Source organism: Rhinolophus hipposideros, assembly GCF_964194185.1.
Source record: "Rhinolophus hipposideros genome assembly, chromosome: 19".
Classification (NCBI taxonomy): Eukaryota; Metazoa; Chordata; class Mammalia; order Chiroptera; family Rhinolophidae; genus Rhinolophus; species Rhinolophus hipposideros.
In genome coordinates, this window is record NC_138065.1 from 20,666,341 (window position 1) to 20,810,519 (window position 144,179).

Below are 144,179 nucleotides of genomic sequence, written 5' to 3' on the forward strand. Positions count from 1 at the left end.
TTGCTTACATAAAGATCTTTGCTTCAAGGAACACAATCTAAGACAAGTGGCAAAACAAGTCAGCATTCTGACCTCCCACTACTTATGGTCTAGTGGAGAAGGACATTAATCAGATAATTACATAATAATTATAAAATTGCGATTGTGGCAGTACTGCAAAGAAGGCACATTAAGGCACTTTGAGTATGTGTGCGTGTGTATATGTATGTGTGTGTGTGTCTGTGTGTGTATTGGAGTCAGGAACAGATTCCCCTTGAAGAAGGGATGTTTTATCTGAAAAGTGAAAAAAGAGGAAGAGGGGTAGAGAGATGGTTCTGCATGAAAGAATAACATGTGCAAACGCTCTGTGGTAGGAAGGAGCATGGGATGCAGAGAAACTAAAGAAAGTCAAGGATGAAGGGGAGCTCGGTAGAAGGTGAGACCGGGAACGTAGGTAGGAGCCAGAAGGCGCAGGGCTTTCTACTGTTCCACTGTACTTATGTACAGAGCTGTGGGAGGCCATTGGAGGGTGCAATCAAGGGGATCATATTAGACTTACATCATACAAAGATCACTTTATCTGCTCCATGAGAAAGAGGGAGTCAGTGGAAGTATATTTGGGTTTTGTTGATACAGGAGTCTAAGTGAAGGCTTGTTCTACTACCATTACTTGGATTTGATTGCACCCCGGGTTTATATCATGGTTCGGTCACTTACTCACTGAATGATCTTGGGCCAGTTAACCATCCCATGCTATAGTTTCCTCATGTGTAAAATAATCATAACTATACATTATAATAATGATTAGAATAGTGTGAAATTATAGTAAACACAATCCAAGTATTATCTATTATTAACATTATCTTTCAACATGTAATAGGTGAAAACATTGCGGGTGTTTTTTTTTAAAACCTGGGGATTGTTGGGGAACTGTGTTTTTCCAGGATGTTAATCTAGTTGCAGGGGCAGGGAGGAGCAGCTCAGCTCCAGGCTCAAGCCATTGTTTTCAATCTAATTGTGGAGGGCACTGTTCACTGGCCCATGTGTTAACCTTGGCAACCTTGTTGTTAAGAGCTCGCGCTCTGAAAAAACTGAGCAGTCCGGCAGCCGCCCCCATTGCTTTTTAAGATGCATTAGTGTCCAGAGCCTTTTATTTTGTTGTGGTATATACAGCTTCTGCTTTCCTAGTAGTGCAGTGGAAGGCAGCGTGGCAGAAGGCCTGGGATCCAGTATAGCCATCACTGCTCACCAACTGAATAACCTGAAACTGTTGAGCAAGTTACTTCACTCCTGTTTCCTCTTCTCTGTTATGAGGAGGGGACTAGTGATTGTCCCTACTTCATTGGGTTATTGTAGAAAGAAATTGACTACTGTCCATTAAATACTGGTAGATAGGTGACACACAGTAAGCTTTGTATCCGTTGCAACTATCGTGATAAGCATTAATAATTATTTTTCCTAGTCATCTTCCTTGATGGCTTATTCTTCCATTTTGATTCTGTGGTAACACTTAAATAAGGATCTAATATAACGCTTTGCTATAGGAAAAGCCCTTGGGGTAGAAAATCATAGCTACCTTTACTACTAGTGCCAATTTTATATTTTATACTGCTTTTATGTCTTTAGATTATGAACCTTCACACTGCTATTTTTGTATTATTACTGCAATAAAGTTCTCATCAAAATGACTCTCACTCTATATCTCTAAGTGTGAAATAATCACTCTGAAATGAATGTTGCCAAATTACTAAGAACCTTCCAGGTATTTTATGTTTTTCTCTTTGGTGTCAATGATTTCGTCATAATTATTATAGCAAAATACCACATATTTTGTTCATAAGCATGAAATCCTGTGTTCTTACACAATTATTTTTAAGGTCAAATTCCAATGTTTCATGAGATAGAAGAAAAACGTGTTTTTTTCACTTGCAGCCTATGTGTAAAAAAAGAATTATGAGTACTCCTATAAAATTTTTATTGAAACACATTAATTTTTTTGCAAACATTGTCTATTTATTAAGAGTGGCCTTTTTTCCTTTAAACTCTAGCATGATATTGAGATACAGAGAAATAATCTCCTTTCCTGGAGAGAATTAGGTCAGTAATGCTTTTAGTGCATTTCTCTGTGTATATACTTACACTTTCTACCTAGGCTTTTTAAGTTTCTTTAAAGATGCGTTAAAGCTTCTCACATTTAGATAAATGATACATGAAGTTGAAGATTTCTTCCCAATTATCTTTACTAAGCAACTGGGAATATATAATAGGTATAAGATTATAAAATTTAGTCTGTCTATTAATACACATTATTAATATATTTTAACATATTTCCTTCATGTTACAACAATATTCCTAATATATTTTGATTAAGAAATTTTATTATTTTTGATTCAAATTTCCAGCTTCAAAAGGAGATTTTTAAAACCAGTTGATTCTGCTTTTGATGTTTTGACACTTTCTGTAACCTCTTTTGGCTTTATTACCTATCTATGATACTTTACTGAAAATACTTTGAAAAAAACATTGTTCATTGTTTTTTATAACAGATGTGCATAATGCTTATTTTAATGTTCTTGCCTTGTATCTGACATGTTACCCCAAATCTTCAATGGCTTGATTATTGTATAATGTGTAGAAACAACTCTTGGAAGCACCTAAACACTTCTTTGGCTTTATGTTTTATCTTGAGTGGGCAGGAGCTGTAGAAAGGCTCACTGTGGGTACTATCACACACTGTGGGTAGTCACATACTGTGGGTAATCACTCACACACTGCAGGTACTGTCACACACGGTGGGTACTGTCAGTCACTGTGGGTACTGGCACACACTGTGGGTACTCTCAGTCACTGTGGGTATTGTCACACACCTTGGCACTATCACACACTGTTGGTGCTGTCACACACTGTGGGTACTGTCATACTCATAGATTCATCTTGAGGATCTATAAGTGCAGAAACAGTGCTCTTTTTTTTTTTTAAATTAATTTTATTGGGGTGACAATTGTTAGTAAATTTACATAGATTTCAGGTGTACAATTCTGTATTACATCGTCTATAAATCCCATTGTGTGTTCACCACCCAGAGTCAGTTCTCCTTCCATCACCATATATTTGATCCCCTTTACCCTCATCACCCACCCCCCACCCCCTTACCCTCTGGTAACCACTAAATTATTGTCTGTGTCTATGAGTTTTTGTTTCTCATTTGTTTGTCTTGTTCTTTTTGGTTTATATACCACATATCAGTGAAATCATAGGGTTCTCTGCTTTTTCTGTCTGACTTGTTTCACTTAGCATTATTCTCTCGAGATCCATCCATGTTGTCACAAATGTTCCTATATCATCTTTCCTTAACGCCGAATAGTATTCCATTGTGTATATGTACCACAACTTCTTTATCCATTCATCTATCGAAGGACATTTTGGTTGTTTCCATGTCTTGGCCACCGTAAACAAAGCTGCAATGAACATTGGAGTACACGTGTCTTTATGTATAAATGATTTCAAATTCTTTGGGTAGATACCCAGGAGAGGGATTGCTGGGTCATATGGTAATTCTATTCGTAATTTCTTGAGGAACCTCCACACTGCCTTCCATAGCGGCTGCACCAGTCTGCATTCCCACCAACAGTGTATGAGAGTTCCTTTTTCTCCACAGCCTCTCCAACACTTGTTACTATTTGTTTTGTTGATGAAAGCCATTCTGACTGGGGTGAGGTGATATCTCATTGCGGTTTTCATTTGCATTTCTCTGATGATTAGCGATGTTGAGCATTTTTTCATATGTCTATTTGCCATTTGTATATCCTCTTTGGAGAAATGTCTCTTCAGGTCCTCTGTCCATTTTTCAATTGGGTTGTTTGTTTTTTTGTTGTTGAGTTTCATGAGTTCCTTGTATATTTTGGATATTAGCCCCTTATCAGAGGAACTGTTTGCGAAAATCTTCTCCCATTCAGTTGGTTGCCTCATTATTTTGTCAATAGTTTCTTTTGCTGTGCAGAAGCTTTTCAGTTTCATATAATCCCATTTGTTTATTTTAGTTTTTACTTCCATTGCCTTTGGAGTCAAATTCATAAAATGCTCTTTGAACCCAAGGTCCATAAGTTTAGTACCTATGTTTTCTTCAATGCAGTTTATTGTGTCAGGTCTTATGCTTAAGTCTTTGATCCATTTTGAATTAATTTTGGTACATGGTGACAGATAGCAGTCCAGTTTCATTCTTTTGCACGTAGCTATCCAATTCTGCCAGCACCATTTATTGAAGAGGCTGTCTTTCGTCCATTGTATGTTTTTAGCTTCTTTGTCAAAAATTATCTGTCCATATTTATGTGGTTTTATTTCTGGGTTCTCAATTCTATTCCATTGGTCTATGTGTCTGTTTTTCCGCCAATACCAAGCTGTTTTGATTATTGTAGCCCTGTAGTACAAGGAAAAATCAGGGAGTGTGATTCCTCCAGTATTGTTCTTTTTTTTTTAATATTGCTTTGGCTATTCGGGGTCTTTTGTGGTTCCAAACAAATCTGATGATTTTTTGTTCTATTTCTTTAAAAAATGCCATTGGGATTTTAATGGGGATTGCATTAAATCTGTATATGGCTTTGGGTAATATGGCCATTTTAACTATGTTGATTCTTCCAATCCATGAGCACGGAATGTCTTTCCATTTCTTTGTGTCTTCTTCAATTTCTTTCAAAAATGTCTTATAGTTTTCAGCATATAAATCCTTCACATCCTTGGTTAAGTTTATTCCTAGGTATTTTATTCTTTTTGCTGCAATTGCAAAAGGAATTGTTTTTTCTATCTCTTTTTCTGAGATTTCATTGTTGGTATATAGGAAAGCAATGGACTTTTGTACGTTGATTTTGTAGCCAGCAACTTTACTATATTCATTGATTGTTTCTAATAGCTTTTTGGTGGAGTCTTTAGGGTTTTCTATGTATAGCATCATGTCATCTGCAAAGAGTGACAATTTAACTTCTTCATTCCCAATTTGGATGCCTTTTATTTCTTTCTCTTGCCTGATAGCTCTGGCGAGGACTTCCAACACTATGTTGAAAAGCAGAGGTGATAGGGGACAACCTTGTCGTGTTCCTGAACGTAGAGCAAAGGGCTTCAGCTTTTCACCATTAATTATGAGGTTAGCTGAGGGCTTGTCGTATATGGCCTTTATTATGTTGAGGTATTTTCCTTCTATACCAATTTTAGTAAGTGTTTTAATCATAAATGGATGTTGTATCTTATCAAATGCTTTTTCTGCATCAATTGATAGAATCATATGATTTTTGTCCTTTATTTTGTTTATGTGATGTATCACATTGATGGATTTGCGAATGTTGAACCATCCTTGTGCCCCGGGGATGAACCCCACTTGGTCGTGATGAATAATCTTTTTAATGCATTGTTGTATTCGATTTGCTAGAATTTTGTTTAGGATTTTAGCATCTGTATTCATCAGAGATATAGGTCTGTAGTTTTCTTTTTTTGTGTTGTCCTTACCAGGTTTTGGTATCAGGGTAATGTTGGCCTCATAAAATGAGTTAGGGAGTACTGACTCTTCTTCAATTTTTTGGAAGAGTTTGAGCAGGATTGGTATTAGATCCTCTTTGAAGGTTTGGTAGAATTCACTGGTGAAGCCATCTGGTCCAGGACTTTTGATTTTGGGAAGGTTTTTGATGACTGATTCAATTTCCTTACTGGTGATCGGCCTGTTAAGATTTTCCAGTTCTTCATGATTCAGCCTTGGAAGGCTATATGTTTCTAAGAACTTGTCCATTTCTTCTAAGTTATTAAATTTGGTGGCATATAGTCCTTCATAGTATTCTTGGATAATCCTTTGTATTTCTGTGGTGTCCGTGATAACTTCCCCTTTTTCATTTCTGATTTTGTTAATTAGTGTCTTCTCTCTTTTTATCTTAGTGAGTCTAGCCAAGGGTTTGTCGATTTTGTTAATGTTTTCAAAGAACCAGCTTTTTGTCACATTAATTTTTTCTATTGTCTTTTTGTTCTCTATTTCATTTAATTCTGCTCTGATTTTTGTTATTTCCTTTCTTCTGCTGACCTTGGGTTTCGCTTGTTCTTCTTTTTCTAGTTTTTTAAGGTGTAACATGAGGTTATTTATTTGGGATTTTTCTTGTTTCTTGAGATAGGCCTGTAATGATATAAATTTCCCTCTTAAAACTGCTTTCGCGGCATCCCAAAAATTTTCGTAGGATGTATTTTCATTGTCATTTGTTTCTATGTATCTTTTGAGCTCTCCTCTAATTTCTTCTTTGACCCAGTTGTTCTTTAAAAGTATGTTGTTTAATCTCCATGTATTTGTGTTTTTTCCTGCTTTCTTTTTGCAGTTGATATCCAATTTCAAAGCTTTGTGATCAGAGAATATGCTTGGTATGATTTCAATCTTCTTAAATTTGCTGAGGCTGATTTTGTGTCCCAATATATGGTCTATCTTTGAGAATGTTCCATGTACACTAGAAAAGAATGTATAGTCTGATGTTTTAGGATGAAGTGCTCTATATATGTCAATTATGTCCAATTCATCTAATGTGTCATTTAGGGCTGCGATTTCGTTATTTATCTTCTGTTTGGATGATCTATCCATAGCTGTCAATGATGTATTTAAGTCCCCTAGTATAATTGTGTTTTGGTCAAATTCTCCCTTTAGTTCTGTTAGTAGTTGCTTGGTATATTTCGGTGCTCCCTGATTGGGGGCATAAATATTGATGACTGTTATGTCTTCTTGTTGTATAGTCCTCTTTACCATTATGAAGTGTCCATCTTTGTCTCTTGTTATCTTTTTCACCCTGAAGTCTGTTTCATCGGAAATCATTATGGCTACACCTGATTTTTTCTGGGTACCATTTGCTTGAAGTGTCAATTTCCACCCTTTCACTTTGAGTCTATGCTTGTCCTTGTAGCTGAGATGTGTCTCTTGTAGGCAGCATATGGTTGGGTTTAGTTTTTTGATCCAATCTGCTACTCTGTGTCTCTTTATTGGTGAGTTCAGTCCATTTACATTTAGGGTGATTATTGATATGTGAGGATTTCCTGTCATTCTGTCTTTAGTTTTCTGGTAAGGCTGTGTCTCCATTGTTTCTTTGCCTTTTTGTTGTTGTCTGTTATTTCTGTGTGGTAGTATTCTATGATGTTTCCCTCTGTTTCTTCTTTTATTACAGTATATATTTCAGATTTGGATGTTTTTTGAGTGGTTACCCTTGAGTTTATGTAAAAGAAAGTTTGATATTTAGAGTATTCCAGTTTCTTCAGTACGCTTTCTTTCTCTATTCCCATATTCCAGTTCAGGCCTTTACGCTCCCCCTTTTTATGTTTCGGTTGCCACAAGTTGTCCCTGTTGATGGTGGTCTAATAGCCTCCTTTAGTATTTCTTGTAGTGCAGGTCGTGTATTAGAAAATTCCCTCAGCTTCTGGATGTCTGGAAAGATCTTTATTCCTCCTTCATATCTAAAGGAGATCTTTGCTGGATATATTATTCTTGGCTCATGATTTCTCTCTTTCAATAGTTTGAATATTTGGTTCCATTTCCTCCTAGCTTGTAGAGTTTCTGCTGAAAAATCTGATGATAATCTAATGGGCTTTCCTTTGTAAGTTACCGTCTTCTTTTCCCTGGCTGCCTTGAGGATTCTTTCTTTATCATTGATTTTAGACAGCTTCAATACAATGTGCCTTGGTGAAGGCCTGTTGGGATTGAGGTAATTAGGTGTTCTATTTGCTTCTTGGATTCGAGGATCCAGTTCTGTCCACAAGTTTGGGAAGTTCTCATCAACGATTTGTTTGAATATATTCTCTGTTCCCTTCCCTCTTTCTTCTCCTTCTGGTATGCCCATTATTCTTATATTGCTCTTTCTGATGGAGTCAGAAAGTTCTTGTAGAGTTCTTTCATTTCTTTTAAGTCTCAAGTCTCTTTCTTCTTCCATCTGTGTAAATTCCAGGTTCCTATCTTCGATGTCACTGATTCTTTCCTCCATCTGGTCAACTCTACTACCTAAGCTGGATATTTTATTGTTAATTTCTTCTATTGAGTTCTTAATCTCCAGAAATTCTATTTGGTTCTTTTTCAAGATTTCAATCTCTTTTGTAAAATGCTCATGGTGTTCTTTGATTGTGTTTCTGAGTTCATTAAACTGCCTTTCTGTGTTTTCTTGCATCTCGTTCAGTTTTTTCAGAATTGCGATCTTGAATTCTCTGTCATTTAAATCACAAAGGTCCATATCTCTAAGTTCCTTTTCTGGAGACTTTTCACTTTCTTTCTGAGCTATCTTGTTGCCTTGGTTATTCATGGCAATCACTGATTTACTATTTCTCTTCCTAGACATCTACAGGAGTGTCTTCTGCAACAGGTTGATAGATATGCGAAGAGCTTTTGGAGTTCCAAAGCTCTTTCTGCACCAGATTCAGAGCCCGTTTGTTTCAGCAGTTCTGTTTACTCCTGCAGGGATCCGCCCAGATAGGTGGGGCCAGGGGCGGGGTGAGTTGTGAGAGGTGGCCCAGAGCAATGGCGGCGACCACCACCACAGCCAGTCCTGCTTCCACAGCTCCCTCCCCTTTGCCGGAACTAGTTGAGCTGCAAATCTTTGTCTGCGGTCCACAGTTCTCAGAGCAGCAAATATTCTGTCCTTTGATCCGACACTGCTACTTTATCGCTTCTAGCACCGAGCAGGTGGGGGCGGGGCGAGCTCTGGAAGGGTAGGGAGGGGGCGGCTAGTCTCCGTGCCTAGGGCTTCCGTTCTCCGCTCGGCAGTGAGGGCTTAAACCACCGATTTCAGCCCGCTTCCCTCAGTCTTTGCTCCGAGGTCTGCCGTGAGCGAGCGTTGGGTTCAGCGGTTTTGTATGCTGCCCCCTCAGCCCTGTGGGCCGTAAGCGGAGCCCTAGCAGTCCGAGTCCTTCCCTCTCCCGCAGTTGCGGAAGATCCGGGCGCAGCGGGCTCCGAGCACTGAGCTAGGTCTGTGTCCTGCGCCCGCGCGGCTCCGTCTCCGCACTTCTCCTCTCCCTCCTCCCCCGCTCGCGCGATTCACCCACCTGGAGGTGAATTCAGTAGTCGGCCTCTTCGTCTTGCCTGTCTGCTGTGCAAGGAGTCCTTTGTGGAGTTATTGTTGTCCGATTCGTTGTAAATTCCAGGGGAGCGTTACAGAGGCTCACCTCACGCCGCCATTTTTTTTCGTCTCTAGAAACAGTGCTCTTTACTGTGATGTTTCTCTGATCTGTCTATTGAATATAATGACTGAATATGAAAAGATGAAAACTCTGTGGGTCCCTCAAATAAGACTTTAAGCATTAATATATGTGCATTCATTGGGTAGTCATTTCAGTATCAATTTTTGTGAAAAGAAATGTTGAAAGATGAAACATATAAAATTCCCTTTCAGATCAGCATTAACAAATAAACATTTGCAATCAGTTTTGATGGTATAGAAATCTGACTTGAATACCAATTAGAAAAATGTTACCCCAGCTAAAAAATAATTACTTCCTTTTCATTAGAATACTTGTATGATGAGAAAATTGTGTTTGATTATTATTATACTTGTCTGTCAGTAAAATTTTGTGAAAATTAGTCTTTTTTGTTATAAAAGTATCCTTGATTTTGCTTCTTGTCCTACAAAACTTAAAATATTTCCTATCTGACGTTTTATCAAAAAAAAGTGTGCTGACCTCTGCTTTAAGGAAATCGTCCTAGTTGTAGAAGGATGCGAGGGATTGGTTTAGGGTGCTATTGCAGCAGTCCAGGTGAGAGAAGATGGTGTTTAGAAATGAGCAGAAGTGTCAGAGTGGTCCTCTTCACAAAAGGATAGTGCTGAGCCTTTTACACGTCCCCTTGGCAAGAGTGGGGAGGGTTGGGTTCATATTACCCTGAACCCCAAAAGAGTTTTTAAAACAACTAGTAATAGAAATTGGGGTTGATACTGTACATCACACTTTGATTGCTACTTTTTACTAGGTACTATTTTAAGAATATTACATGTATTAACTTATTCGATGTTCATAATAACCCTATTATGTAGAAGGAGCTATTCTGTCTTCATTTTATAGATGAGGTATTGAGGTGCAGAGAAATTTTAAAAACTTGCCCAGTGCCACAAGAGCAGTAGATAGGTACATAGAATTTGAAATCAAGCAGTCTGGCCCAAGTGCTCTATCTCAGCTACTACGACACTGTCTCTTCTACAAAGGCATTATGTACTCAGACAATGTGAATCAGTTTTACTGTGGACTATTGCCAATAAGTAGACCTGATTATACAGAGATGCTGCAAAAGCATTTCATAAAACAAGTTGGGGCAGAACATGTTTTGTAGTAGTATTGACTATATGTCATGTCACATAAATTCTCTTTGCAAATAAATTTACCATGATTTTAAAAACTCTTCAACGAACATTGGTGGCTCTACTCACTGTATAGAATGTCATCTCGCATCCCCACCCTCAATTTCAATCTGTGATAAGCCCAAAGTCATGTAGACACAAGTAACATCAAATGAAACAGACTGACCCATGATAGAGCTGTTCATCTTAGAATTTGAGAGAGCTGTCTGTGTCTTCAATTCTTAAGACTTGAAGAATTTATTATCATTACTATTATTATGCCATTTATTTGCTAAAGCAATAATACTATCAGTAAAACTGAGAAAATTGGATGTGTCCTCTTAATATTAAAAGAGTTCAACTTTCTCATTCTCAAGTATCATCCATACAAGCAATATAAAAAGTTATTTATCCATCCATCCATCCATCCATCCACCCACCCACCCATCCATCCACACACCCATCCATTATCCATTCATTCATCCCAAATTATTTATTATGTATCATGTCCCAGGCACTTTGAATAAGTGCTGGAAGAGTTTACAAAAGTGTTCATGATGTAGGGTGAGAAACGAGCTGATAGTATTAATTAGGGATTATGTTTTAGAGAATTAATTTGGTGCTAACTATACTACTTTTAAAAAGTCTGAAAATCTCATTTGATATCAGAATAAAAATACAAGGACCTTTTGAAAAGTGGGATAATATACCTTGTTATATTATAGTGTGCAGAAAAGGTTTGGTTTAATGGTAAAGGTGAATAGCCAGGACAGGCTTGTATAGAAAATTTCAGTGTAAGTATTGTAGAAAAAGAACGTAAATGGAAAATAAGAGGAGTTAGCTGTTGAAATATCCTTTAAATACTATTAATAGTAAAAAGAAGTTTTAATTATTGAAATATTAAATAAATGCTTTCTCATAAACATTTTAAAAATTCACATCAAATAATAGTTCCATTTGTCTATCCCTAATCCCAGATACTTCCTAAGGAGTATCCACAATTAGTAATTTATTTTTCCATATATTTATTACACATGTGTACATAAAGAATATATAGTTTTATATTTATATGTATAATTAATTTACAAAATAAATGGTACTATAATGTGAGTATTGGTCTACAACTTGCATTTTTACCTTGTAGTACACCTTGGAGATCTTTCCACATTGTGTAAATATTGATATATCTTATTCTTTCAAGAACTACATTGTGTGACCTTACATAATCATCCTTTTGTTGATGGGGATTTAGATTGTTTTCACTTTTCAGTGTCACAATGTCACAAAGAATTTGATTGTATATGTCTTCTTTTACACCCAGATAGGTATTGCTTTAGAGAAGGCATTGAAGAATACGTTTGCTGTAAGATAGGATAGTCGTATTTTAACTTCTTATGGTACAGACAAATTATTTCCTAAAAGGAGTGTGTCAATTTACACTTCTACCAGAAGTGTAATATCAAATATCTCACAAACCCACCAACATGTAATAGTACCAAACTTTATGGTGTTTTTATAATTTTCTATGATTTTTAAATTGATTTGTATGAGTTCTGTATTTTTGGAAATAATATTTTTCCTATTATAAAGATTGAAAATACATTCTCATCTGTAACTTATCTATTTGGGATATTGATTTCTGCTCTGTCATGTAGGATGACAATACATTTTACCAACCTGTAGCTTTGTTTTCTAATTTAAAAAAATTAAAATTTTGGTGTAGTCAAAATTGTGAAGTTTTTTATGGCTTCCCTGTGTTATACATTATTTTTAAAAGCCTATTCTATCCCCAAGTTCTAAGCATAGTTCAATATTTTTCTAATAGTGTATTGCATGTTTTGATTTTCACATTTATCTTTAATCCATGTGGAATTTACTTTTTTGCAAATAGAGCAAAAGAGAGATTCAACTTAATTTTTCTCAGCTTATTGAGAAAATATTCAATACATGTTTATCCCATCCCCACTGAGTTATTTTACTGCCATTATCAATTATTGCATATTTATCCATACCTGCGTTAATTTCTGGACTGTATTCTGTTATAATAATCCACTTGTTTCTTCCTGCATCAATACAATAATGGTTTAATTCCTACTTCCTTCTGCTTTACAGTGCCTGCCACTTGGATATTAATATCAGCAAGCTAAATACCATGTTTCCCAGAAAGGATCCTGGCATAGAGTAGGAGTTAAATTAACATTTATTGAAAAATTTTAAAAACTCTGAATTGCCTTTGGCAGATGAAAAAAGTAATGTATTTGATGATAAAATAAATTGGCTTCTTTATTTATTTCTCTTCTCCAGCTTCTCATTTTGTGATTGAATTAAACCCTCCTAGGGGAGAAGTTTGCATGGCCTTCTGACTACTGCATTTATAAATAGCTATATTTACAGAAAGATGTAGTGGCCTGGAACCTCCAATAGCCCTCATGATTAAGAGTTTAAAGAAACTGCAGTTCTTTTTTCAATCATTGCCATGCATCTTTAAAGAAAATGAAATGATTTTGGCATGTTAACTAATTGAGAAAAATGTATTCCACAAGCATTACTTTAAAAATATTTTGATGATTTAAAATTGAAGTAAATACCAACAAAACAGCAGAATACACAGCATAAAATTTTGATTACTTTAATCAAAATTAAAGTAATTTAAAACTTTGCTTTTTACTGAAAGAATCAATTATGTTAATAAGTATATTGTGAAAAGAAGTCCTGAACATGGTAGAAAGGAAAGTAAACCTAAGGAAGGTAGGGCTGAAATAACATCCTATTAGGATATTAAGTCATTTCTCATTGCCATATAAAAAGTAATTTTATTTTTATTTTTATTAACCGTGATCCCTTTTCAAAGTCATCTACATCTAGATCAGAATAAAGAGCAATATACTTTTAAGTGTTTCTAAAAACACATTAGAATAACTTACTGCTTAAATGAACTAATGCACAATAACACTTCCCCTCTTGCAATCTTATAAACTTTTCCTCTTATTCATCATGGGACTGTTTTGCCTTCATGTCCTCTATCCTTTCTGAATGTTCGTGCTAAAGGAGTAAATTTAATATATTTGATATTGCTACCATGAGAAACTGTGCCTACAAATAAATATATTATTGGTCATGATAACTCATCAGACATTATAGATAGTAGGAGTTAGAATATGATTAAGTGCCCAAATGTGGTTTACTAGAGAACTGAGGGAGGCCAAGGTCCCTGGTGCGGTGGGATTTGGGGAAAAGGAAAAGCAGATCTTGCTTTTTTTGTCTTTTGCTAAATTCTTTAGATTATTGATTCTTAATAATGTGCTAGGCTTAACTAAAGAGAAGCATTTTGCAACACCTGAAGTCTAAATGTGAATATGTATGAATTGATAAAGCACACTTTCTTTGATACTGCTTGGCTGTCACTGTCATATTCTGTAAGATGTCATCTAGCTATTGTTGGATATTTATAAAAATGGAGAAAATTTTAATTAAAATTTCATGCCTAGTAATAAAAATTGCTTCTTAAATATCAAATTGTTTTAAAATATGTTCCTATCTAAAATTGATCCTATCTAGTGCTTGGGAGTGGGGGGAAATCTTATTTTTTATATGCTTAGGTTGATGTATGCTACTGCAATTTTAATAATTTTAACCCATAGTGCTTAGCATTACTGCTAGATATATTGAAACATTAAAAAAAATTCTAAATTAAAGTTTATTGGGGTGACAATGGTTAGTAAAGTTACATAGGTTTCAAGTGTACAATTTTGTAATATATCATTTCATTTCAAATAGCTATTAAAGGTAGAATATGAAAAGAATATGCCTTTTTAGTCCTAGGAACAAATCCTTTTTCTTATCTGAGTTTTTGTATAGATTTGGCAACATTAATGACTCATCAAAGACTTTCCAAGAAATTAGAACTTAATTATAAGGGGAAAAATATTCTTAGACTTGAAATATTAAATATATAAGGGATTCAAGCATATCATCTAATAATTGGAATTAAACAGAGTCCAGTACAGGAGGAAATAGTAGACAAATAATCTCTTTCATTTTCTAAATGTGAGAAATGTGAAAAATTTTCGATCTTTCTTATCTGATAGATCAGGCTTATATTAAAATGGTAGCAGAGAGTTCTGGTCAAGATGGCAGAGTAGGTAAACACTGTGCTGGCCTCCTCCCAGGACCACATCAAAATTATAACTAAACTACAGAACAACCATCACTGAGAATCACCTGAAGTCTAGTTGAGCAGAAGTCCTACAACAAAGGACATACAGAAAAAGCCACGTGGAGACTGGTAGGAGGGGCAGAGACATGAATGAGTTGGTCTCACACCCACGTGTGGTGGTTAAAAATCAGGAGGGATATCTAAGCTGTTTGGAGGTCCCACCTGAAGAGTGAAGAGTCCCAGCTCCACACCAGGTTCCCCAGCCCAGGGTTCCACTGCCAGGGAGAGATTTCTGGCTTTGATAACTAGCAGAGATTGTGGCTGAGTGAGATAGAGAGCAGCTGGAGTCCCAGGTGTTCCTCTTAAAGAGACCATGCATAGACTTACTCACTCGCTTTAAGCTCCAGCGCTGGGGCAGCAGCTCGAAAGGCACCAGGGAGATACGAGGAGGTACTGAATTGTCTGGCTTCAAGGAGATGGCTGGAGGGACTATTTTCTCCAGACAGAAGTGCTGACAGAAGCCATTATTCCTTTGTTGAGCCCTTCACTCACCCACCTGCACAGGCAGGTCATCACCATTTCTGAGTCTCCATCAACCTAGCTAACACCATTTATTTGCTTGGCCCTGGTGATTCCCTCATATCCCACCCCAGCCAGCTAGTGGGTCCACCAAGCCACTTCCATACAAATGACCTGTCTTGGCCCATGCTGTGGTGTCACTCAGGGGACCCTGCTCGCTGCGCCATTTGTCGTGCGGGGTGTCCGGCGGGGTGGCCTGCAGGGTCTCTGTTCCCGCTCCCCACATAAGAACGCAGGACACAGTAAGGCCAAAAAGGAACACCCACGGAGCCATAGATAGGGAAGTCAAACCAATATATTCTTGCTGGCGGCTGGGCTGGAGACACAGGAAGCAAGATCTACATAATCTGCCTAACAGCAGTCCGCGCTTGCCAGCCACCATCTTCTTGCTAGCCCCCATTCCTTTTCTGCTAGCGTAGCCACAGCCGTTATATTAGTGGCCAATGGCCTACGGGTTACAGCTGACGGCCAACTAGCCACAGCTGCTGGCCATCTGATCACAGTTGATGGCCATTTACTACCCGAGCCAGCACCTTTCTATGTGAGGCCGAGAGCCTGGAAACTGTTTTTTGGGGTTTTGTCCCCACATGTGGATATTTCTAAAATCTCTCAAAGGTTCACAAATCCCAAACAAGCAGAATCTAGCCCCAGTGTGCCCTGTACATCTTGCTGAGCAACCTAAAACATGGCACTAGTGTCAGCCAACCTCAGTTCACAGCTTAGCCTCTTCCAGGCACCTCCAAGCCAAGCACAAGTGGCAGGTATCTTCAGATCACTTTGTAGCTCATACCAAGTGGCTTTGTACAGAGAAAAGTCAGTGGCTGACCATGGTCTCCACCAGAGACCCTCCCAAGAGGCCCCAGAACCAACATACCCAGTGTCTAGCTTCAGACCATACCTCTAAAAAAACACACCCAAAGGGCCCACTGGGCAGGCACCAAAGCAAGTCCTGCTCCATAGTACTAGCCCCTGCATAAGAGCTCCTTCATCATAGTAATGACTAGTTCTCACAACTAATTAGCCTGAGGGTCAATCCCTCCTACTGATGTCTCAAAAGTGATCAACTCTCAACTACAACAGGAGGGCACACAAACACCCACAGAAGAGACACACCTGGAGCACCCGGCTTAGGTGACCAGGGAGACTGTGCCACTGGACCCCATAGGACAACTACTATGTAAGGCCACTCTAGCAAGACCAGGAGATGTAGTTCTACCTAATACATAGAAACATACATGCAGCTAAAATGAGGAGACAAAGAAACATGTCCCAAATGAAAGAACAGAAAAAAGCTCCAGCAAAAGACTAAACAAAATGGAGACAAGCAATCTACTAGATGCAGAATTCAAAACACTGGTTATACAGATGTTCAATGATCTCAGAAAACTTCAACAAAGAGATAGAAAACACAAAAAATGGAAAAGAAAACATGAAAAAGTCAGAAATGAAGAATACAATGACTGAAACAAAGAATACATTAGAGGGAATCAACAATAGATTAGCTGAAGCAGAGGATCAAATCAGCGATTTGGAAGATAAGGTAGCAGAAAACAGCCAATCAGAACAGCAAAGAGAAAAAAGAATACAAAAAAATGAGGATAGCTTAAAGGGCCTTTAGGTCAACATCAAGTCTACCAACATTCACATTATAGTGGTACCAGAAGGAGAAGAGAGAGAGCAAAGAATTGAAAACTTATTAGAAGAAATAATGATGAGAAACTTCCCTAACCTGGCAAAGGAAATAGACATACAAGCTCAGGAAGCACAGAGTCCCAAATAAGATGAACCCAAACAAGTCCATACCAAGACACATCATAATAAAATACTAAAGGGTAAAGGCAAAAAGAGAATTTAAAAAATAGTGAGAAAAGCAGTTAGTTACCTACAAGGTAGCTCCCATAAGACTTTCAGCTGATTTTTCAACAGAAACTTTGCAGACCAGAAGGGATTGGCAAGAAATACTCAAAGTGATGAAAAGCAAGGGCCTGTAAACAAGATAACTCTACCCAGCTGAGCTATCATTTAGAATCGAAGTCAGAAAGAGAAAGACAAGTACCATATGATCTCACTTATATGCGGAATCTAAAGAAAAGAATAGGTGAATGAACTAATCAGAGACAGCTTTGAGGACACAAAGAAAAAACCGAGAGTTGTTAGATGGGCGGGGGCGGAGGGTGGAGGGTTGGGGATAAGGGGAAAGGTGAAGGGATTGGGAGGCGGCTGGTGGCCGCAAAATGGCCTCAGGGTTTTCTGGAAATTAATTTAGGGAACTTATTCAATAATGTTGTAGGGGTTTTGTTGGGTATCCGATGGGCATGCGTCCTATTTGGGAGACCACCTCAGGGATGGTGTGGATGCCTGATCGTGGCGTTGTGCACCAGAGGCTAAACATTAATGAATGCCAACTATAATTCTATGTGTGTGATGTGATGGCTGGGTGTGAGGTCGGAGGGATGGTGGGTGGGGGGAGGGGGGTTCACAGTGTGAGGGATGTAGATGGTGGGCGTCTAAGTATTACCTTGTCTTGTACACCTGAAACTAATTAAAAAAAAAAAAAAGAGCCAATACCAGAATGCGTAAGAAAAAAAAAAAAGAATTTCCCAGACAAGAAAAAGCTAAAGGAGTTCATCACCAGCAAACCAGAATTACAATGAATCTTAGAGGGACTTCTTTAAGATGAAAAAATAAAAATAAAAAAGAATAAAAAATATGAATAATAAAATAGCAACAACTGTTAGGTTGGTGCAAAAGTAATTACTGTTTAAAAGGTTAAAAATGATTGCAAAAACCGCAATTACTTTTGCACTAACCTAATACACACCTATCAATGATTGCTTTCAATGAAATGCTCCAATCAAAAGATAGGGTAGATGAATGGATAAGAAAACAAGTTCTTTATATATGCTCCTACAAGAGACTCACTGCAAATTGAAAGACACACACAGACTAAAAGTAAAGGGATGGGAGAAAGATATTTAATGAAAATGGAAACAAAGAACCAAAAAAGTTGGGGTAGCAATACTCAGACAAAATAGATTTTAAAACAAAGGCTGTAACAATTGACAAAGAAGGACCCAGTAATCCATATCTGGGTATTTATTAAAAAAAAACAACAACCCCAGAACACTAATATACATTCATATGTTCATTGTAGCACTGTTTACAATAGACAAGACTTGGAAGTAACCTAAGTTGCTTCCAATCAATTGATGAATGGATAAAGAAAAGTGACACATATATACAATGGAATATTACTCAGCCATAAAAAGAATGAAATCTTGCCATATGCAGCAACATAGATGGACTTAGTAGGTATTGTGCTAAATGAAATAAGTCAGATAGAAAAAGACAAATGCCATATGATTTCACTTATATGTGGAATCTAAGGATCTTGAGAGTATAATGCTAAGTGAAATAAGTCAGACAGAAAAAGCCGAGAACCATATGATTTCACTCATATGTGGGATATAAAACTGAAAGCAGCAAAGGAACAAGATAAACAAAGAAACAAAAACTCATAGATGCAGACAATAGCTTAGTGGTTACCAGAGGGTAAGAGGGGAGAGGGGTGATTGGAGAGGGTAAAGGGGGTCAAATATATGGTGATGGAAGGAGAACTGATTCTGAGTGGTGAGCACACAGTGTGATATACAGATGATGTATTATTAAAATGTACACTAGAAACCTATGTAATTTTACTATTCATTGTCACCCCCAATAAATTTAATTTAAAAAGAAACAAAATAAATAAACAAACAATACAGAAACAAACTCATAGATACAGAGAATATTTTGATAGATGGAAGGTATAATGTGTGGATGGGTAAAAAGGGGAAAGGATTAAGAAGTACAAATTGGTACTGACAAAATAGTCATGGAGATGTGGAATATAGGATAAGGAATATAAGATATGGAATAAGCCAATACTATTATAATAATTATGGCATCAGATGGGTGGGTGCTGAATTTATCAAGGTTTCACTTCCTAAGTTGTATAAATGTCTAATCCCTATGTTGTACACCTGAAACTAATATAATATTGTACGGCAACTGTAAATGAAACAACAACAACAAAAAAAAAAAAAAACTTCGGCAATAGCTTAAATAACTTTCAAACACTACTATAAAGAGAAATATAAAAAATATGTATAAATATCTTAGAGGTGTATACATTTATTTTTGGAAATTCCTACCCCCATGTCCAATTTGTTAGAAATAGTATCATCTCAGGACTTGATGCCTTTAATCACTTAATAATATAATCCATTAGGAGATAACTCATAGCTTTTGATGTTTAATGTAACTATATGAACAAATGATTGTGAAATGCAGTTGTTTATAAATTAGCCTAAGCATCTGTAGAAATAAGTTCAATGTATTGTGTAAAGACTTTCTTCAGCAACACATTCACTCAAATGTTTGAGTTCAAGTGTTTTTGGTATTCACTTACCCATTGGAGAAATCCACATTTTCAAAAAAAGAAACATTTATCTATGAGCATTCCAGAGTAAGGGGTAAAAAAGCTTTTCTTTTCTTTGACAAACTTTGGCTGACTAAGAACTAATTGGATAACTGAATGAGCAGCACTGAAGATAGAATCTTAAACTGTAAAAGACTGTTTGACTTTGAAAAGCACCCCCAAATAACTCTGTAGCTGGCTTAAACTGGCAAGTCATTGCAATTTGGGGATAATTGAGTTGATCTAGACTCATTCCTGGAATCTATTCATTAGAAAAAACAAATCCCAGTGCCCACATAGTGGAAGCCCTGTATTGTAAGTTATGAATTTATAACTGTAGTTTATCAATCAGTCACTTGTAAAATTTAGTTTGTGTCAATTCCTTTAATCCCGATCACCTTTATTTTTATTTACTTATTTTTAATGAAATTATTAGGATAACATTGGTTAATAACGTGGAATAAATTTCAGGTGTACAACTTTATAATATGACATGTACGCTCTGTTGTGTGATCACCATTCAACATCTAGTCTCCTTCCATCACAGTATGTTTGATCTCCTTTACCCTTGTCATCCTCCATTCTGTTGTCTGTATTCATGAGTTTGTTTTTCTGTTTTATTTGTTCTTTTATTGCTTTTTGTCCCACATATGAGTAAAATCATACAGTTTTGGTACTTTTCTGTCAGGCTTATTTCACTTAGCATAATATTCTCAAGCTTTAGCCATGTAGTTGCAACTGGAAACATCTCATCTTTTTTTATGGCAGGGTAGTATTATGTTGTATATACGTACCACATCTTTATCCAATCATCCATCAGAGGACACCTGGGTTGTTTCCACATCTTGGCTATTGTAAAAAATGCTGCAATGAATATAGAGGTACATAAATCTTTATGAATAAGTGTTTTCAAATTTTGGGGGTAGATATCCAGAAGAGGGATTGCTGGGTCATATGGTAGCTTTATTGTTAATTTGTTCATACTGTTTTTTATAGTGGCTGTACCAATTACATTCCCACCAGCAGTGCATGAGGGTCCCTTTTTTTCCACATTCTCATCAATACTTATTTCTTTTCTTATTGATAATAGCCATTCTGATGGATGTGAGGTGATATCTCAGCTTTGAATGAATGGATTAAATCAAGTTTCTGAATTTTCAACGTGGTGGGCTCTTTCCTGGACTGCACTACTCCTTGGAGAGGCCTTCCTTGAGTAGTAAACCATCTGATTTCTCATGTTTACTGAATGTGCCCTTTCTTAACCTGAAATGAGATATTATTTATTTATTAAGTATCTTTTAGCAAATGCTCTTCTAAGCACTGAGGAAATAACAATGAACAAAATCAACAAAGTCCTTGTTTATGGAGTGTATGTTCTAGTGTGATAATAACATAATATTAGATCTAAAAGAGTCCTTGAAAATCTTTTGGTTCAGTTTCCTCATTTCAATAATCAGAAAATTAATGTAAAAGTAAAATCTCATGTTCTAGGTCAGACAGCTAGTTAAGACTATAGCTGGGACGTAAAGCTCAGGTTTTCTTACTGGTGTCAGGAAAAGCAGGAAGGTGATTAAAGGAAAAAGCCAAATTGCTGTTTCCACTGACTGCTGAGTAGTTCTGGTAAAGAGGAATGAGGGTCACTTAACTTAGGTTTCCAAAGGAGATGGCAGACCGGGATAGAGACGTATAGTTCCCTCATTACTCTGTTTTGGAGCAAAAAGATGGCTACACTATTTAGAAGAGAACAACAGGGCTATATTTTAAACCATGCAAAGACAAAATACAATCAAATAATGAAGAGAAACAAAAGTGAGAGGGAATCATTAGCAGATTAAATAGACATTTTAGTCAATGCCAAAGATATTGTTTAGCTTTGCTATTGGCATTGTTGCTTAAATAACAAAACAACAATTTAGTCATGAGAAGAGTCCAAAATGTAGATTCAACTAATTCCATTATTGTGACACTAAGAAAATTAATCTCATGACTATTTGACTTAAGAAACAATTCAATAAATCATGTGTTCACAGGCTGTAAACCTAACACAGTATCTTCTGTGTTTTCTTACTAGTCCCTGGCAAAGTAGCAAAACACATGACTTTAAAGTCCATGCCCCTGGATTTATCTGCTTCTTGTGCCTACTGCTTAGTCCCGGGGTGACTTTGGATAAGATATGGAGACTTTCTAAGCCTGTTTTCTCTTCCTAAAAAAGTGGCAAGTATTACCTTCCTTGCAGACCTGTTGAGAGGATCAAATAGATCTGTGTGTTAAAGAATGTCCGTAACTTAGGGATTTATATATTAAACTAGTTAAACTAATATTAGGTATTCATTACGCATAAGTGTCTAAAGTCCGTGCAGACGTTCACCTAGTTCGAAGTGTCTTGTGATCTATACTAACATTCCACTTGCTTCTTAGTGGACTCCTACTAAAGACCTCCCTATAATTACAGTACAACTAGGTAACCTCTGGTTACAACTGTGATGTCAGAGAAGTTTGTCTCCATATTCCTCCTTCAGATCATTTTCCAGGTCATTTCCCTTTTCAGATCCTGGAAGATGGACATTAGGATATAGGACTTCCTATAAAATTCTTGTAAGGATGTTATGAGAAATGTGAAACTCTTTTTAAAAAGTTCTTCAGGTATGGCAAGAGATGTTATTATTTTTTATTTCAAATTCTCTTACTCGTGCAAGTGAAAATCTCTTGAATACCCATACTCAAGAAGAGCTGCACAGTAATTTAGAATTATCTCATACCAAATACCTAACGAGGGTTGGATTCAGATTTGTCTTATATTGTTTGCTTGTTTGTGAATCTCTTACCCCGTAGGCTTTTCATATTTTCCTTGGATTGTAATTTGAACTGTTTTTAGATTCTCCTGTAGCTTTTACAAATTATTATTACTGGAGCTTCTGATGCAGGCAGTTTCTGATTTTCCATATATATATAATTCATCTCAGTGCTCCCAGAGGCTTACATTATATGCACAGTCAGATTAAATAGTAGCTCAAAATTAAGTAAAATCAGTTACAATTTTAGATTATAAGTGTATAGAAAAAGTTTGCATTAAAGTTCTGTTTCTCTCATGTAATCTAAAAATAATTTATCCCAAATTCTTCTCAGTATGTGAATCATGCCCCAATCTCAAATTTCAGTCCTCGTGTATAAGGTAGTCATACTTAAAACAAACAAACAAACAAACAAACAAACACAGGCTCTGTTCACTTCTCCCCGTTCCCCTCTTTGATCCTTCAAACATACATAGATTGGATTTCAGAATGCTGTGAAGAAACACAAGTTTTGAAAAGTCAGCTTCTTGAGGGCAGGGACCAGGCTGTACACTTCTTGTATTAAGCACATTCTGGATACATAGTAGTTGTTCAGTATATTCTTTTTGATTTTAAGTGAATAGAAAGAATAGAAAAAGACCCTAACTACAGACAGTGGGTAAGTGAGAATGCGGTGTGAGTATTGTAATAGAATAAATAGAGCAGAGCAGGAGGAAACATGATGGCAAATTGTATGTATCAGAGTGAAGAGTGGAAACTGACCTTGTAGGCTCTCTCTTATATTGCCCAATTGGACATCTAAAAGGTCAAAGGCATCTGTATTGTTCTAGGATGGACTCTGATGCCAAAGATGGGGATGCTGTGCTATAGGGAAACAATACTGGAGTAGGGTTCAGAGGCTAGCACTGCCAAACATATCTTGAAAGGAAAGTTTTGCCTTAGGGCAGACACAAATAAGATAAGGCATAGAAAAGCTACTTAAGAAAGATGTCTTAAGCTTTCCAAGACTTCTAAGCCTTATCAGAGGCATTAGATAAAACATATTAGGGCATATATTTTTAAAGAGAATTCCCAAAATAAATAATGTACTTCTATACCTATAAGAATACTGTTATTTTCATCGATAACTTAATATTTCCATATTCTAAAACTCTCAGAGAGAAAAAGGGTTGGATTATATACGAAGGAGAGTGTGTCTGCCTTTAAAAGAAGTACAAGTAATTCAATTATGGAAAGGCTATTCCTACTGGCATTGCACAAACCAGGAGCGGGCCATGGCCAAACAGAAAGTGAACTGGAGAGAAAGCAAATGGGATGCTTTTGCTCTACCTAGAACTTGACAACACTACAAATATGGCGATAACATTTGCATAACTAGAGCACTGGGAAATCATCTAATTTACAATAGTGACATGTCTTATGATACCTAGTTTCTAAAACTAGCCATTCCTCACAGATATGATCATTTATTCAAACAAAATATCATTGGCATGGATATAGATGGAATCAGTTCTGCTCTGGATACCACTTGTCTGAACAGGTCAGGAAATGGAAGGCATTTCTGAAATTTGATTTTTTTTTCACAAGAAAAATTGTTGGTTTTATTGGTATCACAGTGGTTTTAACACAAACTAAATACAAACACAATTGTTAGATATTCAGTCACTTATCCTGTGAAACAATATGACAAGATCAACCCTGAAGCCTTTATAAAACAGAAAATGTACAAAATATCTTCCTTAATTAACTCCAATGACTCCATACGTAAATGCAAATGTTTGAATTTGTCAATCTCAACATCAAATGTTGAACTGCTTGACTAAGCAGTAAAAAACAATTTCTGATTGTAAAATTCAACAGCTACAGGTAAAAGCATGCAATGTCCCGTGCCTGCTATCTGTATTCTGCACAGAGTTCCAAGGCAAAGATTGCTTCTGGCTTTATGAATTACCAGAGACTACGATGGCCTGTGAGGCTGACTTATCACAAGCCTTTTAGTCTTTTTTCCTGTTAGAGCCTTAGCTTCTTTGGGAGGAGGCATATGAATTGGTTTCCAGGGAATTGGATTTTAAAAGGCTGGTTCCTTAATCAGAAACAGTTTTGGGGACACAAAGAAAAAACCGAGAGTTGTTAGATGGGTGTGGGGGGGGGCGGGTTGGGGATAAGGGAGGGGAAAGGTGAAGGGATTTGGAAGCAGCTGGTAACCACAAGATGGCCTCAGGGTTTTTTTGAAAATTAATTTGGGGAAGGTATTCAATAATGTTGTAAAGATTTTGTTGGGTATCTGATGGACATGCGTCCTATTTGGGAGACCACCTCAGGGATACTGTGGATACCTGATCATGTCATTGTACACCAGAAGCTAAACATTAATGAATGCCAACTATAATTTTATATATATAATGTGATGGTTCAGTGTGAGGTCGGAGGGATAGTGGATGGGGGGAGGGGGGTTCACAGTGTGAGGGATATAAATGATGAACGTCTAAGTATTTATTACCTTGTCTTGTACACCTGAAACTAATAAATAAATAAATAAATAAATAAATAATAAAAGGCTGGTTCTTGATAAGAATTTCCACTGTAAAAACCTGTAAGTTTTCCATTGGCATAACCATAGCTCTTTGAAGCTGGATGAGGTTTATTTTTTGCATATTCCAAACATTCCCTAAACTTTTTTTCTGCTATTTCTTTTTTTCCCCCTGTAATTCAGCTTGCCGTTGTTTTTCTTTTTCCTTTTCTTTCTTTTTCTTCTCACATTCTTCGGCATTTTTTTTCTTTAACCATTCTTGATATTTTCCTTTTGCTTTTTCTTGAAAATGTTCTTTCGCCAGTTCTTTTGCTGCTTTTTCCTCCATTTCTTTATTAATTTTTTGTTCCCTCTCTTTTCTTTGCTGTTCATTTTTTTTTCTGAACCCATTCCTTGTGCTTTTCTTCAGCAATTATCTTTCTTTTTTCCCCGTTCTTCGATTTCTTTTCTTTTTTCCAGCTGCCGATTTAATTCCTCCAGAGCTTTCTGTTGCAGACGGCCACGTTCTTTTTCTTTGCCAACAAACCACCTTTCCCACGGTATCAGGCTGCTTTCTGGTAAACAGACCTGTTTCTGTTCTTCTTGGTTATATTTGGATTCAACCACACTGCAGCACCCCTGGAACTAACTCCATTCCCCTCAGGCTCGCCCCCTTGGCCTCTGAATCACAGGCCTTTTCGTCCTTCTTCCTCAACTTCCCAGTTACCATCGTCGTCATCAAACGGGAAGCTCTGGTGGAGGAGGGGAGACAACAGCGACATGGAGGAATTGCTGCAGCTCAGCGGCGGAGATGGCGAGCACGCCGCCATGGTCTCCAGCCCCTGCCCTTGGGTGTCCGCTATGAGGACGGAGAAGGAACCCGAGGAGGGCCAGACCTGGCCCTGCAGTCGGGCGGGAACCGGGTGTCCGAAGAGGGGGAAGCAGTCCTCCACCGCCCCACCGCCCACATCTGGCCCACCAAGTTCAAACCGGCAGAGGGGCGGCAGGGACGTGCTCTCTGAAATTTGATTTTTGATGCTATGTTTTCTTTCCCATACTTATAACAATTACATATTTTAAAAGCATGGTTTATTGTAGGCATGCCAAATATAACTTTGAAAAAATGGCTGGGTTTCTTTAGCATCAGAAATAGGTATTTAATCACAAGCTACTAAACATTAGAAATAAAAACTTCATGATGTAATTGAATTTCATTTTTGTTATAATGGTAGACAAGGTACAATTACTTCACTTATTAGGCATCTGATAAGGTCAAATTATGCTTTTAAATATAAAGCAACTGCAATGACTAATAGACATTAAATGTTGTACATACATTTCATTATACAGTCTCCCCTGAAATAAATGCAAAAAAAATGCATCCATTAATGGAACATTGTACTGAATGCAATAAAACCAAGTTATTTTCTTGCAACTTATTTATGGTATTACAATAATCCTCCAAAGCAGTGATTAAGGTGAAGGTGAGCTGTCAGGAGTAATTTATATTTGTCTATGCTAACAAGCATTTCCTAGATTAAAAGAGCACAAACAATGCAATTTATTGATTTGTGTCATGAATCTACCCAGAAAGTATAATGCTAATGATAGTTACAATCAAATTCCAGAAGAAAAGAAAAACTTGGCCAGTATTCAGATGATATTAGTATGTTTTTTCAAACATTTTTTCTAGAAAAATAGATTTTTGAACATAGTCATCTTTGATCTTTTAGTTCCCTTCCTTATTTGTAAGACACCTATAGGTAGCTCTCTTATTCTGATTAAAGTGAAAAAATCCCCTTTTTCAGTTGAATGCACCATCATCTGGTATGTAAAAAGTATTTAGGAGTAAGACCAAATGTGGTATAAAAACACAATTCTTTCAAAACAGTAAAATTTCATAGGCTTCAGTCAAACTATAGACTTTCTTTGATGACTAAAAGTTATTAAGGTAATAAGGATTGATTGATTCAACAACACTGAATGAATCCCCTGGATGAATCTGGGGACCTAAAGTGAATAGGTACATGCACAGAATTTGAGAAGCTCATAACCCAGTGGTGATTACATCACGTGAAAATTTATAATATATTTTAAATCTAAGAAAAGTTTAAGTTCACAATTATGAAAAAGAATGATAATATGTTACTTACTTTGTACAATTACAGTCCCCACTTTCTCTCTAAATATTCACTGGGGCAGGTAAACACAGACTCATATAACTTATGTATATGTACTCTTCTTTCTTCCTGATATTTTGGTACTTTCGATTATTCTCAAAAGTGTACAAAAACTTAAGAACTATAAAAAATAGTTTATAAGATTTATAAGATATATGGGTAGCAAATGAAAGGATATCTTAATATGACTTCAATATATACCAGGGGTGACAAAGAATGTATACACATGACTAGTATTGATCTTTTTTTTGAAAAATAATTTTATAGACTTTTTTTAAAAAAGATTTTATTGGGGAAGGGGAACAGGACTTTTATTGGGGAACAGTGTGTACTTCCAGGACTTTTTTCCAAGGCAAGCTGTTGTTGTTTCAATCTTAGTTGTGGAGGGCACAGCTCAACTCCAGGTCCAGTTGCTATTGCTAGTTGCAGGGGGCGCAGCCCACCATCCCTTGTGGGAGTCAAGGAGTTGAACCAGCAAACTTGTGGTTGAGAGCCCACTGGCCCATGTGGGAGTCAAGCCTTCGGAGTTAGGAGCACGGAGCTCCAACTGCCTGAGCTGCCGGGCCGGCCCTAGTATTCATCTTTTGTTATCTGTATATATTGAGTATTACAATTTTCATAGTTTTTTCCTTTCTTAAAATGTGTATACATTTCTCTCTCTCTCTCTCTCCATATATATATATATATATATACATATATATATATATATGTATATATATATACACATATATATATATGTATATATAATGAAAAGAATTAATATGAAAATGCAGTTAGGTGATGAAATGCAAGATAAACATGCTAGTATTAGTATGTGGATGGAAAAGAAGCCACATATAAAACCTGACAAGCTCAGGAAACTGAAAATAACCACATAGGATGAAAATAAAAATTTCTAAGTAACGTGGGCCATGGCAGGAAGTCACATCCTTGGCTGGTAGCTTCCTTGACAAAGGTCAATATTTACCTAAAGTGAGCCTGTCTGTTGTCTTTTTGCATCTAAGATAACGTACCCTTGGAATGTCAAGAGTAATGCTTTTTCCCGGACCCCCCAGGGGCACAAACCACTACACCAGAATAGGAAACTACAAAATCCCTCATTGCTCCCCAAATACCATCTCTATGTGTTGTAAAATGCTATTACCTATCCTGGACCCACCAATGTAAAAGAAGTGTGTGTCTCTCCATTTTGCTTTTTATACAGTCCCAGAGATATCTGCGCTTTGCTTTCTCCCACCCCCTTAATCTACAACCAATGGATTTCATGCAACTTTCCTCCTTTGATTCTAATGTATAAAATAAGTTGCAAAACGGCCATTTTCCGGAGCACCTTCTCAATCTCTTGAGACTTTACTTCTCAGCAACTGTCGTCAGTTTGTCTCAAATAAACTCTTACAAGCTTTCTCCTAGCCAGGATGTTTTTTCGTGGACAAGTAGCATTAATAGCAACAGCCAAATAAAAAAATAACTTGGGGGGGATGTCATTCAAATGGCGGCGTGAGGTGAGCCTCTGTAAAGCTCCCCTGGAATTTACAACTAATAGAACAACAATAACTCCACAAAGGACTCCCTGCATAGCAGACAGGCAAGACAAAGAGGCCCACTACTGAATTCACCTAACGGTGGGAGAATCTCGCGAGCTGGGGAGGAGGGAAGGGAGAAGTGCGGAGACGGAGCAGCATGGGCGAATGATGCAGACCTAGCTCAGTGTTCCGTGCTCACTGCATCCCGGAACTACCCCAGCTGCGGGAGAGAGAAGGACTCGGACTGCTAGGGATCCGCTTATGGCCCACAGGACTGAGGGGGCAGCATATAACACGGCTGAACCCAATGTTCACAGCAGAGACGTTGGAGAAAAGACTGAGGGAAGAAGGCTGAAAACGGTGGTTTAAGCCCTCATTGCCAAGCAGAGAAGGAAGCCTTAGGCACTGAGGGTAACCGCCCCCTCCCTACCCTCCCAGAGCTCGCCCCTCCCCCAACTGCCCAGTGCTAGAAGCGGAACAGTAGCAGTGTCAGATCAAAAGAACAGAATATTTGCTGTTCTGAGAACTGTGGACTGCAGACACAGATTCGCAGCCCAACTAGTTCCAGCAAAGGGGAGGGAGATGTGGAAGCGGGACCGGCTGTGGTGGTGGTCACCGCCATTGCTCTGGGCCACCTCTCACAACTCACCCCGCCCCTGGCCCCACCTATCTGGGCGGATCCCTGCAGGAATAAACAGAACTCAAACATAGGGGTTCTGAATCTGGTGCAGGAAGAGCTTTGGAACTTCAAAAGCTCTTCACATCCCCACAAGGACGTGGCACCCTATGACCCAGGTGAACTGTTAACAGAGGAAAAGCCCATTTCCCACGGAATCTCCCCATTGTGTGAGAAGCTGGAATAGTGCAGAGAAAACATAACACTACTGTGTGAGATAGGAAAAAAAAGGCTGCAGTGGAGAGAAAATAAAACATTCTACCAACAAGTACTGGAAAACAAAAGAAAGACCTCTTCCTATCAACCTATTGCAGAAGCCACTCCTGTAGATGTCTAGGAAGAGAAATAATAAATCAGTAATTGCCATCAATAACCAAGGCAACAAGACAGCTCAGAAAGAAAGTGAAAAGTCTCCAGAAAAGGAACTTAAAGATGTGGAAATATGTGACTTAAATGATAGAGAACTCAAGATTTCAGTTCTGAAAAACCGCAAAGAGATGCAAGAAAACACAGAAAGGCAATTTACTGAACTCAGAAACGCAATCAAAGAACAACATGAGCATTTTACGAAAGAGATTGAAATTTTAAAAAAGAACCAAATGGAATTTCTGGAGATTAAGAACTCAATAGAAGAAATTAAGAATGAAATAGCCAGCTTAGGTAGTAGAGTTGACCAGATGGAGGAAAGAATCAGTGACATTGAAGATAGAAACCTGGAAATTACACAGATGGAAGAAGAAAGAGACTTGAGACTTAAAAGAAATGATAGAACTCTACAAGAACTTTCTCACTATCAGAAAAAGCAATATAAGAATAATGGGCATACCAGAAGGAGAAGAAAGAGGGAAGGGAACAGAGAATATATTCAAACAAATCGTTGATGAGAACTTCCCAAACTTGTGGACAGAACTGGATCCTCGAATCCAAGAAGCAAATAGAACACCTAATTACCTCAATTGCAACAGGCCTTCTCCAAGGCACATTGTATTGAAGCTGTCTAAAATTAACACCAAAGAAAGAATCCTCAAGGCAGCCAGGGAAAAGAAGACGGTAACCTACAAAAGAAAACCCATTAGATTATCATCAGATTTTTCAGCAGAAACTCTACAAGCCAGGAGGGAGTGGAACCAAATATTCAAACTATTGAAAGAGAGAAATTATGAGCAAAGAATAATATATCCAGCAAAGATCTCCTTTAGATATGAAGGAGGAATAAAGACATTTCCAGACATCTAGAAGCTGAGGGAATTTTCTAATACATAACCTGCACTACAAGAAATACTAAAGGAGGCTATTTGACCACAATCAACAGGGACAATTAGTGGCAACATAAAAAGGGGGAGAGTAAAGGCCTGAACTGGAATATGGGAATGGAGAAAGTAAGCATGCTGAAAAAAATGGAATACTCTAAGTATCAAACTTTCTTTCACATCAACTTAAGGGTAACCACTCAAAAAAAATCCAGAACTGAAATATATACTGTAATAAAAAAAGAAACAGAGGGAAACATCATAGAATACCACCACACAGAAATAATAGACTATAACAAAAAGGCAAAGAAACAATGGAGACACAGCCTTACTGGAAAACTAAAGATAAAATGACAGGAAATCCTCATGAATCAATAATCACCCTAAGTGTAAATGGACTGAACTCACCAATAAAAAGGCACAGAGGAGCAGATTGAATCAAAAAACTAAACCCAACCATATGCTATCTCCAAGAGACACATCTCAGCTACAAGGACAAGCATAGACTCAAAGTGAAAGGGTGGAAATTGACACTCCAAGCAAATGATACCCAGAGAAAATCAGGTGTAGCCATAATGATATCAGATGAAACAGACTTCAGGGTGAAAAAAGGTAACAAGAGACAAAGATGGACATTTCATAATAGTAAAGGGGACTATACAACAAGAAGACATAACAGACATCAATATTTATGCCCCCAATCAAGGAGCACCAAAATATACCAAGCAACTACTAACAGAACTAAAGGGAGAAATTGACCAAAACACAATTATAGTAGGGGACTTAAATACATCATTGACAGCTATGGATAGATCATCCAAACAGAAAATAAATAATGAAATGACACATTAGATGAAATGGACATCATTGACATATATAGAGCACTTCATCCTAAAACATCAGACTATACATTCTTTTCGAGTGTACATGGAACATTCTCAAGGATAGACATATATTGGGACACAAAATTAGCATCAGCAAATTTAAGAAGATTGAAATCATACCAAGCATATTCTCTGATCACAAGGCTTTTCAATTGGATATCAACTGCATAAAGAAAGCAGGAAAAACACAAATACATGGAGATTAAACAACATACTTTTAAAGAACAACTGGGTCAAAGAAGAAATTAGAGGAGAGATCAAAAGAGACATAGAAACAAATGACAATGGAAATACATCCTAACAAAATTTTTGGGATGCAGCGAAAGCAGTTTTAAGAAGGAAATTTATATCATTACAGGCCTATCTCAAGAAACAAGAAAAATCCCAAATAAATAACCTCAGGTTACACCTTAAAGAAATAGAAAAAGAAGAATAAGTGAAACCCAACGTCAGCAGAAGAAAGGAAATAACAAAAATCAGAGCAGAACTAAATGAAATAGAGAATAAAAAGACAATAGAAAAAATTAATGTGACAAAGCGCTGGTTCTTTGAAAACATTAACAAAATCGACAAACCCTTGGCTAGACTCACTAAGATAAAAAGAGAGAAGACACTAATTAACAAAATCAGAAATGAAAAAGGGGAAGTTATCACGGACACCACAGAAAAACAAAGTATCATGAAAGCATACTATGAAGGACTATATGTCACCAAATTCAATAACCTGTAAGAAATGGCCAAGTTGTTAGAAACATATAGCCTTCCAAGGCTGAACCATGAAGAACTGGAAATCTAAACAGACCAATCACCGGTAACGAAATTGAATCAGTCATCCAAAACCTTCACAAAAGCAAAAGTCTGGGACCAGATGGCTTCACTAGTGAATTCTACCAAACCTTCAAAGAGTATCTAATACCAATCCTGCTCAAACTCTTGCAAAAAATTGAAGAGACAGTACTCCCTAACTCATTTTATGAGGCCAACATTACCCTGATACCAAAACTTGGTAAGGACAACACAAAAAACGAAAACTACCGACCAATATCTCTGTTGTGCGGGGCGGCGTGCCGGGTCTCTGGTCCCGCTCCACACATAAGAATGCAGGATATTGTGAGGCCAAAAAGGAACACCCACGGAGTTATAGATAGGGGATTCATACTACTATATTCTCGCTGGCGACTGTGTTGGAGACACAGGAAGCAGGAGCCACATGATCTACAACCTGCTGTCCTCTTGCAGGCTGAGCCACCATCTTCTTGCTAGCCCCCACTTTTTTCTGCTAGCGTAGCCACGGCAGTTATATTAGTGGCCGATGGCTCAATGGTTAGAGCTGACGGCCAACTAGCCACAGCTGATGGCCATCCAATCACAGTTGATGGCCATTTACTACCTGAGCCAGCACCTTTTTATGTGAGGCTGAGAGTCTGGAAACTGCTTTCTGGGGCTCTGTCCCCACAATCTCTGATGAATACTGATGCAAAAATCCTAAACAAAATTCTAGCAAATTGAATGCAACAATGCATTAAAAAGATTATTCATCACGACCAACTGGGGTTCATCCCCGGGGCACAAGGATGGTTCAACATCCGCAAATCCATCAATGTGATACATCACATAAACAAAATAAAAGACAAAAATCAAATGATTATATCAACTGATGCAGAAAAAGCATTTGACAAGATACAACATCCATTGATGATTAAAACACTTAATAAAATAGGTACAGAAGGAAAATACCTTAACATAATAAAGGCCATATATGACAAGCCCTCAGCTAATCTCATAATTAATGGTGAAAAACTGAAGCCCTTTGCTCTACGTTCAGGAACATGATAGGGCTGTCCCGTATCACCTCTGCTTTTCAACATAGTGTTGGAAGTCCTTGCCAGAGCAATCAGGCAAGAGAAAGAAATAAAAGACATCCAAATTGGGAATGAAGAAGTTAAATTATCACTCTTTGCAGATGACATGATGCTATATATAGAAAACCCTAAGACTGCACCAAAAAGCTGTTAAAAACAATCAACGAATACAGTAAAGTTGCTGTCTACAAAAATCAATGTACAAAAGTCCATTGCATTCCTATATACTAACAATGAAATCTCAGAAAAAGAAATACAAAAGAGGTGACGTCATAGGAATGGCGGCAGTGGGGCACATTTTCTGAGTTCTCCTCCGGATCTTATTACAAACGTGACATATAACCCATTAAACAACTCTTTGCTCATCATGCAGAACAGCTAAGAGACTCCTAAGAGACTTGTGGAAGGATTACTTGAAGGTGCGCAAATTGGGCGAGCAGGGGAAGAAGGAAGGGAGCGAAGTGGAAACGCGTGGTCTCATGGTGGAATCAGGCCGGCGGGGGCTGCGGCAGCGGCGGTAAACCGCAGCTCTAAAGACACAGGGAGATATAGAACACCGAGGAGTCCTTTGCTCATCACGCAGAACAGCGGGAAGACTCGTGGAGGAATTACCTGAAGTTGAGCGCTGATTGCGAGCAGGGGAGGAGGCAGGACAGTGAAGTGGAAGTGCGCCCCCCCCCACGGCGGAGCAGAGGCCAGACAGCAACCGCTGCACTGCGTGGCTCCCAGGACGAAGCGGAGACTCGTGGAAGGTTTGCTTTGGGGTGCGCTAGTTGGGCGAGTGGGGGAGGAGCGAGGAGGGCAAGAGGAAACGCGCAGCGCTCTCCCCACGGTAGAGCCGCGGCCCTGCAGCGTGCCCACAGCAGCAGCGGCAGGCAGCACCCGGGGCTCTAGAGTCCCACGGGAGCCCAGGGTGCAGTGGAGAGCGCAGGGTCCAGGAGGTGGGCTCATTCCCTGCGTCCCACAGCTTATCACTCCCGCCAGGGCGGGCAGCTTGTGGGCCCTAGGGCAGACAAAGAACTCAGACGCCACACCTGGGCCCTGTACCCCACTTTTTGAATCCTCCCCCTGCCCTTCCAGAGACTTAAACTGACCCCTGAACTGAGGAGTAGTGTCAGATTACAGAGGGGCGTCTGTGCTCAGGTGCTGGGAAGATTGGCAGCCAGCTCTGACCTTTGGAAGAGGCTGGGAGGAGGGGATTTTCGCTGGACAAGGAGAGAGGAGACTCCCACACCCCCAGCCACCACCTTTTCAGGCCTGCGGGAGGAGTGTGACGTGGCTGGTCTGGGAGAGAGAAGACCCCTCCATCCCCAGCCCCCACCCTTTCTGGCTGGCCTGGGGCGGGGCAAGTGCAACTGCGGAAGCACTCCCTGAGTTCAGCAGTAAGCGGCAGACGCATCTCCGGGCTTTCAGCAGCTTAGAGATCTCCCGCCCACCCCCTCCCACACACCCATGGAAGGAGGGCCCTAAGACTCAGGAGTACTGGGCACAGGGCTGGTGGAGCTACTCTCAGCGTGCATTTGTGCAGGAAAGGACAGAAACTGCACGGTTTCTCTGAAAACTGTCATCCAGACCCCTCAGCCCTTCGCATTTAAATCTACACTCCCAAATTCACTCTGGGCACCAGGTGACCAGCGCTGCCTGCGCAGCAGGCAGGGAACTCTTTGGCACAGCGGAGGACAACCTGGAGATTACTTGGTGGGCTTAAGCCAAGACTGGTGCTGCTTTCTGTTTTGCTTTTCTTGGTTTTTTTTTTTTTGCTTTGTTAGGGTCCGGAGTCAACCCCTCCTCAAGCGAACAGAAGTCACACGATAATGCAAGTCACACAGCGAGGTTTATTTCCAGCTAGCTGGGGTCCGAGTATCTGCCCGACACAGCGGGTTTCAACAAGGACCCCAAACACACAAAGCTAGGGGTTTTTATAGCATAACATTTTAAGGCTCTCAGTAACTTTCCATGCAGGCAATATATTTACAAGACTTTTGGTCCTGTGTCCTTGCTTAAATTTTTGCTGCAAGATAAGACTCTTCTCAACATAGCTTCCTGACCTTGCAATACGTGGTGTTTATGATTAATGACTAGGTTATTTTGGTCTGGGGGCTGTTCAGAAAAGGGCTTCTTGACCCTTGAGGAGGCAGTTCTGGTGCTACAGTAAAGGGTTTCTTAACCCTTGAGGAGGCAGTTCTGGTACTACAGTAAAGGGTTTCTTAACCCTTGAGGAGGCAGTTCTGGTGCTACAGTATTCTACAGCTTGTTGTGATTTGCTTTGTTCTGTCTTTATTGCTTTGATAACTTTGCCTATGTTGAGTGGGGATTGTCGGTTGTATTTTACATGTGAATGTACTTGATTTGTTTTCTTTGTTGTTGTTGTTGTACTTGGTAACTTGATTTGTGCTGAAACTGCCCTAACAGGGCCCAGCTTAAGAGGCACAAGATTCAACATATCCAGAAGCCAACTCTGGACCAAACCAGACTACTACCAAGTTTGACATACAAGTCACACACCCAGAGGGAATTCTCTGAAGGCACAAGAGCCCATAGAGGCCAAACCTCATTTAAGTGGCCAACCCTCACCCAGCAGAACACCCTGCGCTGCGGAGAGCCAAGTTTCACAAATAGACGGCCTAGGAGTTAAACCCACCTACTCACAAGCAAAAAGCAATTAAAGTTCTTCTTCAACATGACAATATACTAAACACACGAACCACCTGTGGAGCACATGCAGAGGAGAAGAACGAAGTAGTCCAAGTCAAATGTAAAGGACACATAATACATAAGATAACCCAGCAAGAAGTAAGACCTCTAGGGGATCTTCCTAATACATCAAAACAAACACAGAGAGTCAGTCAGAATGGGGAGACAAAGAAACATGTCCCAAATAAAAGAACAGAAGAAACCTCCACAACTGGAACCAAATGAAGCAGAGGTAACCAACCTGTCAGAGACAGAGTTCAAAACACTGGTGATAAGAATGTTTAAGGAGCTTAGAGAAGACATAAAGAAGGATGTAGAAATCATAAAGAACAACCAGTTAGAACTAAAAAAGGATAGTAGAAATCAACGAACAACCAGCTAGAACTAAAGAACACAATTACCGAAATTAAGAACTCACTTGAAGGAATGACCAGCAGGTTAGATGAAGCAGAGGATCGAATCAGCGACTTAGAAGACAAGTTAGCAGAGATCACTCAAACTGAACAACAGAAAGAAAAAAGAATAAAAAGCAATGAAGATGGGTTAAGAGACCTCTGGGATAACATCAAGCGCAACAACATGCACATCATAGAAATACCAGAAGGCGAAGAGAGGAAGCAAAGGATTGAGAACATATTTGAGGTAATAATGTCCGAAAACTTCCCTAACCTGATGAAGGAAACCAACATACAAGCCCAGGAAGTGCAGAGAGTTCCAAGCAGGATAAACCCAAACAGGCCCACACCAGGACACATTATAGTTAAAATGGCAAAGCTTAAAGACAAAGAGAGAATCTTAAAAGCAGCAAGAGACAGGCAGAAGGTTACGTACAAGGGAACTCCCATAAAACTACAAATGACTTTTCTACAGAAACATTGAAGGCCAGGAGGGAGTGGCAGGAGATACTCAAAGTGATGGAACACAAAGGCCTACAACCTAGATTGCTTTATCCAGCAAGGCTATCGTTTAAAGTTGATGGAGAGATAAAGAGGTTCCCAGAAAAGAACAAACTGAAAGAATTTATTAAAACCAAGCCAGCATTGCAAGAAATACTAAAAGGACTTCTGTAAATAGAAGAAAGATGAAAACAATTTACTACAAATTTAAAAATGGCAATAACTATGTACCTATCAATAATCACTTTAAATGTAAACGGATTAAATGCTCCAATCAAGAGACGTAGGGTGGCCGAGTGGATAAGGAAGCAAGACCCTTGTATATGCTGTATACAAGAGACTCATCTCAGATCAAAAGACACACACAGGCTGAAAGTGAAAGGTTGGAGTAAGATATTTCGTGCAAATGAAAGCGAGAAAAAAGCTGGAGTTGCAATACTTATATCTGACAAAATAGACTTTAAAATGAAGAACGTATTAAAAGACAAAGATGGGCACTATATAATAATAAAGGGATCAATCTGTCAAGAGGACATAACTCTAGTAAACATCTATGCACCTAACATAGGAGCACCTAAATATATAAAACAGGTACTGATGGACATAAAGACAGATCAACAGCAACACTATCATAGTAGGGGACTTCAACACACCTCTGACAACAAGGGACAGGTCCTCCATTCAGAAAATCAATATGGAAACAACAGCCTTAAATGATACTTTGGAGCAGTTGGATTTAATTGATATTTTCAGAGCATTTCACCCCAATGCTGCAGAATACACGTTCTTCTCAAGTGCACATGGAACATTTTCCAAGATAGATCATATGTTAGGACACAAAACAAGCCTTGATAAATTTAAGAAAATTGAAATCATACAAATTGTCTTCTCTGACCACAGTGCTATGAAATTAGAAATGAACTACAAGGAAAAAAAACCAGGAAGACACACCAATTCATGGAAGCTGAATAACATGTTACTAAATAATGAATGGGTCAAGCAGCAGATCAAAAAAGAAATCAAAAGATATCTCGAGACAAATGAGAATGAGAACACGACGACCCAAAATCTATGGGATGCTGCGAAAGCAGTTCTAAGAGAGAAGTTCATAGCACTGCAGGCCTACCTAAAGAAACAAGAAACATCACCAGTCAACAGTTTATCTTCACACTTAAGGGATCTGGAAAAAGAACAGCAAAATAAACCCAAAGGGAGCACAAGGAAGGAGATAATAAGGATCAGAGCAGAAATAAATGAAATAGAAACCAGAAAAACAATACAAAATATCAATGAATCCAAGAGTTGGTTCTTAGAGAAGATAAACAAATTGAGAAACCTTTAGCCAGACTCATTAAAAAAAGGAGAGAGAGGACCCAAATTAATAAAATCAGAAATGAAAGAGGAGAAGTGACAACAGACACCACAGAAATACAAAAAATTTAAAGAAATTACTATGAGCAACTATATGTCAACAAATTTGATAATCTGGAAGAAATGGAAAATTTTCTAGAGGCGCACAACCTTCCGAGGCTAACTCAAGAAGAAACAGAAAGCCTGAACAGTCTGATTACCACCAGGGTAATTGAATCAGTTATCAATAATCTCCCAACAAACAAAAGCCCTGGACCAGATGGCTTTACAGGTGAATTTTTCAAAACGTTCAAAAAAGAACTATCACCTGTTCTCCTCAAGCTCTTCCAAAAAATCCAGAAGGAAAGAAGACTCTCAAACACTTTTTACGAAGCCACTGTCACCCTGATCCAAAAAGCAGACAAAGACACCACAAAAAAAGAAAACTACAGGCCGATATCTCTAAAGAACATAGATACAAAAATTCTCAACAAAATATTAGCGAACAGAATTCAGCAATACATTAAAAAGATCATACACCATGATCAAGTGGGATTCATCCCTGGTATGCAGGGGTGGTTCAACATCTGCAAATCAATTAATGTGATACACCACATTAACAAAATGAAAAATAAAAATCACATGATCCTATCAATAGATGCAGAAAAAGCATTTGATAAAATACAGCAACCTTTTATGATAAAAACCCTTAAGAAAGTGGGAATAGAGGGATCATATCTTAACATAATAAAGGCCATATATGACAAACCCACATCTAACATCGTACTCAATGGGGAAAAGCTTAAACCATTCCCCCTAAGATCAGGAACAAGACAAGGTTGCCCACTATCTCCACTTCTATTCAACATAGTGCTGGAAGTTCTAGCCACAGCAATCAGACAAGAGAAAGAAATAAAAGGAATCCAAATTGGTAAGGAGGAAGTAAAATTATCACTATATGCAGATGATATGATACTATATATAGAGAACCCTAAAGACTCCACCAAGAAACTATTAGAACTGATAGATGAATTTAGTAAAGTAGCAGGATATAAAATTAATATTCGGAAATCAGTTGTATTTGTATATACCAATGATAAAATATCAGAAGGAGAAATTAAAAAAACAATTCCATTTACAATTGCTCCAAAGACTGTAAAATATCTGGGAATAAATCTAACCAAAGATATAAAAGATCTGTACTCAGAAAATCATACGACACTGAAGAAAGAAATGAAAGAAGACATAAATAGATGGAAACACATTCCATGTTCATGGATAGGAAGAATTAATATAGTTAAAATGTCCATACTGCCTAAGGCAACATACATATTCAACGCAATTCCTATCAAACTACCAACGACGTTTTTCACAGAAATAGAACATATAATCCTGAAATTTATATGGGACCATAAAAGACCCCGGATAGCCTCAGCAATCTTGAGAAATAAAAACAAAGTGGGAGGCATAACGATACCTGACTTCAAACTATACTACAAGGCTACAGTAATCAAAACAGCATGGTACTGGCATAAAAATAGACACATAGATCAATGGAACAGAATAGAGAGTCCAGAAGTAAATCCATGCCTATATGCCCATCTAATCTATGACAATGGAAGCAAGAATGTACAATGGGGTAAAGACAGTCTGTTCAATAAGTGCTGTTGGGAAACCTGGACAGACACATGCAAGAAAATGATGCTGGACCATCTCCTTACACCATATACAAAAATAAATTCAAAATGGCTTAAAGACCTAAATGTAAGATCTGAAAACATAAAATATCTAGAAGAAAATATAGGAAGAAACTTCATGGACATTACCCAGAGTAAGATTTTCACTGATATATCCCCTCGCGCGAGGGAAGTAAGAGAAAAAATAAACATGTGGGATTACATCAAACGAAAAAGTTTTTTCACAGCAAAGGAAACCATCAATAAAACAAAAAGGGATCCTACTGAATGGGAAAAGATATTTGCCAATGATATATCTGATAAGGGATTAATATCACAAATCTATATAAAACTTACTAAACTCAAAAAAACAAACAACCCAATTAAAAAATGGGCAGAGGACTTGAGGAGACATTTTTCTAAAAAGGACATACAGAAGGCAAGAAGACATATGAAGAAATGCTCAGCCTCACTAACCATCAGAGAAATGCAAATAAAAACCACAGTGAGATACCACCTCACCCCAGTCAAAATGGCTATCATCAATAAATCAACAAACAACAAATGCTGGCGCGGATGTGGAGAAAAGGGAACGCTAGTGCACTGTTGGTGGGATTGCAGATTAGTGCAGCCACTATGGAAAACAACATGGAGGAATCTGAAAATGGAACTACCCTATGATCCAGTAATTCCACTCCTAGGCATCTACCCGGAGAAATCCAAAACTCCAATTTAAAAATCAGTATGCACTCCTATGTTTATTGCAGCACTTTACACAGTAGCCAAGATATGGAAACAACCGAAATGCCCATCGGTAGATGACTGGATTAAGAGGCTGTGGTACATTTATACAATGGAGTATTACGCAGCCATAAAGAAGAAAGAAATCTTATCATTTGCAACAACATGGATGGATCTAGAGAACATTATGTTAAGTGAAATAAGTCAGAAAGAGAAAGACAAGTACCATATGATCTCACTTATATGCGGAATCTAAAGAAAAGAATATGTGAATGAACTAATCAGAAACAGTTTTGAGGAGATAGAAAAAAATGAGAGTTGTTAGATGGGCGGGGAAGGTTGGGGATAAGGGGAAAGGTGAAGGGATTTGGAAGCAGCTGGTAACCACAAGATGGCCTCAGGGTTTTTTTGAAAATTACTTTGGGGAACGTATTCAATAATGTTGTAAAGATTTTGTTGGGTATCCGATGGACTTGCGTCCTATTTGAGAGACCACCTCAGGGATACTGTGGATGCCTGACCATGGCATTGTACACCAGAAGCTAAACATTAATGAATGCCAAGTATAATTTTATATATATAATGTGATGGTTCAGTGTGAGGTCAGAGGGATAGTGGATCGGGGGAGGGGGTTCACAGTGTGAGGGATATAAATGATGAACGTCTAAGTATTTCATTGTCTTGTACACCTGAAACTAATAAAAAAAAAAAGAAATACAAAAAACAATTCCCGTTGCAATTGCCGTAAAAAGAATAAAATACTAGGAATAAACTTAATAAAGGGTGTGAAGGATTTATATGCTGAAAACTATAAGACATTTTTGAAAGAAATTGAAAAAGACACAAAGAAATGGAAAGACATTCCATGCTCATGGATTGGAAGAATCGACATAGTTAAAATGGCCATATTACCCAAAGTAATATACAGATTTAATGCAATCCCCATCAAAATCCCAATGGCATTTTTTAAAGAAATAGAAGAAAAAAATCATCATATTTGTTTGGAAACACAAAAGACCCTGAATAGCCAAAGCAATCTTAAGAAACAAAGAACAATTCTGGAGGTATCGCACTCCCTGACTTTAGCTTGTACTACAGGGCTACAATAATCAAAACAGCATGGTATTGGCAGAAAAACAGACACATAGACCAATGGAATAGAACTGAGAACCCAGAAATAAAACCACATAAATGTGGACAGATAATTTTTGACAAAGAAGCTAAAAACATACAATGGAGGAAAGACAGCCTCTTCAATAAATGGTGCTGGCAGAATTGGATAGCCACGTGCAAAAGAATGAAACTGAATTGCTATCTGTCACCATGTACCAAAATTAATTCAAAATGGATCAAAGACTTAAGCATAAGACCTGACACAATAAACTGCATAAAAGGAAAAAATAGGTACTAAATTTATGGACCTTGGGTTTAAAGAGCATTTTATGAATTTGACTCCAAAGGCAATGGAAGTAAAAGCTGAAATAAACAAATGGGACTATATGAAACTTAAAAGCTTCTGCACAGCAAAGGAAACCATCGACAAAACAAAGAGGCAACCAACTGAATGGGAGAAGATTTTTGCAAACAGTGCCTCCGATAAGGGGCTAATATCCAAAATATACAAGGAACTTATGAAACTCAACAACAAAAAAACAAACAACCCAATTGAAAAATGGGCAGAGGACCTGAAGAGATATTTCTCCCAAGAGGACATACAAATGGCAAATAGACATATGAAAAAATGCTCAACATCCCTAATCATCAGAGAAATGCAAATAAAAACCACAATGAGATATCACCTCACCCAAATCAGAATGGCTATCATCAACAAGACAAATAGTAACAAGCGTTGGAGAGTCTGTGGAGAAAACGGAACCCTCATACACTGTTGGTGGGAATGCAGACTGGTGCAACCGCTATGGAAGGCAATGTGGAGGTTACTCAAAAAATTACGAATATTACCATGTGACCCAGCAATCCTTCTCCTGGGTATCTACCCCCAAAATTTGAAAACATTTATACATAAAGACACGTGTGCTCCAATGTTCACTGCAGCTTTGTTTACGGTGGCCAAGACATGGAAACAACCAAAATGTCCTTTGATAGATGAATGGATAAAGAAGTTGTGGTATATATACACAATGGAATACTATTTGGTGGTAAGAAAAGATGATATAGGAATATTTGTGACAACATGGATGGATTTTGAGAATATAATGCTAAGCGAAATAAGTCAGGCAGAAAAAACAGAGAACCCTATGATTTCACTGATATGTGGTATATAAACCAAAAACAATAAAAGAACAAGACAAACAAATGAGAAACAAAAACTCGTAGACACAGACAATAGTTTAGTGGTTACCAGAGGGTAAGTGGGTGGCGGGAGGGAGATAAAGGTAAGGGGGATCAAATATATGGTGATGGAAGGAGAACTGACTCTGGGTGGTGAACACACAATGGGATTTATAGATGATGTAATACAGAATTGTACACCTGAAATCTATGTAATTTCACTAATAATTGTCACCCCCCAAAAATTAAAAAAAAATAAGTTGGAAAAATATTCCAAGTATAAAATCACAAAAACTACAAAATAGAGAATTTTTCTGAGCAAGGAATATATGTTACTTTACTATGGAACATAAAACTGAGCAGAGTAAATGTAGATGCTTCTCATGTTTCTGAACGGAAGACTAAATGTTACATAGATGTAAATTTTTCCCGAATTTAATAATAGACTAAATGCAAATAGTAATGGGGATTTTATGGAACTTCAAGCTGATTCCAAAGATCATACAGAAGAGTAAATAAACAGAATACGAACACATCTGAAACACACTACTCTATATTAAAACATGCAGGTTACAACGTATCAATGTGGGAGTAGGAAAATAAATGAAAGAACCACAATAAAATGTCCAAAACAGATCCATGCATATTTGAAATTGTATAAATGATAAGAAGGGCAGTTAAAATTAGCAGGAAAAGAATAGTGCTAAAAATCTAATTGATTTTCTACCAAAAATAGATTCTTGCCTTATAATAAACACAAAAAATAAATTCCAGATAGATTAAAAATATACTTTAAAGGCCATTTAAGAATGAAATGGAAAACCAGGGGAGTGTTTTTATAATCTTTCAGTAGGAGGCTTCCTAAATTAGACAGAGACTCAGCAGCGACAGGAAAAAAACTGACATATTTGATTATATAAATTAAGATACCTGTATGGCAAATAAAGCCAAAATATGAACAAAGTTAAAAGATAAAATCTAGGCTGGGAGATTTTATATGTATCTCCAAAGGATAATATCCATTTATAAGAATTTCTACAAAATCATGTTGAAGAGTAGATGCCAACGAAAGAAATGCAGTTTGAATAGTTTGTGGTTTATACATGTTATTTCAGAAGATACCATAAATTTTTCAATGGGGGCAAAAATTAAAAGTATATTCCAACTATACATTTTTTGTTTTAAAATGTTCTCTTGTTTTTACCATGGACTTGCCAACATGCCTCTACATAGATTTTTCCATTTTAGTCTTCTATTTTCACACCCTGACAAGTATAAGATGTCTGTTTCCCTAAACATTGATTCATGTTATTATTTCTAGCAGTTCTCCTTGAGGCAGAAAGGTATGAAAAAATTGAACTTTCATAAGCCTGCTATTATTATAAAATACCTATTTATAGGTAGGCAACTGACAGAGTTACCATAGAAACTAAAACAGCAATCAATTCAGAAACCATGAAAGTGTAAGTAGAGATGTGAGTATTATGAATAGAAAGCAATAAAATACAAAATCACTCATAATTATTGGAAAAATGCAAGCTAGATTTTTTTTCCAAAGGATAATAACAGATCGAAAAACAGTTTACAATTATGGTTTATCCACTTGTATAAACTTATGCAACTATAATGAAGCTAGGCATGTGCTCATTTTAAGACGCTGTCAAGAAATCAGTTATTTTAAGAAAACTAGATAAATATAAAATTCTATTGTACTTTGAGAGGCCTATATCTTAAGACAAACTACTATTATTCCTCTCTCTAAATTTCCAATGGTAGACCTGTCTTAAACACAACGCCCAAATCATTTTCCTTTGGCGAATAAGATATCTTGACCCAAACCCACATCTTCTACAACTACCACGACACAAACTTTATGTTAAATCCACTGTGTGAAACTGAAGAGGCCAGAAATCATAATATATTAGCATCATTGTGATAAAATACTATGATGATTAGCTGCAGAGGTAATTTCAGCAGGCACATTTGGTGAACTAATGCATTCATTTCCTGAACACATGCTTGTGACTCACCGATAAGTCGGCAGTAAAAATTACAGCTAATTCTGGTGGGAATGGAACTTAGTTTTCCTTTTGCAAAATATGTTTAAATTTATAAAATGTAAAACAAAAGAAAGCAAGTTTTCTACTGATAAATAGTTTAAGTTTAATAAATAATAGTTAAATAAAGAAATAGTTTAATGGACTTTTCTCACCTGTAGGTGTTCAGTGCTATAAAAATGGAGATATATGAAAGGAATGTTAGAATCAAGGTCCTTTACTTAATAAATCAATATCGGGAGAGGACGTCATAGGAATGGCGGCAGCGGGGCACATTTTCTGAGTTCTCCTCCGGATTTTATTACAAACGGGACATATAACCCATCAAACAACTCTTCGCTCATCACGCAGAACAGCTAAGAGACTCCTAAGAGACTCGTGTAAGGATTACTTGAAGCTGCGCAAATTGGGCGAGCAGGGGAAGAAAGAAGGGAGCGGAGAGGAAACGCGCGGTCGCGCGGTGGAATCAAGCCGGCGGCGGCGGCTGGCGGTAAACTGCAGCTCTAAAGACACAGGGAGATATAGAACACGCAGAACAGCGGGGAGACTCGTGGAGGAATTTGCCTGAAGGTGTGCGCGGATTACAAGCAGGGGAGGAGGCGGGACAGCGAAGTGGAAGCGCGCCCCCCCACCCCCACCCACGCGGAGCCGAGGCCGGCGGCGCCGGGACTACGGAACGCAGACTCCTGGAAGCGGAGCACAGGCCGTTGCTGCACGGCTCCCAGGTCGGACGGAGGCTCGTGGAAGGTTTGCTTTGAGGTGCACTAGGTGGGCGAGCGGGGGGGAGGAGCGTGCTCACAGAAAAAGTGGAGGGCAGCACCCGGGGCTCTAGAGTCCCACGGGAGCCCAGGGTGTGGCGGAGAGCGTAGGGTCCAGGAGGTGAGCTCTTTCCCTGCGTCCCACAGTTGATCGCTCCCGCCGGGGCGGGCAGCTCGTGGGCCCTAGGGCAGACAAAGAACTGAGACGCCACACCTGGGCCCCTCACCGCGCTTTTCGAATCCTCCCCCCGCCCTTCCAGAGACTCAAACTACCCCTAACTGAGAAACAGTGTCAGATTACAGAGGGGCGTCTGCGCTCAGGCGCTGGGAAGATTGGCAGCCGGCTCTGACCATCGGAAGAGGCTGGGAGGAGGGGATTTTCGCTGGACGAGGAGAGAGGAGACTCCCACACCCCCAGCCACCACCTTTTCAGGCCTGCGGGAGGAGTGTGAGTGGCTGGCCTGGGAGGGAGGAGACCCCTCCATCCCCAGGCCCCACCCTTTCTGGCTGGCCTGCGGCGGGGCAAGGGCAACCGCGGAAGCAATCCCTGAGTTCAGCAGTAAGCGGCAGTCGCAGCTCCCGGCTTTCAGCAGCTTAGAGATCTCCCGCCCGCCCCCTCCCACTCATCCTTGGAAGGAGGGCCCTAAGACTCAGGAGTACTGGGCACAGGGCTGTTGGAGCTACTCTCAGCGTGCATTTGTGCAGGAAAGGACAGAAACTGCATGGTCTCTCTGAAAACTGTCATCCAGACCCCTCAGCCCCTCGCATTTAAATCTACACTCCCAAATTCACTCTGGGCACCAGGTGACTAGCGATGCCTGCGCACTAGGCAGGGAACTCTTTGGCACAGCGGAGGACAACCTGGAGATCACCTGGTGGGCTTAAGCCAAGACTGGTGCTGCTTTCTGTTTTGCTTTGCTTGGTGGTCTTTATTTTTATTTATTTTTTTATTTTTTTTTTATTTTTTTTTTATTTTTTATTTTTTTATTTTATTTTATTTTTTTTTTCTTTCTTTCTCTTCTTTTTTTTTCTTTTTTCTGCTTGTTGTGATTTGCTTTGTTCTGTCTTTATTTCTTTGATATCTTTGCCTATGTAGAGTGGGGATTGTCGGTTGTATTTTATTTGTGAATGTACTTGATTTGTTTTCTTTGTTGTTGTTGTTGTTGTTGTTGTACTTGCTAACTTTATTTGTGCTGAAACTGCCCTACCAGGGCCCAGCTTAAGAGGCACAAGATTCAACATATCCAGAAGCCAACTCTGGACCAAACCAGAGTACTACCGGGTTTGACCTACAAGTCACCCACGGAAGGAGGGCCCTAAGACTCAGGAGTACTGGGCACAGGGCTGGTGGAGCTACTCTCAGTGTGCATTTGTGCAGGAAAGAACAGAAACTGCATGGTCTCTCTGAAAACTGTCATCCAGATCCCTCAGCCCCTCGCATTTAAATCTACACTCCCAAATTCACTCTGGGCACCAGGTGACTAGCGCTGCCTGTGCACTAGGCAGGGAACTCTTTGGCACAGCGGAGGACAACCCGGAGATTACCTGGTGGGCTTAAGCCAAGACTGGTGCTGCTTTCTGTTTTGCTTTGCTTGGTGATTTTTTTGTTTGTTTGTTTGTTTGTTTGTTTTGTTTTGCTTTTTTGTTTTTTTGCTTTTGTTTTTGTTTTGTTTTGTGTTGTTTTGCTTTGTTCTTCTCTTTTTTCCTTTCTTTTCTTTTTCTTTTTTTTCTTTCTTTCTCTTCTTTTTTTTTCTTTTCCTTGCTTGTTGTGATTTGCTTTGTTCTGTCTTTATTTCTTTGATATCTTTGCCTATGTTGAGTGGGGATTGTCGGTTGTATTTTACATGCGAATGTACTTGATTTGTTTTCCTTGTTGTTGTTGTTGTTGTTGTTGTACTTGGTAACTTTATTTGTGCTGAAACTGCCCTACCAGGGCCCAGATTAAGAGGCACAAGATTCAACATATCCAGAAGCCAACTCTGGACCAAACCAGAGTACTACCGGGTTTGACCTACAAGTCACCCATGGAAGGAGGGCCCTAAGACTCAGGAATACTGACCACAGGGCTGGTGGAGCTACTCTCAGCGTGCATTTGTGCAGGAAAGGACAGAAACTGCATGGTCTCTCTGAAAACTGTCATCCAGACCCCTCAGCCCCTCGCATTTAAATCTACACTCCCAAATTCACTCTGGGCACCAGGTGACCAGCGCTGCCTGCGCAATAGGCAGGGAACTCTTTGGCACAGCAGAGGACAACCTGGAGATTACCTGGTGGGCTTAAGCCAAGACTGGTTCTGCTTTCTGTTTTGCTTTGCTTGGTACTTCCTTTTTTTTTTTTTTTTTTTTTTCTGCTTGTAGTGATTTGCTTTGTTCTGTCATTATTGCTTTGATATCTTTGCTTATGTTGAGGGGGGATTGTCGGTTGTATTTTATTTGCGAATGTACTTGATTTGTTTTCTTTGTTGTTGTTGCTGTTGTACTTGGTAACTTGATTTGTGCTGAAACTGCCCTACCAGGGCCCAGCTTAAGAGGCACAAGATTCAACATTTTCCAGAAGCCAACTCTGGACCAAACCAGAGTACTACCGAGTTTGACCTACAAGTCACACACCCAGAAGGAATTCTCTGAAGGCACAAGAGCCCATAGAGGCCAAACCTCATTTAAGTGGCCAACCCTCACCCAGCAGAACACCCTGTGGTGAGCAGAGCCAAGTTTCACAACTAGACGGCCTAGGAGTTAAGCCCACCTACTCACAAGCAAAAAGCAATCAAAGTTCTTCTTGAACAGGACGATATACTAAACACACGAGCCTCCTGTGGAGCACATGCAGAGAAGAACGAAGTAGTCCAAGTCAAATATAAAAGACACATACTACATAAGATAACCCAGCAAGAACTAAGAGCTCTAGGGGATCTTCCTAATACATCAAAGCAAACACAGAGAGTCAGTCAGAATGGGGAGACAAAGAAACATGTCCCAAATAAAAGAACAGAAGAAACCTCCACAACTGGAACCAAATGAAGCAGAGGTAACCAACATGTCAGAGACAGAGTTCAGAACACTGGTGATAAGAATGTTTAAGGAGCTTAGAGAAGACATAAAGAAGGATATAGAAATCATAAAGAACAACCAGTTAGAGCTAAAAAAGGATGTAGAAATCTTAACGAACAACCAGCTAGAACTAAAAAACACAATTACCGAAATTAAGAACTCACTTGAAGGAATGACCAGCAGGTTAGATGAAGCAGAGGATCGAATCAGCGACTTAGAAGACAAGTTAGCAGAGATCACTCAAACTGAACAACAGAAAGAAAAAAGAATAAAAAACAATGAAGATGGGTTAAGAGACCTCTGGGATAACATCAAGCGCAACAACATGCGCATCATAGGAATACCAGAAGGCGAAGAGAAGAAGCAAGGGATTGAGAACATATTTGAGGTAATAATGTCAGAAAACTTCCCTAACCTGATGAAGGAAACCAACATACAAGCCCAGGAAGTGCAGAGAGTTCCAACCAGGATAAACCCAAACAGGCCCACACCAAGACACATTATAGTTAAAATGGCAAAGCTTAAAGACAAAGAGAGAATCTTGAAAGCAGCAAGAGAAAGGCAGAAGGTTACATACAAGGGAACTCCCATAAGACTATCAAATGACTTTTCTACAGAAACATTGAAGGCAAGGAGGGAGTGGCAGGAGATACTCAAAGTGATGGAACACAAAGGCCTACAACCTAGATTGCTTTATCCAGCAAGGCTATCATTTAAAGTTGATGGAGAGATAAAGAGCTTCCCAGAAAAGAACAAACTGAAAGAATTTATGACAACCAAGCCAGCATTGCAAGAAATACTAAAAGGACTTCTGTAAATAGAAGAAAGATGAAAACAATTTACTACAAATCTAAAAATGGCAATAACTATGTACCTATCAGTAATCACTTTAAATGTAAATGGATTAAATGCTCCAATCAAGAGACATAGGGTGGCTGAGTGGATAAGGAAACAAGACCCTTGTATATGCTGTATACAAGAGACTCATTTCAGATCAAAAGACACACACAGACTGAAAGTGAAGGGTTGGAGTAACATATTTCATGCAAATGGAAGCAAAAAAAAAGCTGGAGTTGCAATACTTATATCTGACAAAATAGACTTTAAAATGAAAAAAATATTAAAAGACAAAGATGGGCACTATATAATAATAAAGGGATCAATCCGACAAGAGGACATAACCCTAGTAAACATCTATGCACCTAACATAGGAGCACCTAAATATATAAAACAGGTACTGATGGACATAAAGACAGAGATCAACAGCAACACTATCATAGTAGGGGACTTCAACACACCTCTGACAACAAGGGACAGGTCCTCCAGACAGAAAATCAATATGGAAACAACAGCCTTAAATGATACTTTGGAGCAGTTGGACTTAATTGATATTTTCAGAGCATTTCACCCCAATGCTGCAGAATACACGTTCTTCTCAAGTGCTCATGGAACATTTTCTAAAATAGATCATATGTTAGGACACAAGACAAGCCTCGATAAATTTAAGAAAATTGAAATCATACCAATTGTCTTCTCTGACCACAGTGCTATGAAATTAGAAATGAACTACAGGGGAAAAAAACCAGGAAGATACACCAATTCATGGAGGCTGAATAACATGTTGCTAAATAATGAATGGGTCAAGCAGCAGATCAAAGAAGAAATCAAAAGATATCTTGAGACAAATGAGAATGAGAACACGACGACCCAAAATCTATGGGATGCTGCGAAAGCAGTCCTAAGAGGGAAGTTCATAGCACTGCAGGCCTACCTAAAGAAACAAGAAACATCACTAATTGACAGTTTATCTTCACACTTAAGGGATCTGGAAAAAGAACAGCAAAATAAACCCAAAGGGAGCACAAGGAAGGAGATAATAAGGATCAGAGCAGAAATAAATGAAATAGAAACCAGAAAAACAATACAAAAGATCAATGAATCCAAGAGTTGGTTCTTAGAGAAGATAAACAAAATTGACAAACCTTTAGCCAGACTCATTAAAAAAAGGAGAGAGAGGACCCAAATTAATAAAATCAGAAATGAAAGAGGAGAAGTGACAACAGACACCACAGAAATACAAAAAATTGTAAGAAATTACTATGAGCAACTATATGCCAACAAATTTGACAACCTTGAAGAAATGGACAATTTTCTAGAGGCGCACAACCTTCCAAAGCTAACTCAAGAAGAAACAGAAAGCCTGAACAGTCTGATTACCACCAGGGAAATTGAATCAGTAATCAATAATCTCCCAACAAACAAAAGCCCTGGACCAGATGGCTTTACAGGTGAATTTTTCAAAACGTTCAAAAAAGAATTATCACCTATTCTCCTCAAGCTCTTCCAAAAAATCCAGAAGGAAGGAAGACTCCCAAACACTTTTTACGAAGCCACTATCACCCTGATCCCAAAAGCAGACAAAGACACCACAAAGAAAGAAAACTACAGGCCGATATCTCTAATGAACATAGATGCAAAAATTCTCAACAAATTATTAGCAAACAGAATTCAGCAATACATTAAAAAGATCATACACCATGATCAAGTGGGATTCATCCCTGGTATGCAGGGGTGGTTCAACATCCGCAAATCAATTAATGTGATACACCACATTAACAAAATGAAAAATAAAAATCACATGATCATATCAATAGATGCAGAAAAAGCATTTGATAAAATACAGCAACCTTTTATGATAAAAACCCTTAAGAAAGTGGGAATAGAGGGATCATATCTTAACATAATAAAGGCCATATATGACAAACCCACAGCTAACATCATACTCAATGGGGAAAAGCTAAAACCATTCCCCCTAAGATCAGGAACAAGACAAGGTTGCCCACTTTCTCCACTTCTATTCAACATAGTGCTGGAAGTTCTAGCCACAGCAATCAGACAAGAGAAAGAAATAAAAGGCATCCAAATTGGTAAGGAGGAAGTAAAATTATCATTATATGCAGATGATATGATACTATATATAGAGAACCCTAAAGACTCCACCAAGAAACTATTAGAACTGATAGATGAATTTAGTAAAGTAGCAGGATATAAAATTAATATTCGGAAATCAGTTGCATTTGTATATACCAATGATAAAATAGCAGAAGGAGAAATTAAAAAAACAATTCCATTTACAATTGCTCCAAAGACTATAAAATATCTGGGAATAAATCTAACCAAAGATGTAAAGGATCTGTACTCAGAAAATTATACAGCACTGAAGAAAGAAATGAAAGAAGACATAAATAGATGGAAACACATTCCATGTTCATGGATAGGAAGAATTAATATAATTAAAATGTCCATACTGCCTAAGGCAATATACATATTCAACGCAATTCCTATCAAACTACCAACGACGTTTTTCACAGAAATAGAACATATAATCCTAAAATTTATATGGGACCATAAAAGACCCCGGATAGCCTCAGCAATCTTGAGAAATAAGAACAAAGTGGGAGGTATAACGATACCTGATTTCAAACTATACTACAAGGCTACAGTAATCAAAACAACATGGTACTGGCATAAAAATAGATACATAGATCAATGGAACAGAATAGAGAGTCCAGACATAAATCCATGCCTATATGCCCATCTAATCTACGACAATGGAAGCAAGAATGTACGATGGGGTAAAGATAGTCTGTTCAATAAGTGGTGTTGGGAAACCTGGACGGACACATGCAAGAAAATGAAGCTGGACCACCTCCTTACACCATATACAAAAACAAATTCAAAATGGCTTAAAGACTTAAATGTAAGATCTGAAACCATAAAATACCTAGAAGAAAATATAGGAAGAAACTTCATGGACATTACCCGGAGTAAGATTTTCACTGATATATCCCCTCGCGCGAGCGAAGTAAGAGAAAAAATAAACATGTGGGATTACATCAAACTAAAAAGTTTTTTCACAGCAAAGGAAACCATCAATAAAACAAAAAGGGATCCTACTGTATGGGAAAAGATATTTGCCAATGATATATCTGATAAGGGATTAATATCACAAATCTATAAAAAACTTACTCAACTCAACTCCAAAAAAACAAACAACCCAATTAAAAAATGGGCAGAGGACTTGGGGAGACATTTCTCTAAGAAGGACATACAGAAGGCAAGAAGACATATGAAGAAATGCTCAACCTCACTAACCATCAGAGAAATGCAAATAAAAACCACAATGAGATACCACCTCACTCCAGTCAAAATGGCTATTATCAATAAATCAACAAACAACAAATGCTGGCGCGGATGTGGAGAAAAGGGAACGCTAGTGCACTGTTGGTGGGACTGCAGATTAGTGCAGCCACTATGGAAAACAGTATGGAGGTATCTCAGGAATCTGAAAATGGAACTACCCTATGATCCAGTAATTCCACTCCTAGGCATCTACCCGGAGAAATCCAAAACTCCAATTCAAAAATCTGTATGCACTCCTATGTTTATTGCAGCACTTTACACAATAGCCAAGATATGGAAACAACCAAAATGCCCATCGGTAGATGACTGGATTAAGAAGCTGTGGTACATTTATACAATGGAGTATTACGCAGCCATAAAGAAGAAAGAAATCTTATCATTTGCAGCAACATGGATGGATCTAGAGAACATTATGTTAAGTGAAATAAGTCAGAAAGAGAAAGACAAGTACCATATGATCTCACTTATATATGGAATCTAAAGAAAAGACTATGTGAATGAACTAATCAGAGTCAGTTTTGGGGACGCAGAGAAAAAACCGAGAGTGGTTAGATGGGTGTGTGGGAGGGGGTTGGGGATAAGGGGAAAGGTAAAGGGATTTGGAAGCAGCTGGTAACCACAAGATGGCCTCAGGGTTTTTCTTTTGAAAATTAATTTGGGGAAGGTATTCTATAATGTTGTAAAGATTTTGTTGGGTATCCGATGGACATGCGTCCTATTTGGGAGACCACCTCAGGGATACTGTGGATACCTGATCATGGCATTGTACATCAGAAGCTAAACATTAATGAATGCCAACTATAATTTTATATATATAATGTGATGGTTCAGTGTGAGGTCGGAGGGATAGTGGATGGGGGGAGGGGGGTTCACAGTATGAGGGATATAAATGATGAACGTCTAAGTATTACCTTGTTTTGTACACCTGAAACTAATAAATAAATTAATTAAAAAAAAAAAAAAAAAAAAAAAAAAAAAAAAAAAAAAAAAAAAATAAATCAATATCAGTTTACACTGAAAACCCCAAGGCAACTTGTAATTTAACCTCACATAAACCAATATGAGTAATTAAAATTTTCCCTGAAAAACAAAGGAAGTTTATAATTTACTAGAGAGTGTAAGATAATATTTCCATAAATATTCTCTTTTTTAATTAAAACCTCAAAAGTTGACTTGGAAATCCAGTGACTAGGTGATTGCTTCCCCATATGTCTACTAAAGGAAAAGGAAAATGAATAGAGTGTAAAAATGGATATTAAATTATAGCAGATATCTCCAATGGTCTACAGTAGGAGGATCATGACTCTTACAGAGTTCTTCAGCTTCAGAAATCAATGCATTCCATTCCCAAAGGGAAATAGCTCAGGGATCTATAAACCACAGTACCCTGATTCATAAAGGGTTACTTACTGCGTAAGGGAACTGGGGAATTATAGAATCAATTATTAACCTCAAAAATAATTCTCTTAATGAAATATTAAACTTATTAGACTTTGAAATGCTAAAGGTCTCTCACTCATCTGAATACCTAAATAGTGCATAGTAAGCATGAGAACTAATAGAATAGTACAAGCCATTTTAATTAACTACAACGAGAAAAAGAACACTGATCAGCAGCTCTAGACCTAAGAAATCTTGATAATGAAGGTACTTTGATGATGACTTTTTTGAACCAAATTAAAAACAAAGGCAAATATTTCTTCTGTTTTTATTTGAGCTCTTGTTATACTCTTGTTATACTCTTTATTTGAGTATAACAGGCAATATGTGTCAACAAATTTTATGTGTTTAACAGCCCAGTTAATTTTCACTAGGTGAACCTTCAAATGTCAGTAGCATGCAAATCAAGGACTAGAATATTGCCAGCATTCCTCAAGCTAGTTTCAGGCCCCTCCAGTCACCACCCATCCCTCCCAAGGCTAAACGTTATTCTGCCTATTACTACCATGGAATGGTTTTGCCTGTTTTTGAAATTTATATGAATAGAATTATTCTGTGTATACTATTTTATTGATGGTACTCCTTTCACTCAACATTACCTCATGATATTCATCTAACTTTTGCATGTATTTGTGGGTTTTTCGTGTCTATTTTTATATATTACTGTAGGGCTATGTCACAAGTTTTTTCTAATCTGCTGTTGATAGGCATTTAGGTAGGTTTTATTTTGGCTCTTACAAATAGTGCTGCTCCGATTATGATTGTGCATTGTTCTTGGTCAACATCCATAAGCATTTTATAGGGTAAACACTAGGGAAGGAAGGTGCTTATTCAATGGGTATGCACATTTTCAGCTTTAGCCATGACTGCCAAACAGTTCTCCAAAGTAGTTAGACCAGTTTAAACTCACCAACACAGAAAGTGAGTGATCTGGTTGTTCCACATCCTTGCAACACTTGGCATTTTCTGTCCTTTTCAGTTAGCTATTCTGGTGGATGTATAGTGAATTCTTATTGTTTCTAATTAGCACTTTCTTTCCTAACATATCCTGAAATTGAGGATTTGTTCAATTTCATGTTAGCTACATGGATCGCCTCATTGTGAAGGGCATACCAAAACAGCTATTGCTTCATGAGGGAAAACTGTAATTGTATCTGCATTTTAATGATTCTACATTTTAATAAACATTCCTAGTGATGATTATTAATGCTAGTACATGGTAACCACTGTCTAGCTGTTTCACCATCAGGACTGGGATTGTGTTTCAGTTACCAATGCATTTCTGGTGTGTTGCACAATGTCTTGTTTTAGATCCTTGGCACTGCATTTTTCTTCTTTTAAATATGACCATTTAAAACTATAAATTTCTTTCTACGTACTGCATCAGCACTACGTTAGCTGTATCATGCTAGTTTTGGTATGTTGTGTTCTTATTATTTGATAAAAAATATATTCTAATTTCTCTTGTGATTTCTTCTTTGTTCTATCAGTTATTTAAAAGTAGGTGAATTAATTTCCAAATATTTGCAGATTTTATAGATATCTTTTTAAATATAAATGCAGTTGTAGTGTAAAAATATATGATTTCAATCCTTTTAAACTTATTGAGACTTGTTTTATGGCCCAGTATATGGTCTGTCTTAGTGTTTCATGGTGGATTTAAAAAGAATGTGTATTCTACAATTGTGTATAATTTATAAATGTCACTTAGGTCAAGTTTTGGTAGTGTTATTCAAAACCTCCATTTCCTTATTGATATTTGTTGTGCCTGTTCTACTAATTACAAAGAAAGGGGTATTAAAATCACCACCTGTGGATTTGTTAACTTCTCCCTTTAGTTCTGTTCAGTTTTGCTTTATGTATTTGAAATTCTGTGAAATAGGTGCATGCCCAATAAAGACTGTTATGTCTTTTTGATTCATTGGTCTCTCTCTTGGTGAATTTGAATGGGCTGATATCAGTAACTTTAGTGCTTTTTTTGGTGCCAAATTCCTCTAAATTAATTTTTCAGTCTTTGACCTGGATATTATTAACTTACCTGCCATCATTCTGCAATCCCATTGCAGGAAGATGTTGGGTTTTCAAAATTCATTTTATGACTGATAAATTTTCACTTAACTTTGAGCTTTTAATATGGATTCGTGCTCCAATCTATGGTGTGTGCTTGCAAAGGACAGACTTCTCATCCTCTCAAATCAGCCTCTGTCCCACCATCTCAAAGACAAACCTTTAGTCTTCTGCAGAGGTGGAAACAGACAGTGGGGAAGTATATCTGGTGGCTTTTGCTGACTCTTGAAGAGCCTCTTGTTTTACACCTCATCTTTATCTCCATCTTTATCTCCAGTGCTGCCAATTCAGCATTGTGTGAGAGATGGTGAAAAACAAAGCAGGTTGCAGAACTCATGGTTGTATGTGAAGGAACTACTTGCTAAAGCTGTGCAAATTAAGAGATCTTTAGGGTCTACAGCTGTGTTACCACTGAAATTCTAACATCATAGATCTATTTGAGTATTCATTTGTTTGTTTACTTCAATAAAAAATAGTTTCTTTCATTTCCAAAGACTTTGAATCAGCAAATTAATTAATTTTTTGGGTTATAAATCTCCTTTTGAAATGCAGATCACCCTGGGAAGTGTAACACATTGACGTTCCCATCAGTTATTTACATTATATTGCAAAATAATTTCATTTGACCCTTCTGGCAAACAAGAGAAACCTGCCCGTTAGGATCCGGACTGTGGACAAGCAAATGCAAAAAGGAAGCATGGTTCTCCTTTGGAACACTGAAACCTTGCCGGGTGGCGACCTAGAGCAGCAGGGGCCAAAGAATGGCTGGAGTGAGATCCTGGGAAAGGATGAGAAGTGACAGACTGCGGAGCTTTATGATGAGCTGGTCATGGCAAGAGAGCAAAAAAGAATTTAAAGGTAATTCTGAGCTTTCTAGAACGTATCTGTTGTTACTATTTTAATACTTAAACTCCTTTTCAAAAGCTTTCAACAGAAGTTATAGAATTTACATAAGAATTATAGATTTTTCTAAATTATAGAATTATAGAATTTTTCTTCTGGGCCCTTAAAATATAGTACAGATTAACCTTACTTTTAAATATTGATTATGAGATGTTATTTGTAAGTTACCAAATTTTCTTCTAATTACTTAATATCAATTCATCTTGTAAATTTAAAAAGTTTTATAAGTTGCTTATTACTTTATTATTTTTTGATTCTGTATGCTTTCTGTCAAGTAGCTAGTCTGTTTTACAGTTGCTGTACTACAGAGTTAATATTTAAGAAAAAGTAACTATTTCATAGTTCCTTAATTTTCTCCTAGAGTATTTATGCTTTAGCTGGCTTTTTTTCTCCCCTTATATTCAAATCATACCAATCCAAAGAAAAATATAGCAATATTCTGATTGATTTCAAATATTTTTCTTTCCAGAGGTCAGATAGTCCATGTTTTTACACTCCCAAAATTTGTAAGTACTTATGGAATATTTTTAGAGATGAATTTGAAAATGCAATTAAATTAGGTAAATGGGGTGTTCATAACACTGGTGGCGTGAGTTCAGTATAGCTGGAGGCAACTCAATTTTCCACTATTTAATATGTTCCTATGGAAACTAACCTCTCACACTCTCTCCCCTCTCTCTTTCAGCACTTTAGAAACAGGTTACAGAAGCAATGGCCAGGAGGAAACATTAAATATTCATACAGCCACCACTTGAAGCTTTGACTAACATTCTTAGTCAAGTGTATGTTTCCTCTTAAAGGTTATGCACATACATTCACAAACCTATACATTACATGTTTATGGATGTTTAACAATCTAGACCACAAGAACTAAAAGAATTTCTCTGACTTGGTAATGAAGGAACTTGGTGATGATACTCCAGGGTCTTGCAAGGCATGTGTGGAAGTGGACAGAGAAGGGATAACAGAAGTGAAAGATGGTGGTGACTTACTGGGAACATTTCAGTTACGGGACAGTATGAACGCATAGGCTCCTGCATTGCTCATGGTGTCTGTTGATTAACAAAAAAAATTAGATGTAGATTTAAAGCTCAGTTTAGAGATAGGAATTATGGTCTGGATGGTCATAGATATTGGAGGAGGCTCTCTCTCTTTTTTTTTTTCTTTCCCTTTCTTCCCCTAAGACTACATCTAAAGTAGTCTTTTTTGGATTAAATTAAGGAAAATAATGTCATGAATAAAATGAAAACTAATATTAATAAATGAACACTTGTTCTTGAATATCAAAAAATAAAAAGTCCTCTCTGAGAAGAAGAAATACAAAAGCTCAAAAAGTCATAAGAAAAGATAACAGGATGAAAACTGAGATAGAAATGCTTAAGGAAGAAATGACAGATAACAAAAATAACGAGAGAGAGAGAGAGAGAGAGAGAGAGAGAGAGAGAGAGAGAGAGAGAGAGAGAGAGAGAGAGATTCAATAGTTAACCGGTGGAAGAATCAGGGTTTTATCTGCAACTTGTTCTGACGGGGAAATCTCAAAGGGTCCAAATTTAAAATTTTTGGTGGAACTTGGACAGCCAAAGTTCCCCAAAGACTCTTCCCAGAACATTATTCTAATACCTAGACAGAACTTAAGAACAGGTAGATGGAATGGGGTGAAACTAGGTAATATCAGTAGGAGACTTGCTCAACAAAGATTAGAGAAAAGAAAAGTTGCTTTTAATTACATAAAAAAATTAGAAGCAAAGTGAGAAACTGAGGTAACCAATGATGGACCTTTATGAAGAGTTTAACTCCCCAGATTCTTTTAGCTTTAATTGTAAGAAATTAATTTTAGCACAAAATTTAAATATTGTTCCTTTTATAGCTATAATTTTCTGTGGTTACTTGGCTACATAAATAAATAAACCCCCTCCTCACCCCATAGACTCATATATGTGGTATTGTGCAGAACAAAGGAATGGGAGCAGTAATAGGAATTTTGCCTTTCCTCACTTTTCTTTCCAATTAAACCTATGTAAAAGGAACAGTACTGTATTAAGCCACCATATCTAATATTCCATGGTGGTGACTAGCAGAGAAGTCAGCAGAATCTTTATAATTCTGAAAGTAATTGTGATACCCTAGTGGCAGATTGGGTGGGAATAAGAGACCAGTGGATATGCTAGATATAAAGAAATCACTATAGCCCCTGGACTCTAATATCTGATTTTGAATTTGAAAAATTAACTTGAATGCTGACTTTACAGAGGGCTTTTCAAAGAATGATAGAATAATGAGGTGTTTTTTTTTATTGGCACTTGCCTCCACAGAGATTACTGTGGAGGTGGGAACACTTGAACAAACAACTGTTGCAAAATCATATCTATTGTGAAGAGACAGCTTGTTCCCAAAAATCTGACTTTTACCATGTCAACATTTTTAAAAGATGCTTCAAATAATAAAAATGAGAAAAAATACAAATAACATAAATTTGGCATGGGAGTCTTGGAGGGGATTTCTGAGAATTGTGGAACTTTAGGGTACAATCAAATAGACAACCATTTCTTTCTCTTCTAAATCCCGTTACATTTCCCTTTATGTAATACATTCTGTTATTTATTTATTTTCATAATTCTTTTTCACTCATAAAAGATAGAACATGCTGTGCTCATTCAATTCTTCTTATATTTATTAAGCACCTATTGTACTAGGAGCTGTTTATAAAGAGCTGACAATTTAGAGTGTAGTAAATATTCAATACCTGGTTAATCAAGTTGATTAATAGTACAAAATTTATGATTACATAAATACTTTGGTTATGCTGAACAAATAGTCATAAATATTCTCAAAAAGAGGAGTTAGGTTAGCTGTTTTGAAAAATGTAACAACTCTATCAGAATATTTCATTCATTCATTCATTCATTCATTCATTCATTTCAAATGTTTGAGAGTCCAACCTATGTGGTGAGTAATGTGCTTCCTAAATATCAGGGATTAAAAAATGACCGGAAAGTAGTTGTTTCCTGCCTTCAGTGCCCTCTTGACATCTACCAGTTGTGTGACTTTCAGTAATTCACTTCTTGTGTGTTTTACTTATGTAAAACATAAGTAGTTATAGTGATTATACCTAAAACATGAGTTATATTGCAAATCCTTTTCCAGCTCTAAAGTTGTAAAGGGGAAGATTGAGATTTATCCTCCAAGGACTTTGGAAATTTAAAAAGGGGAGAGAAGACTTTCCAGAGAGTTAAAAATAAACCCCCTTGGGCTGGCCGGGTGGCTCAGGCGGTTAGAGCTCCAGGCTCCTAACTCCGAAGGCTTCCAGTTCGATTCCCACATGGGCCAGTGGGCTCTCAACCACAAGGTTGCAGGTTCAAATCCTCGACTCCCGCAAGGGATGGTGGGCTGTGCCCCCTGCAACTAGAAAAAAGGCAACTGGACCTGGAGCTGAGCTGCGCCCTCCACAACTGAGATCGAAAGGACAACAACTTGACTTGAGGGAAAAAAAAAAAAAAGGCCTGGAAGTATACACTGTTCCCGAATAAAGTCCTGTTTCCCTTTCCCAAGATAAAAATCTAAAAAAAAAAAAAAAAGTTATAAAAAATAAATTTAAAAAAGTTATAAAAAATAAATAAATAAACCCCCTCCTCACCCCTCACTCCCCCACACACCTGAAGAACCAAAGTCATTGCAACAATAGCTTTGTTTGGAGAAGCAGTAGAAATAAGGGTCGGCAAGTCATATTGTGAAGGGTTTTGACAGAAACTGATAATCAGCCCTCAAGAGCCTTTCTCATCCTTTCCTGTCTAGTTAGAGAAGACACAAAATTTCAGCTGGGCCCAGGCCTTCTCAGCTAGAGACGACATCCCCAGCCTCTTGTAGCAAGGTGATCTAGTTCGTGCCAATTGGGTGAATTATGCATGACAAATGCAGCTTCTGTGTCATCTCCTTAAATACAGAGCTGCTTATCCTTGACATCCTTTCTCCTATGCCCACTCCTGCTGGGAAACTGACAACTAGAGCAACTTTGGAAGCCCTGAGTTAAAGATGGTAAAGCCACTTCTTCATCTATGGGCTGCTTATATCTGTCCTGTCACATGAGATGAACTACAGTGAGACAGAATACGTTTTAGTCCTGGCTTTTTCATTCAGCATAATTCCCTGGATATTCATTCAAATTATGGGTATCAATAGTTTATTTCTTTTTATTGCTGAGTAGTACTCCATGGTATGGCTGTGTAATAGTTTGTTGAACCATTCACCCACGAAAGGACATCTGAATTGTTTCCACTTTAGGGTGCTTATTAATAAAACTGAGATGAATATATAAGTACCATTTTTTTGTATGGACCTATAAGTTTTCATTTTTGTGGGATAAATGCCGAAGAGTGTAATTCCTGGGTCTTATAATAAGTTTATGTTTATTTCATTTTTTAAAGAAATTGCCAACTGTTTTTCAGAGTGGTTATACCATGTTACATTCCCAATAGCAATGTACAAGTAATCCAGTTTCTGAATGATAAAGAAACATGCCATAGTTTGACAAACTTTCTTTCTTAGTGCAACACTATTTCTTCTAAACTATTATGAATATAATCAGTTCCAATTCATTCTTATTTCTTCATCTGTTTTCCTATACGCCAAATTATCATCCATTCATATTATCTGAAGTAAAAAAAAAACAATGTTCCAATTTTGATGAAGAAATCTAATCTTTATTTCTATGATGTTAGCACAATATACTCACACAATAGCTTTGATCTATACTTAACAAAATACATTATAGCACTTTACAAATTTTATCAGTTTGGAAAACATTGCATAACATTTTATTAAACACAATACTTTATATATATTATATATTTTTTCATAATTTTATTTACTTTAAAAAGATAATTAACTCTCTTTTTTCAATACTTGGTTTTATCAGTTAAAGCACAGCCTAACAAAGGAAGAAGTGCTCTCATTAGCAAATAAGATAAATAGAACACTAAGGAGAAAAAATACCACCTGTTAGTCTCATTTGTTTGAAATTAAGGTACCAGTGGAATGTAAACAAATTTTTTTGTAATTTTTTTTTTTACAAAAGATGTGTTATCAAATATACATGCAGAGGTCTTGAGTTCTAATGACTATCATTATATTTCCTTAACAATGTGGTACAATTTATTGTCATTAAAAACTGTAGCCTTTGGCACTTTGAGTAGAAAAAGAATATATCAATATTTATGTAAAGAAAAAAAAAACTTCAATGACTAGAGAAGTACTTTAAAATCTTTTGTTAAGAAATAAGAAAGATTAGGAAATATCATACTGCACCTGAAATGCTGCAGCTTTTTTTTTTCTTTAGAGTGCTAAAACCAGTCCACCTTTCTCTCTATAAATTGGCAAAAGCCAGTAGGAGTGTCATAATGGTGGTGGTGAGAAGTGGGGAAGGCAACATTTTATTCCCACTCCCCTCTCTGAGGAGGAAATTGCCAGAAGGGATGTAGTTGAATCTGTATTTTATTGCCAGAGTTTTCAATTCTGCTGGTTTCAGCTTAATCCCTAATGCTTTAGGAGGTGGGTTACTCTAGAAAGCTCTGCTCCTTTCCTGTAGAAGTTGATAATGATGGAGTAAAAAAGGTCCAATGCTAAGTTCCAAGAACCAAATACTTCATGCTTAAAAATAAAATTTTTGAATTGGAAATACCTAAAAATGTTTTGTTTATATCTTCTTATTGATGATTTTGGTTTCCTTTGATTTAGGCTAAAAGCTTCATTCAGGATAGGTAGAAAAAACTGTTGTTTACACATTAAGCACTAAAACTGTGCCTATTTAGATATTTTCAAGAAATACATTCTTAATTTGTTCTGTGAAATACTTTTACTTTTCAATTTGCATTTTTAAAAATTCTTCCAGTTGGTGTCCATTAACAAAAATACCGTGTTTCCCCCAAAATAAGACCTAGCCAAACAATCAGCTCTAATGCGTCTTTTGGAGCAAAAATTAATATAAGACCTGATATTTTATATATAATATATATTATATTTCATATATAATATATTATATTTATTATATTATATTATATTATATTATATTATATTATATTATAAAGACCGGATCTTATATTAAAACAAGACCGGGTCTTATATTAATTTTTGTTCCAAAAGACACATTAGAGTTGATTGTCCAGCTAGGTCTTATTTTCGGGGAAACATGGTATATTAGGGAAGAAGGTAAAAACCCAGCTACTGTGGCTCTAATTTATTGGTTATCAGGATATCAAAAAAGTTAATAATCTGGAACTAAATGGAACTTTGAATCACTTGCTAAATTGCCACTTAAGCCAGCTGGTTTGAAACATCTATAGGTAGAAATGACCAACATTGCTGGCAACATAACATGATGTCAAGTTTTGGTTCAGGTTTCTTGTTTATATATTCACAGCAGTATATTTTGCTCAACAAATGTCCACTGTTATTTTTGCTTTAAAAATAGAACATATCTATAACATCAAAAAAATTTAAAAATCAATAAAGAACAAGCCATAAAATACAAAATATGATCACAACAATTTCAAAGGACTCTCTAAATAATATATATTTTCAAATTATGCAAATTTACTCACTGAAAAACAGATTCCTTATTAGCAGTGCCTATACTTAAACAAAAAGTAAGCAGAAAAAAATAACTATGCAGAAAAGTACGAGCTATTCCTTTTTACTGAAAATATTCCTACACAATTTTTGTTGTTGAAGAAAGCATAATTTTGAAAAATGCACAAAAGTTTTTCATTTTTTGACTCTGACAGAGCCACTGCAGAGAAGCTGTGGGGTGTTCTATTCTAACACAAAGCAGCCAGCATCTTCTTAATACAGTAGCATTTCTTTGACAAGGAATTGCACACCACTATTTCACAGCTAAATAGAATTTGAGAGTTTACATGGTATATATACTATAATAATCAGCACCACCCATAATGAGCTTTAGGTGCAGATTCTGCAAAATGAATATATAATACTGCATGGCCTCTGCTGTAGGGAAAATGTGTTCTGTATTCCCACAGCTAATTATGAAAAACCCCTAAAGTTGGCACATTCAGGAAGTAAAATAGTATACATTGAAGGAAACCACTTTCTTCTGATACTGCCCTCTGCAAACCTTCTGAGTTTGAAGACAGATTTTAAAAAGAATCTTCATGTTATCACATTAGTTAGGTTCTTGCATTGTGCTTTTCCCTCCCCTTGATGTGTAACAGTTCTCAAGAGTCATTGAGTCCTGGGCTAATGGTGGATAATCCAGTTTGGTCAGTAAATTTCCCAATCTGCTGGAACAGAGAACAGGTCATTTGGGGGGCCGCCTAAATGGCTGAACGCCATCACTCAATCCTTATAAGCCCGTGTTGGGGAGGTTCCTTTGTAGAAGATATTTCGAGTGTTTTCGGGGCTGTTGCTTCTTTCAGGGATTAATATGATGTTGCCTTTTCTCCGAAGAGTGGAGTCGCGGGAAGAAGAGATGGACAGCGTCTCTGAACCAATTTCGCTGCCCTCTACTGGGGTGACGCGGATGGTGGTGATTCCATGGTGGTGATGCTCATTGTTATCAATGTTGCTTCTCTTGCGATCTCCAGAACCAAAACTGTCCTTCAGGGACTCACAGCTCTCTGAATCCCTGTTGAGATCATTGAGCTCGTAAGTTTGGCGAAGGCTGCCCTTCTCAGGGGCTTTCCATTTCCAGGAGCCACTGCCTTCGCCTTCGGTGGATGGGATCTGTATGATAGGCCTGTTGTTCTCTGGGTGAGCTTCCACCCTTACGATCCCACTGGGTTCGTGGTCTGTCAAGGTTTTGTATCGGATGGAGCCAGTGCAGGTGACTGTGCTGCCTTCAGCGTTCTTGGGGCTGCTTTGGAGGACGCCCTGCTGCTTGGACATGGCTATTACCTGCATGATGCGGGGCTGGCTGTTGCTTCTGTTACAGGCTACAGTCTTCTCGGCAGCTTTCAACCACTTGGCCCGAGCGGAGCTGCTTTTGGGGGAGGTGCTTATGTTTTCTTGGGTCTCCTCGGGGATGTGCACCAACTGTGAGGACCCAGGGCGGGACTGAATGGACACTCTTGGTCCCCCAGGCATGCTGTTGTTACACCCGGAGACAGTGCCAGGCTGGATCTTGAGGTACTGATTACCAGGACCATGGTGGTCTCCATTCACCCCCACCCTTGACGGCTCTGAGCTTGACCTCATTTCTATGGATCTGGGTGGTGACTGTCCGGGTTCAGTCTCTATAACTTGCAGGGACAACTTCCGACTTTCATTCTTATTCTTCCACTGGGTGAGGAGCTGCTTTGATCGGGCGGAATCCATGGAGGCATGAATGGTGGTGTTTCTTCTGACAGAGTCTTCTACAGATGGAGTGTTGGCTCTAGGCAGAGTATTGCTGAAGGTCACCATGTTCTCCTTCCCCATGGGGCTCCGTGGAGTGATGATTTCTACATCAGCATTTGCCCTTTTGAGGTTTGTCAATGAGCTTGCATCTCGGTGGTTTCGGTTGAGGATGCCTTCTGTGTGAGCAATTCCATCACTGCTGCTACTATTTTTAGCAGATAAAACTCGGCTGGGATCCTGATTGAGGTCTGTCAGAGACCTGAGGGCTTCTCTGTGCTGAAACATACTCTCTTCGCTAGGCAGAAAATTCCCCACAGCATACAGACCCTAGTGTTGAAGAGAAATAATAAATGCCATGCACTAGAAGACATCATTACTCAGAGTTTGTCTCAGAAGACCCACTGACCCATATAAATAAGGTATGTGCTTTCTATACACCACTGACTAATACAAATAACCAAAAAAAAAAACCAAAAACAAAACTACAATTACTGGGAAAATAGTTTGTAAGTTATATCATAAATTACTGAACTAGCTATTCAGAAATATGGAGCCCATTATTTTCTATTACTAGTTGGATTTTTTTCTCCTTTCTCCAACCGACTGGATGTTTTTGAAAATTTAATCCTCTGTATGTTTTGAAAAGAAAAGTCAGACAATAAGATATATATTTATATATATGGATATATATATCTTGTACTTGCTACTTCTTATACTTTATATATATATTTATACATGTATATATATGTATATATATATACTTCTGCTTTTTCAAAGCAATTCATTTTTCTGGATTTAGGAATCTCTCATTGAGCGACATGTCAAATGGCTTAAAAAATTTATTTTACCTTCCATTTTCAATCATACCTCATGATGGAAAGCAGAAAAACTGTGGAAAATATAGAAAAATGAATCATTCATAAAACATGATATCAGGTTTGGCAATGAGAGCAGAAATGCATATTGTTACAACTCACATTGAGTACAACTCTGTGTGCTCAGTATTGTACACAGTGTTCTCAGAAGAGAGGGCAGAAATTGTCACTAGATTGGGGCATCCGCATTCTTATTTTATTTAAACTTGGTCTTAAATTGGGAAATAATATTTGATCAATGTAGTACTATTACACTAAATTTGAGCCAAATTTTATTTAGTCTTCATACTCAGGTATCAATTTTTAAATTTGTTTTAGATTTGTGGAGATAAAAATTTGTAAAAGATTAAAGTTCAGATTCAGAATTTTGACCTTTTTTACACATAGAGGATCTAATTCCTGCTGGATTTTCAGTTTGTGACATGCTTTGTTTAGAGATAAGAGCAAGCAGCAGATACTCATTTATGTGCTAACTTTAATAGATGGTAGCCATTGTCTGCTTTTCAAATCAAACCATGGACTTAACATCTTACAGAGTGTTTAACATTTACAATGGCATTGGCTTAGAATGGATAAATTTCCAATTTCAGGACATAGCGTGCAGAAAATGGATGGAAGAAACTCAAACTTCTGCCTCTCCAAATACTTTAATTCATGGTTCAAACCTTTTTCTAAATAATATCTATCTATCCTCTCGCTGCCAGAGTTCCCAGGATAAGCAGTCTCTACTTAATGTTCCATTAATAATTGTTTTTAAATTTTAAGTTTAGGAAACCTCTTCACTAGATGGCAAGTAACCTCTGCCTGTATTGTTCAATATTCTTTGCCCAGCACTGTGCTTAATAAGTATAGTTGCTTAATCTTTATTACGATATGAAGTAGATAGTTATTATTCTCATTTATAGGTGAAAAAACAGATTTCTGAGAGGCTACACAGCTTGGCTAAGCAGCAGGAGATTTAAGATTCAAGCCCAAATGCTTTGGACTATGGAGTCCATGCTAGTTCTAGGACCATGAAATCACACCATGTGCAAGCAATGCATGAACTAGAGAGTGACAGTTCTCAGTCTTCTTTATTTATTCTGTAATACACATTGTCAATCAACACTGCCATAGGCAATGCAGGCTTATGCACAATTCCTGACACACTAACTTTAATTTGATCAATGAGACTTGAAGTGACAATCTTGCCCATGCTAGTTTATAAAAATGAAAAATAAATTATTGCTCACTTCAGTACCTCTAATATTTTTTTGTAGTCATTTTCTTGTAACACCCCTCACAAGTGTGCCAAGACCACATGACTGAGGACTGCTGCTATAGACAAGTAATTTTTACTTCTCTGTCAGCCTCTCTCTTCATTATTGCCTTTTCCTCTGCATGTTTCTTGCATGCTGGTATTCCCTGGCTGCCTTTTAGTCTTATGACCTTGCAATTTTATATGCTCTCATAACTATAATGGTACTTCCACCAATAATGTCCATGATTTCCAGATCTTTTTCCCTACTACTGATTGCTGTTTTCAGCTCCAGACTTAACTCTTCCTCTTCTTATACTTGCTACTTCACATGTCTATCTTTTTGCATATGCAGTTTCTTCTGATTGGATGCCTTTCCTCCTTTCCCTACCTTAAGAAAAAGTTTCTCATTTTTTAAAAACCACATCACTTCTATGAAGATTTCCCTTAGCTTCCTTAGCAGTTTGCTATTCTCAAAGCACTTTGTGCACTCTTTATTATATCATTTGACATATTGTAACCATTTATATTTTTATTAATCTTTATGCTGTAAACTCCTTAAGGATATATCTTATTTCTCAATGTTCTAATGCTTAGTATATCACCTGGCACAGGTCGAATAGTGAATAAATGTCAAATTAGTTAATTAATTAAATGGACAATCTCAGTTTTCTTATGCTGAGGAAATTTCCCTTGAAGAAACATCAGGCTTAAAAATAGAGTGCTGTACAAAAATTCAATATTAGTTGGATCAGTTATATCCTGGTGCTACATTTGTGTTGTTGAGCAAGTTATATAATCATCCACTAAACCTTCACTTTCACTAACCTTAAATTCACTAATGCTAACTTTCCTCATTGGTAAAATTATGCTAGTAATAATAGTCCCTGACTCTTTTTGGAGGTTGGGGGTGTAAAGATAAAATGCAATAATCCCTCTAAAAATCATAGTTTCTGGCCCATGGTGAGAATTTCATAAGTTATTTTATTGAAAGGGGGTTATGTGTTTGGGCTCAGAATGGAAATGCAGCCAAAGATTTTCTCATGAATATAAACTATATTGCAAGTAAGTTATTACAGTGCAAAATATTCTATGAATGTTTTCCATTTTAAACTGGTTTATCACATAATAATAATTATTATTTACCAAGTACAGAGCAATTCCTCCTCCTATTAAAAAGCCACAATAGACATCAACTGGATGGTTTTTATACTGTGTTATCCGTGTTAGCCCACAAATGATTCCACAAATGATGAATGTGAAGACCAAAAGCGGTTTCAAAAGCTTAGAGGAATCTGTTAATGTGGAATTGAAGTACATCTTAAAAATGAAAAAAAAAAAAATAGGTTAAGTATGTCAGAAAGGTCATTTTACTATTAAACTATAATTAAATAAAAAGTTAAACTCAAAAGTCTAACTGATACACTCAATATCAATTTTACTGTTCCATTCCCCTTGCTATGGCTATATTCTATACCTGAAAAAATGTAAATACTTGACAAAATTCATGAACAAAACAGATCTCTCACTTAATTACACGAAAGTTTGAAAAAAAATTGAAACAGTAGAATTAGCTAGACAATTGCTTAGTCTCCATGTTACTGGTCACATAATTTCAACCCATTTTTCTCACATAAGACCTAATGGACTATGTATTAATCACATATGATGATGATTCATTGTACAGCATTTATCAAATTTACATTGACTTAGAACTCACTGTTACCAAATATTGAAAGTAAAATGTGTGCATGTGTATGTGTGTATACTTAACACAGTTCTTTCAGTTTTAGAAATTATAACATTCATGAAGTTCTCAATACATGAAGTATAATAGTACATTAAAGGGATACCAGGCTAAATAAATAACATGATTGTGTAGAAAAACTATTTTACTATAATATTGTTTATAGTAGATCCAATTTCTGCTTTTGATACCATTGTATTGAAGGACTGCTGTGCTAAAGTTTGCTGTTTTGTTATTACATGGCTATATAATGGATTTAGTAGGAGACAACACTCATTCCTGTGATTTTCTTTAGGACACAGATTGATGAAATTACTCACTTACTTACCGAAACATACACAGCTGCAAAGGCAGCGAGAGTTGCATGTTGAGAAGGGAATGATTTTCTGCCAAAAAAAGGACAGTCAAATTATGTTTTCTATTTCAGATGCACTGCTAACAATCATCTCAAAACACTGAGTGGTTGAACTTCAAAGCCATGAGGCAATAAGCAATAACTTTAATTTCAATTTTGTTTTCTGGAGAAAGAGCTGAGTGATAAAATAAACACTGCTAACCACCATTAGTACGAAAGAATAGTAGTGATGTGCTTTCCAATAGAAAGTGCTAGCTTTGTAGGGGATCACTTCCTTACACCATTGGAATCATGGCTGAAAGTAGAAATGGGTTGGAGAACATTGTAATTGTTCTTTGGTATTAGAATTATGTCAGTTTAAAGTAAAAGTTCATAAAACCTAGGATTTTAAAGCTTTTTAATTTTTTCTATGCTCCTATATACATGTTTTCATTTAAATCAAGTTTTAAAAGACAAACTTATTTTCTCACAGTAATGGGACTAAATGTGTTTTTTATACTTTAGAAAGCATAAGAAAAGTCTAGTTTTAACAAAATGTTTCTATGTATATTTCACTTTAAAATAATTATTATCTCAAGAATCACAGAGCATCTTATTTTGTTAAATAATTTAAGAAACGAGGAGGTAGAGATAGAACACAGGATAGTGGGAGAGACACTGAAAAGGACAGACAGAAGAATAGATCTTTCTTTTAATGGATAAAAAAATTGAAAAAAAATTCAGATATAATAATGTCCTCCTAATTATTTGTACCCAATAAAAAGGATTATCGTTCAACACAGATGAGATAATATAAAAGGATTGAGAAAGAATAGAGGATGTAGGTCTTAAATGTAGGTTTAAAGTTGTTTGAATGGACCATGAGAACTTGAATGTGTATAATTACATAATATCAGACTCTGATTCTTCTTCAAGTGTAGTTATTAACTTATTTTTCACTCTTAAATTGATCTTTGGGAACTCATTGAATGACAAATACAATTGTTATAACAATCATTTATTGTCTCTAAACTTCCTGTAATTTATTTCTCTTGAACTTCTAAAATATTATCTCTTGCCATACAAGTTTACTTTTTACTTTATTGATTGAAAAAATTTAATACACTGATAGTTTCTTGAGTTTTTTTGTCCCCTATTTTTTGAAATGCAAGGTAAGAAGCTATACAGATCTACTGGGTTTAATCAAAGAAGACATATGCAACCCCAGATGTTATCCCTTTTAAAACTTGACCCAAAAGAAAATTCACATGATTCTTTAAAATAAAATATATAATGGAGATATAAATATCATAGGTATTAAGTCTTCTACTTACTATAAGACACATATTGACGGTAAGCCATGACTAACTATAAATATCTCAAAATAAATGAATTGTGGTAACCTAAAACCATAATGAGTTTAGGGTAGGTTACAGAACATCAATCAGGTTTGGTGATAGGAAGATTAGTTGCAAGAATGTGGGGCTGAAATTTGGAGACAGAGATAAAGATTTTGAATGAGCCATCAATGGGTTTCTATGCTATAATCACTAAAGAGATAACTAAATTGAGAAGAAAAATAAAACCCAAATCATTATGACCAAAAAATGTCTGCCTGAGGTGATACCACAAGTTGTTGTTAATGAACAGTGAAAACACTGGTATGGAATGTTCTTAAGTTTCAGTTTCCAACCTGCCACTGTTGATAACTGTAAGGTCAGATCCTGAGCAAATATCTTCTACAATGTAGGAATTTTCTTTGCAAGACACATTCAGAGAGGTGTAGTTCGGCTTGCACACAGTCAGAAAGTATGGTGCCTGATATCCTGTGGACAGCTGTATGATATCTGTAATGAGGGCTGTAGAGCATAGTCCAAATACATGAACACCTATAAGCAAAAGGAAAGAAAGTGTTACCAAGTTAGTGCTTATGCTGATGCTTGGATCTCATCATCAACTGTATTTATTACACATTAACATGACCACCTTCAAATCTATTGTGATCATTTTCTCTGAGTTTATTTCTAGAAGATGGTATAAAAATTCCTAAATTTCTGAACACTTAAGGTTAAATAAGGGCACCTCCAAAGTAGTAATTTGAAGTATATTTGTTAGTTTGGTTAAATAAGGCCACTTCTTAATATTAGTAACCATAGGTCACTTGTCAGACACCTGGGACATGTTAAGGTGACCAACTGTGTGATTCAAAGAGGAATAAATACGGGGAATGCAGCAAAATTCAAAATAATTTTAAATTACTTAGCATGTTTCAGCTGCCAGGGCTCTCTCTACCAGTAATCTCTAACTCCAGCCACAGTTGCCAAACCCTACAGAATCGGTTCTAACTCCCTATAAGCTGTAGTCATACCAGGAATGTGAATTAAAACATAGAAGCGGGCAGGTGAGCCCTGTCCTGGAAACAATAATCATATCTGGGTATAGAGTTGTGGGAGCCTTCCTGCATGTTTGGAATTTGGAAATAATGTTCTTAATGTCTCCTCCTCCAAGTTCTATCTTTCTTTTGTCTCCTGGGGCCAGTCTTAAGCAATAAACTCACACACTTTGAGGCATCCTTGGGTACTCAAACTCAATTCTTGCTTCAAGTCCCTTGTCTGACCTTATTCTTGGGAGTCTAGCTCTGCTCACATACACGTGATCTGAACTTGCCTGCTCCCTCTTTGAGTACACTGTCTTGACACCCACGATTCATTCTGATCGACAGCCTGAATTCTGATTCATTCTGATCGACAGCCTGAATTCTGATTCATGATGGTGAGATGAGACGCACCTGGGTAGTCTGTCAATGAACTGTTGACCAAGATCTCTGGCCTGCCCGTTACCCTGTTTTGCATTTTCCTTCTCTGTTTATCGTCACCTAACAACCACTCTACCAACTCCTTCTCCACCCACTCACCTGGGGTTCATGACACAGGATGTTTATTTCTACATTCCAATTCCTAGCAGCATACAAGGTCTTGGAGAGGAGTATGGGTAAACAAGGAGAGCGAGAATCTCCAGACCCACAGAGATGGGCATTGCTGACTCCGGGTCACTGTTCTCTAGAGTAAGATGGACCATCCTCATAGTTATAAGGCTTTTCTGATAGGTTATATTCCCCTTTTCCACATCATTTTGTTGTATTAGGGAAAATTTTCTCTGACATCAGCTATAAGTCCTGAAGTTTTATTTCTTTGCCTCAGTGTATCGCTCTACTAAGGGGCTTATTCTTGTCTTACTATCTTATTGTGCGTTGCTTAGTGAAGCAGAGCCTCAGCCATGTTTTAGACCAGGTTTTTCCTCTGGATAAATAATAAAATAAATAATAAATAAATAAATAAATAAATAAATAAATAAATTTTAAATAAATAAAAAATAAATAATATTTAATTATTTACTACTTAGGTATTGAATAAAACTAACTACATATTCCTTTGAGATGAAAGGTTACAGGTAAGATAACTTTTTACTGACTTATTGGGAATGCATGCAAAGCATTCATATTGGTGTGATGCACTGTGGCTTGACTTCTCAGCTCAGTTAAAAGAAAAGAAAGGACTGTGACTCAAAAAAACGTCAAGATGCTAATCATAATGTCCCCATGCTAATCAGAAGAGATGAAGGTTTAGATACTGGTTTGACTCAGATGTTGGTTAGCCAAGCCTATGGATTTTCTATAGATCTCATAAAAAATAGGAGGTAAAGTGGGAAGATATAACCAAGGAAAAATAGCCATGATATGCAGTATTCTATGGTGACAGTTCCATGTGCATTAACTTCTGGATGAAAACATTTCAGGATGATTGAAATGGAATCATTGATGTGCCTAAAGCAATTTCTGAAGAGTTATCCATTCATACTGGCCTGATGACATCTATTTTCCACATTGAAAAAAGAACACAGATCCAATGAAACCATTTTGAAGTTAACGTATGCTTCCACTAGAGCTAAGACAACAAATATACTGAAATGCATGGCATGTTAGCTCTCAAAACAAGGACGATAACTGTAAATAACACATTTCAGTTACAAAGCCCAAATTTGGATATATTAACAGTTTTTTGTATAATATAAAACTCATCATGTACCAGAAATTATACATCTAAAACATAGCTTTGAAGACTTAATATCTGTAATTAAATATCACATTTCTACTTGGAAAAAAAAAAGGTTTCCTTTCTTTGTGGATCCCACACCCACCAACAAATCTGACAGCTCTTCTAAGGAAAGAGTTGAAGTTGCAGCCTCCAGCATTAATGTTGGGTTCCAGTCCAACCCCATTTCTTCTTTTGGACAGGCAACAGTAGAGAATGCCTTCCCCTACCATAATCTGCAAAGACAAGAGGGTTTCAGAATGGATTCAGTGGGTTAAAATAAATTATAAGTTATCTCTTAACACCATCAATTCAACAAGGTAAAGATGCATTTTTCCTAACAGCTTTTGAAATGTGATCAATTTCTCCTGAGTATTTAAAGGAGCAGTGAGAAGTAAGCTGTCAGGGCACCGTAAGGAGCCTTGGTTGGATCTTCTGTGCTCCTATGTACTGGTTAAGGATGTGATAGCATCCTGGAATTTTAATGTGGTGGCAGCACCCAAATTTTGGCCCTTTCCCCATCAACACCCAGTGACTCCTATTTGATTAATCACATGGTGACTGATTCTGCCCTAATTATTGGAGTCTTGACTTGACTCTTCATCCCTAAATCCATGAGAACAAGATGCCTGAGGGGAGAGTAAAATAAGTACCAATGTTAGAATCAGGAACATTTTACTAACAAATTATTTCAATAAACCAGTTTAAGATTGAGCAGAAGGATCAACCCATGGAAAGCATACATGAGGGTAGAAAGGTGCTATCTAAGGCTGTCCAATAAAAATTTCTGCCATGATGAAAATATTTTCTGCACCATCCAATATGGTAGCCATTACCCACATGTGGCTATTGAGTACTTTAGCTGCTGCAATTGAGAAGCTTAATTTGTTAAATTTCATTTCATTGTATTTAATTATTTAAAATTTAAATCAATCTACATTTAAAATGAAATAACCACATGTGACTGGTAACTATCTTATTGGAAAATGCAAATTATGAGAGAATCTAGGTAAGCAGTAACTTCTGGATGAAAACACTCCAGGACAATTGAAATGAAATCATTGATACAGCTAAATTTCTGAAGAGTTAACCATTCATACTGGGTAGTATTTCCTAGGTTATACGCTATTTAAAAAATGTGTTTACAATGAACAGAGAGCCATACTATAGTATCAGAAGGACTACATTAAAATAAGGTACTGTGCACTTGCTGTAGATTCTAGGACATAGGACATCAGTGAAGAAACTCAAAGTCAGCAGAAGGAAAGAAATAATAAAAACCAGGGCAGAATTAAATGAAATAGAGAACAAAAGGACAACAGAAAAATTTAATGCAACGAAGAGCTGGTTCTTTGAAAATATTAATAAAATTGACAAACCTCTGGCTAGACTCACTAGGAAATAAAGAGAAAAGACACAAATAAACAAAATCAGAAATGAAAGAGGAGACATTACGATGGACACCACAGAAATACAAAGGATCATACATGAATACCATGAAGGACTATATGCTACCAAATTCAATAACCTAGAAGAAATCATTAAGTTCCTAGAGATATGTAGCCTTCCTAGGCTGAATCATGAAGAACTGGAAAATCTAAATAGACCCATCAACAGCAAGGAAATTGAAATAATCATCAAAAATGTTCCCAAAAACGAAAGTCTGGGACCAGATAGATGACTTCACTAGTGAATTCTACTAAATATTTAAAGAAACTCAATATATTTAGGCACCATTTCCTTCAGGAAGTTTCCCTTGATATCCCTTACTATTCCCTAAATTGAATAAATCCCCTCATATGTGGCTCCCTCATTGTCCTTCCTTCTAGCATAGCTTGATTAAAGTGTACTTCAGTTATTCATTTGCTTATCTCTCACTAGACTGTGACCCTCTGAGAGAAAACTCATTTCTTTTTATCTTTTATCTTCACTGTTTTTAGCACAGTGCCTGGCACTGTGGGATTTGCACTTGTTATTTTTCACTGTGGGATTCTCGTTAGCTAAGTATCCTGGGCATTCAGGCTATTAGTTACTCTATGTAAGACAAGAAAGATTTGAAATTATGAGTTCTATTTATGCAAAAAATTTCAAATATTTAGGATTATTGCACTTAAGAAAATTAGAATTAAAATTAGAAGTGAAATTAGAATTGATTTGTGCAAATGTGATGCTGAGAAAAATAGGGTTATATGAGATACTGACAATCCCTTAGATATAAGTGATTATGTCACTCTAAAGATTATAACCATGATTAGGCACTGAAACAGATTTTCCAGGTGACACGTTTCAGTTCTCAATACTAGCTTAACATTTATTTTATGAAGTATTTACCATTGTAGGTTTTCAAAAAAACCTAATGACAGTAAGCCTACAACTTTTTGCTTCAAATGTTTAATCTGCTATATTTAGTTCTGTAGGTAATATGGTATGTGTACAATTATAAAGAATCTTAATTTGTATAAAAATATTTCTCTTAAGGAAACTCTACCAATAACCATACACGTGTGAAAATCACATGGTGTACATGATGAAACCTTTTAAGATCAATTGTATAGAAATGATCAAAAGGAATTATTTCAAATCATTGAACATTGAATTAATTATACTTCTTGAAAAATATCATCCTACATTATCACTTTAAATTAGACATGCATCGTAGTAGGTTCCATATTCTTCATAGATAGGTGTGACATGATAGCACACAAATAGAATAATATAATGTCATCTCAAATTAATGATTTCAAGAAAATTAACCACTCATTCCTAAAATGCATTGTTGTATTGCTAAAAGAGATTGATTTCATCTGCACTTCTTCAATAACAATTCTGTGATTAATTTTTTCTTTCTTATTATTTCTATATGTAATGATGCACATTTTGTCCATGAATGCTAAATTATGTAAGACTTTATTTGTACAATGCCAATAAGAAAATGTATCTTATCCTACAACACAAAAGCCATTATCTCAAATAACCTTGAGATTTCAGGAGTTTTATATTAGTTATTTAATATACTCCGAACTCATATGTCAGCACAGTGCTTTCACACTATTTGGCTTGCTTACAGATAGAGGGGTTTTTGTCAGTATTTAGATATTACTCAACTGTCCTTCTCTCTGAGGAGCACAGCAATTTTCTCCTTACACTGTTATTCATTTAACCTTGATCTATATGTCATTGCATGACTTTTCAAAATGATGTAATTTGGCTTGAAGATAGAATTCTCCTCAAGGGAAGGAGAGATGCTTCCTGATGTATTTCCAAATGTGCCTGCTTGTGTCCTCATTTGGAATGGCACGCTGTTGTGCTGCAATGTGGTTTCAGGGATTAGGCTTTGACAATAAATTGTATGTTGCTGTTGTCATTTCTAAAGAGAAACAATTTATGACAAGTATTTTTCCACAATATTCTGTTTATACTGTCTACAAGCCTGAAAAGAAACAGTACAATTCTTTTGCATGTCAAATATCATGGACAGGTTTTTGGAAGACATTCTGAGTGACTGCTTCAGGAGAGATGTAGAAAGGAAATATGTTCCTCTCTATAATAATAAATATCATTATCATCATCATCATCATCATCGGAACTGCCCTGGGATTAGCCACCATTGGGAGAACTCACAATGCAAAAAGTCTTTCTTGAGAAAACACCAAAACAAAACAACCAAAAAAGTGTTACATTTATCATAGTATCTTTAGTGTGTATATTTGCCTTTTGGGAATGCTAACATTGATTGTATAGTCTCCAAAAGCTAAGGTAAACCTCTAGGAACTATAATCAAATTCTGATAGAATTCTCTATAAAATTAGATATACTTATCCTTTAAAAATATGCAATAAAATTTTGCTTCCAGGGAAAAGAATGTACATGTGTAGATTCATGCAGTTTTCATAAAGATTTGATAAACCCAGATAGTCTGCATTGTTTTCCCTAAGAAATAATCTCCAAAGAACTGAATGAAATGCTTGTTTCATTATCACTCTAATGTAAATAAAAATTGAATATTAATGATGAAATTTTCCAACTTGAGAGCAATTTCAGAGAAATAAGAACATGCATGTCGCAGACATGAAAGGAAGTTTTAGTTTTACACAAAATCATAAAGACAAGTCAAACTTAAAACATCTCTTAAAACATAGAGAAAAACTGGAAAACAAAACTAAATTATTTATATGTAAATACCTATTTAAAAAGATAAATTGATCTTCCTTTTGCTCATATTAATATACTTTTAAAGAATATTTCTGATGTTAGTTCTTGTGTGTGTACCAGAAACATGTTATGCCCTCTTTACAGTTGGTGATGCTCAGTGCTTCTAATCAATAAAAAGTGCTAATCTAGTAAAAAATGAAACACTAAGTGATATCAACATGCACTTTTGAGAAGAAACTCTGTTGGCTATATAATTATTTGTTTTCCTCCTGCAGTTTTCCACACTTCAGATTTCACATAAATACATGAAAAATACATTAATGCGGAATTGTTTCAGATATGTCATATTAGGCATTCAAGAATTATGCAGTTACAAACCTTTTTTCAGAATGATTTCTAAAGTAAACATTCGAAACCCATCATTTTTGCAATCATATAATCTTCTTTAACTTTTAATGACAGTAATTTTAACATATTAAGTATTCCCACGTGGTACTGTCACAACATCTCAAAAACATGATCTTTCTGGTCCAAGATTGGAGTTCACTTTTTGTTTGCTTTTAACCCATGTACTACACAAATGTAGTCATTCTTAGTTTTCTAGCACTGACAAGCACAATTTGGGGGCAATTCTTACCGTAATTGCAGGTCCAGCAAAAGCCAAGCTAAGCAACATAAGGAATGGAATTGCCTCCTGTGTGGGTTCAATGTACGGCATGCTAAGACTCCGGTCATAGCAGCTAAATCCAGAGTGCACAGGTTTGAAGACATCTGTGAGTTCAAGGAAGTACAGGCTAACCACCGATGATGCCAATATAGGCAACTGAGAATGAAGGACATAGATCAATTTATTCTTAGACACATGTCATACATAGAATCAGTACATCTCGAAGTAGAAAACAAGTATATTTTCCCTCTTTTTCACAGCTCCTCTCCAATCTCATCGTTAAAATCATTCATAAGTACTATTATTGCTTCTGCCTTTAAATATATCTCCAATTCATCCACCTGAGTCACCAGCCTGCTATGAGCCCATTTCATCACTCACCTTTGCTCTTGCATTATCTACTAACTTCCACTTTGTAACACTCCTCACCCCACCCAACTGTTTTCCACCTAGCATCCCAAGGGGTCTTATGAAAGTATTTTAGAACATATCGCTTCCTGTCTTAACCACTCCAGTGGTACCCATTCTACATACAAATTTCACAGCATGGAATGCAAGTTTCTGCATGATCTGGCTCTTGCTTCAGTTTCTTACATTTCTTGTATCATGGTATACCTCTTCTTAGACCCTGGCCACTATAATCCCATTGGTCATCACTCTTTTTTAAAAATTGAAATATAATTGACATATTGAATTATATTACTTTCAAGTGTACAACATAATGATTCGATATTTGTATATATTGCAAAATGATTACCACAATAAGTTTAGCCAACATCCATCACCACACATAGTTACAAATCTTTTTTTCTTGTGTTAAGAACTTTTAAGATCGCTCTCAGCAACTTTCAAATATATCATACAGTATTATTAACTATAAATCTCCATGCTGTACATTACATTCCCCAGACTTATTTATATTATAACTAGAAGTTTGTAACTTGATTCCCTCACCCATTTTGCCCACTCCACAACCCCCTTTGCTGTCAACCATCAATCTGTATCTATGAGTTCAAATTGTTGTTGTTTAAGATTCCACATATGCTACCATAGAGCATTTGTCTTTCTCGGTCTGCCTTATTTCACATAGCATAATGCCGTTAAATTCCATCCATACTGTTGCAAATATCAAGATTTCCTTCCTTATTGTGGCTGAATAATATTCCATTGTATGTACATGCACATTTTCTTTATTAATTTATCTATCAATGGACACTTAGGTCGCTTCCATGTCTTGGCTATTGTAAATAATGCTGCAGTGAACATGGGGGGCATATATCTTTCCAGTGGTGTTCTAGTTTCCTTTGGATTGGATAAATACCCAGAAGTGGGATTACTGAATCATATGGTAGTCCAATTTTTAATTTTTTGAGGAACATCCATACTATTTTCCATAGCAGCTGTACCAATTTACAGCCCCACCAACAGGGCACGATGGTTTTTCTTTGCACCACATCCTTGCCAACACTTATTATTTCTTGTCTTTTGAAAATAGCCATTCTAAGAGATGTGAGGTGGTATCTCATTGTGGTTTTGATTTCCATTTTCCTAATGATTAGTGATGTTGAGCATCTTTTCATGTACCTGTTGGCCATCTGTTTGTCTTTGGAGAAATGTCTCCAGATTCTCTGCCCGATTTTTAATTGGATTGTTTGTTTTTTTGCTATTGAGTTATGTGAATTCATTTTATCTTTTGGATATTAACCCCTTATCAATATATGACTTGCAAATATTTTCTCCCATTTGGTAGGCTGCCTTTTCATTTTGTTGATGGCTTCCTTTGTTGTGCAGAGCTTTTTAGTGTGATATAGTCCCTTGGTCTTTATTCTTTTCCTGTAGTAGCCAAATTAATTTCTACCTGGGTTCCTTTGTATTTGCTATTCTGTCTTCCTTTTGTGCTCTTCTCCTGGCTCTTGGTATGACTGGATTCTTCTCTTCACTTAATGATAACTTTCTGTACTCTCTATCTAAGGTATCTCTTGATCCAGCCTTCCTTCTCTACCCTTATGATCTTGCTTGACTTTCTTCATGGCACTTATCATTAAGGAAAATTACCTTGTCAATTTAATACTCATTTATTTTTCACCTCCCTCCATCTCCCACTGAAATATATGCTCCATGAAGTGACGGTGTGCCAGTGTTATTTATTGATGAATCCCCAAGATGTAGAACATTTCCTGGCACATGGTAGGCATGCAGTCATTTAAGAATTTAATGAAGAAATAAATAATTGTTGACAAATGACTAATTGAATAAATGAGTAAATCTTTTTATAACAATAACTAGACTAGAGTTACCAGGTTAGCAAATGAAAATACAGGTTATCCAGTGAGATTAGAATTCCAGATAAGCAATGAATAATTTTTAGAGTAAGTGTGTCCCATGCAATATTTGGGATATACTTATACTAAAAATTATTTGTTGTTTATCTGAAATTCTAATTTCACCAGATGTCCTCTCATGTATCTGGTAAATCTAAGCTAGACACAATTTATTTTCTATGTGTTATGGATTCAATTATTCATTCATTCAACCTACAATTGAATGGTATTATGTGGGTGCTAATTGTAATATGGCAAACAAGACATGAGCTTGGCCATCTAGGATCATAAACTTAGTGAGAGACCTGTTTTCAGCTAAAGAAAAAGCCCTGCAAATACATTGTCTGATGCTAGGCCTTTCTGAAAATGCAGACTTATATAACACTGAAAAAATTGTTTAGTTTAAAGCTTTGTTACTCATGGAGGATACAATATTTATTTAAAAAAAACAGAGCAGATTTTTGATAAAGATGTTTTTGACCATCCATGATTTCTGGTTGTCTATTTAAAAAAATAAGTAAATTGACAAGATAGCATTATGCCTTCTATTCCTAAGAGGTTCTTTTGTAATGAGGTGACAATTAAGTTCTAATACTCTAGTAAAACCAAGGGATCATATGGTTTTCAAGGCATCTAGGAGATTCTAATATCAGCTCTCCCACTCACTACCACCAGTGTGACCTAGGAAATGTTTTCCTTAAATCTCAATTTTCTTATCTATGACACAGGTACATTGCTAGTACCCATCATTACAGGCAATTAAAAGGAATAAATAAAGTATTGCAAGTAATATTCAACAATACCTGAAATGAAGACCACTTTATAAGTGTTAGTATTATTGTCGTTGTTGTTGTTGCTGTTATAAATATTAACCATAATATCCTTGTCAAATGTCACCTTTTTCATAATGCCTTACCTAGCAATTCTTTTTAAGAGTAATTTCCTCACTCTTAATTCCCTAGGACTTACTTTTAGGCAATCGTTATCCATTTTTTTAATTACTGTTCTTTATTATAGTTATCTGTTATAGATTAGTTATAGCCTTTGCTCTGCTTCCCCAAAAATAATCTCCTTAAGGTAGGAGACTAGTCTTATTTCTATATTTGCACTATTAATATATGTCATAGTGACTTCCAAATGTGTATGCATACATATACATACAATAACTTAATATATGAGTGAAAATAATTTCCTTTACTAATATTATGCATCTTAGTCCTTTCAGACATTAGCCTCCCTGAAACTGCTAATTTTCCCAGTTATACCATTTTTCTATCCATGTATTAATATTTTTTATAGTTCTGTAGAAGCGTGTTTCAAGACCTTTATATGTTTTCAAACTAGGAATCATATTTTTCTTACTTTTTGATGTTTATTTCTCTAAAGTATCTTTTACTATTTGTCTTTTATATCAATTTTCTTTTTATGAAAGTGATTTAAACAAAATATTTATAATATTTTATTTTTTCCCCTCACCTTTCCCCTTATCCCCACCCCACCTGGAAAAGTAATTTTATACATTTTTCCTATACTGTATTTTACTACTACACAGAGTAATGAATTAAATTACAGTGTTTACTTCTAACATATTTATCTTCAAAGGTATCTTTCTTTTGAAATGCTCAACAACAGAACTTTCTTTTGAATGTAAGGAGTTTGACAAATCATATGTGCTAAATTTGACATAGATATATACATAATAAAATCTCACAGACATCTTTGATTGCATTTAAAATGAGATTTAAAAAGACATTTGAAAAGGTTTATATATTGAGGCATTAGGAATTTTGTTCTACAGTTATATTGCAGCCAAGAAAAAAGTATGAACCATGCTATTTTTATGCAGCAATACAGAGGAGTGAAATTAGCTGAAGATTAGGAGAATTGTTTTCAAAAAGAAAAGATTGATTCCTGTAATTACCATCTTTTAAGGCATTTGTGAGCAATAACACTAGAGCAATTTTTAAAGAGAAAATTATAACAGTTTTACAGGACAGGGCAAACAAAAGAAATGTGTTTCAAAAGATCACATTTGCTAGGTAATATTGATTTTTTTTTTCTGATGCAGTTTTAAAAGAGACAAATCTATAGTACATATCAATTGTAGTGAAACACTTCATGGAATCTATCATAACATTTTGTCTAGGTCAGATAACTTTTTTTAGCATGTTGATAAGGACAAATCTCATTTGGGAGAGTTCACTTTGCTCTCAGCCTAGAGTAATACAGGTCAATTTCATTTTATTACTTTTTCACAGCCATAGTGAAATCAGAGTCCTTTGAGATCCTCTTAAACTGGAGGGATCATAGTCTCAAAGGGCCACTTAACACATATGATATTCATGGCTCATTTATTTATTCATTCAAGAAGTACCTATTGAGAGCCTACTAGTGCCAGACATTGTTCTAGGTCCTGGCAATGTAGTTGTAACAAAACAAAGTCCTTTGGTTGTTTCCATGTCTTGGCTATTGTGTACTGTGCTGCAATAAACATAGGGGTGCATACATTTTTTTGAATTAGAGTTTTGGATTTCTCCGGATAGAAATTAGTCAAACAGAAAGACAAATACCATATGATCTCACTTATGTGTGGGATCTAAAGAAAAGAATAAGTGAATGAACTAATCAGAAACAGTCTCAGAGACATAGAGGAAAAATAGGGTTGCTAGATGGGAGGTGGGGTGGGGATAAGGGGAAAGATGAGGGGAAAAAAACAAAAAAACGAAGTCCTTATTCTCATGAAGATTTCATTCTTGCTAAATAAGGCAGCTAAAAATTTAAAAATTATAATATTAGTACATATACTGTAAAGAAGATAAAATAGAGTAGTTGAGTACCTGGATTGCTATTTTAGATCAAGGAGACCTACCTAAGTAGGTGTCATTTAAATAGAGACTTGAATGGGCAAGAATGAATTAATAATCATACAAAAACAAGGTAAAAGGCATAGTCAGAAGGGAGAAGTAATATAAGATGAAGTCAGAGAGGTCAGTTTGGGACCAGATTTTGCATAAAATTGAAAGCCAGGACAGAAATTAGTATTTTATTCAAAGTATATTTGGAAACAGTTAGGAGAGTTTAAGCAGAGGTGTAATAAAACTTGAAATATATTTTACAGAGATCACTGTGGCAGTTGGGTTGATTATGACTGTGATGGAAGGTGAAAATTTACAAGGCTCTTCAAAACTCAACAACTACTTACTGGGTTCCTAGTGTGTCCTAGGCACTGCACTGAGTCTGAGGAATGTAACAGTAAACAAAATAGAGAAACTCCCTGTACCTCATGGAGCTTACATGCTGGTGGAGGCATGGCCATTGCAGTAGTGCAGGCAAAAGATGATGGCAGCTTATACTTGGGTATAGCCCTAAAGATATAGAGAAGTTGGTAGATTCTGGGTATAATTTTAGAGACAGAAATGACAGGATTTATTGATGGATTGGTTATTGAAGTAAAAACAACAAAGGTTGATTTCAAGGATTTGGGGCTTGAGTAATTTGGCTGATGGTGTCATTTATTGGGATAGGGAAGGCTTGAAGAAGCTTGAGTATGAGCAACCTAAGGTTCTATTTGGGAAATATTGAAATTGAGATGCCTCTTAATTATCAAAATGGAGCTCTCAAGAAGAGAGTAAGATGCCAATCTGGAACTAAATAGAGTCCGAGGTTTCAGGTAGAAAGCTGCAAGTCATGATACAAGATGATTTAAAAAGCATTACCCTCATTTTTGAAGAACAACACTTGCATAAGAAAATTAAAGTGAGATTGCCTTGATTTTGATAAATAATGTCACAAGAAGTCAAAGAATGTAATTTGTATTATTCATACCATTCAGATGCAAGAGATAACCTAACAGAAAGAGAACATTTTATATATTAACAAGTATAAAATGGAAGGTTGGGAACCAATCCTGATTAATCCATATAAAATGTGAAATTTAAAACTTTAATACAATATATTGAAATGAAATTCAAACTGGAAGAAATATTAGCAGATCAAAGTAATTCTATTAAAGTTTGTGACCAGTAAACAGGTTGTCATAGATCAACACTAGGGTTTCGGAACGGGTGTTCCTGTCCATTCTAAGGAATTTTTCTCACTTTCCTGTTCCTAAATCCCAAGATATAAACTGTTTTCTGTTCTCCACAATGAATCCTTTCCACAATGTGACGGCCAATGCTACCAATCACCTGGGTTCAAGGAGCTGATTTTCCCAATTTCCTGACCTACTTTTCTTGGGAGCTAATTTTTTTCCTTGGAGATAATGCAGATAAATATTCCCCTTAAATATTCACAATTTAAAAAAACCTAATAATAGGACTTTATGGTTTATAAAATTATCTTCATCCTAATTGTAGCATATTTAGATTAATGACAATGAACCTCAAAAATATAGATTATAAAAAACATACTAACATTTGTAGCTCCGTTTAGAATAGGTCAGAAGGAGTCTATACCATTATTCAAGGTCTAAAAATCTAAAGTAGTTTTCACAAATGAAATGGATGTAGTTTATATGACATGCATACATACAAATTAAAACAGAACAGTGTGATCGGAGCAAATCAATGCCAACTTCAGAACAAGCAAAATCAGTTTCTCCCCTCATTTATTACACCAGCTTCTGGGACTAGAAGTGAGTCATTTAACATCCCGGGGCCTCATTTTTTTATCAGTGAAATGTGGGACTTCTTACATTGCCATTTAGTTCTAAAATTCTCCATGTGCTATCATTTCTTTCACACCATCACTACCATATATAATGTATTAGGTTTTCTGTCTCTATTCTCTGCACAATTTGTTTCATCCACCTTGATGTTTCCAGGCTAATTTTCCTAGAATTCACATCTGATCATGCTCTTAATAGTGTCACTAATTATAAAATAAAGTGCAAATTTTCTAGAGTGACATTTATGATCTCTTATACTGTAACTTCAATTCTGCCTTCTTGTTTAATTTTGCTCCATATCTACTTGCCATTCTCCCAACCCACAGTCTATATTCCCTCTACATTGAAATCCCCAAAAGACATGTTCTAGTCTCTGCTTTACATTACATTTTCACCCGTGTTTCCCATAAAAATTGTCCTTGTAAAGGTTGAGATCACATAATTTTTTCTCTCTGAAACCTTCCTCATGCTTTCTATTCAGAACTGAAGACTCTGCCTTAGGTACTCCATATATAGCTTTATTGATAATCTGCCTTGGATTGTAGTTATTTGTATATTATTGTATATTATTTGTATTTGTATATTATTGTATATTATATTTGTATATTTGTATATTTGTATTTGTATATTATTATATTTGTATTTGTATATTATTGTATATTATTAGCCCTTGCATTAAGATCAAGTAGCTAAATGTAAGATCTTTGTAATTCTCACAGTGCTCTGAATATTTTAGGTATCCAGTAAATATTTGTTAAATTTAAAGAAATTAGGACATTACAGAAATAAAACATGGACAATTTCTTAGTTGACAGATACTGTGCTAAGTTCTATAATAGATTGTTGCATTCAGTCCACAGCATATAAAGTATGTATTGGTATCCCCAATTTACAGATGAGAAAACAGAAACGGAGATGGGTTACGTAAATTGCTCAAGGGTCACAAGTCGGTGAGGGGGACCACCCAGATTCCGCCCAGGTGCCTGAGTCCAGAAAACATGCTCTCAACTGCTCTCCCTGAGGATCTCAACCTACTTTCCTCCTTACATTGCTACAATGGCTACATTCCATTCCAAATGGGAAGAGCATGTTGTCGACGATAAGGTACCCAGTTTGAAGAAAGCTACCCCGTTGCTCTTAACTCTTAAATATTCTCAGTTTAAATACTGACTTCATCCTTATCAAACATGAAAATTACTTCTTTTGCTCAGATATAATATCTATCCTTTCTAGAACTCATTTCACTTTCAGTTACTGAAAGTAGAATGTATTGAGCACTTACTCATACCTAAAAAGAAAACATTTATAGAGATTTTATTTGGACATTTCTCCATAAATTATTTAATTTAATATTCATAACCTCCTTGGGCATTTTGAAATAAATTTTAAGATAAAGACTCTGCTCCTGGAAAGTGCAACAGCACGCCTGGCTTCTGCATACTAGCCAGTAATTGAAACCCAGTCTGTTAAAAATTCCTGGAAGCACGAGCCCCACTTCACCCTGCTGCCACTTTGGCACATGTCACCATCTGGCACTAGCCTAGTTCTTTTCAGGAACAAATAGCCCTAGGCTTCAATGGAAATACCAGCTTAAAGGACAGACGTGAGAGATGGCCATGTGTGCAAGAGGTTTAGGTGGCACCAAGGTGAAGGGACAGCAGGCACTTTCTAATCATACTCTTAATGACCTGACATTCCAAGGTCTTAAATGTTCTTCCCTGGGCAGTTTTCTCCAGTGTAATTTTATTATTAATAGTAGTAGTAGTAGTAGTAGTAGTAGTAGTAGTAGTAGTAGTAGTAATATCTCAAGAATCTTCAGTTATATCTTGCATGTGGTCTGATTTTATTTCACTTCTGTCTTCCCTAGTGAAAGACTGCTAATATAAAATATCAGGAATTGGGCACATTTAAATCTCTAAATGCTTTCCTGTCAGTAGTGTTTCTTTGGATCACTTTCTCTAACTGCATAGAGTTCGATGAATGTCTCCATCGTAACAATTGTCAGATGGGATGGCCGTTGTTCCTTTACTTTTCTCTTTTATCCAATGATAAGATCCTTGAGTGCACACAAGTTATCTCATTCACTTCTCTATCTCCAGAACGCCCTCATATAGGTAAGGAACTTATATATGGGGTATGCTCAGTGTAGAACAAATTAATTACATGGATGGATTTTTTTGAAGAGATGTTAAGTGTTTGGACAATTTTTGTAGTGTGGTTAGTATTGTTAAAGAGAAAAACCACAGGCCCCAAATGACATCACTCGTACTAAAAATCCATGATACCAAACCTAGATTTAATACCTGATCTAATTGCAGTTTCAACCTTTCCTAGAAACATAACCTTAATCAACCAGTCTGGAATTTTCTGGTCAAGCACCAGTAGGGTAATCTGTCACATGCCCTCTCCATCTCCGAAAGAAAAGATATCCTGGCCCCAAAATAATCCTTTGTGTTTGTTTATAGCTCTCTTGCCCCACCCTTCTTCCTACAGACACTTCCATTTTGTACAGCCCCTTGGAGCGCCCTTCTAGTTGCTAGATAAGATGCTTCCTGATTCATGAATCACGTAAAAAAGCCAGTTCATATCTTCAAATTTACTTGGTTGAATTTTGCTTCTAACAATATGATAAAAGTAAAACCCCCAACATAAAAATTCTTGCTTATTTCTATCACAGAAAATGCTCCTATTGTGAATTTCTGGAATTTCACTGCTTTTTTTAAATATTAAAAAAAAAAAATACAAGAAACTAAAACTAAATCCTTCAAATAGCAATGGTAATTACAGACCTAATATGTATGTTAGGTTTAATGGGAAAAATCTGTTCTATGTCTTTATGCCCAAATATAAACTACATCTTTACAGCTCTAAAAAGACTAATTACAATCACTCAGTGATCTAACAGTAAAGTCTAAATAATGATATGTGGCCGTTTTACTACCTGAATATTGATTCAGCATTAGGCTTGGGGTAGTAAACTTTGTAATCATCAGCTTTAACCTCAGGTGTTGAAGATTTGTTCCTCTTACATAATTAGACACTGAAATATGTGCAACATCTTAGAAAGCATTTTCTTCTTTAAACCAAGTTAGAGACTAAGACCTGAGGCTAAGGACCTGTATTTCAATTTAAAAATAATTGCTTTTGAATTTTTTCTCCCAGCTATAGTTTCTTTTCCCTTAGAACATATACCTGACTTTAAAAAATATGGGTACTGATAGCAATTAACGCTACTAATATTTTCCAGGTACTGTGCAAAGTACTTCACATGTCTGAACTCATGCAGTCTTCACAACACCCCTTTGATGAAGGTACTACTATTATCCTCATCTTACAGATGAGGTAACTAAGGCACAGAATGATTACATGAATTGTGCAAGATGATACAGTCTGTTAGCTAGATTATAATCTTAAGAAATCTGGCTCCTGTGTTCATGTTTAAAATTATTATACCTACTGCCTCTTGCTAAAAACTTCCAACACTGACCTTTACCTTCCCAAAGACATTAAGAAATGTCAAAAATAAATTAATACAAAGTACATTTTTTCTTTATACATTATAAACACCACCCTGTAATGTCTGCTGTAAGTGGTATGCTTGATGTCTTCTAGAAAACAGTAAGATCTTAATATACTAAAATTAAATATTAAATAGCATTTTCATTATTAGTGGGATTATTAAATACAGAAAAAGTATATATATTTTCACCTGGATGGTTTTACAAAGGAATTAATCTTTGGGACCCAATTCATATTTCTTAATATCAAAAAAAAGGAGTTAAGGAAAAAAAATTGTCATTGCAATAATGTCAGGGAAATGACATGTAGCTGTAAATTTTGTATTTGAGATATAGAATAAGAGAAGCAAATTTCTGATTCTGATATCTAAAGTGACATATCATCTTATGTTATGTATACAGAAATTATTGAATTAGAGACATCAGTATTTTGAAATTTATTTTCAAGTTGCTTACTAAACTCAAGTATCAAATTTATCATTAAGCCATTGTCTTTAAGCACTATAAAGGATTCTATTTTCTATTATGTAATCATTAACCAATTTATTTATATTTATGGAATGCATACTATGTCCCTGATGTATTTTGTTTAACCTATAAATTATCCAGATAAGAGATATCTAATCTAATTTTGGAGATGAGAAATTAACAATGTATCATAAGCTATTCTCTCTTTCTAAGCTTGTCTTTTATATACTTAAATGCACGTTATAAGCCCACTTTCAAAAATCAATGATTTTCCAAGACTCCCTAAGATGCTATTTCCTTGAATGTATCTTTGAAAGGGATTGATGCATATAAAAGAGATATTAAAGGTGGGCTATTAATGTGGGACATTAATAGCTTTCATTTTCCAACATCCTAAGGCTGTGAATCAATTGAGTGTGATTGCAATATGTGTTTCATTGTGAGATGTACCCAAAAGTCGGAAGAACTTGTATACAAACCAAATACAATATACCATGGGATACAAGTACATCTGACAAAGAAGCACATTTTATTACTAAAGTCTTAAATCAATAAACCTAATTACTGATGCATTGTTTGACCAACACAAAAATCTAGGAAGGTAAATGGCTTGAACCAAGAGTAAAAGAGTAAATGAGTGTGTGTGTGTGTGTGTGTGTGTGTGTGTGTGTAGCTAAGCGGTGCTCTCTTGCACTTGCAGAAAGGGAAGTCCTTGCCTCACTGTCCACGCTCAATCTCTGCCCTTCTGTTACACTAAACAGCCTCTCCCTAGATGGGAAATTGCTGTCCTCATTGGGATTTTTACTAGGGCCTGGAAAATGAAGAAATGACACAGGAAAGAATATGCGACTGAGGCACAGGTCATTCAGGTCTTTGTGTGTCTTGTGGTCATCTCCTACCTCTGTCTCCTCTACTTTACTGAGTGACCTCTGCAATATTAAGAGGAAAGGGTGATGGTGGAGGAAGGAACAGAGCCTGCTGAGTGAGGTGGGCTGGCAGCTTTGGAACGAGCAGTTCTTCAAGGACTATCTTCAAGCAGTTCTTGAAGATAGCCTAGAGCAGGCATCTTCAAGGAGGTACTGCAGTTGGCCTTACTTAGGCATGTTTGAACATACACCTGGGCACTGAAGTCTTAGCAATTTCTTTCTGTTTCTGAACAGGACTGCAAAGACCACTGACCTTCAGGGTCAGTAGAAAAGATGGAGACCAATGCCAAAGCCAAAGCTGAGGTTCACTACAGGCTCTAGCTCCTTATTTGTATTAATTAAGTTGCTAGATTTCTTGGACAAACAACAATTAATGCAATACAAATTAATTGAATGTTTATTATCTGTTCCCTGCTATTTCCATTGTTCTAGAGGCTGGTGTTAAAAAATGACTAAAATGAAGTCTTCCTTAATTATCTCCTGGTCTAATCATCTAAAAAGTCACTGGAACCAATATTATTCATGAAATAACTATATATATATGACTTAAATATTGAAAAATTTAGCATCATCAAACAATTTTTCTTCATACATGTAAAATTCAACTGGAAGCTAGAAACCAAATGAGAATTTAGGATAGAAAAGTTTCAGAAGTTCATCTCTCTATAATTTATAACAATTGCTATCCATCTTTTTATAAAGTTTTCCAATGAAAAAGACTTATAATCTATACAAAAATCTTTATAGTTGGAAGCTCTCCAACTATAGTTGCTACAATACAAGCATCTCCAGATCATCACCCAAAGGGCAAAAAAAACCTATTAATCCTTTAGGTTATATCCAACTGCCTTAAGGCGATTCAAATGAATCTCACCCTAATAGCCTAAATGAGGTCACTTGTGCGTATTCCCAAAGATTGGATTATCCTTTGGCTCATTCATAAGTTTCTGGAAGATATATGTATCTCCTATATACAGAAGATATTCAGTAAATGTGAATTCTGTCCTACTGACAAGGTCAAGTAAGGGTACTTAAGGCAAGTAGTCTCCATTTTGTGTGTGTGTGTCTGTGGGTGTGTGTACCTCTATCAAAACAATGAACATGCATTCCAATAAGTATTTGTTTTTATGCATTGAATTGCTTTATCATTGTATGCATATTATAAAACATACCTAAATTCATGACACAAAAATAAAATCAGGAAAACAAACTCCTTTCCAAGAAATCAGTAATATCTAAAGCTGCATAAAAGTTTACTTTAGACAAGATGCTGTGGGGGTGAGGTGTTGGTAAATGGGAAAGAAAAAAACTTATTTACTAGGCACTGAGTTTACATTAGAAATTGTTAGCCATATTATGTAATTTTTATGTAATTAAAGAGTCACAAAAACTTGCCATGATATTTTCACCATTTTACAAATGAGGAAACTGAGGCTTGGAGGAAGTGAGTTACTTTCCCAGCATTATAAAGCTAATAAGTAGACCAAGTAATAAGTAGACTATATTATTTTACGAGAGCAAAAACCTGACATCTAATCGTTTGTTCTACCATGGCACAAAAAATTGTCTTTGTTGGCATATGTGCTTTTATGTAACTAAAAAAGCTTTCTATGAAAATTAAAACTATAACTTGTTGTTTCAATGATGCCTTTCTTTGAGGTCTCAAATATCAAAATATCCAAAGGTATACCCTAGACCATCATATCAGTATAACTAAGAAATGAGGACTCATAGACCTTGGAGATTGATCTTATCTTCAAGTGTTCAATAACCCATTGGGCGAGCAACATCTTTGTTGGGACATTCATCATCACTTACTTTACCAATAAAAATGTCTCTGCTGACAGAAAAAAGGAAGTTAAGGAAAAATTTAGGTTCATAATTATTAGTCCTGTTTTATTCCATCCATTCACTGAAAATTTATTGAAATTTTACTATGAAGTAGGAAGTATGCCAGTAGTGCATTAATGGAAATAATAAATATTATTTCCATTAATTTAAACAAAAGGCACATAATAAGCAATCAATAAATATTTATTCACTAAATAAATGAACTGTCATGAAAGTAGGAATAGATTATACCTGGTATTTCATTTCTGCCTCCTTTTTGGAGTGTATTTAATATAAAATTGGTGTCTTTTGTACTCTGAACATGAGAAACCGGTTTCTAATGATTAGACTTCATTAAATGGCAGTTTTACTTCTAAGAAAATCACACAGCACAGGCTTTTGGTGAAGATCTTAAGTTGTAGACAATATATCCACACATATATGGTTCCCACTCCCAAACAACAGTCTGTTAAATGTACTGCTATCTTGTTTAGCTTTTCCTCAAAATACATTGATTTTAATTACCTGTATTTCCACTTCCCTTTAATTTATACCTAAGAAGTCTAATGTCAGTTTTAGAAGAATGTACAGAAGCCAACTTGTTACAGCAAATAGGAAAGCAATTATCCTCCTTTATGTTGATTAACATAAATATTTTATGATTAAAAAACAACATAAACAGTAATGGACCTAAGGGGAATTGATTCAGAGTCTAATTACCTACAGGAAAAACACCTCAACATTAATTCTGTCAAAATTAGCATTTCTGTCCTTGGCTTCCACATTCCAAAATCAACTTGAACATCAGGAAATTACTCCATTCCATAGTTATCTGGAAGTACACTTCTCAGCTAATTAACTCTAGAAGAAACCATAGAAAACTGAGATGGTTATAATTAGACGTTTCACAGTTTTAAATAGAAACATTCTTTTTCTTGTGGCCTACATGGAAGAATAGCACTATTTGGATTTTAGGCAAGTTCTTGGACCTACCTGAGTCTCAGTTAACAGAGTTAATATCTACTCCTCAGTTGTATTTAAAGGATCAAATGAGATAATATATGTGAACAAATTGCATTAAACTATAATGGAAAATTCAAAGTTATTTTGTTACCAATAATATAAATTATATTCTTACACCTTACAATGTTTCCTCTTTCCTTTACTATCTGTCAGAGAACTCAAGTCAAGAGAAGTTATTGTGAAATTATAGGTGGGCTATTAGGCAATGAGAAAGAAAAATATTACTTCCAATCTTCTGATCTTTAGTTGCACCCATGATTTTCAAAGAGCCTAACAATCTGGAAAAGTAGAAGATCCATTCATAATAGCTTTAACATGTTGTTTAATGCATTGTGGTATCATGAAATGTGTACCCTAGATATTTAGATATAACTTTCAGACAGCTAGTACAATTTGTTCACATGTAGAATTAGAATGACCTGTATTCGGAGTGTTGTAATCCATGGGGAAGCTTTCTAATGTAAGGAATTCTAGAAATAGTAATAATTAGGAATGAGCACTAGAACAGGAGTCTGGAGACTAAGAGTTCTATTCCTGACCTGATATTAACCATAATATGTTTTAAGATAACTCAGTTAAACTTTTAAAGCCATAACTTAAATATTTATGATAGAAGAAAGAATCAAACCAGATGTTCTTTTAGTACATGATTTTATTAGACTTCACTGTAATAAGACATTTCCTTACTTCTTTTTTAAGAGAGGTTGCTTGAGAAAATATACATTCGCTGAGAGAAAATCTTTTGTAATATTTGTAATACATTCCCAGCATAATCAGTAACAATGGTGCCTCACATGCTTTTTATTTAACCAAAGCTTAGACAACCCAAATGCCTAAGAGATTCCCCATGCTTTGCTCATAGGTGGGTCTCCATTAGCGCTCACACGCATTCACTGATACTTTCTATTTTCTTATGCTTTTTCTCCTAATCCTGCTTGGCATGGCCCCTCTCTTTTTCTATTATCTCTTTGGGATTCTTTCCTCCATGCTCTATCATTCTCATAGACCTCCAGATTCATCTTTCCTAGACTTTATTTCAGTTCCAACTCCTCTCTCTCACTTCACCCATCGCTCCTCATTCATCCACAGAAGACTCATGGGTGCCATTTGTGCTTTCCCAAAAGAAACTCCTTCTAGGTAGACCGTCATTGTGCCATCTACACATCCATGTCAGAATTAAATTAGTTACTCTAAGGAGAGGATAGCATAAAGGAAGCCAAGTTCAGTAGCTGAATGAAGAGAAAAATTATTCCACAACTCAGATGGACACCCAACCAGACATCTTCCAAGTACATCCCTTCAGATACCATGAAGCTCATCAAGCCATGACAGCGGTAGATCTCTCTATTGCAATTCATCTTTAAGTTTAACATTATCGTTAGAAGCATGTGTGAGGTGGAGTAAAGCAAGAGTGAGATGGACAAGCACTCAAATCCTGGCTCCTTCACCTAATTGCTGTGTGTCCCCAGAAAGCTATTTAGCTCTCTGAGCTACAATTTGGGGATTAAAAAAATAAGGATAATAATACTTCCTTGGTACTACCTTAATACAATGTTAATACTATCTTCTAGGGTAGTTCTCCGGATTAAAGATAATACATGCATAGGATCTGTCATGTAAAGGAGGCTTGAAAAGCGCTGTTCTTTTTTGATTACTATTATTATGATTATAATTATTATTAATCTCCATTTGAGGTTGGTGGAAGCCAGTATTTATTTTTTCCTGTTAGAGAAAAGTGGGACAGAACATTTTGAGTGACTTGGCCATGGAGACACAGTAGAATAGTGATGATGCCTAGGAATAGTATCAAATTCCCCAGCAGCAGGTTCTGTGTTCAATAACTGGTCTTGGTATTGGTGGAAATGTCCTCATTTAGTCTCTCTAAAACTTAAGAGTCTATTATCTTTTCTATTTCTTTTTTCTCCTTCATCAAAAGACTTTCTGCAGTTTGACTCTAAAAAAGGAGGAATGGTTTGTCAGTTCATTTCTATTAACAGGGTTTGGAGTACTTTGAACAGACTACCTTATCTCTCTATTCCACCTAGAAAAGGGAAAAAATGTAGAGCTACTATTTTGGTATGTGCAATGCAGAAATGTTAGGATTATTATTTTTTACTTCCTATTGATGCTGAAGTTTATATAAAAAGAAATAAAGTAGCTATATTTCCCAGCAAGTTATATATCAAATAAGATCAAATAAGTTACATAATTTTCACATAGAAATGAGCTCGAACAGAAATTTTGTGAATTAATGTTGGCTAATTAAAAATCTGGGGACACTTTCCAATGGGGAGAAAACGAAAATTGTATTAAGGTTTTCTCAAGACACCGCAGTGTCAAGACATGATGTTCAGATTGAACTACCCTGGGTATCTTTGCTCAAACAAATGCTTGTTGAGCTTCTCCAGGTAGGATAGCAACAGAGACACAATGGCTTCTACTCCTGAACACATTGTCTAGTTACTGACCCTATAGTAATCAACCATTATTAACAAAACTCTGAAACACATCCATTGCTAAGTACAACATTCAAATTAGTGAAAACTTTCCATATAATTTCAAGTCTGTTGTGTTTAAAATAATCTGAATCTATACTCTAATGTTTAATACTGTTATTTTATGCTTATTGGAGAAAGATGATATTCTTACTCCCTCTGTGTTTGTCTATGCCTGTGTGTGCAGGTATGTGTGTGTGTGTGTGTGTGTGTGTGTGTGTGTGTGTATGAAAAACAAGAAATTTCAAACTAAAAATATCTTTGCATATAGGTCAAACACAGCTCCTCTACCTCCATAAAGTGAATATCAGATTAGTAATAAAAATGTATGTCATAAAGCAGAATGTTCAAAAGAAAAGAATCTCTTTCCCATTTATTTGGTAAAGATTTATATCTTTTTGGCTGAAAAGCTAATTTATCATTTGTTTACATTGCATACTGAATTGATGCAAACTCATATCTTTGAATAGGATGACTAATAAGAACAAAATTGTGAGTCTGAGCACAGGTGGGACCATTATAATGCTTTGTATGAAGGAAAGTCATTTAGGCACAGAGACAATCAGGCTTATCATGTACAATATTGGGTTATTAAGTTTGAAGCACCTTTTACTACTTGTAGGTGTGCTGCCAGCTGCAATTGCCACTGTAAATGATACAACTATCAGTTGGAGAGTGTTTTGCAACTTTAAAGGCAAGAGAAACCTTTTCTTCAGTGGAACATTCCTTTTTACTTGCTTTTCTGTTCAACCTGATAAGGCCTTGAATGTACTTGTTTTGAGAATTCCTTCCACGTTTCTTTTCACAATTGAACAATGCAAAACAGAATTACCAAACTTGTTCATAAAGTGAGGTACCATATTGGAAATCATGTGTTTTTCAAATCACCATGTAATATTGATATAATGATTATTAACCATAAATTTGTCAGTAGGCAATTGGCAGCATAAACCAAAGATGTAAGAAAAACTAATTATATCAATTAACTTAATGTTTGCTTAATATCAAGTTTAGTGATGAATCGGGACAACACTACTTGATTTTTAGCGGCTGAACACCTCAGCCTTGAGCCCACAGGGATATAATCAGAGATCCTGACACTCTGCACATGGGCTGTCAGTAGCCCTACTCTTTACCTACACCTAGTAATGAGGATTTGTTGAAGGTTCACTAATGAGTCAGTGGGGGAGTATACACTGCCCACCAACTCTGTGCTTAGAGGTGCTCTGTTGAAGGAGGAACTCAGCTGAGGAAGCTAGCCTGTTGTTAGGCAAAATCATATCACCTGTCAATGTGCTCCATCTCCCTATTTTTACCAGTGGGAAAACACAGGAAGTAACTTTGCCCCTATAAATATTCTTTCAACATATTGAGAGACAGTTATTGCAGTGGTTAAGAGCATATGCTCTGAGTTTACACCTGGCTTTGACTCTGACTTTGCTTTGTAAATCCAGGCAAGTTGACTTTTATGAGTTGCAGTTTCTTCTTCGAAACATCAAAAATAATGGCCTCTTTCTTAATGAGAATCTTTGAAGACCGAGTGTAATAGTGCATGTAAAGCATTTATAATTTTATTCTTAGTACATATTAAGTGCTTCATAAGTCATTGCCATTATTATTGTACAACCTATAAATAGCACTCAGTTTATTCTCCCATTCAGCTCCCTTAAGATTGGTCAATTTTAGACAAGCTCTGGAACTTGAGAAATTGGGGAGAAATTGGCTTCTTACTTAGCAGGAACTCCCAAGCCAGATTTTGTCAGGACATAATCCCTTAAAACCAGCCTAGAAGTAAAATAATCCATTCAGGTCAAGGGCATTTATGAGAAAGGAAATGAACTGATATATCTTAAGTGACTACTCTATCTCAGGCATGATGCTTAGTGTCTTAGATGCTTTAACCTCATAATATATTCTAAGATATGGGTGTTATAATTTCTTTTATATGTGTATATTCATATTATACCATATAATTTCTATTATATATGCAGAAACTGAGGATGAGAGAAGTTAACATGGCCAAAATTATCCAAGTAGTATGTGGCAAAGGTGATGTATGAACAGGTCAATCTGTCTGTAAGGCCCACGTTATCCCCAGTTGACCATGCTGCTATTTTTCTACCATAATTCATTCTAACCTTATTTCAGCACCATCTGGTCTGAACGAAAGTTGTTCCTTTGTTTCCTAGTTAAAATTTCTTCACATCTCATACCTATTATGAATAGCAATTTAAATTATCTACAATGTCACTGACTTGAGACCCAGAGACTATTTTCTCCTCAAAATGTGGTCCTTCTGTTGCCTCATTTTGTTACTTAAATTATTGTCTGAAGTAACAAAGAAGGCTTGAAATACCGGGATGCCAAAAAAATGTATACACATGACTTGTATTCACCTTTTGTTATCGGTATATATTGATTATTATAATTTTAATACAGTTTGTTCCTTTCTTAAAATGTGTATACATTTTTTTTGTCACCCACTGTATGCATTCTGGGCTGATATATGATGGAAGATTCGCTCATGTTTCACTGTTCTCTTTTAATTACTAAGGTCTTGGGAAAGTATGCTGTAAATAAAGCAAAGTGTCATTACGCTCTAAAATCTTACTGACATGTTAATTCATGCTATATTTATTCATCCTCCAAAGGAGATGTAAAACTCATTCTCACCGCCTTCAAAATGAGTCATTCCAAAGGAGCTTTGTAGTGCATCCTGCCAACTTCTTAAATAACTGATGTATTAATGTCTTTTCTCATTTTCTAGAGGATCTTTAGTAGTTCACCATGCATTTAAATTTCAGAGAGATAATTTGCAATCCAATTTTGTGGCTCTACCTTTAAAGTCAGTTATACCCAAGACATAATGTCATAAATGCTCATTCAAACCCATGAATTGTCTTCAAGTAATTTTATAGCTTGCCCTGAAGGAATTCATAGAGGGTATCTGACTGGGTCAGAGTGAATGTAATGATTCTGGACTACTTCCACTCATGGGAAAGAAATAACATTAGTGAGATGTTTGTTTCTAAAGATGCATTTCAAATGTATTATGAGGCATTTTAACTTAAAATTCTAGGTGAGGGACATTTTGTTAAATGTACCTCAAACTGCACACATTGATTCTTTAAAGGCATATCCTTAATTCTCTGGTTTGCATCCTCTTTCAAGAATGTATTTTCCTTGAAGCCACGTGGCTGCAATCCATATGTAGTCAGCTTCTAGCCGACCTCAGGTGTGCTCCGTCCTGGAGGTGGAACCCAACAATTAAATGATTTCTTCTAAACAGATACAATAGATCCAGACATGAATGAAAGTGCTTTAGTACAAAACCACAGTGGATTAGCAGTATGACATGTATCTTCACAGGATTTAACTTAAAGGCAGGTATCTTTCTATTCCTTTACACTTTTCATCGTGGAATCTTCAGCTGCCCATTTTTTCTTGAGAAAACTCTTTCTTGTCTTTCAGCAAAATTACCTAAGCCATGCCTCAAAATCCATTGCAAACAAAGGAAGGGCAAAAATAAATGAATCTGTTGAATACTTTACATAAACTGGATAATTTCTTTTCTTTTCCATGGGTCATGGATGAAGGAGTCAGCCATCATTTATCTGAGATGTATGCAAGACACATACATCTTTCTTAATACTGAAACCATTTTAAAATTTTGTGATTCCTAAGAGAAACTTGCAAATAAACTGTTATCTACGAGGGCAATTTGACAATGTCTCTTCCCCCAAGTTTCAAGGTAGTGAATATCCCTCAACACAGATCAGCCTCACAATCAGCAAATACAGAATCTTCTATCTGTATTTGGAAGTGCTAAGCCTCCATATTTGGCTGAAAAGACAGCCAAGGAGGGATATTTATAATTCAGCAATTCTTATCATTCTCTATGCAATCCAGGCTCTAATTACACAGAACATAGTTTCATGCCCCAAACCATCTGATTTCACTAAACCTATTCAATACATTTCTTTTCTACGTATGATTTAATAAACCTCTTGCTTAAAAATGTCTTCCTAATATAATGGACCACAGTGCATAGAATCACTGTACCTGTCAATCTGTATAACCCTCCCATAAATTGTTCCTACCTTAAATACTGCATTTCGGTAAGTTTGAGGTTCATTATAAATACATCTGCAGGTTCATTGCTTATCTGTAATACTGTGCAGCACAGAATAAATGCACATGTACAAATCATGTAAAATCAGATGATGTCACTTATTTTACACATGCATATGTATATATCCATATATGTATACATGCATGTATATATGTGTATATATACATAATTTTTTGTTAACCATGGAAAAGGGTCAACAGATTGATGCCTAGTTTGCAGACCCAATTTTAGAAGCAGATGTGAGCACCATAGTATTTACCATAGGAGAAGGGTTGTAACGTGTTTTTTTTGTAATAAAGCACACAATAATATATAATCCTAGTAGTTTATAAACATCTCCAGCCCTTGTACATCCCGGGCATGGCTATGTGCATTTGAATTCTTAATAAAAGCTCACAGATTTCTAGATTCATACTCTCAGACTGAAGACACAAATCCTGAAATACCAGCATCATGGCCCCTCTGGGCCACAGACGCTGTGCACACAGGCACGACAGGAGGGCCCAGGAACGACCCCCACACTCACTCACACAGGTATCTTTTCCCTGCAGGCCACCCAGCAGCGATACCGCTAGTGGTGGTCACCCCAGACTGGCAGGCACTCCCAGGCACACTCGGGGGAGCTCCCAAGAAACCTGAGGAAGGCGGGGGGAGGATCGGGCATTTGGGGGCAGCGGCGCGCACTGGCACGGTTCCGAACGTCCAACACGGTCCAGGACCTGAATCCGCTCCGGAGGTACCCGGAGGATCTGCATTATGCCAAGGCGCCAAGCCAACTCACCTCGACAAAATAAAAGCAGGGCAGGAGGGTGACGCTGTCCTTGATCACTTTGCCCTTTGGCCTCTCCTTCGCCGACATCCCGGCCGCCTGCCGGGGTCTGCGTCCTCCCCTGGGCGAAGTGTGCACAGCGCAGCCGAGGCGAGCAGCCTCCTCCAGCCGCAAGCGCCGGTCGCCGCTGATGTCACATTCCCCGCGGGCACCTCCGGAGCCAGCGCGCTGCGTGCAGCGCCCCCGCCTCTCCCCGCCCCTTTTTGCAGCAACCCAGCGTCTCTCAGAGCCCGCAAGTCCTCTTCCTCTCCTACTCTGGTCCCATTCCCTGATTTTCTCTGCGCAGGGATGTCCAGCTCCCTTCCCTCCTCCAAACTGTTGCTGCAATGGCTTCCCCTTCCTGCCACCCTTCCGCTGCTCTCCACCGCCCCTACTAGGCTTCAGGGCTGTCGGAACTTGACGTCAAGAATCGGAAAAGGGGGACGCACCCCGGATTCTGCAGCAGTGAGCCTGAGGAGCTAAGGCTCCCATGCCCTCCACTGGGAAGCCTCCTGGGTCACTCTAGGAACAATAACTTCAGGATTGCTGAGAACAGAAGCCTAGCTCCTGCGCACTGACCAGCGGTGAGAAAATCAACCTCTACCTGCGTTTTTATTTAAAACTTGGATCTCTTCCTGAAAAGCAGGCCCTGATAGGAAATCATTTAGAGCTGGCTGCTATCCAGGAATGACCTCCCCTTGTGAGGATTCTCTGCCTAGAGGACTCCCTGGCTCCCTCCAACACCTGCGCACCTGCTGTCGGGGATGGTGAGGATCCCCTGTATCAAGGGAGGCAGATGTGTAGGCATCTTAATTGAGTCCAAAGGCTAGAGTGTTCTTACCTTATCTTCATGCCCCTAGAACGTCAGTATTGCAGTCACAACCACAAGCACTTCCTCGGACATTAACAAAGCTCTTCCCCTCTGGGGTCTGGTGCGTGGCTGATCCCAACTTTGTGATGATGTTGGCAACCCAGAAGTGTCAAGTGCTATAGAGGAGAAAAACACCCAGCAAATTTAAAACAGTTTATTATACTAATAAAGATAACACACTTCCATAATCATATGCCCCAGGCCATTCTCAACATCTCCAAAGACTCCATTTCAAGCATGTGACAATCAATTCTCAGCCAACTTTTAGCATGCTTCTTCAATTGCTACTCTCTGTCAGCCTGGGCTGCTGTAACAAAATACCATAGACCGGGTGGTTAAACTACGGACATTGGGTTCTTACAGTTCCGGAGGCTGGAAGTCTGAGATCAGCATGGGTTGTGGGGAGGACTCTTCTTGACTTGCAGATACTTCTGTAGCTTCAGATGGTGGAGAAAGAGAGTTACCTTTTTGGTTTCTTCTTATAAGTGCACTAATCCCGTCATGAGGGGCCACCGTTGTGACATTATTTAAACCTAATTATCTCTAAAAGGCCCTAACTCCCAATACCATCACTTGTGGATTAGGGTTTCAACATATGAATTTGGGGGAAACTCAAACTTTTAGTCCATAGCATACTCCAGGAATTCTTTGGCAGCCTAGGGACAATCCAGTCTACCAACACCCACATTTCATTGCCACTACCACCTCATGCCCTCACTGTCTTTTACCAGGCTTGTGTTCCAGAGTCCAGCAGTATAATTCCTCATTCCCTCCTCTCTATTTAGCACATTCACTTGGTGAAATCCCTTCCACAGTTAAACCTAGTTCTCTGCCCTTATCAGGACAACTTAAAGTGACTGGAGGAAAACACATAACCACGTGGTCTTGTCTCCCATCAGAGTCAGGACCGCAAACTTCAGATAGGGCCCACTAACTGACAATGCTAGTATTTTCCCATAGTCTGTTCATTTTCTGACTCTCTGAGGACCAACTCACACCATCTCCTCTATCTTCAAATCTTGTCATTCTCAGAAAATGACTTCAACTCTTATTTCACTCAGAAAATGGAAGAAATCAGAAAGGAACTGTGATCTTCTGAAGCTGAATACTTGCTGGATTGGTACTTGCTGATTGTTCCATTAGGTTCCAACCTTGCTACCTTTGTAACTTACAAAACATTCCCTATACAGCAGCTAAAATGATCTTTTGAAAAGTAAATCCAATTGTGTCATTCTTCTGCCCAAATCTTCCAAGAGCTCTTTGTCACATTCAGGAGAAAGCTCTTTGTCACATTCTGTCATGTTCAGAACTCCCCACCACTTCCTCAAAGCCCTACCTGAGGGCCCTGCCCTATCCATAGACCTCATTCACTCTGTGCCTCTGTGGTTTGACAATCCCAATCCATCTTTATTTTCTGCCTCAGGGATGTTACATTTACTGTTCCTTTGTCCAAGAACACTGTTCTGCCAATATTGCATGGCTCAAGCTCTTACTTAATTCACACTTTTGCTCAAATTTAACTCCTGGAGAAAGTTTCTTTCTCCACGATAAGTATTAATAGTGTTAATTACCCCCAAGTCTCCATCACTCTTTATTCTTTCATGTTATTTTATTTTTCTTCATAGAACTTTGTCTATTTGATAGCCTATCAAGTATATCTTGATCAATTTTTTCATTGCCGTCCTCTCCCACTAGAGTTTAAATTTTACAAGGTCAAGCACTTTTTTGTCATTATATAGCTAGTAACTGGAACTGTGCCTGGCACATAGTGAGTGTTCAGTAAACCTTTGTTGAAGAACTGAATGAACCAATTACATTAAATCATGCATATAAAATCATGTAACGTAGTTTTTTCCACATGCTAAATGTTTAATAATTGTTAGTTGATTCTGTTTGTTAATTATCATGTTATTAATCACTAGCTATGTTTTTTATTACTACCAACTACTTTGTGTGTGTGTTTTCTTTTTTCAACTTTCTTAGTACCTCAACAGAATTTATAGTTCTTGATAGAGTTTCAAAAATAATTTATAAACTTTCTAAATTTATCACTCTAGAAATTCAGCATTTCTATATATAAGTAAGGTAAAATATAAGGCTAATGCTATAGTTCCCTAATTTCATTAGCCAAGAGCTGAAAATATGTGATAAAATATCATAAATGCATGCTGATCGCACCTCAATAACTTGGGAAATTATGGAAACATTAGAAAGGTGCTTTCCTTTCCTCCCTAGGTGGTCTGACCAGCTTGACCTGAGCTCCTAGTCAGGGACCAGGAAATGCTTCAGGATTCAAAGCCAATTTCCTACTGTAAATCTTCTAACCTGCCCTTGCCCAGATTCTTGTTCCTTCCCCACCCTCTTTTTAAAAACATATTCTTTTTCCCATTTAAAATCATTTCACAAAACAATCAAGCTACTTTATGCAATCCACTAAATACCAAACACAATAATAATGTCTTGCATTGGGGTGACAGTTTGATGTATTTTACCTACTTTAACTTTTGATGCTCAAAACAATGCAATGAACAGAGCAAATCATTTCCCCATTTTATAGAAAAATCTTGTAGACAGGATTCAGAGATGGAAAAAGTAAATAAAAGGTTGACTCAAAGGAGAATGAGATTTGGAGTCAGAAGACCTAAGTTCAAACACAGAATGTATTATATTTGAACTCTGCTCTTGAGTAAGTCACTAAGTATTTCCAGGCTTCAGTTTCCTAACATGTAAAATGAGAAAAGTGTTGGTACCATCTGACAACACTCTGTGGCTCAAATGTGACAATATATGTGACAGCCCTTGGTAAATTGTCAGTTTGGTCCATCCATTGATCTGTCCATTCGTTCAACCTACAAATATTAATTGATCTCCTACTATGTGAGAGGCACATTTTCACTGGATACCCACTGGATTAAAAGATAGATATGGTTTCTGCCCACACAGAACGCACAGTCTAATGCAGGTGAACAGGGGAGAAACACAGACACTAAGTTAGTCATAACAAAGAAACATTTCCATGATGATCACTATGGACAAGGCAATGTTAAAAATGCTTTGCCCATGTTACCTCATTTATTTCTCACAAAATTCTTCAGAACTGAGTACCACGGTGTCACATTTTTCAGTTAGGAAACTGAGCTCAGAGAAGTTAGGTGTTGTACGCAAGAGCAGCAACTCTAATTAGTGGAGCTGAGATTTTGAACCCAGTAGGATGCTCCAAGATCTGTGATCTTAAGGGCTACAGATACTGCCTCTCTTAACAAACATATAATTACATCTATGATATACACTACTAAAGAAACAATGAGGATGCAGTTGATTACTATGAGAAACATCTTAAGTATGGTGGCCCAGGAAGGCCTCGGAAGAGTTGATATTCAAGCCACTTATAGTATTGAGGCTACTAGAGACATTCTTGAACTAAAAAAAAATCTGCTCTATCCCACCTTCACCTGTAAATCCGCATTTAGGCTAAGGGCAGGACTTGTATATTGAATATTGATGCAGGCATGCTAGTTGCAGGTCCTCATAATAATGGTGGCATTAAAAGCAATTTAATTTGCCTCACAGGACTTGACTGTTTTCAGTGGAAATCCTATTCCAGTGCATTCAAATGAGAAATGGCACCCACTGAAAAAGCAGCATTCTGACATTTCACAAGACAGAGTATTTCACAGCACAAATAACCTGGAAAAAATATGCCTGAAAATGTATTTGACATCATCATTAAAACTGTCAGACTCAGGAGAAAAGAAAGAAGTAGTTTTCCTATGTACTGGTTTTAGGTGCCCATAGACAAATACAAACTCTTTTTTAGCTTCTTGGCAACTGTTCATCCTCAGGATATTTGTCTGACATTTTTCGTTAAGGTCAGAAAAAAGGGTATTTAATTTAGTAGTGTCTTCCCCACATATCAGCCCACTCTACAGCATTTTGAGGAGAGAGTGTGAGATTTTAATGCATTTTTCTAAGAGAAAGAGGTTTAAAGGAACTGAATATGCAGTTGTGGAAATAGCAAAAGTATTGGAATGAAGGAAGTCCTGGTAGATGGGAAAGTGACATTCTAGTTTTGGCCTCACCGTTGACTAATTACATGACTGTGGATAAGAACACTTTACCTCAGGACTCAATTTTCTCATCTAAACATGGAGTTAGAATTGTAAAGTAGACATCTGTTGTTTCTGTTTGAACAAGAGCCATTACTCCTTCTTCTTGTGATGGTTTCTTGAATGTTCATGATGAATGTTCATGATGAATATTCATGATGAATGTTCATGACAGACACTCATCATGAAGCCTTAAAATGAAGGGGTTTGACCCTTGACGAGCCAAGTGGGAGGAAGGTGAGACCGATGTGAACAATTGCACTCTATTTCCCAGGAATTTGAATCTTGAGGGGAGTGATACCAAGACAGAAAGTTCTTGAAAAATGGCGGCGTGAGGTGAGCCTCTGTAACGCTCCCCTGGAATTTACAACTAATCGGACAACAATAACTCCACAAAGGACTCCCTGCACAGCAGACAGGCAAGACGAAGAGGCCGACTACTGAATTCACCTCCAGGTGGGTGAATCGCGCGAGTGGGGGAGGAGGGAAAGGAGAAGTGCGGAGACGGAGCCGCGCGGGCGCAGGACACAGACCTAGCTCAGTGCTCGGAGCCCGCTGCTCCCGGATCTTCCGCTGCTGCGGGAGAGGGAAGGACTCGGACTGCTAGGGCTCCGCTTACGGCCCACAGGGCTGAGGGGGCAGCATATAGCACGGCTGAACCCAACGCTCGCTCACGGCAGACCTCGGAGCAAAGACTGAGGGAAGAGGGCTGAAATCGGTGGTTTAAGCCCTCACTGCCGAGCGGAGAACGGAAGCCCTAGGCACTGAGGCTAGCCGCCCACTCCCTACCCTCCCAGAGCTCGCCCCGCCCCCACCTGCCCGGTGCTAGAAGCTATAAAGTAGCAGTGTCGGATCAAAGGACAGAATATTTGCTGCTCTGAGAACTGTGGACCACAGACACAGATTCGCAGCTCAACTAGTTCCGGCAAAGGGGAGGGAGCTGTGGAAGCAGGACTGGCTGTGGTGGTGGTCGCCGCCATTGCTCTGGGCCACCTCTCACAACTCACCCCGCCCCTGGCCCCACCTATCTGGGCGGATCCCTGCAGGAGTAAACAGAACTGCTGAAACAAACGGGCTCTGAATCTGGTGCAGAAAGAGCTTTGGAACTCCAAAGCTCTTCGCATACCTATCAACCTGTTGCAGAAGACACTCCTGTAGATGTCTAGGAAGAGAAATAGTAAATCAGTGATTGCCATGAATAACCAAGGCAACAAGATAGCTCAGAAAGAAAGTGAAAAGTCTCCAGAAAAGGAACTTAGAGATATGGACCTTTGTGATTTAAATGACAGAGAATTCAAGATCGCAATTCTGAAAAAACTGAACGAGATGCAAGAAAACACAGAAAGGCAGTTTAATGAACTCAGAAACACAATCAAAGAACACCATGAGCATTTTACAAAAGAGATTGAAATCTTGAAAAAGAACCAAATAGAATTTCTGGAGATTAAGAACTCAATAGAAGAAATTAACAATAAAATATCCAGCTTAGGTAGTAGAGTTGACCAGATGGAGGAAAGAATCAGTGACATCGAAGATAGGAACCTGGAATTTACACAGAGGGAAGAAGAAAGAGACTTGAGACTTAAAAGAAATGAAAGAACTCTACAAGAACTTTCTGACTCCATCAGAAAGAGCAATATAAGAATAATGGGCATACCAGAAGGAGAAGAAAGAGGGAAGGGAACAGAGAATATATTCAAACAAATCGTCGATGAGAACTTCCCAAACTTGTGGACAGAACTGGATCCTCGAATCCAAGAAGCAAATAGAACACCTAATTACCTCAATCCCAACAGGCCTTCACCAAGGCACATTGTATTGAAGCTGTCTAAAACCAATGATAAAGAAAGAATCCTCAAGGCAGCCAGGGAAAAGAAGACGGTAACTTACAAAGGAAAGCCCATTAGATTATCATCAGATTTTTCAGCAGAAACTCTACAAGCTAGGAGGGAATGGAACCAAATATTCAAACTATTGAAAGAGAGAAATCATGAGCCAAGAATAATATATCCAGCAAAGATCTCCTTTAGATATGAAGGAGGAATAAAGACCTTTCCAGACATCCAGAAGCTGAGGGAATTTTCTAATACACGACCTGCACTACAAGAAATACTAAAGGAGGCTATTAGACCACCATCAACAGGGACAACTTGTGGCAACCGAAACATAAAAAGGGGGAGCGTAAAGGCCTGAACTGGAATATGGGAATAGAGAAAGTAAGCGTACTGAAAAAACTGGAATACTCTAAATATCAAACTTTCTTTTACATAAACTCAAGGGTAACCACTCAAAAAACATCCAAATCTGAAATATATACTGTAATAAAAGAAGAAACAGAGGGAAACATCATAGAATACTACCACACAGAAATAACAGACAACAACAAAAAGGCAAAGAAACAATGGAGACACAGCCTTACCAGAAAACTAAAGACAGAATGACAGGAAATCCTCACATATCAATAATCACCCTAAATGTAAATGGACTGAACTCACCAATAAAGAGACACAGAGTAGCAGATTGGATCAAAAAACTAAACCCAACCATATGCTGCCTACAAGAGACACACCTCAGCTACAAGGACAAGCATAGACTCAAAGTGAAAGGGTGGAAATTGACACTCCAAGCAAATGGTACCCAGAAAAAATCAGGTGTAGCCATAATGATTTCCGATGAAACAGACTTCAGGGTGAAAAAGATAACAAGAGACAAAGATGGACATTTCATAATGGTAAAGGGGACTATACAACAAGAAGACATAACAGTCATCAATATTTATGCCCCCAATCAGGGAGCACCGAAATATACCAAGCAACTACTAACAGAACTAAAGGGAGAAATTGACCAAAACACAATTATACTAGGGGACTTAAATACATCATTGACAGCTATGGATAGATCATCCAAACAGAAGATAAATAACGAAATCGCAGCCCTAAATGACACATTAGATGAATTGGACATAATTGACATATATAGAGCACTTCATCCTAAAACATCAGACTATACATTCTTTTCTAGTGTACATGGAACATTCTCAAGGATAGACCATATATTGGGACACAAAATCAGCCTCAGCAAATTTAAGAAGATTGAAATCATACCAAGCATATTCTCTGATCACAAAGCTTTGAAATTGGATATCAACTGCAAAAAGAAAGCAGGAAAAAACACAAGTACATGGAGATTAAACAACATACTTTTAAAGAATGACTGGGTCAAAGAAGAAATTAGAGGAGAACTCAAAAGATACATAGAAACAAATGACAATGAAAATACATCCTACCAAAATTTTTGGGATGCCGCGAAAGCAGTTTTAAGAGGGAAATTTATATCATTACAGGCCTATCTCAAGAAACAAGAAAAATCCCAAATAAATAACCTCATGCTACACCTTAAAAAACTAGAAAAAGAAGAACAAGAGAAACCCAAGGTCAGCAGAAGAAAGGAAATAACAAAAATCAGAGCAGAACTAAATGAAATAGAGAACAAAAAGACAATAGAAAAAATTAATGTGACAAAAAGCTGGTTCTTTGAAAAGATTAACAAAATCGACAAACCCTTGGCTAGACTCACTAAGATAAAAAGAGAGAAGACACTAATTAACAAAATCAGAAATGAAAAAGGGGAAGTTATCACGGACACCACAGAAATACAAAGGATTATCCAAGAATACTATGAAGGACTATATGCCACCAAATGTAATAACTTAGAAGAAATGGACAAGTTCTTAGAAACATATAGCCTTCCAAGGCTGAATCATGAAGAACTGGAAAATCTTAACAGGCCGATCACCAGTAAGGAAATTGAATCAGTCATCAAAAACCTTCCCAAAATCAAAAGTCCTGGACCAGATGGCTTCACCAGTGAATTCTACCAAACCTTCAAAGAGGATCTAATACCAATCCTGCTCAAACTCTTCCAAAAAATTGAAGAAGAGTCAGTACTTCCTAACTCATTTCATGAGGCCAACATTACCCTGATACCAAAACCTGGTAAGGACAACACAAAAAAAGAAAACTACAGACCTATATCTCTGATGAATACAGATGCTAAAATCCTAAACAAAATTCTAGGAAATCGAATACAACAATGCATTAAAAAGATTATTCATCACGACCAAGTGGGGTTCATCCCCGGGGCACAAGGATGGTTCAACATCCGCAAATCCATCAATGTGATACATCACATAAACAAAATAAAGGACAAAAATCATATGATTCTATCAATTGATGCAGAAAAAGCATTTGATAAGATACAACATCCATTTATGATTAAAACACTTACTAAAATTGGTATAGAAGGAAAATACCTCAACATAATAAAGGCCATATACGACAAGCCCTCAGCTAACCTCATAATTAATGGTGAAAAGCTGAAGCCCTTTGCTCTACGTTCAGGAACACGACAAGGTTGTCCCCTATCACCTCTGCTTTTCAACATAGTGTTGGAAGTCCTCGCCAGAGCTATCAGGCAAGAGAAAGAAATAAAAGGCATCCAAATTGGGAATGAAGAAGTTAAATTGTCACTCTTTGCAGATGACATGATGCTATATATAGAAAACCCTAAAGACTCCACCAAAAAGCTATTAGAAACAATCAATGAATATAGTAAAGTTGCTGGCTACAAAATCAACGTACAAAAGTCCATTGCTTTCCTATATACCAACAATGAAATCTCAGAAAAAGAGATAGAAAAAACAATTCCTTTTGCAATTGCAGCAAAAAGAATAAAATACCTAGGAATAAACTTAACCAAGGATGTGAAGGATTTATATGCTGAAAACTATAAGACATTTTTGAAAGAAATTGAAGAAGACACAAAGAAATGGAAAGACATTCCGTGCTCATGGATTGGAAGAATCAACATAGTTAAAATGGCCATATTACCCAAAGCCATATACAGATTTAATGCAATCCCCATTAAAATCCCAATGGCATTTTTTAAAGAAATAGAACAAAAAATCATCAGATTTGTTTGGAACCACAAAAGACCCCGAATAGCCAAAGCAATATTAAAAAAAAAGAACAATACTGGAGGTATCACACTCCCTGATTTTTCCTTGTACTACAGGGCTACAATAATCAAAACAGCTTGGTATTGGCGGAAAAACAGACACATAGACCAATGGAATAGAATTGAGAACCCAGAAATAAAACCACATAAATATGGACAGATAATTTTTGACAAAGAAGCTAAAAACATACAATGGACGAAAGACAGCCTCTTCAATAAATGGTGCTGGCAGAATTGGATAGCTACGTGCAAAAGAATGAAACTGGACTGCTATCTGTCACCATGTACCAAAATTAATTCAAAATGGATCAAAGACTTAAGCATAAGACCTGACACAATAAACTGCATTGAAGAAAACATAGGTACTAAACTTATGGACCTTGGGTTCAAAGAGCATTTTATGAATTTGACTCCAAAGGCAATGGAAGTAAAAACTAAAATAAACGAATGGGATTATATGAAACTGAAAAGCTTCTGCACAGCAAAAGAAACTATTGACAAAATAATGAGGCAACCAACTGAATGGGAGAAGATTTTCGCAAACAGTTCCTCTGATAAGGGGCTAATATCCAAAATATACAAGGAACTCATGAAACTCAACAACAAAAAAACAAACAACCCAATTGAAAAATGGACAGAGGACCTGAAGAGACATTTCTCCAAAGAGGATATACAAATGGCAAACAGACATATGAAAAAATGCTCAACATCGCTAATCATCAGAGAAATGCAAATGAAAACCACAATGAGATATCATCTCACCCCAGTCAGAATGGCTTTCATCAACAAAACAAATAGTAACAAGTGTTGGAGAGGCTGTGGAGAAAAAGGAACTCTCATACACTGTTGGTGGGAATGCAGACTGGTGCAGCCGCTATGGAAGGCAGTGTGGAGGTTCCTCAAGAAATTACGAATAGAATTACCATATGACCCAGCAATCGCTCTCCTGGGTATCTACCCCAAAAATATAAAAGCATTTCTCTATAGAGACACGTGTACGCCAATGTTCATTGCAGCTTTGTTTACGGTGGCCAAGACATGGAAACAACCAAAATGTCCTTCGATAGATGAATGGATAAAGAAGTTGTGGTACATATACACAATGGAATACTATTCGGCGTTAAGGAAAGATGATATAGGAACATTTGTGACAACATGGATGGATCTCGAGAGAATAATGCTAAGTGAAACAAGTCAGACAGAAAAAGCAGAGAACCCTATGATTTCACTGATATGTGGTATATGAACCAAAAAGAACAAGACAAACAAATGAAAAACAAAAACTCATAGTCACAGACAATAATTTAGTGGTTACTAGAGGGTAAGGGGGTGGGGGGGTGGGTGATGAGGGTAAAGGGGATCAAATATATGGTGATGGAAGGAGAACTGACTCTGGGTGGTGAACACGCAATGGGATTTATAGACGATGTAATACAGAATTGTACACCTGAAATCTATGTCAATTTACTAACAATTGTCAGTCACCCCAATAAAATTATTAAAAAATAAATAAATAAAATAAAATAAAAAAAAAAAAAAAAGAAAGTTCTTGGTATTGAGTCATGGCAGAAGCGGAACAGAAATTAATGTTGGCCTTCCAATTCTCAGAACTGCCCTTGTTCCTTTCCTTTCAGAAGTCTGGCTTTTCTCCTTTCTTTTGTTTCCTTGCACATCCCATATTTTTTCAAATAAACATAGACTCTCTCTCCCTCTCCCTCTCCCTCTTCTCACCTCTTTTCCTTTCTCTGCCTCTTCTTCTCTCATTAATTTAGTCAGAGTCCATTTCTGTGGCTGCAACCAAAATCCCCTAACTAATACAAAGATACAACAAGACACTCATTTGTTAAAAAATTACCCTAAGACCTTTTTTAAAAAAAAATTGTTTTAAATCTAACACCAAATTTACCTAATAGCATTTTTCTCAAGTGAATTTTATATTTTTCTATTATCAATGACTTTTGCCCACCATGGTCCCCTATGATTCCCTATCAGGACGTAGTAGAAGGTGACTTACATAATTCTAGTGAGCCTCATTGCACAGGAACATGGCTTTGTTTTGGGAGTAGTGGCTAGCCCAGTAAGGCCCATAGCAGTGACACAGAGAACCAAACAAAATGTCACACCACTGCATAGCTTTGCTATGCATGTGCATGGCATACCAATGTGTTGGGAATGGGTTACAACTGTTCTGCAAAATCTTTCTCTTTAGGGGTGTGGTGGGGTCTGTGCAAGAACTTCAGTGCAGATTGCCTCTGCTTGCAAGCAAGCATCCTGGTTGGGGTAGAGCATTGTCTGAGCATGCCCAGAGGATTGCAAATCAGAGGAACAAAAGAATAGTATTAGAACTTGCTGCTCCACCCCGGGACACTGACCATAGCCAAGAAGGAACCCCACCACCTGGAAACCTGCTGGATATACCACCTGGACAGTCAGCTGCAGAGCACGTTATTGCCAAAGGGCACTGGGAACAGTCCTCACTGTGGCCTGCTGGGGATGATAAGAGAGTGGACAGACCTAGCAATTCTACTGACGGGTACATCTAAAGGCAGTGGCTAATACCTCTGTCTTACATCTGTTAGTCTCGTCTATGGGTGACCAACGTGTCTTCCACGTGGTGCCCCAGCTAGCTGCATATCAATTGCTCGAAAAATACATACACTTTTTGCAAATATGAGTATCATTTTTGTTTTGAAATATTTGATATAGAATATTTAGTTGGATTTAAAAACATCCCAAGCTATTGCAAAAAATTTAAACACTATTTTTGTCAATGATAGCAGAACTGTTGGATTTTTTAAATGTAATTTCAAGGGTTGCTATATTTCCAATGATTGTAAAGGAATGATTTTAGGATTTTATCACCTACTTGCAAAGGCAAAGTTTCTATTCCATGGTGACTATCAAGAATTTAAAGAGTTCAAAATTAAAATTTTAATCAAAAAATGTATGTAGCAATTCCATGTACAAACTATATTCATGGAAGTAAGCTCATATTTCTCATTAAAAAATTGAATAAATTTTATTTCCCTAAAACTTGATTTGTCTTCATGCTTATATACTATAAAAATGTGATTTTTTTACCACCAAATTTTATATAGGTGCCCTCAATTTCCTTTTGCCTCCAGTGTGCTGTATTAATATACTATTTTATGTGTGAAAAGATTGAAAATACACGAACATAAATTGGCTATTCCTTCAGTGTCACACTGTACAAATGGTTTTCCATTATCTTGCTGGTAAGTAAAATAAAATTTAAAAAAACAACAAAAACCCAACTAATTAAAGTTTAAGATACTCCCAAACACTCAGTCTAAAAATATTGTCATCATCATGGATTTATTTGTGCTTCCATCCCTTGTATTAAATTTTGCTCTTTCATATTTGTTTCTTCCCTATTTTCACATCAGTTAAGGCCTGGTTTCCTGCATGCAGTCTGCTGTGGCCTCCAAGATCTTCTGCCATACAACATCCCTCTGGATAAGTACTCCACGACACACTCCTTGTCTCAGCTAAAAGCCTATTTCTGCCCTCTACAGACTGTGTCCTCTCGGCTGACAAGCTTGTTTGAGCCATACTTGCACCGTGTTCATTCTGCCTCTGTGCCTTCTCACATGCTGTTCCCCTCTCCTGGAACGCATTTACATCTCATGTTTCTGAATCATCTCCATGCTACTCCAGCTCTCAGTAACCTCTCTCTGAGCACCAGTAATCCTTACTTTGCACTGCACCATCTAGCACTTGATTATGAATTGTTTTGTTTCATTTGATATATTCTTGTACTCCCAACTGTAGGAGTGGTTTAGGGGAATGACACATGTCATTTATCTTCTGTCTTCCACTTTCCATTTCTGCTCTCACCATTTTGCTTAATTCTTCATTATCTCTATGACATTATGATAACCTCCTGGATAATTTCCCTGGCTTCAAATCTTCTTTTTCCAGTCAATTCCTTAATTTTGAACCAGGGTTATTGTCCTAAAACACAATTTTTGATCATGCCACTCATTTGCTCAGAAATGCTCCGCGGTTCTCCATTGCCTAGAAAATTGTATTCAGTCCCTAGTATGGCATTTAAGGCTTCCATAGTTCAGCCTTTACCAAACTTTCCATCTCACCTCCCATTCTCCTCTGTGCCGACCCTACATCCAGATACCCCCACCTATGGGGCATTTCATAAACCATACTCATCTATATTGAAGCCTTTTGTGTGTAGTTCCTTTTCCGATTCTCGAAGTTTCAAAAAGCACGTTTCTAGTAAAGCTTCCTTGATCTTTCCCACCTGTGTGATCCTTTAGGACTTATTTTGGACGTCATGTAGATAAGGTTACATTTTGACTTCATTGTCTTTAGATTTCCTCAAAAATGTTTTGTTTCTTGGAAATACGAGCCACGTCTAACTCATCTTCAGTTTTTTTTTCTTTTGTACCCTTAGCATAGTATTTTGTATATAACAAGAGTTCAGTCAATATTTATTAAATAAATAAATTTCATTAATTCTACTCTCCTTTACGATAGTTAGTATAGCCTTGGAACAACATAGATATTCTGAATGCGTGCTAATTGATTATTTTAGGGTTTTATGATTTATGCTTCTATTGAAAAAAGCACTCTCTGTCGTCCAATGCTTTCAGAACACCAACTTTCACAAGAGGTGAAAGGAGTCTGACACATGCAAATGAGAACCTATTTTATTTCTTTTTTTGATTGATTGATTGATTTCAATATTATTTTATATTAATTTCAGGTGTACAGCATAGTAGTTAGACATTTGTATAATTTAACAAATAGTTCTCCTGTGTAGTCTTAACCTCATCTGGCATTATACATTGTTATTACCATATTATTGACTATATTCCCTATGCTTTACTTTATATCTCCATGACTATTTTGTAACTGACAACTTGTACTTTTTAATCCCTTCACCTTTTTCACCCTGTCTCCAACCCCCTCCCATCTATCACCCTGATAAATCTAGTACCCATCTGACACCACACATAATTATTACAATATTGTTGACTATATTCCTTATGCCATACCCTACATCCTCATGGCTACTTTGTAACAACCAATTTATACTTCTTAATCCCTTCCCTTTTCTCACCCAGCCCTCAACTCCCCTCCTATCTGGCAACCATCAAAATGTTCTTTGTATTTATGAGTTTCTTTCAGATTTGTTTGTTCATTTTGTTCTTTAGTTTTCACATATAAGTGCTTTCTCTGTCTGACATCTTGCACTCAGTACAATACCCTCCAGGTCCATACATGCTGCCACAGAAGGCAAGAACCCATTCCCTTCCATTAAGTCATATGACATTTTATACATACATACACACACACATACATATATACATATATATGTATATATATGTATATACACACATATTATATATATACACACATGTATTATATATGTGTATATACATATGTATATATATGTATATCATTTTTATATATATGACATTATATGTCATATATACACCTCCTCTTTATCCATTCATCCATCAACGGACACCCAGGCTGCCTCCAAATCTTGGCTATTGTAAATAGTGCTGCAAAGAACATTTGGATGCACACATCCCCTTGAACTAGCATTTTGGCTTGCTTTGGATAAATACCCAGAAGTGGGATTACCGGGTCCTTCTTTGTCTGTTAAAGTCTATTTTGTCTGGTATAAGTATTACTACTCCGGCTTTGTTTGTTTGTTTGTTTCCATTTTCATGAAATATCTTTTGCAATCCCTTTATTTTCTGTCTGTGTTTGTCTTTCAATCTGAAGTGTCTCTTTTAGGAAGCATATGTAAGGGTTTTGTTTTCTTATTCATTCAGCCCTCCTATGTCTTTTGATTGCAGAATTTCATCCATTTACACAGAACTGTACACCTGAAGCCTATGTAACTTTACTAACCATTGTCACCCAATAAACTTTAATTAAAAAGCAAAATAATTATATATATGTATATATATAGCTGTTGCCATTTTATTATTCATAATTTTGATTTTTCTTTCCATCTTAAAGAAGCCCCTCTAACAGTCTGTGCAATACTGATTTGGTGGTGATGAACTCCTTTAGCTTTTTTTCAAATCTGGGCAGCTTTTTATCTCTCCTTCAATTTTAAATGATAGCCTTGATGGGTAGAATAATATTAGTTGTAAGTTCTTACTCTTCATCACTTTGAATATTTCATGCCAATCCCTTCTGGCCTGCAAAGTTTCTGTTGAGAAATCAGCTGACAATAGTATGGGAGCTCCTCTATAGGTAACCAACTGCTTTTCTCTTGCTGCTTTTAGAATTCTCTCTTTCTTTAAACTTTCCTATTTTAATTGTAATGTATCTTGGTGTGGGCCTGTTTGAATTCATCTTGTTTGGAGCTCTCTGCACTTCCTGTACTTGTATTGTCTATTTCCTTCGCCAGGTTAGGCAAGTTCTCAGTTATTATTTCTTCAAATAGGTTCTCAATTCCTTGGTCTCTCTCTTCTCCTTCTGTTACCCCTATGATGTGGATGTTATGCTTGATGTTATCTCAGAACTCTCTTAAACTATCCTCCTTTTTGGGGATTCTTTTTTCTTTTTGCTGTTCCAATTGGATGTTTTATGCTACCTAGTCTTCCAAATTGCTGATTTGATCCTTTGTTTCATGTAGTCTGCTGATGATTTCTTCTAGTGCTTTCTTCATTTCAGTTATTGTATTCTTCACTTCCGACTGGTTCCTTTTTCATTGTTTCTATGTGTTTTTCATGTGCTTGCTATCTTTTTGTTGAAGTTCTCACTAAGTTCTTTGGGCATCCTTATAACCATTGTTTTGAACTCTGTCTCTAGTAGGTTGCTTGCCTCCATTTCGTTTAGTTCTTTTTCTGGAGTTTCCTCCTTTAATTTGGGATGTATTTCCTTATTTCTTCATTTTGGTTGCCTCTCTGTATTTGTTTCTGTGTGTTAGGTAGATCTGCTATGTCTTCTAGTCTTTACCAGCGGCCTTATGTAGTAGGTGTCCTGTGGGGTCCAATGGCATAGTCTCCCCAGTCACCCGAGCTGGGCATTCCAGTTGTGTCCCTTGTGTGGGTTGTGTATGCCATCCTGTTATAGTTAAAACTTGATTGCTAATGGCACAAAAGTGGGTGGGGTTGACCTTAGGCTGACTGGCGGTGGGGTTTTGCCACATCCACAGCTTATGGGATGCTAGGTGGGGGACTTACCCCACAGAACAGGATTCCTCCCAGTGGACTCTAGTGCATGTTGAGACCAACCTTTGGATGTGCCACTTGTGAGGCTAATCAGGTGGTGCTCTGCTGTGGTCTGAAGTCAATCTCCAAGTATGTTTGTTCTAGGGCCTCTTGGGAGGGACTCTGGTGCAAGCCCAGGTCAGCCCCTGCCTGTGACCAAGTGGAGAGTACCTGGTAGGAGCTGCAAAGCGATCCACAGTTGTCACTGCCTGTGCTGTACATGGAAACATATGGGAGAGGATGACTGCCACCAGTACCAGGTCTGGGGTAGGCCCCAAAAAAGCCAGGGCACTCCAAGGCCTGCTGCCACCTGCTGGTCTTGTAAGGTTCAGCCACTGCTAAAGCCTTCTGCTTTGTGGCTGGGTGTGGTGGAGTCTCAGTGAGTCACCAGGGTGGAGTGAGCAGAGTTCACCAGACCAATTCAGATTCAGATTTGGCCATGGACATGGGGGAGGTGCTCAACACAGGAAAGATGGCACCCACCTATTGGCTGCATTTCCCCACACAGGAAATGGAAATTCTCTCTTTACTCCTCACCCTGAGGTTACAAAACTCAGTCTCTTCCCATATGTCTCTGATGTCCCCCACATCACTGTCCTTCCACTGGAGCCCAGAGTGAATGCCTGTGTGGGCCCTTTAAGAGGATGTGTGCATTTCCTGCAGTCTTCTGTCCCACCCAGTGTTGGAATCCCCACGGCTTTTCACAGCCAGATATTGTGAGGCCTCCTCTTCCTGGCACCAGTACTCCAGGCTGGGGAGCCTGGTGTGGGGCTGTGGTTCCTCACTCCTCCTTGGGGAACCTCTGTGGATGAGATATTTCTCCTGATTTTCAAGTGTCACATGTGGGTGTGGGCCTAGCCTGTTTCACATCTCCCCCTCTTCTACCAGTCTCAATGTGGCTTCTTTCTTATATCCTTAGTTATAAAATTTCTGTTCAGCTACACTTCAGATGGTTCTCCAAGTTGATTGTTCTATAATTTACTTGTGATTTTGATGTGTTCATGGGATGAGGCAAGCACAGCATTTATCACCTCCACCATCTTGGATCTCCTTCTATTTATTTACTTTTTATTATTAGTTTCAGGTGTACAAAACAACATAATCATTAGGAATTTACATGACTCACAACGTGATAACCCCAAAAAGTCTACTACATATCTGACACTGTAAATAGCTATTACAATACCATTGATTATGTTCCCTGTGCTGTACTTTACATCCTGTGACTGTATACAACATTTGATTCTATTTTATATTAGTGACCAGGCATCCATACAACTTATGAAGTGGTGCCCCCATTAATTCTAGCACCTATCCAATACCATACAGTTTTACAACAGTATTGAATGTATTCCCCATACTGCACTTCACATCCCCATGACTATTTTATAACTACCAGTTTGTGGTTCCTAATTCCTTTACCTTTCTCACCCCTCCCATCTAGCAACGATCAAAATTAGAATCTGTTTTAATTAGCCCAAAGTCAGAGTCACTCCTGTTCTTTCAATTCTTCTGTAATTATCCACTATTACATAGAATTTGTATAATAATTAGTCCAACATACGAATTTTGAGCATCTCTTATTGGTATGTTGAGAGATGAAACAATTTTATAAAAAGCTAGGTCTTTATAGAAGAAAGAGACCCCAACTCTGATCCCTATTTTACTGGATAAAAGTGACATAAGGTGGCCCCAAACAAGAAATCTCCTGGCTGGAAGAGACAAAAGGACTCATAAGAGGAACCTTCTGGAAGAAAAAGGTTTGGTAACCCCAACCCACAATAATAGGGCCCAAGAGGTGTTAAGGGTGGGCTAGCTCTGGAGGAATATATAACTAAAGTAGGACGCCCTTCTGAACTTGGTCCTCGCCTGGTGCTGTGCTTTGAGGATCACTGGATGAGCATGAGATTGGGAAATAAGACCTCAACCTGGTAGTCCCAAAGTAGGATGCTGCGGCCTGTGCAGGATTCCAAGTTGCCGAAAGAACTTCAGCAGCCATAAGTGAACTTGTACTGGACTGTGGAAAACCAGGGGGTGGCAGCAAATGGAGCCAAAATGCCACAGGAAAAGTAAATCTTTTGATTCTTCCCTGGCATTGGACCTGGGCTGAACACCTTGAGCAACAAGTTAGCACCTGGGGTCCTCAGACTCTCTAGAGTAGGGCTTGGTAAAATGACTATCCTACAGGCCATATCCAGCCTTCTTTTATAACCAGTGTTATTGAAACATAACCACACCCATTTCTTTCTGTGTTGTCCATGGCTGTCTTGACATTATTGTAGCATTTGAGAGCTTTGACAAACATTATATGGCTCATAACACCTAAAATATTTACTCTCAGGCCTTTGCAGAAAATTTTGCTGACCCTGATATTAAGTAGCTTTCACACTTTCCCTTCACTCCATCTATCCTAGTTCTCACTAATTCCCATTTTTAGTCTCTGCATGTACTCTGATGTGGTTGATCGTATTGTCTCCAGAATGGACCACTTTTTCTTTACACACCATTTATCATCACTCTCTCTCACAGCTGAGTTCTCAAACAACATTCTGCCCCTCTATAATATCTACTGCTTGTTTCTTTAATGTCACATTTTCAGGATATAAATTCACTGAGCAGTGATTTTCTGACATGACTTCAGACACATAGGAATAACATTAACACAAAATAGAGTCTAAAGTTTATTTTTATAAAAGATTTGACAGAAACTAAAAATATTCCCTAATATGCCATAACATACAGTAGATTAATATTTTTAATACTTTATTTAAATGTAAGACATCCATTTGCATTTGCAAATGTTATTCAGAGAAAATTTTAAACTTGAATATGTCATAAAATGGTAAAGCCACATTATACAAATATCTTTAATTTGTTCAATCTGTGTTAAGTTTTTTCAAAGTTATTTAAAATGGCATGTAAATTATAAGAAATTAAGAAATATTTCAGGAAAAACAGATGGAAGCTTAATCTTTTTTTTTTTAGGGTCCAAGATATACTTTATTATCCCCAATTTAAATATAAAGAGACTGAATTTTAATGGGGTTAATAATTTGTACATGGTTAACAAAATAATAAGTTTTTAAAGCAGAATACATAAAACATTCCTTTACTGGAAGAACTGCCTGAGGTATATTTTCTTTTTTTTTTTTTAAGTTTATTGGGGTGACAATTATTAGTGAAATTACATAGATTTCAGGTGTACAATTCTGTATTACATCATCTATAAATCCCATTGTGTGTTCATCACCCAGAGTCAGTTCTCCTTCCATCACCATATATTTGATCCCCCTTATCCTTATCTCCCACCCCCCTACTCCTTTACCCTCTGGTAACCACTAAACTATTGTCCGTGTCTATGAGTTTTTGGGTCTCATTTGTTTGTCTTGTTCTTTTGTTGTTTTTGGTTTATATACCACATATCAGTAAAATCATATGGTTCTCTGCTCTTTTCTGTCTGACTTATTTCCCTTAACATTATAGTCTCAAGATCCATCCATGTTGTCACAAATGTTCCTATATCATCTTTTCTTACCGCCGAATAGTATTCCATTGTGTATATATGCCACAACTTCTTTATCCATTCATCTATCGAAGGACATTTAGGTTGTTTCCAGGTCTTGGCCACCATAAATAAAGCTGCAATGAACATTGGAGCACATGTGTCTTTATGTATAAATGTTTTCAGATTTTTTGGGTAGATACCCAGGAGAGGGATTGCTGGATCACATGGTAGTTCTATTCGTAATTTTTTGAGGAACCTCCACACTGCCTTCCATAGTGGCTGCACCAGTCTGCATTCGCATCAACAGTGTATGAGGGTTCCTTTTTCTCCACAGCCTCTCCAATACTTGTTATTATTTGTCTTGTTGATGATAGCCATTCTGACTGGGGTGAGGTGATATCTCATTGTGGTTTTGATTTGCATTTCTCTGATGATTAGTGATGTTGAGCATGTTTTCATATGTCTATTTGCCATTTGTCCCCTTTGGAAAAATGTGTCTTCAGGTCCTCTGCCCATTTTTCAATTGCGTTGTTTGTTTTTTTGTTGTTGAGTTTCATGAGTTCCTTGTATATTTTGGATATTAGCCCTTTATCAGAGGCACTGTTTGCAAAAATCTTCTCTCATTCAGTTGGTTGCCTCTTTATTTTGTCGATAGTTTCTTTTGCTGTGCAGAAGCTTTTAAGTTACATATAGTCCCATTCACTTATTTTAGCTTTTACTTCCATTGCCTTTGGAGTCAAATTCATAAAATGTTCTTTGAACCCAAGATCCATAAGTTTAGTATCAATGTTTTCTTCTATGCAGTTTATTGTTTCAGATCTTATGCTTAAGTCTTTGATCCATTTTGAATTAATTTTGGTACATGGTGACAGATAACAGTCCAGTTTCATTCTTTTGCACGTGGCTGTTCAATTCTCCCAGCACCATTCATTGAAGAGGCTGTCTTTTCTCCATTGTATGTTTTTTGGGAAGCTTGATCTTAATGTCATTTAAACACTGACACCAACTGTTGTATTGGTTAGAAAGGAAAATGACTAGATTTAATGAAAATAATGGTGTATTCCATCGTTGACCTTTTACTCATTGCCATTTTACATAACACAATTTTTAAAAGTATATACAGTGGGTGCCAAAAAATGTATACACATTTTAAGAAAGGAATAAACTATATTAATATATACTGATAACAAAAGATGAACACAACTCATGTTCGACTTCTGCAATTACAAATGGTGCTCAAAGTGGTTACCATTATATTTTGGGATACCTGCCTATGTATAATTGATCAAATTGGGGATACAATAAAAATTCAATAATTCAATTAATATTTACTGAGGGACTACTTTATACAAGGCACTAAGGGTATAGAGGTAAAGTTATGTGAAATTAAAGGCTTAGAAAAGAGATACTAGTCTTCACCATTTTTTTCTCATATATCCTGTAAAATAATATAAAAATGCTTTTCCCTGTCCATTTTATGTTAATATCTTAAATTTTAACATAAGTTTAAATTATTACAAATGGTATAATTTTGGCACATTGCAAATACTGATGTTACATAAATCTGTTAGATCACTTTAGAATATGTGTCCAATGGAATCTAAATATCATTATGATTTGATACCTACCTTCATTCATTAATAATATAAATGAAAAATACATACTTCCAGTAATGGTGATTTGGTGATTCAGACTGACTCTTGCTACGCACACGTAAAAGGGCTAGACATAATGCAGAAAATATCCTTTGAATAGCATCAAACACCCAACAATTTATTGTGGTATAACCAATCTTAGACTTGCAAGAGTGAACACCATAGAAAGGTGAACTGGAGTTGTTGATACCCGGGGAATTTGCCCATGGAGAGAGGGCAACTCATACTTAAATAAAGGGACTAGGGTAACTAGGGTAAACAGCTTTGGGGCTGACTTTTGGAGATGGGGCTACAGAGCCTGAATGTGGTAACTGCCAAAAGCAGAAACCTAGCATCATCCATCCCTACTATGAGCGAACACCTTGGAGAACTGAATTCTGGAAGTGGGACATAGATATTACTCTGGGGATCACCAAGGCAGCTCAGAGGTCCTTAAACCTTAGTCCTGTACTTTAAGTGTTCATAGGTAACTGGAAGCAGAAAACAAAATCCTTTCTGAAGAAGATACAGCACACTAAGTGACAAACTTTATCTAAGAATATTTTTAAAAATAAAATTGGCCAGCAATTTAAAGCAAATAATTTAAAATTACAAGGCATATAATGAGATGTTTACATGAGCCAGAATCAGGTGAAGCAAAAGATAGAAACAATTCTAAAAGAACTCTGGATTTATCAGACAAATAAATACACTTACTCTTTTCATGGACATAAAAATCAAACTTAATTTTTTTCAAGGAACTTAGGTTTACAGATTTGACCAGGAACTATCTAAAAATTATATAACTGAAAAATTATATAGATAGGTTTAATAGATTAGAACTTTATGAAAGCATGAGGATGAAAAAATGATAAAAACAGCATGTAAGTTAGGAAAGAGTCAAATGGAGCTACAGTATTCTAAGGTTCTCTAATTGTATTGAAAAAGGAAACAAAGAGATAAGAAAAATATGTCAAATGAAAAATTTTTCAGATGGAACAAAATATGTGCATAGGAAAATGGAAGATATAACTATATAATACATAATGCATAACACATGTAACATATAATTATATATAGATAATTTCATGAGTTAAAATTGACTAAGTTTTTAGTTAAAATATAAGGACTAACACATCATATTTAAAAATTAATTACATCCTATTTACAGAAGATTTTGAAAATTTTAAAGTGTAAAGAAGTAAAATAGTGGATCATACAAAAACTTAGCCAGAAGAAAATGATGTAGCTGTATTAATTTTCAGTTGAATAAAAAGTTATTAAGTTCCTATAGGAAATAATCTAAAGTTTCACAAGACCTCTACAGTAAAAGCTAAAACATTTTAATAGGAGAAATTGAAGGCCTAAATAAATGGAGAGTTATACCATGTTTATGGAGTAGGATGCTAATAATACAAAGTTGTCAATTCTCTGTGAAGCGCCCCCAAAATCCAAAATATCTCTTAGAGGAACTTAATGTCTTGATTTTAAATTTTATGTAGAAAGAATTTTGTCTGTCTTGAAAAATGATTTGCTAATTAGACATTATAGTCATTTGTTTTTTCAATTTCTTATGTGTATCAAAATGTATTGCCAAGATACAGCAAATGACTCTAAACTATACTTTATTAATTCACTTGGAAGCATTTTGTCAAGTGAAATTTATATGATACAGGAGTAAAAAGAACTCTATAAAATTATAAATTATTTATTTTTGGAGTTTGTCCATAAACTTCAAATAAAAACCTATGTGTTTGTGCCATTAAAGTACTATAAATGCTAAAGTACTTTTAAAGATGAAACAAATGAATGGAGAAATGGACACAAGACTTGTTACACATAAATCGATTAATATTTTTATGGTTAAGCATTATTACATTTACAATTATGAAACTGAATATTATTTCTCCACTTGAGGAGGCTAAATCTATCCTAATTAATTGAAGTTGTTTAAATTCAGCATATTGAATCCTAGATTGCATTTGGGAATCTGCTACATCACATGAGTCAAGGTGGATGAAAATTATGTGTCTTCTATAAAATCAAAAGAATGGCACACTTCTTATTCTCTTGGAACCCTGTTGAGCAGCAATATAGATGAGCCTGTGTTAGCCAGTTGGTTGATGAGAATCATGTAGCCCTATTGTGTCAGCCAACCACCAGAAGCAGAACAACCTAGGTCACCGGCAGCTGATAACAGACCCGTAAAGGAGCCCAGTCCAAATTGTCAAACCACAAAATTGTAAGCTAAACAAATGGTTGCCACTAAATTTTGGAATGATTCATTACACAGCAAAGGCTATTTCAGTTGAAATGGTTTTGCCTGGGATTCTGGCTGCAAAATTGTTCTTTCTTCTTTACCAAGCCTATTTTTCATCTTCTCTGATGATGTTATGAGATTTTCAAATAGCCTTTTAAACAAATTCCTTTTCTGCTTAAATCAGCTAGAGATGGTTTCTGATACTTGTAACTCAAAACTCTGACTGATACTCTTGGAATAAGATAGGATTTTAATATACGAAGGCATTCTTTTTGTTTTCAGTAGTTTATGATCCTTTCTTCTATTCTAAGTAGCTAAGTTAAATGCTATCTTATTTGGAGATCAGATAAAATACATTGCATTGAAGCAAAAAGGTAGTTCTTGATATAGAAAAGAAATTTAGAATGTGTAATAAAAAGTTTATCATTTTCCCTGTCTTCTTTAACACCTTTGGTACCCTCACAAAACCCAGATGAAGATTCAATGGTTTTGGGAGAAGAGAAAAAAATAGGAAAAGAAAAGTGAGCTTATTTATTTGTGGATCTCAATGAAGAAACTGACAAAACCCTTCCCACCTAGACTGACGTTCAGGGAGTTGCAGGTTTATAAGAACTCACATGGTTTAGCAGAATGTACCTGCAAAGCTCAGGGAGGTATCAAAATTTCCACATTCCAATTGTCAGTCCAGGAGCAGAAGAAATGTCCATGCAATGTGTCTGTAGAAATGAGCCTCAGACAGCCTCAGACAGTCATCCAGCAGCCATCCCTCCCTCACAATACGGAGGGTAAATTGTGTGCCAAGGAGGGCATAAAATTGTAGTTTCTCATAGTCTCTGGAGTTGCTGGAGAATTTACTCATTTTTCATTTGTCCAGGACAGCACAGATGTGACAGAAGAACAAGCAGATTTCAAGAGGCTTCATATTCTTAAACAAGGGACAGCCCAGCAATCACCAGTATGGGCTCAAGACCAAAGGGCAAATGAGACAAGGACATCAAGCTGATACCAACATGGTAAGGACACAACTTCACCCAGATTACTTAGTTCCACCTTAACCATTTAGTAGTAGTTAGAGGAAACCCTGAGAAAAGATAATGGTGGGAAAGAAACTCTTTAGTTTCTGAAACCAGGCAGAATGGAAGATTATATCAGAATTTAGTTTAGTTCTACAAGAATAAGGATATCTAGTAAAACACCTTACACTAGCAGGCAAACATTTGTACCTGTTATTAAATGTGAATAGCCTAAAAGTGGATAGATAAAAGAGGTTAAAGAGATCAAATCCACTGGAGTTAATGATTGATTAGATGTAGAAGGTAGGAAGAAGTGAAGAGCTTAAGACGATTTTCTATTTACATGCAATAGATGTTTGGTGGTAAAGTAATTAAACAGCAAATAACGAGGTCGGACAATTAAGTTCGCGAACTCATCTTAGAAAAAGTGCTACACACCTCATTACTGAATATGACTATGGTCACCTTCAAAGTACTCCTTTTGGGAAGCCATGCACCGATGTCAGTGCCTAGTCTACTCTTCAAAGCAATTTTGGAACTCATTTTCTGGAATGGCCATCAGAGTTGTCGTTGTATTACCCTTGAGGTCCTGAATGTCATCAAAATGTCTTCCTTTCAATACTTCCTTTATCTTCAAGTAAAGAAATAAGTCATCGGGGGTCAGATCAGGTGAGTAGGGAAGGTGTTCCAATACAGTTATTTGTTTACTGGCTAAAAACTCCCTCACAGACAGTGCCGTGTGAGCTGGTGCGTTGTCGTGATGCAAGAGCCATGAATTGTTGGTGAAAAGTTCAGATCGTCTAACTTTTTGATGCAGCCTTTTCAGCACTTCCAAACAGTAAACTTGGTTAACTGTTTGTTCAGTTGGTACAAATTCATAATGAATAATCCTTCTGATATCAAAAAAGGTTAGCAACATCATTGCAACAACGTCGCAAACTTAATTGTCACACCTAGTCATCTAAATGCACTGATTCCATTATGATTCCAATACAATTGTCCCTTGAACTGTGGGGGTTAGGGCTGCCAACCACCCTGCATAGTGAAAGAATCCATGTATAACTTTTGATTCCCCCAACACTTAACAACAATAGCCTACTGTTGGCTGGAAGCCTAACTGGCAACACAAATAGTTGATTAACACATATTTTGTATGTTACATGTAGTGTAGACTGTATTCTTACAATAAAGTAAACTAAAGAAAAGAAAATATTATTAAAATCATAAGGATGAGAAAATACATTTACAGTATTTATTGAAAAAAATCTGCATTTAAATGGACCAGTACTGTTCAAACCTATGCTGTTCAAGGGTCAACTGTACTTATAAACCTTGCATAGGTTAAGTTCTCTGAGCTTGACTTTTTCCACATAAAATTACGTATCTAGTAGTTGTTCTAAAGGTAATGTGACTATATAATTTATCATCCAAACTTGGATGTTTTTGAGAGTGAGAAAGGGTGTTATTTGTTATTTGGTAAGACAACAAGTATAAACCAGGTTGTCAGGGGCAAACTGGGATCTATGGTCAACTTACTCACAGGTAAGTTTAAAAAGTAATATATAGATATAGATATAGATGATGATATAGATACACAGATATAGATATAGATGATATAGATATAGATAAACAAGGTCTGACATTTTAAGTTTGCGAACTTGTTGCAGTGATATTGTTAACCTTTTTTGATATCAGAGGGATTATTCATTATGAATTTGTACCAACTGAACAAACAGTTAACCAAGTTTACTATTTGGAAGTGCTAGAAAGGCTGCATGAAAAAATTAGATAACCTGAACTTTTTGTTAACAATTCATGGCTCTTGCCTTACAACAACACACCAGCTCACACGGCACTGTCTGTGAGGGAGTTTTTAGCCGGTAAACAAATAACTGTATTGGAATATCCTCCCTACTCACCTGATCTGGCCCCAATGACTTCTTTCTTTACCAGAGGTAAAGGAAATATTGAAAGGAAGAAATTTTGACGACATTCAGGACCTCAAAGGTAATAAGATGACAGCTCTGATGGCCATTCCAGAAAAAGAGTTCCAAAATTGCTTTGAAGGGTAGACTAGGCACTGGCATTGGTGCATAGCTTCCCAAGGAGAGTACTTGGAAGGTGACCATAGTGATATTCAGGAATGAGGTATGTAGATATAGGTAGCCTCTACCTTAGGTAAAGGCTAGTAATTTTTGACATCAGGGTTAAAAAATCATCTAGTTAATGGATTATAACACAACTCAGTATATTGTCTAGAAAACATACCTGTGAGAACAGAAAAATAAATGATGAAGTAATGAAAACATACAACATTAAAAATTTTAATAGTCTTTTGTTAGAACCAGGGTGAAATTTTCATTAATTAAGAAATGCAATCAATGCCTTAATCATCCTTTGTCTTAGGAAATCAAGTTATTCTTCCCATCTAAAAAGAAAATAGAAAGAAACTAAATTCCTCTTCAACTGAATGGCTTCTGACTTAAGCAAGATTTTTTACAAACCAGGAACCTGAGGGCTGTTCCTTTTCTTTGGAATTGATGCTGTTTGAACAACTATCCTGATATTCCTATATTCATTTAGAGACAACCCCCCAAAAAGCAATAGGGAGAGATTTCCAATGGTGCACTGCATCCTGGGAAATTAATTCCCCAAATTAAAATACTATGAGAAGAAGCAGAAGTATAAAAAGCTTAGATAAGAGTACATGCTGAGGACTGCAGTTCTTCCTGCATTCTGTTAATTTTATTATGGGAGAGAGTCAGTTACAGGAGTAGGAAAGGTCTCAATTTAGTACAGCAGAACTTCACAAAATGTATGCCTTGTACACTGTGAAAAACAGTATGGTAGCCTTGCACTTATACTGGCCCTCCATTTATTCATTCATTCAGCATACATTTACTGAAAATCTGCTACATGCAAGAACAGTCTAGACATGGGGAATATAGCAGTAAACAAAGAAGACAAAGTCCCTGTCCTTCAAGGAGCTACATTGTAACAGAGGGAAATGGACAAATGCAAAAATAAATGTCAGGCGGTGAACATAATGGAGTGAAAAATTAAGAAAGGCAAGGGGACAGGGGGTGCTGTGCAAGGTTTAGTCACTATTTTATATATAAGGCTCAGGGAAGCCTATTTGATGAAGTACTTCTGAGAAGGTGGTTTATAGAAAGAAATCCAACAGCCCGTGTTAGGTTTTATGCCGAGAGGGAGCCTGAGCACTTTGCACTTGCCAACGCTCTCTACCTGGCATGCTCCTCCCTAAGTTCCCTGCCTGGTTTCTTCCTCATCTTCTTCAGCTTTTCAGGAAGAAAAAGCAGATCATCCATGTACAAAAAAGAATCTGAGCATTGATAATTAGACTGTCAAGAAGAAACAGAGAATGTCTGTCTTCAGTTTACCAAAAGCATTACTGATCGTGCTAGGAAGTGGCGGACTCAAAGCTACCACTTGGAAGTCTAAACCTCCGCGGTCGTAATGTTTGCTTTCTCTAGGCCTGCCATGCTACATGACAGGACACAATTAAGAGTGTATTCTATATACTGACCAAACTGCAGCAAGCCGGCTTTTTGCCCACTGCATTATTATCCAATAAAACAGGAAAGAAAGAAAAAGCTGTACACAATTTGTCCTACATTTATAATTTGTCACTCTCTCACTTCTCCCATAGCATTTGGTCTCTATTTTCATAGTCTATTCTATCACCTATTTCATTGCTGTGCAGTTGTTTATATGCATATTGGTATTTATCAGAATGTACATTATTTGAGGACATGCATAGAATACTGGTCATCTTTGCTTCCTCAGTCCTATATGAATAATTATTGGATAAGTGAGTCAATAAATTTAAAATATTAGAAATGTTGTTAAGCTCCCCATTCTCTTGTTTTGGTTTGTGTATTGTTTTTCTCACTTATTGCTAACTCAAAAACATGTGACAGAAAATAATTTAACATCAATGGCCAAAATAGCTTCAAAACAGTTGTGTCCACTTATGACATGCTTGTGAATAGCCTTTCAACTCAGTTAAGTAGCCTTTCTTTTAAGAGAAGATGACCGTATAATCATAGCCGAATATCTGGCCAGACACAGATAGTCCATTGTTTTCCTAAGACCAAGCTTTTCAAGCTGTTTGTCAAAACCATTGGAGGCAGAGTGTTTGAACTTAATTCTGGCAACAGAAGGTACATGATGAAGAAAATGTACCAAAGATTTTAACAACTTCTTTTCTAAGCATCTTATGTTCTTATTCAAAAAACACAGGTTAAATTAATGTGTTCAATATATAAAATTTGGCAAATCCAGGAAAATACACAAAAATTCACTATACTATGATAACTATTAACATACTAATGTGTATATACTTTTTATATTTTGTTGGACATTTGAATTGTCAAATATGTTTCTTATTAAAATGTCATGCTGATTATTTCTTTATAATTAGTTCTTAGAAAAGGAGAGGAGTTTGATTATTTAGTACTTTGAAAACCCAATACATGTTCTTGGAAAGTTTGACATGGCCACAAGATTTGGTGAACAAATACCACATGAATATGTTCAGCTTCCTGACGCCACTATGGTGATGAGTCCGTAAGGCAACGGACAAGCCAAGGCCCTGTGGGTCTTACGCACAGCCCATTCACACTGCTGTAGAAAAAAATGAGTACAGGAGTACAATGGGTACAGGAGGCTGCAGCTTCTGTACCCAAGTCTAGCTGAGATAGGGATTAAAATATTAGGAAATAAATCATATCATCTTACAAGATTTTTATCTTTTTGGCACTGGTGGGTGGGATCCATTTTTCTCTCTTTATTTTCATTCTCATCCAGAACTACAGGCCAAAAGTTTATACTGTAAAGATAAGATTCTCAGATCCCTAATGCATGAAATTCTAAATATGCCAGGCCAGACATAGATGGCATTTTGGTTGTGAGTCCAAACTCTATTCTGTTTTATCCTCTTTTGAAATTTATCCAGGGTTAAGAAGGGACTATAGAAGGGCTGAACTCTTAAATTTGTCAGTAGTGGGCTCACATTGATTCTAGCATTTTAATTTCATATGCTCTATATATGTTTTATTTACCAGTAACCCAGAGTTGTGTATTAATCAGCTTGGGCTGTCGTAACAAAATACTATAAGTTTCCTGGCTTAAACAACAGAAATTTATTTTCTCACAGTTCTGTGACTAGAAGTCCAAGATCAAAGTCCAGCAGATGTGATTGTGCTGAAAGCCCTCTTTCTGGCTTGCAGACAGGTCACTTTCTCTCTGTGTCCTTATATGATGGAGAGAGAGAGCTCTGATATCTTTTCTTACAAGGACACTCATAGGATCAAGGCTCTACCCTTGTGACCTTATTGAACCTAAATTATTTTCTTACTACAAATACAGTTACATTAGGTGTTATGGCTTCAACATATAAATTTGGGGAGATATAATTCAGTCTGTAGCATTTGGAATCCACTACAAAATGTTTTACCAACACAAGGGAAAGGGGACTAGAAATACTTCATCTTTTGGACTCAGAAACAGAATTAAGTCAATGCAACTTTTATCATCATTGATAGGCTGAAAAGGAATGTAAGCAGGCTGTAGTTTGGAAAATATCTCTAGGAACCAATTTTGCTTAGATTTTACAGGGGAAACTTGATTTTTTTGTGGGAAAAAGGAGTGAATTTTGAAATTAGAGCAAGAACAGAAGTGTGAGAATGAAAGAAGAGTAAAGTAGCTTCGTCTAAAAGATTAAAATTTCAGTGGCCAGTTTAGGAATGACCAGGTTACAAAGTAAGGAAAGGGAAAAGAAGATGGAACAAAATCAAATAGTTCTTAAAGATGAGAGTTCAAATAAAAGGGAGACTGTAATCATTAAGAAACCAGAAAGGATGGTTAGAGCCAAGTATCACCTAACCTAAGAGAAAAAAGGCACCATTTCATTTCAAAAGGAACCAGATACAGCCATCTCCCATGACAGCATGCAATTAGTCTTTCTCACCACACCACACACAAAAGTAAGCACAGTACGCCCTCACTTAAGGTTGTCAATAGGGTCTTAGAAACTGCAACTTTAAGCAAAATGATGTATTACAAAACGAATTCCACCATAGGCTAATTGATATAAACAAAAATTAAGCACCTATGACATATTTATGATGACAAAAACATCACCAAACTTCTAAATAAGAACCTAAAACACTTCTAATATTAAATATTAAAATACATGTGAGCTATACATACATTTAGGAAAGATTAATAAAACTAAGTAAACTAATTATTTTCCAACCCGCTGATTCCAGTTTTGGGTCTCAGGTGGCCTCCTGAGGTCTCCTCCTCAGGGTCTCCTGGCAGCTCAGAGCACAGGGTGGGACCTCACCCTGGTCAGGATGCCTTCCATCACAGGGCATAGTCACACCCCTACCCACACTCACTCAGACTGGGACAATTCAGACACTCCCATTCACTGGGAAAAGGAAAGAAAGGATAATAGTGGTGGATTGATTTTTAATAATTCCACGAAGGAAAGAAGCTATCATCCTTTGTATTTCTGAGATACACAAACCATCTCTTTGTGTTAGGGCTGCTTTCAGAAGCACTCATTTGCAGGATGATATATATTTTTTCAAAATATATAGTGTTTTGTGCTACTTTGGACACAATGAACTAAATACCTTATCCTTGCTGGTGAACCTCTCTCAAAGACCAAATGGGGACTTGGGGAAGCTCCACTAACGCTCAGGCCTATTAGGGCGTCACTGCTGAAATTGCTTCTCAGATGCTAAGGAATAAAGAGCCTTAATAACTTAAAGTAATAGTTTATGAAATGGTACCTCAGTGATTCCAGGAGTGTTTTTAACTTGCAGTCAGGGCAGCACTTACCTACTAGCTCCGTCTAGGAGTCAAGCTTCATGATTTCTAAACCAGACTGCCATTAACTAGTTGTGGGTTCTGACAAATAATTAGCCTTTACAGTTCTTAATTTCTGCATCTGAAAGTAAGAGGGTCAGATTAAATTATCCCCAGGAGTAACTTCCTGCACCAAAAAGTCACAATTAACAAAAGGAGACTCAGTCTTAATATGTAGCAAAATCAAGGGTTACATGACAAAGCTGTGTATGTGTGTCTGTGTGTGTATACAATGTATGTATAACACATATAACATATATATATAACATTTATAAATACAATAATGTATAATATATATACATATATGTTATATATATATATAACACAAATTAACATTTTGAGAATCCTGATTCAGTTTCAGTAGCTTAGTTTCCATTCTGATAAGTTACCACCCATTGTATTTGCTGGCAATGGGTTAATTCCATAACGGCCTTGGTTATAATGCAGTTTAAGGGAGCTTGTGGAGTAGAATCTGTCAGCACAAATCTTGAGTAGGAGGAGTAAATGTTTCATGGAAACACTGTGTTTCCATGTCCATCTGGTGTTCTGAAATAAGAAAAGCCAGGGAGGTCCACAAAATGTGCTTGATAACACATTTGAGAATGAGAAAATCAGAAAATAATGCATATTCATTTTTTTTGTTTCATTACAATACCTATTAGCAAAGGACACCAGACTGAATAGGATATAACTTTATTTTGCCTAAAATAGGTGTTACAGATACTTTCCTTTTCATTTGGGGAAAGCAAACATGTTGATTCTAGATACATTTTATTTTTAAAAAATATAAAATTCCAATTCCCAATGAAATTATAACTCTAAAAGTGTCAGGTGACTACTTTTCTGTAACCATTGACCAAATGCAGATATATGCTTCTTTTGTGTATGATTCCAACTTTGAGTTGTTTAATTCTATCAAATGATTTATGTATATAACATTTTGATATAAAATCCTCAATGCAACAACAAAAAACACTTTAAAACATAGAAAATCAAGGGGAAAATACCTTTTCTCTTATTGCCAAAAGATCAACATTTTGATGAATCCTTCCCATATTTTTATATACTCGTTATATGTACAGCTTCCCCCAAATATTATTTACATATTACTTTGTAGATTTCTGTATTTATTTAATAATATGGCATGGACATTTCCCCCTGACCATAAATATTTAGCTATAGCTTTTACTTCAAACATGTTTACACATTAGCTTTATAAACAGATGTTATAAATTTGATGTTTATCCAGTTGTTTTTAAAAGATCATTTGTTTCTTTGCTGGATGCAACTCTATTATTCTGTCATTGGGACTGGAATAAAGATACAACTTCACAAGTTCTCTTTCAAGAACATCTGACACATGGAACCCTGATGCACACCAAGAGGGCCTCTTCCCCATTGGGCCCATTGGCTAGTTGGTGGGCAGTATGTGGGCAAAGACCTCTTTAGGTGCTATTTCCTGGGACAGGCTCCTGGATGGTTGGAATGCACCCAGAATCATAGAAGGACATTTCCGGTTTCAACTGAACTAGTGTGTTGGAGCTCTGCTCATATCAGGTCAGGATTATCAGGGGTCAAGCAACAGCAGGTGACAGTGGATAGCAAAACAGTCTTTGAGTGCTGGACTTTGCACAGAAACTCTGATTAATTTCCTGAATATTTTACTACTGGAAATGGCTTCCACTCCAAAAAGACTGTTGCTAAATAAGTTAATAGTACCCACTCTTTCCATTTCAGAGCTTTGGCCCCAGTTTTGGTGTCTGCTCCCTTCCTCCTCCAGGCCCAAATTCCAAATGTAGTCTAGCTGCCCCAGAATCTCCAGCCAATAGGAACAGGCCATTTGATAACTTCATTCCTACAAAAGTATTGTAGAAATAAATGATTTTTTACCCCAAGCACTTTTCATGGTAAATGCCATTTTTATTCTTGTCAGATAGCATTGGGTCATCTTGTTAGTATTTGCTTTTTTTTTCTTAACTGAAGTTTATTGGGGTGACAATTGTTAGTAAAGTGACATAGGTTTTAGGTGTACAATTTTTTAATATATCATCTATATATCATGTTGTGTGTTCACCACCCAGAGTCAGTTCTTCTTCCACCACCATATATTTGATCCCTCTAACCCTCATCTACCATCCCCTGCTCCCCTACCCTCTGGTAACCACTAAACTATTGTCTGTGTCTATAAGTTTTTGTTTCTTCATTTGTTTGTCTTGTTCCTTTGTTGTTTTCAGTTTTATATACCACATATCAGTGAAATCATAGGGTTCTCTGCTTTTTCTGTCCGACTTATTTCAATAAGCACAATAATCTCAAGCTCCATCCATGTTGTTGCAAATGGTACTATTTCATCTTTTCTTATGGCAGAATAGTATTCCATTGTGTATATATACCACATCATCTTTATCCAATCGTCTATTGTTTGGTTGTTTACATGTCTTGGCCACCATAAATAAAGCTGCAACGAACATGGGAGTACATATATCTTTATGGATAAATGTTTTCAGATTTTTTGGGTAGATACCCAGGAGAGGTATTGCTGGGTCATATACTAATTCCATTCTTAATTTTTTGAGCAATCCCCACCCTGCCTTCCATAGCAGCTGCACCATCTGCATTCCCATCAACAGTGTATGAGGGTTCCTTTTTCTCCACAGCCTCTCCAACATTTGTTATTATTTGTCTTGTTGATGATAGCCATTCTAACTGGTGTGAGGTGATATCTCATTGTGGTTTTGATTTGCATTTCTCTGATAATTAGTGAAGTTGAGCATTTTTTCATATGTCTATTTGCCATTTGTATATCCTCTTTGGAGAAATGTCTCTTCAAGTCCTCTGCTCATTTTTTTAATTGGATTGCTTGTTTTTTTGTTGTTGAGTTGTATAAGTTCCTAATATATTTTAGATATTAGCCCCATATCAGAGGCATTGTTTACAAAATCTCCCATTTTGTTGGTTGCCTCCATATTTTGTCGATGGCTTCTTTTGCTGCACAGAAGCTTTTTAGTTTGATGTAGTCCCGTTCATTTATTTTAGCTTTTATTTCCCTTGCCTTTGGGGTCAAAATTATAAAATGCTCTTTGAACCCAAGGTCCATAAGTTTAGTACCTGTGTTTTCTTGTATGTATTTTATTGTTTCAGGTCTTATGTTCAGGTCTTTGATCCATTTTGAGTTAATTTTGGTACATGGTGACAGAAAGCAGTCTAGTTTCATTCTTTTGCACGTTCTCCCAGGACTATTTATTGAAGGGGCTGCCTTTTCTCCATTGTATGTTTTTAGCTTCTTTGTTGAAATTATCTGTCCATATTTATGTGGGTTTATTTCTGGGTTCCGAATTCTATGCCATTGGTCTGTGTATCTGTTTTTCTGCCAATACCATACTGTTTTGATTATTGTTGCCCTGCAGTACAAACTGAAGTCAGGAAGTATGATACCTCCAGCATTGTTCTTTTTTCTTAGGATTACTTTGGCTATTCGGGGTCTTTTTGCTTCCATACAAATCTGATGATTTTTTTTGTTCTTTCCCTTTAAAATGGGATCAAATATATGGTGATGGAAGGAGAACTGGCTCTGGGTAGTGAATACCCGATGATATGTAGATGATGTATTACAGAATTGTACACCTGAAACCTATGTAACTTTACTAACAATTGTCACCCCAATAAAGTTTAATTTAAAATAAAAGAAAAAAGAAAAAAATGCCATGGGGATTTTTATGGGGATTGCATTAAATCTGTATATTGCTTTGGGTAATATGGCCACTTTAACTATGTTGATTTTTCCAATCCACGAACACGGAATGTCTTTCCATTTCTTTGCCAAGAACTTTTTAAAACAGCTTAATCATAAAATTTTTGCAATTCTATCAAATCTTTACAGTTTTCCACTTCACTCCTCCGTCCTCTGAGATTTCTTTTTATTCCTCCTGTCACAATAGCATATCAATAGATGTTAGTAGAACTAATGATTAAATGAATGAGTGACATTAAAAAAAATATATATATATATATATATATATATATATATATATATATATATATATATGTATGAATTTCCAGAGCTGTAACAGCAGATTTTTTGGTTCAAGCTTCTTTCTGAAATCTCTCACACTCAAAATGGATGTTTGTGCCTATTTCTAAGATCAAACCTGAGTTGGGAACAGGTATTGAAACTCAGATTTTACAGTGTCACAAAGTTGGCAAAAGACTTCAAGTTGAGTAGTTGGAGATAATTGATTGCGTCTGAAAGCTTGAGAAAATCAACTTCATTCTGACATTTTTTAAAACATAGAAATTAAATAAAGTTTAAGGTCATTTTACTGTTTTCTGACCTGTTTCATCTAAGTAGGATGTAATCTGAAGCTCCTCTTTATCTAAAGGTTAAAGGAAATAGAAATATCTCTAGGTTTCTGTTTTTCTTTTTCTTTTAAAGCAATGTGAGGGAATGCTAGAGACAATAGTAATACCCACCACTTTCTCTGATTAAACCTTTCTCCAAATTCTGGTTCCAATTATTTTAGAATTATACATTCTCTTTGATGGATATGGAGATACACAAAGCAGTCTACATCCTCTTTCATTTACCAGCCATTGATTGCATCATATCTAGTATCTCCCTTAATATTTGAACAGTTTCTAAACATTTCTACTAATACCAATCAACTTAATGGCCAGGACTATGTCCTATTCAGTATTATTTCATCTGCTCCTAGAGAAGTACCTAGTATATAGTTGAGTTAAATAATTTCTTTTCCTTAAATGCTTTGTTGCCAACCTGTTGCCTCCTACATAGATATATCAACTAGATATATGGAACACTTCCATTGAAAAAAAAAGATTTTCCTTTTTTTTAGATTATTTCTCAGAAAAAGAAATTATTCCTGATGTTAGAATAGTGCTTTTCTTTTCTAAGAGTTACTATTCTGTTTTAAGAAAATCAACATCATGACATACTTTAATCAAAATAGGCAGTCCGTAGTCTTTGTAAAAATGATATCACTATGAATATAGATCAATCTGATCTCCTTACCAAGAATATTTAGTCACCTCTTCTCTCTCTCTTCTTTCTCTGCATCCTGGAAAATTTTTACAGATTGTAACTTGTAATTTTTGGATTTGTAAAACATGCATTAGAAATTAAGGATATGGACCAGACTTCAAGATACAAAATGGCAAGAGCTCAAGAGAGGATTTTGAAGATCCTAGCCTAATGTGTAATCCTAGAAAGGTGTTTTCTGAAGACAAGGAAAGCTAGAGAGGTTAAGTGGCTGGGCAAGGTCACAGCGTGAGTAGATAATGGCTACAAAAGTAAGTTAGAAAGTACTTTTGTACAATTTGGAAAAAGCATCATAGATAGAAAATTGAAAGTGATAAAGATAGGTCCATTCTTCAAGGTTACTCAACTCTACTCTCAGAGAAAAGAATGTATGGAAAGAAGAAAACGTTACAAGAATATCTACGTGATACGGATTTATCTAGTTTCTATTCTGATTATCACCTGCTTCATAAATAAGACCTTCAATTTGGGTGTCAGAAATATGAATGTAGAAAGAGGCAGACAGACTGAGTACTGGAGTGGAGGAATACGACTTACTCTCAGATCTTGTTTTTGAAAATGGTAGTTTTCAGTAGTAGATGGTCTTTAACTTGAAAACTTTCAGCAACTAATGGATAAAATGTTAGAAATGGTCTCAAAAGTTATCACAGCATATGAAAAAATCAATCTGATGACAATATTCATTTATCATTAGCATTCATGTGAGTTAATTATATCTCTTGAAACAAGGAAATTTGGTTTGCTGAAAAAAAGTGATTTTGCCGTCCTGGATTTCAAATCTGTCCTCCTAACATATGAATAAACAATAATTTCTTTCTTTCTTTCTTTTTTTTTTTTTTTTGGTTTCTCAAAATGCAATTTTTCATGAAGAGCTACAAATTTTAAAACTAAAAAACATTTTAAGTGTCAAAGACCACAGGAGACATTTTCACATTCAACTAACATCAAAATGATACAATCACATGGAGCTTTCTGTGTAATTTTCATGTTGAAGTATCTATTCAAGCTGATTAGAGAGGATTTTTTTTTATAGAATTTGGAGGGCCTTCATCACAAAGCATTAATTTGAATAACATAATTTGGGGAATATTCTTTTTTTCTTTGGCAGTCCTACTGCCTCAAATTTTTCTTTTGCTCAAAGATCTCTGACAAATAGATAGGAAAACCAAGCTTTTTCTTTTTCACCCCATAAGTGGGCCATAATTTCCTTAATGTAGCCATTGTCTTCACAATCCTTTTAATGTATTGTATGTGAGGAGATTTTTTTTCCACAGTAATAATACCTACTTATGGCTTCCTCTTTTGCTGCTTAGGAAATAAATTAAAAATAAATATTGTTTCTATAAAGATATATTTGCTCTAAAAATATGAATGAACAGGGCATTTTAAAATTATTTGAAAATTCAGGAATGTGTGGCTAGGAACAAGTAGGTAAAACCTCTCTTTTTAATAGATTTCAGATTCTGGCAATACATGTTAAGCCAAATACATATCAAGCCAAAACCATTATAATTTTGGACCCCAGATGGTAGTTGTTTGTGAACTAGAGAATATCCAGTTTATTTATAGTACAGAAATTATTAACACTTGAAAAACAAAAAAAGCAATTACTGTATCTCCAACCATGTAATGACCATGTTAGACACAAGAATCACAAATTTAACTTCATCATTCTTAAATCAAAAGCTGGATTGCAGAGATTATGGTTGTGCTTGGAAAATTAGATGAAAAATAACACTTTCAGAATTATAACATAAAAAGACAAGATGCTGCAATTATTCTCTAGAACAATGAAGTTCCATTTTGGAGAAGACATAAAAGTCATCAGAGAAATACGAGTTCTGACAATTAAGTCCATGAAGTCATCCTAGAAAAAGAACTATATACCTAATTATTGAATATCACTATGGTCACCTTTGACATACTCCCCTTGGGAAGCTGAGCACCAATGCCAGTGCCTAGTCCACCCTTCAAAGCAATTTTGGAACTCTTTTTCTGGAATAGTCATCACAGCTGTTGTCATATTACACTTGAGGTCCTGAATGTCATCAAAATGTCTTCCTTACAATATTTCCTTTGTCTTCAGGTAAAGAAGAAAGTCATTGGGGGCCAGATCAGGTGAGTAGGGAGGGTGTTCCAATACAGTTATTTGTTTACCATCTAAAAACTCCCTCACAGACAGTGCTGTGTAAGCTGGTGCGTTGTGAGGCAAGAGCCATGAACTGTTGGTGAAAAGTTCAGGCCGTCTAACTCTTTTATGCAGCTTTTTCAGCACTTCCCAATAGCAAACTTGGTTAACTGTTTGTTAAGTTGGTACAAATTAATAATGAATAATCCATCTGATATCAAAAAAGGTTAGCAACATCATTGCAACAAGTTCACAAATTGTCAGACCTCATACAGAAATGAAATTAATTAGATGGTAAAGCATTCTTCTTTGTTTCTCTTTCTTCCTTCTATGGTGGATATCTTTTTATATCCTTCTTTTATTTTCAATTTTCCTTTTTCTTTACAGTCACAATTTTTATACGTTTTAAACAGTCATTTATTTTTTATTTATACATTGTTTTTAGAGATCATGTAATTTTCTGTTATACTTTCCCTTCCTCTTTCCTTGGTATTTTTTAGTTTGCTTGTTTTTCTTTATGTCTGTGGAAGGAAGATCATTGGAAAGAAGCTCTAAGGAAACAGTGGTTTGTTCAACAGAAGAAAGAACTTTCTAAATCTGAGCGTTATCTAAAGTGGACACGAACAAGTTTTGTGGTAGTGACCCCCTTACTTTAAGAGATATACAAGAAAAGGATGAAACGTTACTTATCTGAAAAGTTGTAGAGAAACCTTACATTAAGTAGGAGATTGAATTAAGTGATCTCTAAATTCCCTTTTAGCACTAAAATAATATGCTTCTCTAATTCTCTTTCTTCACTAAAGCAAGTCAAGGAAACTACCATGAGACTATACCATTCAGCAGTGTTCACAGATGTAAATGACCATCTGAATCTTTTTTTTCCCTTGTGTTTTCGAAGGTAGGAAAAATCTTCCTCTAAGTCTACTGAACAAGTGTTTGATCATGTTCAGGTTAGTTTAACTTTTTTTCTGTTCTGCTTTTCCATTTTAACATCAATTCTCCTCTTTCCTCTTTACTTTGCGTCACTCCTTTTCTTGTCATATGCCCATATCCTCTGCTTCCCTCTTTCTTATTCTCTGTTCTCTTTTCAGCTTTCCCCTTTCTTCCTTGCCCCATTCTTTTCTTCTCCTTTTTGAATTCCTATGTTTACTCAGAGAAAGTTTGCTTTAGGATTTGGCATCCTAAAGGCTCAGAAGCAATTAGTCATTAGAGAAGGAAAGAAGATACTCTCTGGCCTCTTTGGGAAACAAAGGTGACCTCTCAAACCTCCCTCCCTTCCTCCTACTCATCCCCTGTCCCCTTTAAATATTGATGATATCACACTAGAAGCCTACTAATGTAACTTTGGCTGGCACTCTGTAGAGGCAAGGGGAGCTGCAAGTTCTGTCGCAGGTAAGAGACTTAACACATCTTTTCCTTCAGTTACTTTCTCTCCTATAGTCCCTGTACTTCAAGCTTGCCAAGACAGAAAAACCCATGTGCCTGTCAGTAGATTTGCTGCTCCAGGAGAAGGTCCACTTCCCACATGGGCTGTCAATTTTGCTGATGTTTATCAGCAGGGTCATAGGCTACTATGGAAACAGGAGGAAAGGTTGGACCCTACTCATCAGGAGGGTCAACTGCACCACCAAGATTCTAGGTTTTGATGTCTCAACACTTCTGAGTTGGAGGAAAAACACATTTGATCGGGGGCTCCCTACTTGCAAAGGTTGCTTATTCACACCACGTCCTGATAAACCAAGTCTGTGCTACGTTATTTGACAGTGCTAGAATAAGGGCAGTGTGTTTTCTGAATTTCAGTGCAGCACCATCAGGTCCTGGAGCATTATGAAACAGCTGAGTGCTTCAGTGTGTACCACTTAATTATGTGCCACATGTAATTTCAGAGCAGTTCTATTTATAGTGGGACTTCATTTTAAAAAAAAGCTTATATTTCAGGGTGGGAGGCGATGCAAATCATTTTAGGCCCTGTAACAAGGCTTAAAATGTGACTCAACGGAGCTGTAAAATTGGCCCACACTTCAAATAGGTCACAGTCAGATCAAGGTGGCAAAGAAAACACTAATGACATAAAAACAAGCTCAGGATTCGAAAATCTGAGACTTCTCTTGATGTGTGTATGTTCACGTGGTGTGTGTGTGTGTGTTTTGTGGAAAGGTGGTTATTAATAGTGATGATAGAGAAGAAGACAAAAGAAAAGATGTTTAACAGAAACTCAGAATTTATGTAAATATCAAAAAAGGTCAGATTGAGTCAAATGCAGATTCGGGATGCAGTTCTGAATGGGAAAGACATAAAGGTCTGAGATATAAGCATGAAAGCAGGGCAGGAGGGGCAAAGATCAGGGAGCTGAAGTGAAAGGGGCTTGTCTGAATTGTCAATCACAGAACAGCAGCCAGGGGAGAGGGAAGATCCTGACCTTCTCCTCCACTAGGGCCAAAGTGTGTGTGTGTGTGTGTGTTGGGGGAGGGGTGACAGGTGGCTTACAAGAAGGCCTTCAGTTTCTTATAGGCAGAATGACTTCTTCTTCCTTCTTTGGTATGGTGGGGACTGTGATTAAAAAATGACCCCCCCCCTTTTCTTCCTTCACTAAATAAAGAATGATTGAAGCTTGTGAATAATTTTTTGGGACCTAGAAGTATACCAAAAACTTTGTTGTCTTGCTGCATAAGTCACTACAGCCCTTCATCACCAGATGAGGTATGGTGGCTCCTCTTTTCCTCTCCTCTGTCCCCACCCAGCCCACACCCTGCTCATAGAGATTGACCTCAGGCTCTTAAACAATTCAGCTGAAAATGTAAGCCTGTATATAACTTTAGAGTTGGCACAACACCCATATAACTGGTTGATTCAGAGACCAGGTCTGTAGGGTAAATGGTGATCCAGGGTCATCAGTCTCAGCAGCATGATAATCAGTTGATTGAATGTCTCTATTTTCTGGGCCTGACTGTTGCATTGGGGAGATAATAGCTGCAGTATTTCACCTTTTCTTAGCTGTCCATCCTTCCTACTTACTTACACACCTACATTCATCCCTAATCCTTATACCTACTTTCAGGCACAAGCACATATCCTAACCAAGGCTGAACTATAATTCCATCATCCCACCCATGTTTCCACTCCTTTCTCCATTATTCTTCACTCAGTGCCCTTGCATTCATGTTTGTCAAAGCAAGTGCAGGTTAATAGCAGGGGGAAAAAAATCTTCTGCAGCCAAACAATAGTCAAGAGATTAAATAAATGTATTTTCAAGGTCTAACACAATACACTCTGAAAATAACAATGAAAAGATTGAATTAAATCTAAGGGTCCACAGAAAAATATCACCTTTTAAATTAAAAAAAAAACAACTAATACCTTTAGATGTGGTTTCAAGGCCTAGACTAGTACTTTGGAAAGACTGAATTAAATATTGAGAATTGTTATTAATTATTTAGTTTCTTACTATTTGTGTTTTTTAAAAAAATACTGATGAAAGGGAGTATTAATCTGAATATTAGTTTATAAATTAGATTATTGTCATAAATATCACTATTAACAAT

The 144,179-nt window shown here is 36.9% G+C and overlaps 1 protein-coding gene and 1 pseudogene across 2 annotated transcripts; both read right to left on the minus strand.

Annotated features, from left to right (window-relative positions):
* Positions 1-24,103: 24,103 nt before the first annotated feature.
* Positions 24,104-25,763, minus strand: LOC308487659 (coiled-coil domain-containing protein 34-like; annotated as a pseudogene). The gene is made up of 2 exons: positions 24,834-25,763; positions 24,104-24,351 (listed from the first exon to the last, which is right to left on the minus strand). The product of its transcript is annotated as a coiled-coil domain-containing protein 34-like (transcript).
* A 36,184-nt stretch (positions 25,764-61,947) lies between these two features.
* PLPPR4 (phospholipid phosphatase related 4) lies at positions 61,948-101,271 on the minus strand. The gene is made up of 7 exons (XM_081025827.1): positions 100,905-101,271; positions 78,715-78,900; positions 74,032-74,161; positions 71,528-71,723; positions 69,829-69,886; positions 68,900-69,073; positions 61,948-65,968 (listed from the first exon to the last, which is right to left on the minus strand). The coding sequence occupies exons 1-7, from the start codon at positions 100,980-100,982 to the stop codon at positions 64,643-64,645; spliced, it is 2,148 nt and encodes a 715-aa protein (XP_080881953.1). The 5' UTR covers positions 100,983-101,271; the 3' UTR covers positions 61,948-64,642.
* Positions 101,272-144,179: the final 42,908 nt, after the last annotated feature.

Bases quoted from the DNA above. Each gene is read 5' to 3' on its own strand.
- PLPPR4 (XM_081025827.1), bottom strand. From the start codon at position 100,982: ATGTCGGCGAAGGAGAGGCCAAAGGGCAAAGTGATCAAGGACAGCGTC. The intron at 78,901-100,904 runs GTGAGTTGGCTT...CTTCATTCTCAG, and splicing joins CCTGCTTTTATTTTGTCGAG to TTGCCTATATTGGCATCATC. The intron at 65,969-68,899 runs GTAAATAATAAT...CTTCAACACTAG, and splicing joins GAGGAATTGCTCTGTACTTG to GGTCTGTATGCTGTGGGGAA.